Raw genomic sequence first — 128,353 nt, 5'->3', positions numbered from 1 at the left:
GACAATTTGATGTACTTTTCTTATGAATGCATAGAGGATATGTGAAGGTTAAATTTCTTTTTCTTAGCACAACTCAAAAATGAGTGATATGTACTACACATACGTATAAAAGAATCAATTGAAAATAGGAAGTTAAATTTTCTCGGGCGGATATCTATTTGCAAACGATAGATCACAAAATGCATTTTGCAAACATGTTAAACGTGACTAATACTTGTCTATCACTTACTATTAAATTTCTATCTGCAAGAGAACATTCACACTGTCGCGAACTGTCAGATCATTGCGGAAAATAAATAATACCATATTGCTGTCACGATTTAGAGACATTAACACAAGTAGTAATTAACAAGTGTCAGGTGAAAACATGAGCCAACTGGTACCCAATAGCATAAGTACCTTGTAAAATTGTACCAATAACTTATAATTAGTCGAAAACGAAGTACTTTCCAGAAAAGTTTTGCACTACACCTGCCGTGTATATCAAGTAAATATGAATGTTAAAACCTGTAAAAAAAACGGTAGTCATTTTTTTAAATTACATAGTGCTTTTTCAAAATTTAATTAATTATTGCTTTTCAAAAGTTATTTCAAATAACTGTAAAATTTTCATTTTATAATATTATATATTTAAAAGAATTGCACAAAGTACTATATAAATAATGGTTTCTATTCTGCTTTAGCGGTTCTCGAAATATTTCGCCTACTTTCATCAGTCCATAGGTGTAAAAAGGTTGAAAACCACTGCCTTAAGCTATTTTAACAGCGGTGGTGTAGGTCCAGGTTTTCTAATAATTAAATACATAAAAAAATGACGTAATATTTCATTAAATGATGTATTATAGTGAATGTACGCGACAAAATTAAATCTTATCTTGCACGGTCGCCCCTTTGCGTTTCACTTTCCAGCGCCGCCAACACTGATGTTTCTCCGGCTTACGAAAGAACGCGCCTGTGTGAAAATAAAAAGAGACGCTGTTCTTCTAATAATCGTGTTCGTAACGATGCTTCCGGAAAAATTGGCGTCGGTGGCCGATCGATCGCGAACGATGGAATCCCAATGGAATTAAGAGCGACGTTGAGTTAAAAGGACTTCGCATACCATCGGGCGTTCCGTTCACTGTCGTGCCCGACATTACTCACGTAACGTCCTTTCGGATAGTTAATGCGCGTTACGTGATCCAACCCAATACAGGTTGATTCAAAATAAAAGACACAAGGTTGAAAGAGGATAAAAATCGAAATGAAAATTTTGCGATTGAAATAATACAATCGAAAGTCGCAAGACGTCTCTAATGGCTTAACCAAATTTGGAATAAAATAGGTATTTTGCATTTAAACCGTTTTTTTAAAGCCTTTTATAAGTCCACTTTCATTTATTTCGAGATAAATCATGTTTCGGACTTTATCCCATTTGAAAATATTGTTAAAAGCAAATAGGCTTGTTTTATGCTTTCAAAATTCCAAACATGTTCAATTTTATTAAGCGACCAACTTTATAAATATTCTCTAAGCAAAACAGTGTTTTTGTTAACCCCAAATGAACTTATACGATTGTCAAAAGTGATAAATTATCAAAAACATGATTAACACTAAATTTAAATTTACACTTCAATTGAAGTAGACTTTTCTGAAATGTAATTTTAAAATATGAAAAAATAATATTTATGATAAAAACAATAAAGATATATTACTTAATGTAAAGGCATATTTATTTCATACACATTTTTCAGAATTTTAATATTATACATAAGTTTAATAAAAGGACAATCAATATTAATAACAATATTAATAACTTTTAGTCATATTTTATTAAATTTCACGTTTTAGAAGGTGTTTAGTAAATTAAGTCACTGTTACAAAACGACTTGTACCAGATTAAAAGAAAATATTTACATAAGTAATTCCATTGTAACAGACAAACTTCTTTTGACTAATCCATGAGAATATTGCATTGACTTTGTTATTGTAAATATATTTAAAAAGGATATGCATCTGTAGCTGAAACTAACTTTGTTTCATTTTTTTCAAAATTGTTTTTCTTTTTTTCAAAAAAGTTTTATACTTTAACGATCGCTACCCCAATACACGGATTTTCTATTTTATCTAATATTTATGTTTATTAGTTACACAATATATTTTTTGTAATACTTTCTAATTTATTTTGTATTAATTTATATATTTAGTATGTTAGTAAAACAATTTTCAGTTTCAATCAATTGTAAGAGTGAAGTACATATAAAAAAGCTTCGCGTAACTACGAAACAGAGTGATAGTCGTACGTAACAGAAAAGTAGTAAATTAATTGTATCGTGAACTAAAAAAAAAAAACAAGCAAGCGTGTAAGTCCTTTACAACGAGAATCACAGTGGAAAGCAAGCTCAATCACATTAAATAGCAAAAGTTACCCCTGCGCTTGCAAACTTTCTCGGTACATTTTTTTTGCGTTAACATTAAACCGATGGTCCTACGAAGATGCAAGAAATTATTAAGCTTTGCACGTTAGATTTTCACTTTTTATGGGTTTTATGCGTTCCCCTAGAAAGAGAGAAAATCCGATTTCAACAGGTGGGCTTTCTAACCTACACGGGAAAAGTAAATGAGACGGAAAATATTATGAAAAGAGATATCCAGTGCAAAATTAGGTACAGTAACTAACGGTGTTCTGTCCTCTATATATAAAAACAATTCGAAGAGTTTAACTTTAATTTTTAATCTCGTTTTTTTTATTCGAATCGTCTTGGCGGCATGATGCCATATACAAGGTATATGTATATTCCGAATATTGAGAGTGCACATAAAAAATATACGATGAAATTTCTCATACGAGGTATCATTTCCAAATAAATCATTATCGAAACTTTATCTGTTCATGAAGAGGGCTGGGTAAAATTCAAAGCACAAATATTTGAAATACTACCTTAAAGAGTGCAATACCTGGATCGAAATTTTCACTTAGAGGAAAATCGATCCAGAAGTTCTAATTCTATGATATTACTACAATTATAAAATAAGATATTACGTGCAGATTTCTGTATGGAGAAACAAAATGAACTGAGAATAAATTAACATAAATAAAAAATTACAAAATAAAACCGTACCATTCTCGGTGTCGGTCAAATGAAACAGCATATTAAATACTATTTTAAAAATTGAATAGAAATGAAGTATATTTTTATTTTCATATATTTACGCAGATTTCAAAGTAAAAAAAGCCATTTCCTATTCATTTACTTAAAATATGAACTTATCCAACCCTGTTCTAATTATTCTACAATTTTCATTACACCCTGTATATACGTGATTAAGATGTGAAATCAAACCTTGACAATTGTCAATATTCTCATAAGCGTGTAAGCCACTTAAGTAACACCGACGCTATAAATATTAAAATACGGTTTATTGCAGTTCTCAACGGTGGACTTGTATCCCTAAGACTTGCATTCCTCATTTCCAGAACTATTATCACCGCAAGCAAACCGCAAAGATCATTTCCATGTGTCCCACACATGTATCCCACAATTCACTTTCGTACTCGCACCGAATATCACTTTCAAACTTCTGTTCAAGTGTAATTTTACCATTTAAAAGGATATCAATCGAATTAAAAGTCAGAGAATCTTCGACTGAATTATAAAGCATACCTTGTTACTCGAAATTTCTAATCGAATGACCCAACTTTATGATTAATCATATTTTAACTAGTGAAATACAGATACCTACCATATTGATTTTTTTATGCCTGAAATCTTCATTTATACTGTGTATAAATAGAATTAATTCCCATCACACTTTGAGGAGATCATTAGAAGTACTACAGTTTACATTTAAAACGAAAATTAAATGAATTTAAGAATGAAAGAATGTAGAATCTAAGTATAAAAGAGTTTTGTATTATTTCGAGTAATACTGACACACTTGAAATCTGCGTTTACCCAGTTTGACTATAATCATGAATATCCTCATCGTCTGATTCGTATAATGCAAGCACTGCTTTCTGTATTTAGAATGAAAATTAACAATTTAAAATCTTGATCTAAATAGAAAAGTGTTTGGCATTATTGGTATTTTTGTAATGCGTGAAGTATGTTGTAAGGCGTAAAACTCCACATATTCTGCCAGCGTAATACAATTACCGTATCCAGAATTCGAAACAAGATTAAATTGTAAAAATTTTAAATTTTCTTTCAATGTAAAACGATTTAGAAAAGCCTTGTATTATCCGCGAATATTTCTATCCATTTACAGGTAACACTTGGTTCTACGTACAGACTGTAGAAGTGGTCGCGTAAAATCATGCGGAAAGACAGCACGTACGTATACTAACAAGGAATGTGATAGCATGGTCTCGAGACTGAGAACGTGGTGAGAGTACGGAAACTTGGACAGTCGCCAATTTATACAACATCTAAACGGTCGCGGCTACGAGGATTTTGCTCCTTTCGAGTTCTCTGACTTATTTAGTGTGAACGAAAATCCACGTAACTCACATTCAGAAAACATGAAATTTTATACAAAACGTGCAACTAAATGCACTTCCACTTCTAGAACTAATTCAACCTTATTTGAAAAAAAGATATTCCCAAAATAAGCATAAAGTTTTTCTTTTTCTTTTTAATTAGTTAACGTGCAAGAAAATTACGAATTATCGCTTCACAGTTTGCAAATGTTTATGCAAATTATCATTTTTATAAACTATTTTGAAAAAGGCCAAAATGAATGAAAAACTCAAACTGTCAAGACATTTAGTAACACTTAATCAACACTCCTATTATGAACTCATCAATATTTCAATACACTAATAAGTTTAATAACGTTTAATCGAATTTTTGTTTCAGTTTAAGTCTGGTAAAATTTTTAATTAAATCAATAGATTTTTTATTCCAGTTTCTGAAATGTTTATCTATTAGATTTTATATTTGCTCAAACGTCAACACAGTATAATTACGAATATCTTTAGGAAGACTCTTCACGATCTATAAATCACTATTCTTATGAATGTTCATCATATTTATAATCGAATTTTTATTTTAGTTATATCTCCAGTTTATTTCATCAGTCGATACTTTATTTAGAAGTTATAATTAAAAAAAATCTAATTTGTAATCTTCAAGCATCTGGTTATTCGTTCAATTAAAAATAAAACAAAAACATCATTAATCTTTCTCAACGATTTCGTTTCATTATCATCTATACATTTCCATACGTTACAAATATATAAAGAAACGATACTGTAAACATTGTACATATGTAATCAAACGAAAAAGGAAAACAATTGAACCAATAGTGTTACGATACTTACTGAAGTGAACTGTTTGAATAGTCAATAACAGGCTAGCAACTTTATGATGCGCGCTTTCTAGCGAAAAATTCTAGATACTCGGTGACAGATAAGTGTGATTTACGATTCGATATTTGATCTAGCAGTCAGGTGGAAGGCGAATATAAAACTGTCGACCTATTTCGTCCCTCTGTCCGCCTTCTATATCAAACTTTTTCATCGCATCGAGACTACCTGTTAAAGGAGATGTTCTACAAAATAACTATTAATTATAGGTAAATCATACGATTGAATTACACATTCGGATAAGGTGTGTTAATTTCGAATGATGATGCATCATTAAGGAAGTGGGTTTACCCGGAAAAGATTGGCTTACGTGTATTCTAACAAAATTTCACTCACAAATTTATTATTTATTCACTCTGATTTTCGTTGCTTTCAAAATCGCTCTGAATCATAAGTAAGGAATAAACCAGATTTCTTTGTATGATCTGGAAACATTTTGATGACATAATTCAGGATGCCTTGTCAATGTTAGTATACACAAGCAAAACTAGATGGTTCTGTACGAAAAAGTAAATCCAAAAATGTAGAATAACATTTTTTAACGGAAAGGCTTCTTCATTTAAAAAGAAAACGAAGTAATGTCTCAATATTGTTCACTATGTCGACTTATAGAAAGCACTTGGTTATGATATTTATTAGCATGGTGTGGTACTGTCGGACTCTATCAATATGTTCAATAAATTTATACCAAATTACTGTCGAAAATAAATAATACCATATCATAAACAAAGATTATCATCTACCATAAATAGAAATAACTAGTCATAGACAGGCACGTGTGCCAAATGGTGCTCAAATACACGCGTTCGCAATTTAAATGTCCGCTGACGAGTTGGGTCAATTTTTACCTATACCATTAGATCCGACGAAAAGTTTTTTGTTGTTTTTCTACCTATGTTATAATAATAGAATGAAGAAACTTCAATGCAAGTTGTATTGTTATACTACTAGAACGATGAAACACGGACATAACAAATAAGACTAATAATAATAAACATATCTGAATCGATCAAACTAGAAGTACGTAGAATATCCTCCAGATCTAACATTTTATGCCAAACTTGAAGTACCCTTATCGATATGTGCATCAATAAATCATTTATGTGTAAGTTACACGTACGTAACCTTTCCTTTTCAAGAACCAACGATGTTAATTAAAAGAACTTATAGAAAAATGAAGTTTGCACCATTACGATAAAAACATGGGTTAGAATAATTTCGAAAAATTTTACCCTCGATTAAAAATGAACCCGTTCCGTGTTTTACTGGACTATAACCAGTTCCATCATCCAATGATTAGTTTTCAATGTGCATTTAATTGAAAACAAAGTCTCACGTGAAAAAATGATAGTGTACGTTTTTAATGTATTATTATGTATACAATGACCGCGTTCTCAATTGAGTACCACCAACACATCTACTTTTATATTCGTCCAAATAATTTTCCTCAGGTTTAGTTAAATATAACGTTCAGTTTTGTCAAGTTAAATGAGACATCGACGACGACAGTCACAATAATTGATTCTTTACCAGCTTAAAGACGCGACATGTGTCAGCGACACTTTTCGTACAATTTGTCGGCAATATGTGTGACAATTTGACAGCAGGGAAAAAACGCGAGGAACCACGCGCGCACTCGTAATTCTGCTACTCACCGAAAGCAATTCCTCGAGGCAAATGATCCAACGAGCGGCGATATCCTTCCGGAGCACCGAAAAAAACTAACCAAAAATCGTATCCACGTGTACGGGGCAAAACCAATCACGACACTGAATCACTCACTAAATCCGCAAACGGTGCGCGATCCGATGACACTTTCGACGCACGATTTTACGACTGTGGAATTTCGTCACGTCGCGCGTTCTCTCAAGAAACGGTACAAACGCTCATGTTGCTGCCTGGCAGAGTGAATTACCAGCTTCCCTCTCTGACTAGCAGCCGATGGGCGTGGTTTGACGCCGTAAACTCTCGAGAAGGTACGATCGCATCCGACCGAATCTATTAGCAGACCGAAAGGCTGGTTCACACGCGTGCGGTGAAATTTTCAGCAATTCAAGAATCACGCGCGAGATTTGAAACGGATCGCATTCTTATCTGATTTGTTATTTACTTTGTCCTATTAGTTAAGTTAATATTATCCAATAAATAATGTACCGACAAGTATTTGACAGGTAGATTATTTCAGTAATTGTTATTATGTTTCAAATTTCAACATCTATTATTTGATTTCGTAAAAACAATAATAATATTCCTTTATCGTCGACGTTCTATTGTAAAACCTTAGATTTTTGAAAATAGTCATTATTAATTGAACTTACTATTAGTGTATGTGTTTTTATTATAATTTTGTTCAAATTTCTATAATAAAGAATATAATTAAGAATCAAATTATATTGGCGTCGGGACAAATTGATCCAAACAGTGCACGAGGGTTAATGAAAACTTTTTTCTTGTTACTTATTTACATTATTATTTAAGATAGCAAAATACTTAGAAAATAAATTGTTTTAAAAATAATCTATTCATCAGATAATGTTTTGAAGTTTCATAGACCTTTTTTCCATTAAATTATTTGTTACTTTCATTAGGTAAGTATATACATTCGCTTTATTTGTTATTGTTATTCTAAAAAAATTGTGCCTGTTCCTGTATCGAATGATGGAATGACTGATAGTCCGCTATAAAGGTGATTCTCATAACTGCGCCGGGCTATAGCTCTATTCCAAGTGAAGTTGGAAAAAAATCATAGAGAATAATTTTGCATTGTTTAACAAGCATACACTCGTGTGTTACATTAGATATTAGATTATAACAGAACTACAATTTAATAATTAGACGATTTTGTGTCAATTTCATATTAACTGTCACAGAACAGAGTAGTGTATCACAGTCAGGTAGAAAGCAAATGGGGATCAAAATTAACTCAAGCAAACCATCGAACGGTTAACACAACGTAAAAGTTTGCCTTAGCTCTCAACAGAACGCGTTATTCAAATATTCAATCTCTTGATGATAACAATTTGGAAACATCGATTAAAATAGCAAATGAAAATAATCCTTCCATTAACGCGAAAGGTGAGAAAGGGAGCATATTATATCTTTTAATACTTTTTTTTACTAATGGTTGATCATGAAGCACTTCTAAATTTTGTCAAGTATCATCAAGAAACGAGCAACTACAATTTCAATCTGTGCCTAGTTTTTCCTGTATTCTTTTATTCCTGATCGTTAACTCTTCAATAATTAAAAAACATATAAATATCATTTAGTAATTTCGCACTTAGAGAATTTTAATTATTATTATACGTATGTTTGGAAAAAAATGATATACATAAATACAGTACACTATGTGAGTTGTATGAGCGCTTACTTCTATAACAAAAAAAACAAATAAATACATCATCGAAAAACATTTCAAATAAATGTTATTAATTTTTGTACAAAATACTTTAAGAATATCTATACAATTTTTCAAATCACTATAAAAAGTAATTTTAAAATAATTTTATTCTAGCAGTTCTCAAAGTGCTCCGATTCAATATTAATAAATGCTAGAAGTCGATTCATTCGAAATCTATATACCTAAACAAGGGGTATAGAGTGCAGACGAATAAAAGAGTCAGTGTTGTTATTGTTAGGCTGAATGCAACATGTGATGGACCATTAGCTTACCAAGAAAAAACATTTTTGTATATTTTTGCATATTATATGTAGTTTGAACTGTTTTACACATCTAAATTTCCCACAATTACATAAACATCCGCAGTCTAATAATAAGTACATGTATATAATAAATTGTTAATAAATTGTCATTTTTTACACTTTATCCCTGTTTTTACAAATAAATTGTATTTCATATGTATATCCAAATTGGAAATTTTTAATTCTGAAAATATAATATAGTATAATATAGAAAAGCCCGCTATTGCCATGTAGTACTAATCTATACGGGTAGAGGGTACTCAAGTTGTGCTAACAAAATTATTGAGTTACTTACCCTGGGTCATTCTCAGCCATTCTTGTTTGAATATTTAGAACAATTCAAAGGGTGAACCATTCAGATATTAAAGCCATTCAGCTTGGTTCAGTTTGTTCAAGTTTGTTGAGTTTATTCCGCAGATGGAACTCTACGTTTAAAGTTATTTTAGTTTAACTGTAAATATATTTAGTAGAACAGTTATTTAGTTTTTAGTAATAATATAATATTAACTTAAATTTAATATAATTACATAGTTGTTCATGGTAGTTATTAGTGGTAGTTTAGTTTAAAGTGACATGGAAAGTCGTTCTTCGAACAAAATAACTGTTTTGACTATGCAACAACGGCTGGACATTCTGCAAGATTTGAAGACACAACCTGTTTCAAAGATTGCTACAAAGTATCATGTACATAGGGCAACAATTCATCGAATAAAAAAAAATGCTGTAAGCATTGGTGCATTTGCAGAAAAGAGTAAGCAAGAGAAGGAACGGCGAAGACTTAAAAGACCAATGTATGAAGAATTGGAGCAATATTTTCTGGCATGGTTCAGGGAAAGAAGGAGACTTGGTCATGCTTTATCAGATGCTATACTACTCAAGAAAGCTACTGAAATAAAAAATAGTATCCCATCATGTTCAGATTTTAAAGTGAGCAAAGGTTGGCTTCTGAATTTTAAAAGGCGCAACAACATATATTTAGTCCATCGATATGATAACAAATCCATGAAAGACCAAGTCACAGAATCTGTATCTGAGGAAGCAGAAAGGAAAATTGTCATCAAAGAGGAAGTGTTTCAAGAAGGATACAAAGAAAAAGAAAGCAATGCCAATAAAAATCAAGAACATGTTAAACGACAAGAAGAAATACTTGATTGTAGAGACCAGCATGAGAATAATAAGAATGGAATAACATATTTACTGGAAAGACTAACGCATCATAGTACAACAGCACTGCCTCATATTCAGATAATGTTAGAGGGTTTAAAACAATATTTTTTAGTTGACAGAAGCAAGTAAAAGGTAAGGATAAAGGGAAATAGACAAAACCAGTCTGAACACCATTTCGGAAAATATCATGTAAAGGAATTCAGGACACACAGGAGTTGTGACAAGTGTAGTTAAAATTCATCACTTTAATTAAGATAAGTACTTCTACACTGGTAAATTTACAATGTACACAGTAAATTATCCAAGAAACTTTGGAACTCAGGATCGCTCTGGAACATACATTGTACGTGGAACCGTTTTCAGCATCTCCCAAATTTCAAGCCGAGCCGCGACAACTGGACTTTGTATTTTGCCGGCAGCGACGGTCGCAAAAAAGGACAGCGAGTGAAAAAGAAAGTAGAATTGAGTATCAAGGCAGCCGCAATGGTTTCAATTTTACCTGCGTATCGGTGAGACAACACTAATGCAACAATGAAAATTTTTTATTTTTGGTTTTTTGTTAATTCGCTAACTGCATTTGTCCACCATAGTGGACGCCTACTTTATCGCTTTAGCAACAATATTTGGAACATTTCTGGACGATCGGCAGTACGAAACTTCTTTAAAGGACATTCAAATATTAGAAAAACGGTGTTCTGTGACTACTGATTTGTTATTTATCGTGAGCAAACACATTATTTATAAAAAAATGTTTTAAATTGTTTTAAAATGACTATTAGTTCTTGATTTTATGGAAAGAATTTGTGTACAAAGTACTAAAAAGATGCAGTCAGCGGTTTAATGAAACTTTTATTAACATATTAGTGAGATTTTTCAAGTAGATTGAACATATCCAGAATGTCATGATTACATATGCCCCGCGTTACAGAGCACTCCATGTGTTAACTGCACTGTTTTCAATGAGTAGTTTGGAGTAACATAATAGATGTAATTGTATTAAATGCGTTTATTTTATTTACGAACGAAAATTCTGATTATAAGAGAGAAGTGACTGAAAAAGACTCTTTTTTAAAGAATTGTGTATACAGCTGATTATATCATATATGAAAAGAAGATCGAGGAATATTAATTTACAAATAAGTATACTGGAAGATAGAAAATTCATTGCTGCACCAGAAAATGAAGATATACCGACCAAAATTTTGACACCAAAACGTTGCTTTATGTGGCCAACCAAAAAAGACGGCAAATGTGATAGAGTTTGTGTCAACTGTGACAATCCGATATGTAAAGACGTACAATTTATACGTGTAAAAAATGTAATTAGTAAGTTTTGATACTAATACCATTTGTATTTTATAATAGTGTTGATTTATGAATACACAAATTTATTTTATACTGTATAAGCTGCTGTGGGTCTTTTTCATCCCCAATATGTAAATCTGATGAATGCCAGATTCATGCATCATACGGGCATGCTGCCCGTGTGGGCAAGAAGCGGGCTCCTGTGGGGGCGATGCGAGGCAAGAAACGTCACGACATATTTGTGTATTGGGATATCTGGACACTTCTCGCACAATTTAATCTAAACCAGAGTATAACTCGTATAGATTAATAATCATTTATGTTTCTTTTTATTCAAAAAAGCTAGAAGCAACCTGATCGTGTGTCAGCCACGCGAGAACGGTGCCTTTATATTAAGTAATATTATATGTAAGTAGTATTTAAGCGAATTGTTATTAAATTTATATAAATACCATTGTAAATTGTATATTTTTTTACGATTTTTCAATAAAAAACAGGCAAATCATACATATGCGTTATTCATTAATCCCAGCACTACCTCCATTCTTATTTCTAATTTCAATTTACCAAAAAAAGAATAAGAAACAATAAATAATAGCAAAATAATATATTTTCAAAATTTAAAAAAAACCGCAGGAAACCTGGGAAATCGAGACATGCTGTCCACTTTGAACGGCTAGGGCTGTTTTCACTCCTTCAACGTGGGTGAGAGCAGCTAAAAAGAAATACGTATCAAATATTTTGATGAGAACTACAATCTCACAGAGTTCTATAAAAATCGGCGATTGTCAATTCGGGATATTTCCTTGTGAGTCCACGTCTGCTACGAGGTCGAAGCAATTAGGTCGTAAATAACCGAAACGTCTGCTCCGACCTCTGCTAAGGTGCTCGGACAGGGCCAAACAGCGTCAACTCAACATGTGTCCGTGAAATTTTTTTAAAAAGGTGCCGTCCCACCGCCTCCTACCTACAGCGCCGAGGGGTCACCTCTCGACCTCGACTGCGTAGGCCGACCGCGAAAGGAGGTGGTACCCCCAGTACCACCCCCTCGGCCCAGTTGCCCCGCGGGTGACGCGAGAGTCATCGCAACCCGCACCGCTTGTAACGACCAAAACTACTCATTGTATATATTGAACACACATTACCTCCGTACCATCGATAAGACAGCCTCTAAACTCTAAATAGTGACTAATATCTGAACTATGCCCCATGACTGTATTCCCCTCCCCAAAAACCAGCATTACCGAAATTTGTATCTATTCCGCCTATATAAAACCTAATGACAACTTCAATAAAACAGAGAAGTCTTGTAACTATCAAAGAACAAGAGCTGTGTCCATTTTCTCTCCGACCAAGCATCTACGGAACTCGGTCGCTGGGCGCCTCCTACCATCACGTTACGTTTCCCCGTAACACGCTGTATGTAGAAGAGGAAGGAGGCGGTTCAGGGTGCCCAAAGGCCGATCCCGCCTCCAGGGAGAGGGACGGCCGCGGACGTAGCAACTTGCCGCCTCCGCGCCTTCCTCACTCCTCTTCTTTCGCCCCGAACGGGATCGGACCTTTCCCGAAAAAACAGTTTTCTCCTATCCTCACTGTCAAATTTTAATCATTTGATTACAAAAGAATGCTTGACCACCAAATATTCTAATTGGGCCACCAATTAATAGAAGGCGTTACTGCTTCGACTAAGCCTTCGCAGAACAAGATCGATTAAGAAATATGTTTTATCCACTAAAATGTGTTTCTATGTACCTGTATTCACTTCTCAGTCAATCCTAGGTTTCGATGCTTGTCGTACTGCAGGGATACGAATTTTCATGTATTCTGCTTTACTTAATGACCACCAAATGTGTCAATTAAGTCACCAATCATTAGCACACCTTTCTACATCGATTGATTCATTTGAAAAGACAATCAATCCAGAAATGTCAGTTTTATCGACTTTAAACGTGCGTTGTGTAAGGAGGCCGACAATAAATAAATGGTGATAAACGAAATAAAATAATAATTTATTAGACAATCTCTTTTAATGTGTATCCGGCGACGCAATCCTACGATAACAACCAAACCCCGTCGCGTTGCTATGGTTGCTATGGCCTGAATATGCCTTCCGATATAATTATGTCTTACAGTTGGTACACCTGTATCCTGAAATGCCAGATGACTACATCGTTTTTTTCGTTTTTTATAGTGTTGCGTTCGCCTTAGTGAATTTTAAAGCTTCGTGGGAAATATGGCGTGAGCTAGCGCCTATGGGGCGCTTTTAATTGTGAAATTGTATTTAAGTATTCAATTAAATAACAACTTCAATTTAAACTGTTCACAATTCTTTAATTTTAATTTCAATATTTTCTTGACACTTATGTAAATGAATTTACTTTTACAAATACTTTATATGTTTCGAGAACGCGTCTGGGTAGTTGTAATGTTCAGAGATGAATGGCGGAAAAAAAAAGAAACAAGGAGCGTCATCTCCTTGCCCAATTATAAAAACAAATACAATTTGTTTATTATCAAAATCTCTTAGATACCGACATCCAATCAGGAAATTATTAATTAATTAAAACGACTTCCTATTTGCCAATCCATTCCCTGTCATTTATCAACTGTCCAGTTCGCGAGTGTTTAACATCTTAGCATTGATTTGCATATTAGGAGAGGGAGATAAAGAGAAATTATTCAAATATAAATAATTTAAAATCTATCCTTTTGGATGAGTATCTACTGATTTCAATTCGTTTCCTACATGTGCCAACTTCACCTTTCTCCCTTCTCCTATTACATTTGTTTCAAACTTCGCGCTTTCGACACTCGCATATCGATAACCCTAAATATCGCTTGAACTAAAGACACTACCCGCGACAACGTAACAATAGAAACTAAGTACCACCAAATGTTTTAATTAGGCTAGCAATGACCACCAAACGATTACGCATAGCTTGAACATTTAAACTACATCGCCAGCGAAAAAAAAAATCGGCTAACTTCACGGTTAAATTTTGATCTCTTAATTACAAAAGAACGCGTGACCATCAAATGCTCTAATTAGAACACCAATGACCACCAAACGATCACCAATCAATTGGGTATAATGAAAAGTTAAAAAGTTAAAGTTGTCCGGCTAACTTCACATAGGTTTCAATATTGCTTCACGGGCACGAACCACCTTACGGAAGTAGAAATCCCTACGAAATCGCGCAACACATGACAGTTCTCTATTTAGATTAGTCATTTTGGCTACCTTGGTGAGGATTTCTTTAATTTTAACATTTGTCAGTAGAGTGCATCTCGGTCCTGGTCTTTTCTCTTCATCATGGCGGTGAGTGTGCAGTTGTTACATTGAAAACAATTTTCTAATCTCTAAATATCAACAGCATCAGCCTCGGAATCAAGATTTCTTGTAAATTACAGACAAAATAAGATTACAAATTTAATGTAGATAAAATTCTTTTTTCTTGATACATTTGTGTTTAAAGTTTTTCATATGACAGATGCACAAGGTTTATACCAGCATGTACTGCTAGCATAACCTACATGCTTGTCTGTAGTGTTTATCTGATTTATAAAATGTTTTTACTTTTAAATTAAGGGACACTTAAACGAAAGGGGTTGATAATATTTATTTTATAGTCTACTGCTGTAAAATGTTTAATTTTCTAATAGTATTTGTTATTAAACACAACAACATATAAGTAGTCTATGATTGCAATCGAATCAAATGTGTTGATAAATCATGGATTTCCTGTAGGTTTCAGAGAAGGCCCCCGAAAAGAAGGCTGAAAAAACTGAAAAGAAGGCCGGAAAGGCCGAAAAGAAAGTAAGGAAAGAGCCAAAAGATGCATCGAAGAATGTGATGCGCGATGTTCGCATTCGTAAGCTTTGCTTGAACATTTGTGTGGGAGAATCTGGTGACAGACTCACTCGTGCTGCAAAGGTACGTTTTATAAATATTGCTTACAATATTCGTTCTATATTTGTAACTGCATTCAAGTATTTCAAACAATAGACTATGATATGTCTCAGTGTATTGTTACGAGTTTCGTGGGAACTTGATGTTTTATCAAGTAAACTCAATTAAGTCTTTATCATATTTCTATTCCCATTAAATTTGTGAAGACGATAAATAGTATATATGTTGAATTATAATTTTACAGTTTTGTAGTTTTATTTGTGTGATACCCTAATTGTGTGTAGGTATTGGAGCAATTAACTGGACAACAACCAGTCTTCTCCAAAGCAAGATATACTGTACGATCCTTTGGTATTCGACGTAATGAAAAGATTGCAGTGCATTGCACAGTCAGAGGTGCCAAAGCAGAAGAAATTTTGGAACGTGGCTTAAAAGTAATTCTAAATAGTTCGTTTATGCAGATATAAGTTATTTCTACTTTCATGCTTAAAAAATTCTTTTTCTAAGGTACGAGAATATGAATTGAGAAAAGAGAATTTCTCTGGTACTGGAAATTTTGGATTTGGTATTCAAGAACACATTGACTTAGGAATTAAATACGATCCCAGCATTGGTATTTATGGTTTGGATTTCTACGTTGTACTTGGACGACCAGGTTAGTAGATTTGTATGTTGTATTTTATTATACTGTAAAGAAATTAATATATGCACATTATCTGGTATCATAGATACTTCTGTATTATATGTTGTGTCTATTTTTTTTTTATAACGCATGTGCTAAAGAAAATGCTTCATATTTGCAACCCATGCTCACTTCTTATACTGGGCGTGTTACTTAATTGATGCAACATTACTTCCTATTTTAAAAACTTTAATGGTTTCATTCTGTTACAAAATTATCCATTTGTATACCGCGCAGCATGATCGCATTACTCGTATTACGTGTCGAAAAATACGACGGTATCAATCGTGTAGTTTCACTGTATTAGCAATATTTGTAAAATGATGGTTTTCAATTGTTAAACAGAAGTATTTTCAAAAATTCGTAACCATAGGAATTTTGACTGTGACATAATCAATTATTGTACTATAATTAAAAAATTTTTCGGCGTAATACGAAAGAAAGAGTCTTCAATTGCACCGCTTGACACTTGTCGATCTGATTTCTGCAACAACCCGCAGCACTCAAACGATTAATAATGTATATAATAAAGTAATTGACTCGAGCATTCAATAAATATAATTTTTCGTGTTACTTACATAATTTTCTATTCTGCAGGTTTTAACGTAGCTCATAGGAGAAGGAAAACTGGAAAAGTCGGTTTCCAACACAGACTTACCAAAGAAGATGCAATGAAATGGTTCCAGCAAAAGTATGATGGTATTATTGTAGCTGGAAAGAAGTAATATACATTTTTGTATTTTACAATCCTTCCATAAAAACTTTGAAAACAAATTATCTGTTGTCTAATAACTCTTTTACAATACCTCGTAACGTTCGTCACTACTCTGCTTTTAGAAAAAATAACCTCCATTTGGTTATTTTATTTTCAAATTTCAGGCTTAATAATATTCAATTAATACTTTTAAAAAATAAGGTTAATTAAAGAAAATGTATACTCAGTCATACATAGAATCTTAAAGACTTTATTTATAACCACCATATTTTATAATCACCAAAATGTTAAAACACAAATATAGAATATCAATAAAATCCTCGTTTTCACAGAGACAGTATAGAATTACTATACAACCTAGTACCACAAACTTAGAAATCATTGCACTGTTGTTAGCTTAATGTGTAGTTTTTTAATGATTATCACAACTGCTTTTTTTATACAAAAAACATGGTTATAGTAGTAATAGTACAGTAGGTGAATATGCAAAACGTTCTGTTTTGTCGATGGACATGATCTTGTTACTTTCCATATATGTTTCTTACAATGATCTCTGCTCGCAGTATTATGTACAAATAAATTAATATAGAAATTTAATTCTCATTGGGTAGATAGGTTTTGAAACATTAGGCCTAGTTTTCTAAATTACAGGAAAGGAACATTACAGTAAATTGCATGTGTTTAATTATATTAAAGATTCTACATTAGAGATGTGAACATTCCTGTATTGAAAATAATAGTGTCCCTTATTTCTTATAGTTTGATTGTTTTTGATATGCATAAACCATGTCAAATTCAATTATCTAGTCATACTAAAATTCAATTGCCTAACCACATAACATAGATACAAGATGCGGCCGAAAGTATGGTACAATCAAGCAGGAAGTGATGCTTTATACAAAAATAAATCAAAAGTGTAAAATAAAATTTTATCATTCGAAATTTAGTTTTCGAGAAGATCGATTTTGAAAATCCGTTGCGTACGTATACACAACTCGGATACAGTTCGTCAAGCGACACTACGTCTGTATAATGTCTATTGTGTTTGTATACAATGTTTAAGTACTAAGTATGAGTTTCTCAGGTGTCATATTTACATGAGCTATCAGTTTTCATCGAACTATTACGACGGTGAAACAGTAATACAGAATACATATGTCGATATGATCCAACAAGGCTCTGGATGCCTTGTAACGGATTTACTCTACACTTTTGTTTTACTTTTCCAGAAAGAATCATTTCCTGTCCGCTTGCACCATTCTTTTCACCGCACTCTATATATAATAATACCTAATAAAATTATTTACAGAAAACGTTTACATCTCTATTATGGTCATATTTTAAATACTATTTCAAAAATAAGCGAAATTACACATTAATTCTAGCTCCTCGTTTCACTTTACGAGAATCATTTACTACGGGTATTAGAAAAAAAAATCTTTCCAGACTGATTTTGTAATACCAGATACGATTTAAGCAAGTCAACGTTAATAAATATACATTTTTAAATAATTCATATTCTATTATTAACGTACGACATACGAAAATGAATTATTATCGATCAATATTGATACCAAATTAATTACGGAAATTATACGCAACAGTATATGTAGAGTAAAAAAACAGTAATTTCTTGTGATAGTAACTTAATTTTTCAATACATACATATATGCACAAGTATGTATACACCAATTATGTTTCTTAGTTTTTAAAAGTTATTTTCTAGTACCCAACAAATTAATTTTCAAATATAACTCTAATGTCATTTGAAATAGTATAATTTTGATTCTCACTTATTCCAAGTTTAATACCTAGTGTTTCAACTTTTTAATAGAATTTGGACGAAGCAAAGCAAGAATTTTTGTTCTGTACAATCTGTTGCTTACATTTCAGTTTTTAAATATTTAAGCTTATCTTTGGTTTGAATCTAGTGATAAACGTAGTGAATTAACATCAGAATGCGTGTATTGAAATCGTAAGAAGTATTTAAGAACTGTGCTTTTAATCTCCTCTTGACGTCCACAGGTAGTTGCACGAAACTATTCTCTCTTAACATTTACCTAATTTGTTGCAAGAGGCGAATAAAAAGGCAAGATATTTCCTTCAGTCTCCAAATTGTTTCCTTATTTGGACGCCATTTTCTCCATTCCTATTCTTTGCTACAAGATCAAAGAGTTTTTTCTTCATACCATGTATATATAACTTATGTATTTAGTCTTTTGTACTGGAATTTATATTATATTACACTTTTCTCTGAACGTTTAATATGTTCAAGTTTATACAGTCATGTACAAGTTTAATATACTGTAACATACCATTAATATGTAATTGTAATATCTGTTGGGTATATGTGTATTTCTGTATGCAAGCACACTAATAAAGTATTATTGGACAAAAGTCACATAAATATTTTTCTTCTACCCGACTCAGTAATGTATGATATAAATTCAATTATGTATATACTTTTTAAATAGCAGTATATGCTTAACATATTTTGTTAAAACAAATTTTGTCATTGTACATTTATAATACATTTATACGTACAGCCGATCGATAGTTTCAAAATTCCAATACAAACGAATAAATTACATTGTTTGTTCTTGTACTTGTACCATTTATTTATCATATATATGTATATATGATAAAGAAACATTTTTTTAGTCAATTCAAAAAAATTTCTTCCCATGCCTCTTAAATTATGATACAATTTAATGAAGCATGTGTAATTTGTCAATATCTTGTACGTAATACAACGTTATTTTACATACACAAAACAATCAATCTTTTTTCATTTTGATGTTATATCATTACTAAAAAATAGTACCTATTGAAGGACTTTTGAAACAAATTCTATTTATATACATACAAGCATATGAAATATTATATCTTACAAGCGTAAGAATATTTTACCTGACACTGGTTCTTTTTCTGATTAAATACTACATCCGTTAATAAATCTGTTTCACTATTTATTTTTTATTTTCTGCTAAATCTTTTTAAATGCAGCTACATAAATTAAATTTGAAAAAATAATTTTAATACAAGTGAGAAAGTGGATGTTTAAGAATTATTATTACCTTAGAAATTTGAATGCGTAAAGTCAAATATAGCTGTATAAAAAACGGACTAACGATATTTCTAAAAACATGGGCGACACATAAGTATCGTAGAATGTGGTACAAGGGAAAGCAATGACAGTAAAAATAGTATAGCATCAGTATGAACTTAATAAATTTACATACAGAGCAGAAAATCTTAGTACTCATGCATAATAAATTTTACTAACCATTAATTCGTTCAATAAATCAATAAATCTTATATAAGCATAATAGACAATGTCTACTTTCATATATATAATTTAAATGTTGTACACTGTGTACAAAATCTAGTATATTTTTTCGCTTCAAAAAATATCTTAAAAAGCTGTAAAATATAACTCATGGCTTCTTATTCAATTACAAAGTGTATTTGAATACATGTGTATGAATACATTTTCGGTTGCAAAACAAAATTTCTGACATTTTGAATTTTGAAACGCTTAATGCTATTTGAAGAAGAGCAAAGTACATGTTTGTACAAACTTTTGTATAAGAAACCGAATTTCGTGAAAACCAATATAGACCTCCGAAATATGATTTGAAAAATAATTTACAAGTAAAAATTAATGTTATTTATGAAAATACTGCAAAAGTGATATGTTACGATTAAGCAGAAAGAATGATGAAGCGTCAAAATTGTTAAAATATAAGTCGCATAATCTATAGAATATAAATTTTTACTTTTAAATTTCGCAGCTATTAAAGAAAAACGTTAACGTTACCTCTTTAAAAAAAATGCTAACATGTACTTTCATGCATACTGTGTACCAGCGTAGTGATAAGATTACCCAAAAGCAAAACTTATATAATTGTAATATATTTACCTTCTGTAAGATAATCATTCTGTCATTTAAATAAAATACCATATTTCATCAGATTGAGATTAAAAATAATATGAAAGAAATACATCATCATAAAACATCTCCAATCTACATAAAGGAAGTAAATATGTTATTACATAATGTTTTGTATCAATATAGAAGCCCACAAAGACTATTCTATATTAAGATCTCGTTCTCAGGTATAAAAATAAATATAGCAATATTATGATACATTGCTACAGTAATGAGAAGATGCAATTTATGTGTACTGATTTTAAACAGAATCTGATAAATTGTACCTTATATTCTTTCGAATTGTTACTATTTAAATATAAAAAAATGCAACGAAATTACTGATGTACAAAGCTGCACAATGTGTTACTTTCTTGCAGATCGATATATTCTGTCAATATTGTGCTTTTCAGCTTCTGTAAATCCTAAAATGCTTTCGATAGCATTAAGATGACCCTGATGATTTTCTTTGTCGGTTAGGAAATAATAGATAGCCGATTTTAGGAACTGCAAGGTGATCTCTGGATCAAGGTTACCCTGCTGACTTCTGGCTTCTATAATACGTCGATACATTACCTGTTTAAAAAATTCACATTTGTTAGTAATATATATATATATGACACATAACATACCTTTGCCTTATGTGCTGCATTTTCAATTACATACATGCCATGGCAGTGAACTTTTATGAAAATTAGATTCAGATAGAATACAACAGAAATTATGTAATCTAATAAATATAATGCATTAATAAATTTAAATGGAAAGCAGATTGTATAAATTCACTTTGAATAAAAATTTATGTATATTAATATGAAACTGTTTGTTCTTCTTTTTATGATTCAATGCCATAATAATGTCTGTTGGGTATTGGTGCAAGCATAATGCTTAAGCACGTGCAAACTTACACGACTAAAGGATAATAAGAGGCTGTTTCTTTCAAGTGCACAGGATAGTCTCCCCAAATTTAATGGTAACGCATATAAACCAACTACAATTGTGCTTGGTAATCAGCATGCAATCGCTGCGACGAAGCATTCAGTAATAAATTCACCCATTTGTGAAAACATCTTTATAACGAAACTCATAAATGGTAGCACGTAGATCCAATTCCTGCCACTATAGTCACCGCACATATTATTTACGAAATATTGCAAGTTGTAGTTTATGGTGATGTCTAAAACGTAAATCTTATTCAATAGTGATATTAATCGAATCAATTATTAATAATTAATACTTCATAATTGCATTGTTTAAATAAAAAAATTTTATTTTAAATTATGTCAATTGAATGATAAAACTATTTTTGTATTAGTGCGATATCACTGTAAGATAAATAATCAGAAAAATCATTTCACTCGTTTATGCAATGATTTTTTTAAGTAATTTTTCTGACAGTCTTTAAGACTGGTTAACAAACTGTATTAACATTTACTAACTAATATTAATGCAAATTCCATTTTTTTTAAACAGAGCGAATGCTTATGTTCATACAAGCCATTTATCAATCTATTTACACGCTTAGTTGTTATGTATGTTCATGCTTGAAAGACAGGCTATACATACACTATACAATGGATGACTTCACTAATATTTAACTGATAACTGAATTGTTATTGTATATAGAAATTAAAATAATCATTTATAATGAATTGTTACATTATAGTCATAATTACAAAAACATAAAAATAATAAAACTGCAGATCACATCAGCACTGCTATTGTAATAAAATATGGCTATAAATTATAAACATTTGCACAGTAGCAAAAGGATCATTTAAAGAATAAATCTTAAAAAATCAGGTAACTATATCTTTTTACCCTAATCAAGAGTGTAGAAAATACAAAGATACCACACACTAAACGATATTCCTGAGATAATATAAAGATACACACATTGTTTTGCAAACAAAATCTGTAAAGGGCAGAAATAGAAAACGAGGGCAAAGAAAAGGAGCATAAAGATTGCTGGTGCATCCTGTATGTGAAACAAATACAACGCAGATGCTTAATTAACAGTGGATATGAATTGCATCGCGTGGCAGTTTAGCAGAAATACAGACCTTACGTGTGCCAAGGACCCAGAGAGAAACAGCCTCCTGAGCACTTAATAAAATTTGGCTACGATCGGCTGAAATGTGAGGTTCAGGCGAGTAGCTTGTGTCCTGGAGTGTGAGCGGCGACCAAAAAAAGTGGCACATCATTAGTACAAGAGAAACGAACTACGGAGATGCTCAGAAAGTGATGCACAACAGAAACTCCCAAACTGTATTGTTTACACTTATATGCATTTACGTTATAACATATTATTATTTTCGCTTCCCCTTGTCAACTACATAGATTCACATCTGAATTTTCATTTTTAAGAACGATTTCGAAACTCGTTTAACAAATCAGTTAAAGAAATGAAGTACTGCTTACAAAATATTAATAAAAGAAGCTCACATTGCTATGATATTTCATTTTTAAATGTTGGTGTATTAAAAAAGCATAAAAGGTTTTAAAAAAATCAATTAAAGTTTAGTTATGGTGTTAAAGAAAAATATAAACAACTCATTTGCTTTGCTACATGAAATGAAGGTAATGTTAATGACGGCCACTGATGGAATATGGAAAGGGATCGTTAAAAAGAAAGCAATGTGACAAATAACATTTGCAGACAAGATATAAAATATCCTATTTCCTGTGTATTGGAATAAATTTTTTGAATCAAAGAAGAAAATTACTTTTAATATCACGAAATAGTAATTATGGCTAATAATTTTGTAAATATTATATCCATTGTAATAAATTTTACTATACTGTGTTAAAAATGTAATTCATGCTATTGGATGTAGCTATAAATATAAAGCTTCAGTTGTATGATTTCAGGCATAACAATCGTATAGTTCCATTTTTAATGTGCAACACGTGTAATATTACCATTGTAATACTGACAGCGTAAAAATAATAAACCGATTCAAGTGGTAATATTTACCTTGACATTTTCTAGTTCCGCTCGAGTAACTGTTAGTTGTTGAAGTAACTCTGCAATTGAAACCTTTGGTGGTATTTGATGCGCATGTTCAAGTATCTATATTGGTGAACAAACAAACAAAAAAAACAATTATTTTCAGTTCTAGTTATAAATATGATTATAAAAATTACAATATTGCAAAATTGTGCACCATAAAATAATTCGCTACTCCAAACCAAATCAATATCAGTTTCTAAAAATATCAGAAATTTATATCATCTTTAAAATATTCATCACTGTTCTCCAACATCTGACACTACTTTTATTAAACAAAAAGTCAAGAAAACATTATTATTTTTCAGGAAACAATGACATGAGGAACATTTTAGAAGTATATACAAAGCATTATATGGGGTGAGCTAATCAAAATTACCACCTAAAGTAACTCCCCAGTCAGCCAAACCTCTGCAAAGCCAAATTTTGTCCAATGCTTGTTATAATGTTACGTACTTAACATGACTACAAGTTTGATGCAAGAATCAACAACTTGCACGGAGATTGGCAGCAGATTATGTTGCAAGACTTGCGCTAATTTTCTGCCAATTTGTTTTATCACTTTGTCAGCAGGCTTAGCCTGCAAAACCCAAGTCAAATGGTGGAAATTTGCGTGAAACTTGCATACAATTGATTATCAAGGTCTTGGGGGGGGGGGGGTCAGGTGAATAGAGTTCAATTTTTTAGAGATCAAGGTAACCTTGAGATTTTTAAACGACATCATGTATTTTTTGTAGTACTCCGTTGTAGTCGCTAAAAAGACGAATGCAACGACCTATAACTTCAAATTTTTTTCGTAGCGCTATCGCGGATACAGTCAAGCGTCAAAAACCGCGTTGCGAATATCAAAATACGTGGTAACTTAGGTCGATCTTAGGGCAGATACAGAGCTGACTGGATACAGTAGTCCATGTCTGCAGCAAGTAAATCCTGAAATATTTATTGTTGAGTCGTTATTTTCCTTTTGAAGTTCCAATTTTCTTGCTGGTTTATAAATTTTAAAAAACGTTATAACCAATAATATGTTAATCGTAAGCAGAATTAAAGTTATGACTCCGACAGAGGAAAATGTTGAAATTTTAAAATGTTGAAGTGAAGTTTCATGAGTTGCTAATCTGTTTGCTTGCTGTTCCAGTTCCTTTAGTGATAATGCAGTTGGAAGATCATCCCAATTTGTAGTATTAAACATTTTTTGGCAAAGTTTACAGACAACGAGTTATTTCAGGTAGTAATTTTTATTAACTTATCCTGTATGTATAGGTAATGTGGGAAGTCTACGAACTATGAAACCAATTTGTACAGCACTGAGAACTGCATTATGCATACTAATCTCAAAAGGTTTTCAAAAAATACATTTTACCTGATCTGCCTGTTCTATACGCGCTGCTTCTTGTCCTTTGGCATACATTTTCAGGTACATATGTTTATTCCTCTCCTCCTGCTCACTTAACAAAGTCTTCTGCTCGGCAAGTTCCGCTTTCACAGCCTCTAATTCTGTTTCTAATTCACGAGCCCTAGCTTCCGCGGCGTCAACGTTTGGTCTCATCTCGCAATAACGTGTATTCACTTCAGCCAACTGATTCAGTAAACTTTCCACCTGTAATTGAACAAATATTCAATCAACCGGTCTACATAAATGTTAAGTTATGCAACGAATAAGGCGATCACGTTAAGTCTTCATTCTCGTGTCGTATCATCGTATCCAGTGATACGAAAAAAAATTCCAGATAATTATTATTAAAACCGCAAATACTACTTTAATTTCGAAAATTCATTTTACAACTTTTAACGTTACGATTATTAGACGAATGTTTTATACAAATTAGAACAGTTTTTGACATACGGTCCGTTATACTGAATCGTGTATTATGAATTTTGAAAATGTAAGTTCAAATTTGTTGTTAGCAGCAAAGTTCTCGGAAACAATTTTTTATATTATCGGGCTGGCATAAAAGTCTACAGCGAAGCGTATTTTCAACAATCCCAGACTTGAACGTAGTAATTTATTTCTGATTGCTAATGTGGACGTACTTTGTCATTGTGCTTTTGTTTCAGTTCTTGAAGTTCGTCCACGTGTCTACGGTGCATCTCCTCGATCCTAGCCTCATAGAGGTTCACCAGCTTCCGTCGCTCCTCGTCTCTTTCGGGGGTGGTCGATCTGGCGTACGTTCCAGGAGCAGCAGCAGCATCATCAGCATCATCTTCGGCAATTTTATTGGGCGTTCGGGTAACATTACTGGCCTCTGGTTGCGCTTCCGGTAGATATACCGAATCCTTCGAGTGGATCGATCCATCCTCGAAGTGGCCGGAGTCCGCCAAAGAAGAAGGCAGGTCCGGTTGGACACGTTTCTCTGGGGTTTCCGGGCTCGGAATCTTCGGTGGCGCCCCCTCATCCGGTAGATCCTTGGTCGGCGATTCCGGCGAGAAAGGATTATTCTCCCGTACGGTAAGAGCATCGCTGCTGTCCGTTCTCTCGTCGGGACTGTTCAGAGAAGCTTTGTACAATCTCAGTTCCACCACCTCCTTCGTTAACCGAAAGATCTCCTGATCCTTCTCCTCGATCTCCTTCCGCGCCTCCTTCAATAAAGCCTGGAAAAACAAAGTACCGTGAGAACGAGAGACATGATTTATTTATTTCTTTGTTTTCGAACGTAAAGTGCAACTTGGAGAAGGGTCTTAAATTTTTCTGTTTAGTATAAAAGGAGGAACTGGGAAACATTTCCACTCAACGGTTTATTAATATTCTTTACAGTAGGTTAGACTTTGATTCATATATGGGTCATTCCACGGGAAACTGGACACTTTTTGCAGTAACATTTCGGATTTTGTTGATACTTGGATATGTTGTAGTCTTTAGTGATATATGAACGTATCTCAACAGAGTTTTTAAAATTTTTTAAAATGTTGATTCTATCGTTGTCTGCAATATAGTGTCTACCTTTTTTAAATCAACCAAAACTGCTGAACTAACAAACTGATCAAAATGGGCTTTGTGGGTGCACATAGTGCAGACATAAGAGTACCTAATAAAAATTATTTAAGTTACAAAGAAAATATTTTTTAAGCATTTATTTTGCAATTGTTTTAAAGAAATGCAATTTTATAATACTAGGGCCTAATTGAAAGATTTGAAGAAAACGAGGATATAGTTCTATTTCTCCTCTTCATGGACTTTGAAAAAATATGGTCATTTTAAAATTGGCCATATGAGAAAATTAATTGAAGTTAACGCTGCGTCAGTTGGATGGTTCCAGTGATCGGAATTGAGAAATTCAGTGACATTTTGCCAAAAAATCAACTTTCCCATATTAATATCTGATCAATGTGTATTGGTTCTTAAATGTCCACTGACTTCGAAGATGAAAAAGCTAAAGAAATGTAATACATATTTTAAATGATATAAGCACTTAAACTTGGATATTTTAAAATTAAAATTTGTCATACAAAAAAACTGTTTTCATTTTCAAGGTTTCCTGAGGACCTCGTTAAATAGTTTGCTTCCATTTTTTTTTCTCACTGAAGAGCATTCTTTTGAGATAAGAAATCATGCCCTGCATTAATAATTACTATGTATAATAGCTTTGAAAAGAAATACTGAATGGAATGTAGAAAATTCTCAAACTGTTTTCCAATTGATAAGGTATATCTCTTAAGTCCCAAAGAATCCCGCATTGCAACAAATTGAAATGTTTTCCACATATCTTCCTCTACAAAATCATGCAGGAATCATTTCCCTTTTCATCCCGCTTTTCAGATTATTACTGTTTAAACACCATATTCCAAACAGTTGTGGTATCAACAATGGTTGAAATCTTCAAAAATCCTTCAGAGTACGTTTATATATCACTAAAGATTATAACATATCCATGTGTGAACAAAATCCGAAGTGTTACTCCGAAAAGTGTCCGATTTCGCGTGGAATGACCCGTATTTGTTGCTTGTTTAATAGGTACAATAGTAAGCTCAATGTGAATTTATTAAATTTTAAAACACATTTATGATACTTGGACTTTCACATTGATATTATCATTTCGATTTGCGTTAATAATACTACGGATAAAGGATTCATGGTCGCAAGAGTCACATATGGCGCCTAACTCCTTTCTTTACTATCACGATTGTTACCGGTATTTTATACGCAACGATGTAAATTTTTGCATTTTGCGATCGTAAATCAATGTCACTTGAATATCATTAATTTCTACACATTTTTGTAAATACGGTAACGATAAGATAATGATAGAGTATAGATACCTACGGAATATTTGTGTAATGGTCGATAAATAATAGATAACAAGTAATTTATTTATATTTCTTCCAAAACCAATGAACTATTTCTTTTTTTCATTTCAGTTTTCATAAATGAATTAATTCTTCATGTGAATAATTATATACGAACATTTTGAATAGCGCTCAACTCTGTATTGTATCCTACGACTCGCATCAAATTTTGGTAACCCTCTATTAGTCGCGGTATATCTCTCAGATATGAGTGACATCCTATGTATACCTAGAGGTTTATTTTTTCATGTAAATAGACCTCTGCACAGGGTTTGTCGCAGGTCAGATAGTACAATCGGGTAGGCGGTTATTTAACACGCAGAAATGCATTGAAAATTTGCAATAAAATTTTCTCCTACTATGTTTTTTCCCAAGATAATCGAATTTGAAAATCTATTGAATTTCCTCTGTAAGTGAATAAGATTTGGCTAACGCGTCTGTTTATCACATTCCGTTTCTACTTATTGCCACCACGAATACACAACATACTTAATTTACAAGTGGCTTTTGTCGAAAACGAAGACTCGTATGAAAAAACTGTATTCTTCTTTTTTGCCTTATTTTTTCTTATAGAATCACCTCTTGCCCGGTTGAACTATCCGACCTGAGACACTCTGTATAACTACTGTGATTATGTGTATGTATGGATTTGCAGACTAATTTTCGAAAGTCCGGAAATATTGTTTTCTTTACTTATAAACAGAAATGTTCCTAAGAACCGACTGCGATGAAGGAAAAATAAGTGTTGTATTGTAACGAATGAAATAATGAAAAAATATTAATTTGTATTTAACTCTCAGAATTCAAATTTAAAATTATGTAGGTATCTTTTAGATACATCGCGAAGATGTTTTGTATTAACACTAGAACTACCAAGCAAATCAAAATGACTTGTCAGTACATTCTTATAACGATGAATAGAAATGTTATATCAATACATTTTTTCAGATCTTTTGCAACTTTTATTACTATATGAATGTGAAGAAATTCCGATCGAAATAGATACGCGTTTATCGTTGACAGTTCTGGTGTTAATATACCTTAAGGTAAGGCCTTGATAGAAAAAATGTAGAAAAATAAAAGACTTAATATACAGTATTCTGCTACTCAACTGTGGTCATCACATATTATACTGTGCAGCATCTGTGTATCCTGTCTGCCTTTTCCTCTTACTCTATTGTTAGAAACCTGTACCGTTCATTACAATTTGAGGGTAATTCGTACCGTTCAGTATTTTTACATCCTATCTAACTACTACTATTATTCTGTAATCTATACTGCCTTTATCACACAAGTAATTGATTCATTTAAAAGCCTTTATATTCGGTTTTTCAAGAAAAATACAATAGTCCTCGTCAAGATATAGCGTGGTCGTAAATTAACAGTATACACAAGGTTGTGTGCAGCTTGCAACTGTAGGATTCCATGCAATAAAACAGAAGCATCTGTCGACTAACTATTGTTGTTCCTTTACTACCAGGGTAACAGTAAATTCTATTTAATATCTGGAATGTTTCAGAGCACTTTAACTTTTTGTACGCTGTTGTCAACAATAAAATCGTAATAAATACTAATATGGGGGTTTCCATTGAGCCTCTTCTACACGGAGTTGAGCAAAATTTTAATTAAATAATACACAATGAAAAGCAGCAGTATCTAAAGCTGCGTCTACACTGTATAGCATAACACATGATATAGCAAAGTTATAAAACGTGATAGAAAAACAGAAAGACAAATTTATATATAATAATATAATGTTACATAACATGTTTCGTGTTATACAGGAAGTTATATGTTATCCATCAAACGTGACACCATTATTAATAATGAGATGCGAAATGTTATACAAACTTTTTATAGACTTGTCCAAAAGATATAATCTTGTAACAAGTTATAAAAATATGTTCTATAGCAAGGCATACAACATTTTGTTATGTAACACAGGTTTGCTACATATATGTATAGTGTAGACGCAGCTGAAGTGTCATTCTTACCTTTAAATAATTAGTAAAATTAAATAATTGTTTTTCAAGTGTCTACTCATTCAAGAAGCATGATTATTTTATTATAAAAATTGCGGTTTCTATGTTCAGACGATTAAAAATGGTGAAGTACTTTTTTTTTAAATCTTTTCTTCGTTATGCAAAACTTTTTATCTAGACAATAAATTTTCCCATTTCTGCTTTTATACCGCGAAAGGATGCCGCTTTCTCTAGAAGACTCCGCCATCTAGCAGCGACTTAAAAGGAAGGAAAATGGCATTGATGTCTTGTCTTGCGACTCTTACCTGAAACTTCCTGACTTGTCTAGCTGCTCTCTGAGTCGGCGTGAGGTACTGTTCATTGTCACCGTTATGATTTGAACAATGAACAACGTATTTTCGTGATCTGCCCGACCATGTGGTGCCGTTAAAGGCGAATGTAGCATGGTCACAGGCGCTCGCTGTACTGCAGGCACTTCCGTAACTTCTTACGCTTTCCGCATCGCTGTCGTCGGCGATTCCTATGCTCGATCCTCCGGAGGCCGCGAGCCCAGGCCGCGGCCTAGCCGGGGTCAATGAAAGGCTCTAAAAAATAAAAGAAGAAAAAGTCGAACGTCAGTCCATGAATTCTTGATCTTCTATCGTGACTACGGCTATTAAAGTGTTGCACAACACAGTCTAAACGCTTCACGTGCTTATTTGAAGGCTTGAATTCTTGAAATTGTTAACAATTGAGTGCCGTATCGGTTATCGGTGACTAACTAACACAGCATTGTCCCTCCCAAATCGTTTTGCATTTTCTTCAAAACATTTCTTATGAAGTTTTCCAACATTTATAAACCACTATTGCATCGCTTTGGTATACATGCGCAAGGACTTCAAAATCATTTCTCGCGGTGCTTATGTACCTATGTGTCAAAACTGGGATCAAAAAGCATGTACCTCACTGATAAGTGTGTGTATGTGTGTCGATACAACGACGAAAAATCTTCTTTTAAAGATAAGTTATAATCGTTTAAACGTCGCAGTTTGGAAGCAATTTTTATTACGCAACACCCAATATATCGCCGTGTCAACTTTTAAACGACGCTACACAATTATCAACGTAAGAATGTGTACTAAATTAAATTTTATGATACACAATGCAATGTAACGTAGTGTTATATAAAATGTATAACAAATTAAAAGTTAACATAAATTTCGCCAATTACACTGTCGTGATCTCAGTAATAGTAGAACAAGAAGTTTTAAAGCCGTCATTTTGATGTGTTTGATAACTATGTTTTAGTATTAAATCGTGAATACAAAGACAAGGTTGGTAAGTAGATTGTGGATCTTATGCATGAATGGAAATCTGCAAAAGTTTAATGCAGAACGAAATAAAAATATTTATTTATAATTGAACCTGCCTGGGACCCCAGTCTATTCTTCTAGTCGCAGTTCTTGTTTCATTTTGGTGCAATATCTGCGCTCAATAAAGCTTTTATCGTACCTATAACTTGAGAAATGTAATAATTGTTAAAATGGATATGATTCTTTGATTTTGATTTTTTATTTGATAGCAATGAATGTTTGGAATTTGCGTGTATATTCGCAGACTAGCAAGAAAACGAATGAGTAGGAAGCAAAATCATTTGGAATAGGGTTGACAGAGCGCGAATGTCAAAGGAGAACACTACATTCCTGTTATTATAAATTTTTTTATTAATTAATTTAATATTCTAAGCAAATAAGTGACAGTGCTATGACAAATTCACTAGTATTTAAGTTAAATTTAACCATCGTTATTTAACTTTGTTACACTACTGGGTATTCCAATAAATTCATGTAGATGGCTATAGTTACAATAGTATCAATGCACCATTACTGTCAGTTATCGACCAAACAATTACAAACTTTTAGACGATGTTATTTTTCAGTTTTCAAAATGCATTATACACGGTGTTCTCAAAATTGTAGTACCGGTGATTCTAGAAAAACAAATTCGATTACCTCGAAAACGCAGCCTTAAATGAAAAGAATATTATTCTTTTCTTCGACTTATTTTTGTATGTAGAATCACCACCCGTCCGGTTGTTCCACGATTTTAGGGACACCCCGTATAGCGTTCGTCGAGTAATTTCAGTAATTATCGAACCGTATTCAGTAATGTTCGAGCAATTACTTCGATTTCTACTTAGTCAATTGCCTCGCAGGATATCGCACCGTGTTAATTTATTTATAGAACAAAAAGGATCTACACTCGGACAATAGATCTATAGGTAAGTCGAAACACATGGAATGAATCACACATTTTTTCACGAATATTAATTACTTAACAGACTCGAATACAAGTTTAAATACATAGAACGTTTCTTAACCGCCATCTTGGATAAGAAATAGTATATTTAACAAATATTATATGGGTTTTTAATTAGAAATGTTGTTGTTCGAAGAAACTCTAATTCAGGGATGCACAAACGGCGGTCCTCCGTTGATTTGCTAGCGGCCCACCACACCATGTGTTATTTTAACTTTTAACAAATCACACGATAGGTGATTTTTACAAATTGCAACATGCGTACATCAAAGTAGCTGGTAACGATCAGTTGATTAGTCAACTTTACAGCCACATTTTATCTTTTCAATGCAAGTTAAATCTATTTTAAACCCAATTAACGTCAAAGAATTACGTCAATTTCCATAATTACAAGAAAATGTCAAAAATGTTCAATGTCAACTTAAAGAGTGTATATGTTGAAAAGATTGATAATTTGATATCAGCCTTCAAGGATCGTTTTTCTGATTTTCGAAAAGTAAAACCGTTGCTAGATTTATTTCGCAACCCTCTTGCCATTTTGCCTGAAAATGCATCTGAGTCAATACAGCTTGAACTCATCGACATGCAAAACGATAAGAACCTGCGAAATGAATTTAATGAAGACAATTTATTAAACTTCTACTCACATTTCCGAAAATTTTTCCTGTGTTGTGTTTTGTATATTGACACTCACTATAAATGTATAAAATCCGCAGTCTACTAATAAACTAGCTATTACCGTAGAAAGGATAAGTGTTCCGACAGAAGAGTTGCAAGAATGATGAAAACAGAGACAACGAGTTGTTCGCGGTGAAATCGCGATACCATAATCGAATCGAAGATTAACCTCCTGGAAAGTTTTGTCGGTTGGCTAGGAAGTAATTACCCATTATGAACAATTGCCTTGTAATCAAATGATAAGTAAGGAGTTTCACTGCAAGCACTTCGAATTTTTAATGTCAGAGTTGGAGAGGAAACGACGAGCAAAAGAATTCAATTTCCTCAGAAACATTTCGAAATAGTATAGAGAAAGCGCTACAAAATGTACCAACTTTTCACGTATAATACGTATTAATAAGCAATAATAAATTAACGAGTAGCGAAACACAACTGCTCTGTTTGTGACATATTTTCATGATGATTAAGAAATGTACATTGTAACCAGGACTCGTCTATGCTTGTAACATACGTATTACGACATTATTATGTAGGTTCGGTCATAAATAACATTTACCGTAAACACTAAAAAAAAATGCTAAACATGTTCAACAAATTGCTAAATATTTTTACCATTAGATTGTGCAATAAGTTCATTCGTGTCGATGCATAGTGTTTCGGGTATACACGGTATGTTCAAAAAGTTTCCAGACTGATTTTTTTACATATACATATACTATTAGCCCCATCTCCGAAATCGAGATGATACTAAATAATTTAGATCTTTCTTAGTGCCCTATAATTTTCGTGTTTCCCGATGTTCATTTGTTCATTAATACTACGCTGTTAAAGTTGCTTGATTTTATACGTTGTCACGATTACAACCATGGAGCAACGAGCTGTAATTAAATTTTGCTTTAAAAGTGGAATAACTGCGATTGAAACTTACAGAATGATGTAAAAAGCATACGGACATGATTGTCTGAGTCGTGCTGTAGTTTTTCAGTGGTTCAAACGATTTAAAGAACGTTGTCAGTCACTTGAAGATGACAAAAGAGAAGGACGACCTTCGACAAGTTGCATCGAGTCGAATGTTGAATGTGTTCGTTTCCTGTTGTTGAGAGACCGTTGTTTAACGATCAAAATGATAGATGACGAATTAAATATTAGAATTCGACGTGTGAGGCCCGAGCTTTACCGATCGGGTGAATGGTTTCTGCTCCACGACAACGCACCCGCACATTCGTCGGTCATCGTCACAGAATTTCTGGCAAAAAAGCCTAACTGTTATTAACCATCTACCGTATTCGACAGATTTGTCACCTGCCGATTTCTTCTTGTTCCCGAAAATCAAATTGTCAATGAAAGGCACCTATTATGAAGAGGTGAATGCAATAAAACAGACAGTAACCGATCAATTAAACAGGGTAACACTAGAGGAATTCTCCAAGGCACTCTATAAACGTTGTATTGGGTGTGTAGCTACAGGAGGGATGTATGTAGAAAACTGAACAATAAAAATTCCTTAATCAAGACAATTCAATCTTTTATTACACCAATCTTGGAACTTTTTGAACACACGGTATATGTTTGTTCGAGATATGTGGATTCGAGCAAAATCATATTTTACGAACTAATTCATTTTCGTCTTAAATACACCCTAATACATACCAATATTGGTGGGTACAATTATTGATGTGAATTGTACAATTATTATGCACCTATTATTGTTAATTTATTTGCACGTTAAAAATATTTATTTACTCGATTATTTAATAATAATAATATATATTTAATTGTATTAAAAATTAATGAGTACATAGAATGACACTCTTAGTAGTGTTTTTTCGTCAGGTAAGCTTGAAAAGAAATTCCTTGATGGAGAGGTACTAAACAAAATTTGTAGTTTTTAAAAAATAATTTATAACACATCAATAATAGAAGTGTAGCTGATGCGAATTAGTGTATCTCGTCACCAGCTGTTGAAAAACGAGTAATGACAACTCGCGTCTTCCGTCAACAATGTGTCCATACGTGCGAAGTTTTTTTCGAACCTGCTTGGAATTGTAAACCTACGGTTCAACCGCCGTGGTACACGTGTAAGGATGCAACTGTTGCCCGTCAAATGCATACTAGACAGCTGTTTCACTTTTCGCGACCGAAAAGTACTTCGAGAATGATGCGATAAATAAATCGAATGATAGTTCGACCGATGGGAGCTTACGAATTTTATTTTTATTAATGACATAACAGCAAAATTATAATCTGTTATGTTCGGTAAACGGTAGTGTATGTCTCCTTATTACTTCGTATACGGGCGGCTCTACTGTATAAAAAATGAAATAATTATGTGTGATGTGCATGGAGACTCTTTTTACCCACTAAACATCAGGGTATTCGAAACAGGTAAACATAAGTTTCGTCTCGTTTGCATACCTGGTTGACCTAAGGGTATTTCACCTGGAGCTAAAGCGGAAGTTTTCTTCTACTTTTACTAGGCAGTCTGGCATGAAAGTGAGGGGGAAAATCAAAAGCCTCATTCAGCGGAAAGATATGAGTTTCTTCTTTAAAGCTGAGAAGTTTGAAGGAATTTGTACGGAAAAGATTTTCATGCAAAAGGTCTTATAAATAGTCGAAGAAATATTTCGAATCGATTTCATTTTATTAACACTTTGTGGTAATGACACCATCTTGAGATGGTAACCATTGCCCGGCGAGATACCTCTCTTGTCCCTGTACCAGTCAGCTTGTGGGAACTTGGCAACTTCAAAATTGTACTCTTTTGTGTGTTTATTACTTCGAACTATATGATTGTTTTGGTAGCTTTTTGCCAAATTTTTCTTTAAGGGTTGTTTGAAAAATGTATTATACAAATAAAGAAATGCACTTTTAAAATATTTATACTATTACATACATATTATTGTTTCGAGACGATAACTTTTACATGCTGGGCAAATAAAGTTCAGCTCTGCAGCTTTGAAACTTGCGTGTCCGCTGTGCGGTTAGTCGCGCCTTAGTTACGCTACCGTGCGAAATGTAATGACATGTTTCTTATGGGAATTCAGGGCTGGGCAAATTCATTACCTAAATAAAGAGTTTCAAATAAGGGATAAAAGATAAAAGTACTTCGCCATCTTTATTGATTAAACATGGAAATTCCAATTTTTATATTAATATAAGAGTTCTTCTGGAACGAGTAGACACTTACCAAACAATTATTCAATCTCATTAACTGTTGAAAGTTCAAGGTGACGCTCTTAAGCCGAGTTTACAACTTTTAATTCTGGATAATCATCGGGAATGATTCATCGATCAACATTGTTTTTATCCCCCTATTATCCGAAGTGATCAGAGTAGAGCCAATCTCTTACTGAACTGAATGGATCATTCATTCGTAATGAAACGGCATTGACAAGTATAAATTTATATTTTAGAATGTGCGTGCATGTTGTTATAAGTACGATAATACTGAATTCCTCTTCGGACGAAAACTAGCAAAATCTAGTTTTCTAAAGTTGAAAGGTGTAAATTCGGCTTTAGATACTGTTGCTTTTCACTATGTGTTTGGGATCCAGTCGGATATACCACTGAAAAGGCGCTACTAGCGGAGGCGCCATCTTTGCACCGCGAGTATCATTTTTGTTTCTACTCGGCGTCTACGACGCTCGAGAAGACGCAGGAAGGCAGTCTTCGCGCACACCTCATAGTATAAACACACTTGTTGTAAACCTTCGTGATTCCAAATATATGTTAATCTTAATAACGATTAACAATTGCGTGTATTATTTAATACCCCCCGCGGGAGACTCAACACTGTGTATTATTCGAATCAAACTATGCTCAACTCTGTGGAGATTTAATGAATTTTTTAAATAGTTGTTATTTTATACGCTATTTTATGTAAGGGAAGCTCCCCTAGCCCTGGACAGCACCTATGTAGTATCGGATATTATCTATTATGTTCGACAACTGAAACACGAAAGAGTTAAAGAACAGAAGAGAAACTTAGGAAATAAGTTTCAAAAGACAAATAGACCCAAAAAGATAAAGAAGAGTAGAGCATTGATATCGAAAAACATAAACAAAGACACTGTTTGTGTATGTTGCTTAGAGAGCCATAATGAAGACTGGATTCAATGTTGAAGCTGCCAAGAATGGGCTCACGAGGCTTCGGCCGATATTCCTGAGTGTTCTGATGATTATGTTAAATACATGATATACATATATCACAATCATTGGAAACATATTTACATATTTTTGCTATATCCGGGTACTAGGTGGTGCCGTTCAATGTTCATTTAGAATAATGTACCAAAGTTTCATGTTAATTTAAGTTGAAAATTATGATAATGTTAGTTATTTTGTTCCTTTACTTTGATTTTTATTGTTGTTAGTTTGTAATTAATGTAGAATAAAAAGAAAATATTATTTCTTCATTTATCTAAGGAAAATTTTAAGTATTCGCCACTAGGGGAACTCCTTCTATGGGCGCCAAAACTGAACCAATCAATAAAATTCGCAAAAAAAGTTTAATCTAAAAATTAAGGGAAAAGCAGCGAAAGTGCTCCAGGTGTATCGATAATTTAATGAGCTATGTTGCAATCGGAATCAAATTTGGAACAATAAGTAGAATCGATAAGCTTCTCAAATTAGAACTCTTCTGTGAATAAAATTTTCCAATGTTTTTTTTATCATCTCGTTCGAATAAAAATTCGTTCACTCTGTTGAGTAGTTCTATCGAGTTTGAAATTAAATAAAAACTTTATTGTACTTCATTAAACTTTTTCACTGTACTGAGTCATAGGCACTATAAATTCATGAAATTCGCAGTCTACTGATCACAAAAGTGTTAGCCTGTTAAGTTTTTATTTCTGTATAAAAAAACTATAAAAAAAATTTTTTAGCAAGACTGCATATTCTATTGAACTTTGAACGAATTTTGTTGATCAAAATAATATTATTGACATTTTCTAATGAGATACGTGTATGTTCAACTTTATGCGAATTTTGTTGGTCAAAGGAAGATTATACATATTTACGTTTTCCAATGAAATACAAGTACGTTCATGGGACTTGTATAGTACCTGATTACTGTAAAGTACTAGACAATCACATTTTCAGTCATTGAAGAGCTTGGATAGCATTCTTTTTCACTAATAAACAGAATTACGTACAAACTATCTAGGTTGGTACACATGGAACGTCATTGTTCCGGAGTTTGAATCTGCCAGTCCTATTGATAACCACTAAATTTTGGTCCGATCTTCTATTGTTTTAAATCGTGTTAAAGAAATGTAACATACTGTAACACACGTGTTTTGACTAATAACAAGATTTATTAGTGTAAATTAATTTTGACGGATTTTTGGCTAAAAAACACATTTATTAAAAAAAATAATACAGTGATTCCTCGATGAATGCGACACGAACAACGGTGTTATTCCCACCACTGCACTGGGGGGAACCCCCTCTAGAATCAATAAAAACAGAGTAAACTTAAGCTAAGCAGAGGTTCCACTTCGTGCAAAAAAAAATGTATAAAGGGCTCAAAACATTCCCGTTTTGCCACAAATGCTTCGAAGCGGATCCGAGTTCGTCGCACTCATCGAGATATTACTGTATCGATTTATGTTATGTTACATTAATCCAAATATTTTCATCCGTTTTTGTAACTTTCTCCCATTTTTTCTCTCCACGATAGAACGACTGGTCTTTTGAACCAATCCCCTGAATAATGAATTTTTGCTTTTCTTCGAAATTGCAGAAGTGTGTTCCTCTAACCCCGTGTTGAAGTGATCGGGAAAAGTGGTACGTAATCTGTTGGGGCCAGGTCTGTTTTTACCCCTCGTTCACCACGAATATTTCAAAACAATTTCCACGGCGCATAATGAATAAAATATGATTAAAAGTTATTAATATTAGCTTATTAAACTTATTATAATAATAGTCTCAGAAGTACGAGTTCTCAGATGAATATATTTTAATCTGTAATAATATACCTTTACTGTGCTTTCATAACTATTATTATTTATATTTTAAAATACCATTTCAGAATAGTCGATGTCAATTAACATATAAATTTAAATTTGGTATTAATCATGTTTTTGATAAATCATTATTTTTGAAAGTAGTGTAACTCCATTTGCGGTTAACAACACTGTTTTACTTGGAGAATACTTATAAAAATGGTCGTACAATAAAACTGAACGTGTCTGGACTCTAAAAAGCACAAAACAAGCTCGATAGCGTTTAAAAATATTGCTAAATAGGTTAACATGCAACCATAACACATCTCCGAATGAAGTAGACTTATAATACTTTAAAAAAAAACCATTTATGTAATTAATTTTCACCAAAAAACCCACATCCACATAAAAGCAGAACGAACCACGACCACGAAGTCGATAAGGTGAGATTCTCAGCATGCGTCTGCGATCTGCATCGAAACGCAGGACACGGCGTAGTATCCCCTAAGGACACCACCAGCAGAACCGAACTCGACGTTCCTCGAAAGTACCCTGACCGAGGTGATTTTGTTATTAGATCTCTTAACACTACAACAACAGACGATAAACGTGTAATCTATTTCTACCGGTCGATAAACATGACAAACACTTGAAAATTTTCTTTACTTTCGTATCGTAATAAAAGTTGTAAAGGATCTGAGAAAATATACTGTTATAACATTTCCACCATCGTTATAAGAGTATACTGACCAATCATTTTGACAGATTTTGTAGTTCCAGTGTTAAAAGCACCCGGAACAGAATGCTACTAAACAAATTGTCAAAACATATCCGCGCATTTGCAACTATTCAGACATCGAAAACTTTCTCTGGTACAACTTATGCACTGTCCATCACGTATTCATTCTACCCAACAAATCCCTCCCCCACTTCCGTGTAAAATAAGAACGAACCACTACCGTGAAGTCGATGAGGCGCGATTCTCAGGACGCACCTGCGATCTGCATCGACCATAGAATACGACATAGTATCCCAACAGGACACCAAGCACCACGGTCTCGAGATCTCTTCAAAGTGTCCTGAATAAGGCGCCAGTAAACATACTGTCAGCACGCATCTGTGACCTGCATCGACCACAGGATACGGACGTAGTATCCCGAAAGGATACCAAGAACTCTAATTCGAGATCTGTTCGAAGTGTCACGAATAGGGTACATATTAGTAAACAAATTGTCAGCACGCATCTACGCGACCTGCATCGACCACAGGATACGAACGTAATTATCCCGAAAGAACACCAAGAGTTTCTGACTCGAGATCTCCTCCAAATGTCCTGAATAAGGCGCCAGTAAATAGATTGCTAACATGCATCTGTGACCTGCATCGACCACAGGATACGACGTAGTATCCCGAAAGGATACCAAGAACTCGAGGATTCGTTCAAAGTGTCCCTAAACAGGGGGATGGTGGTTGTGTATAGACACAGTTGTGGAATGGTACTCACGAGGGATCGTTGTCGCGGGGATTCAGTTCCATTCTCCGTGATGACTGGGAAGTTGCGATAGTCCGGATGATGGTGTTGCTGGTGTTGCAGGAAGTTCAGACGGCGATGATTCTGATGCTGCCTGCCTGGAGCCGCGTTGACCGCGGTACTGGATAGCGGTGACGATGGTGGTGGTTGATGTGGCGAAACCCGTTCACCGCGCATGCGCATACTCGAGGAACGACGCAGGCTGGTGGGCGAGGGACGTGGTATACGGGAGTCCGACGAAGAAGATACCGAGGGCGTCGAGGGTGACGGAATGGTGCCCATTGCACTTCCTGTCGTGTCGGTCACGCCATCGTCGCCATTGACCTTGGTCCCGCTGTCGTCGGCAGTACATGTTGCTGACGACGACGGCGACGACGCTGCCAATTCCGTCGGGGTGACGACGCCGGGATTATTGTTTACGTGGCTCGAGGAGCTCGGATGCATCGATTGCAGGGAATTCAAGGATCTCTCGGTACCGTGACGAGCCATCTTGGTTGCCGTTCAGCTGGACATTGTTGTTTCAATGAATCTCTGGAAATGAAAAATTCCGTGGGTTTATTATCGTTAATACAACTGAAAAGTATGCAACGTGTTCCACGCAACTGGGCCAAGCCGTAGCGTTAAAACGGTAGAAGATAGAACAAAATTTCATTAGGAAAAATTGAATTCTTTCGAGTGACGCGTTACGTGGTGTATGTGTCTTTTGTTCATTTCAAGGTCACTTTTACTTTTTTACAAGGAATTATACATTCTTTTTATACACCACTCGATGCATTTTCTCATTTTCTACATCAAGGTATTAACGTACCTTGGTGGAAAAATTATTAGTTTAAAAGGTATTTCGATTTCAGTTTCTCAATATTGTACAGTATTTGGACCTAAACTCTCTCCCACTACTTCCGACCGATTCGGACGCATGCGATTACTCGTAGCTCGCTATCTCGGCCGGTCTCTTACCAAATAATAGTGGAGTAACGGCACCGAATATCAGACATGTGCTTATATGAGATCCCATAGTATTTCCACAAGAGAGTGCTGCCATACTGTAGCAATGTTTACACTATTAAAACAAATGACAACGTTATCCGTATGAGATTGCCTTTCAACGGGGAAACGATTGTTTCAATAAGACGCCAATAAGTTTGCTTTTTCTCGTCGCGAGTTTCTATAGTTATTTATGAAGAAGCTTTGTATAACATTTAAGGTAAGTTATTTGACCAGTTTCTTTATTAGCTTCAAGTCTTCCAAGGGCTGTTTCACCAGTGGTCCCCGACAATTTGAACGAAACTGCGCAGGATCGTTAGCTATACATGTACGAAAAACATTTGTAAAATATTGGCCGCCATGGTTATACATTTTTTAGCAATTCGAAGTCAAAATTTAAAAAAATCGCCTAGTCCGTCAAGTACCAGTGAGCGCTACCCTTTGTCAACTGCACCAGTGGTGAAGCGGCAGCGTACTGAACTGCCACTTCTTTTTTTGACCTAGTATGTTCTTACTATGGGATACTTGATTTGTCTTTATGAAGATCCAGAAGAGGAGTAAACTGGCAAGAAAGATAGTTCCGAATCTGAATTGGATGACGACGCAGAATGTTTATTTTGTTCGTGCCTCTATTCTACGGACGATTCTGATGAACAGTGGGTTCAATGCCCTAAGTGCTACAGATGGGCCCATGAATATTGTGTCCAAACTGTCTTAAAAAGGCAAAAACATAAATTACTTTAATTTTAAATGCTAATTTTGACTTTTAAATTTTAATTTCAATTTTAAGCAGGGTCTAATAGCAGCTTTTTAAAACCATTCATTTTGTACTAAGTTTGTAGCAATAGTACGTTATGAAACTAACATTGTTCCTAAGTATGTAGAATTAAATGACAAATATAGTAGCATAAACACTTTCAATATTTTCCCGTTTTATTGCCCGATATTTAATCAAACATAAATGGAGTCTCATACATATCCGGTGCAATTACCCTATATCTAGCCCAAGCGCGTGGTATCACCGACACGAACGAAAACATTACATAAGTGGGGGTTTGGACGTTGCAACGCGCACGTTCGGTGCTCATTCGGGGCCGCATGCTCAGATGAGTACACGGCTTTAGAACCATCCCATGCGTAAAACGAAGTTATTCTTAAGTTGGACAAAGAGTAGGCTTGAACGTTCCTTCTCTATATCTTCGCTCGTGTTTACTCATTTTACGAATTCTGCTCTTTTAAACAAATCATTTTTTCACTTAAGTACCGTAATACTTTCCTGTGGAAAATTAAAAAATGCAACGAATGGTGTATAAAAAAATTTATAATTACATTTTAGAAAATAGAGATGACCTCTTCGGTATTCGGAGAAGAGACATGAACCACGTGATGTATCACTCGAAACCACGTAATTTTTCCTAATCAAATTTCTTCATCTTTTACCGTTTTATCGCTATGGCTTGGCCCAGTAGTGTGGAACACCCTGTATAAACGATATCAGGAAACACTGGTATAGTTAATAGAAAAAATTGAATTTAACCGTAGATTCAACAAGCGTGTGTGTACATTTTATCTGTTATACTAAAATAAGAACGTGCAGTAATAAATACACACGTTGTCTTAAGTCGGTTGCACAATCGGTGATATCTAAGTGATAGCGGATGCATGTGTACAAAAAATAAGCGTTTCAATAACTTCGAATCACCGTCTGTAATTCATTACAGTCCTGTGTCATAATTAACTCGATATTATACACGGCGAGGCACCTAACATGGCGAATTAAAATTATTCATAAATTATTTGTTGTTCGAAAATATGTTTCTAACAAAAATTGCGTGGTTTCAAGGGAGATGTATGTTAGAATAATTATTTTTTGTCTACATTGTTCATACAAGTACTAAAGATTACCTTAATTTTTTTTAGTAGAACACCCAATATATTTTTATGAAAATTGAATCAGCATAGAAAATTGGGTGAATAAATATTAAGCCATATTAGGTATAAAATGGATATTTATTGTGATATTTACAATGAAAATTTGATTGTAAAAGGTGTTTTATTCAATTTTCTTAAACCATACACGATTGTAGAAAACATGTAACGATGTTAGTGTATATGCAAAAATCTCTAGGAGTACACTAGAAAATATGTATGTGTCATTCGTCAAATTATTAGGTGTTTTGTATCGGCCATAAGGGTCAACAATTCGAATACTTTTTACAATAAAACTTTCAGCGATCTGGTCGAAGGCTACCTCATCCCCGATTTTGATGATTTTTTAATATGTTATAGAAACAAACATTCTGAATAACATTTTCGTTTCACAAAAATGTCGGTCGGTCCTAGTTCCCGATATATTCGTAAAAAACTGTCGGTACCATGACTGTCCTATTTTGGTACACCTTCGGTTCATTTTTTGAAGGTTTTCCCCCCGTTAGAAAAAAAAAGAAAAAAAATGGGTGGTGACTTGGCTAACACGTTTGTTCATTGCATTCCGTTTCTACTTATTACCAGCACGAATATACGGACAGATCTTTTTTCATTCTATACTGTCTTAGTAATCTATACTGCTTTTATTTCTTTATACATCAGCAATGATAATAATAACAATTATGTATATAAATTATTTTCGGTCGTTAATTCAGTTTATTAGACATACAGTGATTCCTTGATAAATGCGACACGAGCAACGGCGTCATTCCCACCACTGGGTGGGGGGAGGCTCTGGAATTAATCAAAACAGACTAAACAGAAGCTAAGCAGAGGCTCGATTTCGGATAAAAAAACAAATTTATGAGGGGCTAAATCCTTTCCGTCTTGCCATGAATGCTCGGATACAGACCCGAAAACGTCGCACTCATCGAAACATTACTGTACCTCGGAAAGCTCAAACTGAATTTATTATTTACTACTATCACCACAAAAAGTTAACATTCATAAAATCGGATCGGGAAATTTCTTTTTTTTTTGCATCACTTTCTACTGACAATGAGTCCTAATGATGAGTCGTTATTCACCTAGACCGGCAGGATTATATTGTTTAGGTTGCTGTTTGGTATCGTTTCAAATGGTTCACTGATTCAGTGTACCAGACCGAAAACAAAATGAAAACTTTCATTTGCAAAGATCTTTCAAATCGTTCGTATAACGTAACCATAACATTTAGTTAATTGATTAAGTTAAGGATAACATATCTGGATAAACATAATTTTCAAATAACTGTAGTTATTTAACAGTTATTAAATAACTATACAAGTATTACATAGAACAAACGCCTGCTTCGTATTTATTTTATGACTAACCAATAAATGACATTTAATCTTATCATTTAATAGAGTGGCTAAATTTACAATTTATTTTTCAAATAGTTTCTAGAAGTGTTTGTACCCGTAAACTATGTTTAACAAACGTGAACTAAACTGTACTTTGAAGCCGGAAGTTCACCACGATTTTACCGTTCGTAATAAGTGCAGCCTTCGTGCAAAATGAGTCAGCGATCCGGGAGCATTCATGAAAAGAATAATCTAACGGTAACGTGTAAACTAGCCTTTGCTCTGTTTTTATACCGAGCGTACAATTCATAAATGATTATTGGATTTTGGAAGTCTTGTTAAACAGACTGCGGATGTTCGTGTAAATTTACAATTTTGCGCAGTGGCTATAAAAAAACGAAAAATTGGACAGAGTTTTGTTTTCAGTACTAAGGATTGCAATATGTTACAATAATACCCCAGGTATTATTAAATTCTACTAGAATCGTAGAATTTATTTCGCTATAAATATCTACAAGTCGAGTGTTGGACGTTATTCGAATACATTTTTATTCCATGAACGAATAACGAATAAAATTTTTTCTCGTTATTCGATTTCAGGAGGTATTGGGCAAAACTAGTCGTGATTAACTAATAATACTGATTTGTTCGTTCTTCGCGAATAATACCTACTCAGGTTATTCGTTATTCGCAAATAACGAATAGATCATAAAAAATTCGCTATCTTCTGTCACTCCTTAAACGCCATATTAGCAATTCAGAACCAGTGGTCAAATGATGCCACGATATACAAATTCCAAGGAGTGTTTGCGCAAAGACAGTTTAAAGAAGCAACACAGTCACTATAATTTGGATTCCTTACCCCGTTGGCATTGAAAAGAATAAAATATGGCGGACAAAGCAGCTAAGGAAACAACTAAATCGTCAACCGCCCATCAACAAACCATGCCCCCGTCACGACACTATATACAAACATCATCAAAACAAAGAATTCAACCAAAATGGAACGAATAATGACACCAAGAAATTATCTCAAGGATAAGATTAATTATAAAACACACGCAGTGCAACACCAAGCTAATGATAGACCACATCATCCTCCCGTGCAGAAAGTAACTAGTTTACCCATAGACAAAAATTCAACATTAATCCCACCATCAAAGACAACTTAAAAGACATGAAAACAATTTCAAGGACTAATAAATTATTTAAAACATATCAACATATACAATCATTTATGAATACACATCATCATGTTAGAGATAATGTCGCTAATAACCCAATCTAAATGCAACCGTAAATAACAAAGAAAAAGAATATTATACTCGAAATTTTCGAATAACAAAAGGCGAATAAATGTTTTTTTTTCATTGAATTTTATGTAATGATTTAAGTATCACTCTTTTCTCGAGCATATCGTCAGAAATCTTGTGGGAAACGAGATGAATTAACCATAGTAGCGTAAGAGAAAAGTCTCCCACAAGATTTCTAATGATACAATCGAGAAGAAACTGATATTTAAATCGAATTTATATGCGCATAATTCACTGAAAAAAAAATTTATTCGGCTTTTTAATTCAATAATTTCGAACATCGAATAGATTAATATCATTCGTCATTTATACATAAGTTATTTGCAATAAGTTTTGTCCAATACTGCCGCAGTCAATTGATTAGTGATACACGAATTCAGGTAGATTTATATTATTCAGACACAGATACGATTATTTATATTATACATTCGTTGAACAGTGACATCCGATCAATCTAGTCAACAGAAAGTCACTTGACGGTAAACATATCGCTATTACAGCACCACTAAACAGTGGTTAAGTATACTTTAGTTACAAAAACAACATTTTCCGTTGTGTTATGCCGATACGATACGGTACGCATAAACACCTATATTCAAATGCACTGAAGAATAATCGTCTGATCGGATTCGTTCCGTGTTTGTGCGGACAATACATATAAATCGACCTTTACACGTTCGCCACATCAAGTGTGATCAGTCGTAGAAACTTCATTTTATGTCTAGAAAGAGAAGAAGAACCACATATGTAGAAGTATAATTGTGTTCTACATTACTCCACAAAATCAATATAACCTTGACCTCGTGTTATGCAACTTTCATGCTACTGTAATACATAATGCATATACAGGATGCTTCTGAACTATCGGTAGAAAGTTAGCTCGTTAATAGAACTCATTGAATGAAACAAAGAATCTTAATAAGGCACAGGTCAGTAAACCAATCGTTTCGGAATATTCTGTTCTTTAGACGATAAGTTCATTGTTCTGTAGGGTAAGGACCCACCTAAGATTGTCTACCTCAATTCATATCGTTCCTAATTCACGAGTAGTTGTTATTTCTGTGTCTAACTAATCTCAGTCAGATAAAAAAAGTAATTGTTTTATGTTCCATGTACGCCAAGTTAGAACTGTTAAAATATGTATAAAGATTTTCAATCGCCTACTTGAAAAAAAAAAAGACAACAAAAAATCAGAGTCGTGACAGTGTGCACATAACATCGCCTACTTGAAAAATATTGATTAATTCGGGTAGCTTGAATTCGGAAGAGTTGCCCCGCGTTACGTAAGATGGATATTCAAAATGTTACTGGTATTATTTATTGCAGCAGAATAGAAGTAATATGTCCAAAATTTTATGCTGATTCGGGAAAAGTTGCCTATACATACTTCCTTTAACCCTTTAATGTGTGTTTTTTTTAAATTGTCAAAAGAAAATCACATTTCTTTACTTGTGGACATCATTATTTGAACATATTTTGTATAATACTCACACATCTGGGGACAAAAAATAAAATATTTAACCAAAAACATTCATTTTACTTCTTTAAGTTATAATATATACGTAAAATGTAGTCACAATACATAACTGCAATCTACAATGGTTCTAAGGACAACAAAAAATAAAAATTTTTACCTTATAATGTATCAGTACCTCAATAAATAAAACTGATTCTTGAGATAATAACAATTGTAGATAAAGAAAATTTTAGAAAAGCTGTTCTCCCGACGCTTGTATTTATTGTGTGTGAATAATCACGATATTTTAGGTTTACGAAAAGTTACAAAATCCTCGTTGGTTGAGGATCTTCTGAGTTTTCAAGATTAATTGTTTTCTTTTTTATGATACTGAAATACTGAGAAATAAAAATATTTTTTTACGTAAGTGGATTCTTCTAAACATTCTGCGTAATAAAATATCAATGATATATGATCAATGTTAATAATTCGTGAGATATTTTATATACGAAATGTAAAATATGTCACAAAATGTTAATTTTTTCTCGACCTATAACAAAATTATTTCTGCTATGTTATGGTCCCTGTGATACCAGATAAGTTTTGTGAATCAATTTTTTTATATCTATAGAAATCATGAAGATAATTAAAATGATCAAAATTACTGAACCATTTTTTATAATGCACGTATGATTGAACAGTAGTTTCATTTATTCTTCTTTATTGAAAACGATGTAATCAATAGTATGAATAAAATTGTGATATACACAATGATTAACATCTAAATTGACTGAACGATCTGATTTATAACGAAATGTTACGTATATTTTCTGAAATATAACAACTGGGACTTCTTTACCGGGATTCGCCCTATTGTATATTAAAAGAAAAAAAGTAATCATTCAAAAATTCATGCCAGTTTTAAATGCCTTTGTTTGAATTGCGACGAAGGCCGTTGAAAACCGTGCAGTCTATTGGCCAAGGCCATTCATTACGTTGATAGAATAATAAGAAATGACCGGCTACATGACATCACAGAATGATTTTAGAAACTGGATCAAGTTTTACGTCTTTTCTGTTCGTGGATAGAAAAATATGAGACTGAGTACTTAAATTACGCGAGTCAAAAACAAAAAACCTACTTACGGACGAGTGTAGGACATCAAAAAATTTCTAACTCTACCTCCATAATTTCACTTGTTTCCTAGCTAAGAAAAAAACGTTTTCTAAGTAATACTGGTCGTAAAATTGTTTGGGTTTGGATTTCCATTAATTTTTCTAGACAGCTACATAAGTTCCAACTTCGAATACCTTTGATCATCCCGATACCATATTGTAAAACGTTGAATTGTTCTTCTGCTTGTCTATCGAAGAAACTTAAGAATATTACATTGGTTTTCAAATGATCGTGAAAATAAGGCAATACAAATAACTCTCTGTTATTCCTAGACTGTGTAAATGTATTTTATACATTTATAGCCTATAGAGCTCTGTGAAATAGAGTAAAAGACAAAATTTTCATCAGATACGAGTTTTCTATTTTATTTTCAATCCAATAAAATTCTTTAGGAGTTACGGGTGCAAAAATAAATTTTATTAGTTTGAGTTTTCATTTTCGAGACAATTATGTTTGAACATTCATCTAAACCGCGTGTATTCGAGCTGGCAATAAGTAGAAACGGCCTGCAATGAACAGACGCGTCAGGGAAGTCCCTTTCTACTGCCCGTGTATGTTTCAACAAAGTTTCAAGTCTGATTATATTAAAAACAAAGCTTCATCCAAACAAATTTTATTCCTTTCTTCGACTTATTTTTTTGTATAAAACCACCTTCTGCTCAGTTATACTACTCGCCGAAAAAAACACCATATACGACCGCCATTTTGTCAAAATACGTTATTTTTGCTTTATCCTGGTTCGATACAGATTCAGATTTTCTTTGACTTTTTGCTAATATAAAAAATGATTCCATACAAATTATACTGTATTTTCTAGAAATCTGAGAAAACATGTACAAAAAGTACCTTAGTCTATTAATTTTTAGTTTTAAAAGTTGCTAAAAAATAATCCCTTCAAATGGCAATACAGTCTTAAAGGAAGAAATAATTTCCTACTTTTATTATTGTCTATATGAATTACTTTGTAAAATGTGACTGCATAAAACTCTGCAATCTTGTTATTACAAAACACCCAGTATATGTGAAGGATTTCATTAATTCATTTCCAAATTAAATAAGAATAAGTGAATCAGGTGGTCCATTCTAAACTTATCAATACTATCGTTTTCTTTCTAGTTCCACGTTCTCTGTCGTAATATTAGATAAGAAACGCATGACACTAAATACGAAGTTCAAAATTTATTTTCTTGTTTCTCGATAACTATATACATATCTAAGGACACGCTATTATTTCAATGTTTCATCGATTATTTTTTACATTTCATTATGCCTCGTAAGTTCCCTTGACTCTCATCCGTCCCTCACTTTCCTAACTTAATTTGTCCCTTGTTATCAAATTGATGCAGTGGTAAAAATGAATACAATGAAATGATAAATAGTTAAATTGTCAAATTCTTTAGACTAACATCACGAAGTCTCAACTAAATACATACACATGACAGAATAACGTCATTTCTTAGGAGAAAACTGTGTCAAATTGACACAAAGGACGGATGAGGGTTAAGTTAGGTTAGCAGTACCTACAAGACTTAGTACAACAGGTCACCGCATATAGATATACATAATGTCGTTTATAAAATCAATTTTGAACATTCAAAATTAATACTTGTAACTACTACTTATCAGTGGATAACACACTGATCATTATAGTGTATGACCATATTCTATTTCTCCATCATTTTTTAAAATTTAGTCTTTAAAGTATTATTGCTTCGTTGTTTATTTAAAGTGATACAATTGATTTTTCTGGATTTTTTCAAGTTTCCATAACGGCGCATCCCTTTCATCACCGTGCACTGTTCAAAATGCTATTATTTTAATTAATAAATGCTATTATTTTATTAAATTAAATCCAGAAAATTATGTTCGTTGATCGCTAAATTGTACTATAAGTTAACTATGTTACATCAATTTACAAAATTCCGCAATAAAGAGCAGAAGTAAATGTGAAACTGACTTCGCGTTCCAATTGACCCGAACAATGCACAAGGGTTAAACGAAAGAATCAGGATCAAATATTACAATCAACAAACTTCTAATTATATTATCTAGTTAACATCTTCAGGGACGAATTTATTCAAACCAGAAGCAAATATTTTTTTTTTATTTTTCAGCTCTATTTATTTAAAAAATATTCACAAACATTAATGACACTCAATTGATGGGATATCTTTTTCTTTCTTGGGGAATTGCCTAGCGACTATTCATTCTCAATAATATTTATTACATCTTTTGAAATTATGCTCGAATGAATGAAAAACTAAACACACACACACACATATATGTGTCAGTATCTCTCAAAAGATTACTAACACGTGAACCAAATACATGTTTTTGCATTCAAACGGATTAAAGGATGTCTTCTCTGGCATTCATTCGGTGAAATTGAATGACGATACATATTTAGAACGTTGACACCGTCATCAGAAATGGTATTGTTTAAATAATTCAGAGTACGCAATCTCAACAGACGACAGACAGTTCTTTGACTGCTTAACCATAAACTCGATGACCCCGATCTCTTTCAAAGGCTTTAAATACATTATTCAGAACTAAAGCACCGCTCGTTTCACCTTTTTTAATAGCAAACCATTAATGACGCTACTTTTAAGAACAATTGTTCCTTGTGTACAATATTTTCTTTATTTTTCTGTTTTTACTAAAAATAATTCTTTGTACATACGTATATAAAATAAATTCTAGTAAGTCCATGATCGGTTTATAATTTTTCTATTAACTTATAATACAGTGATTCCTCGATAAATGTGACACAAACAACGGCGTTGTTCCCACCACTAGGGTGGTCCCCATCTGGAACCAATCAAAACAGAGTAACCAGAAGCTAAATAGAAGCTCGACTTCGTGCAAAAAAAAACAAATCTATGAGAGGTGAAAACCTTTCCGCCTTGCCACGAATGCTTCGAAGCGGATCCGAGTCCGTCGCACTCATCGAGACATTACTCTATTTACATGTTCCGAAAGTGAGTCAAGGATGTAATGATAAGTTAAACATCATACAAACAAACAATTTACTTAACAGAATTTTACTGAGTAAATTCAATTAAAAAAATACAAAATTGAATTATCCCTACTGTTCGAAAGATAAAACGAACCGAACATTTTGTGAATGTTTATTAATTTTATCACGCTTTTATAAGTATTTAATACTCGTAATAATCCGTAAAAACAGTCTTAAAATCATAGTTAAATGAACTAAACCATAATGGTTAAAAACGTGTAGGAAGACATGCTATGGTTGAAACGTCATACGAACAACGTGTGTAGTAAATAAGAAGTTGTATGTACTTGAGTGAATCTTGACTATGTAAAAATGTATTGAACCGTGACAATTTTACCCCCACATTGGAAGACGGCAAATTAAAAATTTCTGTGGATGTACGAATATTTACTGAGAGTATCTACTTAATGACATGCTTCAGAAATTTAATCGGTTACAATATTTGTGTCAACGGAAATAATTATTTTGTTTCTTAGCCAACGTATACTCAATATCGTCTACCAGAGACGCACTTAATAGAGCTTACCGTTCAGTGTAGTTTTTGCTATAGATAGAAACACGAAATTTGCAAAGCAACAGAGCTGAACTTTGTTTACCCAGTATGTAAACGAGATCGTCTCAAAAAAATAATACGTAACAATATAAATATTTAAAAATTTGTCTTTATTCTGATAATATAGACACTTTTTAAACATAGTCCCATTTAAAAAAGTTTGACGAAAAGCCTCCAAAATATTCATATGGTTAAAAATAATTAAACCGCGCGTATAATTTTAAAAAGCTCATAAAGACATGAATTAATCAATATGTTTCAGATAGGTTATTATGTGCACTCTTTCACGAATCTGATTTTTGCTTGTCTTGTTGTCTTCCAATCATGATTGAAAATATTTAGATTTTAACAGTTCTAACATTTCACACATGAACGCAGAAACAATTTCTTTTTTATCCGAGGCTAATGTACATAGGTACGAATTTACAAGGTACGCTTACCCTAATACCGTCTCTCAAATTAACTTTTCATCGATAAATCCGCCCTTTTCTTTGATTACGGCTTCACATATCCGAGGCATTCTGGCAACGAGGTCCTCGATTTTCTCCATTTTTACATCGCTCCATGCTTGTTGCAACGTTTGCCACAGATGTTTCTTCGTTAACGGATAATGGGAACGAACATCTCGATCCAGTTGCTCCCATAGAGATTTTATTGGATTGATATCCGAAGAGTGCGGTGGCCACTCCATATTTTTGAACACTATCTCCGTCTCTTCCTGCGTCGAAATTCCCGTGTAGACATCAAAATAATGCTTCGAGTCATTCTCCTGTTGCATGATGAAGCTGCCCCCCATTAATCGGAGTCCGGATGGTATAGCGTGCTTCTCCATGATCAATTCATAATCCCACTGTGGTATTTCGCTTTTAATTTGAATCAAATCACCCATTCCGGTTTTTGCGAAACATCCCCATACGAACACGCTTCGCTTCCATCCAATGGTTTCGAACTCGGACTTGCCTGTCCAAAGAACCCTACTCCAGTCTTCGATCGTCCAATCTTTATACGTATCGGCCCACTCCAATCGTTTCTTACGAATTTTCAGCGAAAGCAACGGCTTGCTGGTTACCACATACTCATGTAGTACATTGCTGTTTCTCAATCTTCTTTTAATGCTGGTCGAGGGTACGGGACTCGTTCGTCCACCATTTTTACGTGTTATGGACGTTGGCTGCCATCTTTCTTTTCTCGATTGCTCCGCGTTGTCAGACTTTCCGATCTCTGTACAATGTTTTACTGCACACTGAACAGTTGTTTCGCTGGATGTACTTAAATTTTGTAAACTATTCTGTAACAAGTATCTCTTTCCACGGAGAGATGTAATCGGATTTCTTGGTTTGAGACTCGCTCTCGTTATTCTCGTCATCTCTTCGATTGTTGCAATGAATTTTTGTTGCGAGATCTTTACTCGGCCACTGGTTTTGTCAGAATGGCTACAACATGTTGGAAATGTGCCTTTTATGCACTACCTGGTGACTAATGTATATACCTAATAGGAATCTTGTATCGCTGGATTTAGATTCGGTAGACAATGGAACACTTCGATTTCTGACGCTGTCGCGCAGGTGAATTTGTAGTGCATTGAAGAGAAAACTTGTGGCCAACAAGCAGCCCGCCAGGCGATTTTATATTTCTATTGAAACTTTTGTTTCTCGTTGTACGTATACAAAAAATATGAAATAAATGAAAATTTACATGTGTCATTGTTATAGTGCGCAAGTGCAACTACAAACTCCAGTTCTATATTTGATATCCACGAACGCCAAATGTTACTGAAAGAATCGGTTTTGCACTTAGTAGTGTAGGAGAGTGAAATGATGACACTACTTATATTACATCCGAGAGATATTCCAACTTAAAATATTTTGCACAACGAGTTATAAGTGCTTTTGGATCTACATATGTTTGTCAAACATTTTTTTCGAAGATGAAATTTTCAAAGAGTTCATCACGTGCTTCATTAACTGACGCCAATTTAGAAAACCAGCTAAGATGTGCAACGTCGAACATAAATATAGATTTACAAAAATTAAGTGAAAGAAAGGATAAACAAATATCTCATTAATTAAGACCCGAGATTTAATTCTATTGAATCATAGTATAACAATAAAGTTTCATTCATTTTGTATTTGTATTACGTTTTTTAAAAGCATGTTTACCTAAAGTGCGGCCCGCTGTAACGTTTGGGTTGGCCAGGCCTATTTTAATGTCTCGATTGGCACAGTCATGGGAAGACAAATCCCAAATCGCCCTTCGAGAGTCAATTTCTAAAATAAATATCTCTGCATCAAAGTTCATTATGACGTCTGGTCAGCGAAAAAGTTGCTCGTCGCGTGAACGCGTGCATTTGATTCAACACACTTCATTTGTCCATCGTGAAGGAAGACCAACGCAACGGGTCGCCCATGTGTCGCTCGTGTTTTCATGGTCGCCGGTAACGCGTTGGCGCCGTGACCAAGTGTGTACGACCTCATACATCTTGAATCGTATGATCGCCGACGACCTGGTCGCCGGTGATTGGTTGACAGTGCGTAACGGCTCTTATTTTGTCAAGAAAATGACGTAAATGTAAACGAACGATGAGTGGAATAACTATTTTAGAATAACGTCACGAAACAATGAAAAACGCCGGGTCATTCAATTGTTATTGACTAATAAGCGAGTGACGGGGGTTTTCGGTGTAACTTGACTTCTAAATTGGTAAGTAGGTATTCGTATCTCACGATTAATTTCTAGAAATAGAGATGGATTTTGAAAACTGTTCCTTAGAGGTAATGATAAATAACACGTTTCCAAAATAATTCCCTTTTCTGGCTGCTAATATTTTTTTATGTTCTAAAACATACCTGTGTGTAAATAAACAATTCTATTTGTTTGCATAAGCAAAACCTGTTTTGAATAGTCTACGTAAATAATTATTTATATCGGGCACTTTGAATCAGCAAAAAAAAAGAGGGCCCGAATGTAGAGCACTTTGTCTAAACAATTATTTCTGACACTTCTTCCTAAATTCGATAATGTTTTTCATTGAAATTTATTGTAATGAAGGAATCTTACGACATTAAAAAAATAATTTTATCTTTAACCATCCGTTGTCACACCTTTTTTAAACGTAGTTGTCACACTAGGTCAATTTAATCCAAGCCAATATTCAATCAGCTATTGTTTAAAAAGTTTGAACATTGCAGAATATATTTTCGTTGTTAAAAATTAACATTGAAAGTTTCATGTTTAAAAAATTCTGGAAAAAAAAACAAAATTCAGAAAAAAGTTTTTTAGGATACCTGAAATTACTACTATGTATGTACATGGCTCCAGTAGTACCATTTTCAATAATGCCTCAAAGATATTTTACTTCAAAGTCAAATTCTGAGACAATTGGACCCAGTGTGACAATAGAGTAACCGGATGGTTACAAATTCTACTGGCATGATTTATCAAAACAGAAAAATATTGCAATAAGTCGTAATTTTGGTGGTGGTACGTTAATGGTGTGGGCTGCATTTACATTCGATAAAAAAACATCCATTTGTCGTATTTCTCCTAAAATGAATTCCGATCAATACACGGAATTATTGGAATTAAGTTTGATACCATTCACCGAAGAAATTGACAATGATAACTTTAGTTTTCAACACGACAATGCTGCAGTTCGTACCGAGCAGTGGTTTAGTCCAAAAGATTATTAAAGTTTTGAAGTGGCCAGCATGTTCTCCGGACCTGAACCCCATAGAAAATCTATGGGGAATACCCGCAAGAAAGGTTTATGGAAATTGTAAACAATACAATTCGATCAAGGACCTATCAAAGGCAGTTTCTGAAGCATGGACATCCATTGATGAAGAAGTACTTCGAACTTTAATTCTATCAATACCGAGTCGAATTTTTCAAGTAATTCAGAGAAATGGTAATTGTACTAACTACTAATCTAGAGATAAGAAAGAAACTATTGTTCATTTATAGTTTATTTATTTAAAAAAAGATGTGGCATTATAGAAATTTCGCATTTTATTTTGTGTTATATTATGTTTTTTCATACTTACTTCAAATAAATAATGTTTCTAATATTGCTGACAATGAATATGTTTTCTTTGATGAACCCCAAAACGATATCGCTCACAAAATAATCATTATTATAGAAGTATTGTACGATTTCATTAAAAACCGCAATGGTTTTATGGAAATTTCGAGCAGTGTAGAACTGCAATATTCATCTGTTTATAGAATGTAAAATGCAGCTAATTAAAGGTGGAAACAAAAACCAGCTCTGGTCGGTACTACACGACTCTCTCCTATACATAAAAAAACGAATTGTGGGTCCCCAACTTTGGTGTTTTTCCTCTATTGTGATGTATTACGTTGGTTGACATTGAAAATCATCGACGGTCAACCACTGATGGCCCACTGGCCACGGAACGTGTTAAACACCGAGTTCTGAAAACGAGCTATCGTCGACGCTACACGTTGCGTCGTGCGCCCAGATATTCTTCGCTATTTCGTAACAGCTGCGCGGCGAAATATCGCGAAAACACTTATCGACGTTACGTTCCCTTTCACCTATGACCACGTTTATCTCATAAATACCAGAAAACACGTGTTACACGGTGTATCAGGTACAAGGCTAATTATATTATAAGGTAAAAATAATGGGAAACGTCTGGCGCTTAGATTCATATTGGTAACGGAACGTTTACTTTCGACGAAGTTTGTTATTTGACTTTTAAGGAGGAACATCGAAATTAAGAAAAAAAACACACGCGTGTTGCAATAAGAAGAATTTTCTTTCGTCACTTCAAGTGGTTCTCGTTCGTAAGCGTTGCAGAAAAGTGTTGGAAGTATTTCAAATAAAAAACTTTTGGTGGCAACAAATTTTCATCGAGATTTGATGTTTAAATATAATACCACTGTGAATAGAAACACTAATGCATTTGATAATTGTGACGGGGACGACAGACCGATGCGTGTACATATAAATTGCGTCTTAACTTTGAAGACAATCAGTTCATTAGTTTTTCAGAAATCAGGTCAACTAATCTGAAGAACGTGTGGGATGAGTTATTTATAGCAACAAATTCGACACAGTTCATCATAATGGAATATTCAACACAGAGAAATTCAGTTTATTTGACCCATTAAATTGATTAAATACACATTTAACAAGGAAACCTACTATCGAGACAAGGCTCTTTTAAAATCAAATCTACAGCAAAACGGTAAGTATAAACAAAGCTTAGACTATTAGCTGCTAACATTTCGCTATTGTTATCAAAAATGTTCTTAAAGAATGTTTTTTAACCGTGTTCTCAAGTTTCTTAATAGTCACGGCGCTTAAAATGTCACGGACTGCTCCCCCGAGATGTTTCTTTTCTTTTCTTTTTATCATGTGCATTTACCTTCTAAATTAATCATAAAAACCAAAAAAAAAAAAGGTGAGGCTAACTCCACTACCGTCTATAAGCATCGAGACAATTTGTACTGTGGAGAAACAATGTATGTGTACCCGGTACTGTAAATTACTATTTCTTAAATAAAATTTTCGTTTTTTCCTGCTATGTATTTACCATACTCTAAGGCCTTCTGTTGATAATGCGATAATGCATAATAATGCATGCAAAAAAAGCATGTAAGCTCATTAAAAATGGTCAGAAAATAATAAAACAATAAATTTCAATTTTAGTAGATATTCTCGATTACTTAATATTTATAACCTGTTTCATGCTCCCAAGATTGGACGTTTTCATTATTTTGAGGAATAATGTAGATTTATTTAATCGTCTTTAAGATACCGTGCACCCAATCGTGAAAAAACATGGTTCCGAGAAGAATGCGTTTAAAGATTAGAATTATCTTTTTTGGTATATAACCTGGAGACAAAGATAATCAGCTATTCAAGACTGATACCGTGAAGCTTTTGCTTTCTGAAAAATAATTTTCAGTTCTTTCTGCTATTGCCTCTTAATTATTTTGACTCGTTCTTTCATCTGGAAAGTACATTTTTCAGTAATCCCAACTCTTTGATTATGAAACTGTCGGAAATTGAAAAAAAATTCCTTTTCACAAACCATGTACTGTATAGATATATAAATTATCCAGCATTATTATAACGCATAATTATACACAGGAATTTATATATATAATTCTTTATAAATTCATTATAATAATTCCAGCATTATTATAACGCATAATTATACACAAAACTTACATATACATTATGTCTGTGTCCCTACTTCGGTCTCTTTGTTATACAGGATTACATAAACATTATCTGATTTAACCAACTTTTATTTAACTAAAGGTTATCAGACGGCAATATATCGCAATGAGTGAAACGTACCGAAATATAACGTGTTTCATTTAGATGGCTACCAAAAAACTATATGAAAGCATATTTACATCATTACACGTACTGTAACTTAAACTTAAAAACCAATATATTAATATTGCTAACGTCACATATTGTCGTATTGGCTAAAAAAATATACTGCATGTTGTAAATACAGCAATAAATAGCGATACATACATGCGGTACTCAAATAACCCCATTAATTCGCCGACTTATTCAATTTTTTCTTCTTGCATGGTCTCATTTCAAGTGTTGTAACTTCGTTAGTTGCACGAATTTTTTAATGCAATTTATTAATATGTACAATCTATATATTTCACACCCTGAGAGTGTACAACGATAAAAATTTAATATTTCTTAATCCCTAAAACTATCGATCTCTTAACACTAGAACTACCAAGCAAGTCAAAATGACTTGTCAATACACTCTTACAACAACGATTAAAATGTTATGACAATACATTTTCTCAGATCTTTTGCACTTTTTATTGCGATATGAAAGTGAAGAAAGTAGTCAATTTCTAAATTTCTAAATTTTCAAGTTTTTCACGTTTATCCACCGATCGAAGCAAACATGCATTCATCGTCGGTAGATCTAGTGTTAATGTGAATTTGTCATTTCATGTCATCGTGTCCGTATTCAGTACAAACGAATTAGAACAGCGAAAGGTCTATCGGAATAAAGTAATCGATCATTTGGTGTCCTATTTCAAGAACATGCTGCGGTATTATGCAGCGTACACATCATCGTTCTTACAACGAGAAAACAATTCCCTTTTTTATTTCTAATTTCATTAAACTGAATAATCAGACGACTGATAAGCACACTTTGACAGTTTCTGACTTTCGACACGGTTGTGTATTCATCCAGTATACTACATACAATCATGCTTGAAAAAATTAGACACTGAAAAGGAAAGCTTCTGCTGTTGAATCGTCTCAACAAATTGTTTTTAGACACGTAAAGTGTCTATAAATATCTTTCATGTGTTTTCTTTAATTCACTGAAAGAATTACTTATAAATACAATTTGATTTCACATATGCGTCGATGATTAACACCAAGCAATTCTCACAAATTGAAATCTACGAATCATCGAACAATACTGGTTTTGCAAGTTCCGTATTATGTACTGTGCGAACGGGAAATAATTACCAATTAGAAAGTAGTAATTAACGCAGCCACGGGACCGTGTCTTACCTTTCAACCATGAATTTGAAATGGTAACAGCTTCCCCCTCTTATGTAGCTCCTCGAAGGGTCCTGACATTTATCGTACATAAGTATTAATTATTACGACTACCAGCCACGGGACGATAATAATTCGTAAAATTCTTGCGGACACGAAACAATCAGTTTCACGCTTAATTTATGCCACGCGGGCTTATCGTATATAAAAGTTGAACATAGCTGCAAATCCAGCGGTCATAGATCTTTCGTAAGATGGATATTATAAGAACACATGTACTGTAGATATGCCACGGTCCGTGATTTATTGACAGTATATTTGATGATATAGAACACTGTACGCCGATTACATCGTGGAGATTCTAGCACTTCTTGTATGCGTTGGAAAGCATGACCACTCCGCGAACGTCAATCACTCGCGAACGTAAGACGACTCGTGGAAACAAACTGAAACAAACAGCGTTACGTTTAGCGACAGAAAGTCACGAGATGTCGTATCGTAAGCACCGATCATTGACTCTGGTGTAGTTTCCGCTGACTGGTGCCATCTTAGATAATTTCTATGAAACGGCGTGTTACCGACTGTAGACACATGACATTAGACGAGGTGTCTAATAGGAATCTATAATACCGGCACCACTTAAAACACCTGTGATTTTAACGACCTCTGCGTTATAAGAACGATGAATTCGAGAATTACATAATACCGTATACAGGAGGCATGGACATAGAAATATAGGGACCGAGCATACGTTGCGGCGACGATACCTTTCAGAGAGGGGCGACGAGGTAAAAGTGTGCCTAATTTCTATTGGCTGCTGCTGTGCACATGCGCAGTAACGCGATGAGTGATGAACGTGCGTAAAAGACGCGGTAGTGTGGTAGACATTTTCGTAGCGTCGGAAAGTAACATCGGTCAATTTGTATTAAATACGTTAAGATTCGCCTACATTATGTAGGATTAAATAAAACAGATAAGGCAAATAATCAACGACAATTATTTAATAAACTTGTAATTTTTAAAGAGCAATAAAACAATGATATAACATACCTAAAATATACTTTGGTTTATTCAACTATATAACTTACTTAAGTTTATTTATATTATTGTTCTGGTTTCTGTTATTTAGAACAATAAAAGATTTCAAATCAATATGTCTATTTTAATTCATCTTATAATTTCCGGGTTGGACAACATTTTTGTTACACGCTGTATATGTTTGTAAAATGATGTAAAGGGACATTGACGGAATCCAAATTCCGTCAATTTTTCTACGGATCTCCACTCGCAGCAACCTCCTCGCGGTGAGATTTGGTGAGATCTGGTAATTGGCAATGCTGAGCCAATGGCTGTGAAATTGTTTAGATTTCAGAGTGTTAATACAAATATTTTTGTAATGTACTTGTAACATATTTATTTGTAATAAATATAAATAACATACACAAATATTTATATTTATTATATACTTCTGTAATGTATTCGTAATATATTTAATTATATTTATTGTTTCCTAACTTGTTAATTTTATAAGATTGATATAAATACTTAGGAAACCATTACTGGTAATACATAGAAGGTAACAACACAAATATACTGTTAATTGCTAGCCGCTAAGGTGACGTAAAGAGATACATTGAGTTTAGTTATTGCAAAAATCCCGCTTCTCTGTACAACCAATTTAAAGGGACAAGGCATCGAGTAACATCAAAGGTGCCGTTCGGAGTGCCGCCGGTTGCCGCTGGTTACCGTTGGCATCTTTGTGCAAAGTGCACGTGTCTACAGAAAGCATTATTTTTTAAGAAAAGATATGTAATATTTGCTTGAATTCCGTTTTATGATTAAACAAGTTATGGACTATCACGAAACATTGCATTGTTTAACAAGAACCGACATAATTAGTAATGGTATATGAACGTTCTCACATGCACGAAATAAGAATTTTGTTTTCAAATAATGTTAATGTTTATTATTTTGCAGATGAGGTTAAAAATTTCGATGTCAAATTGCAACGAAATTTGCAGAAAGCACTACAGACTTTAGCCGAATGTGATAAGAAATTTATACTGGATCATGATCATAACAAAGAAAATGAGACCCCTGATGTCAGGTAGTATGTCATCATAAGTGTATTTTACTTGGTCAATAATATTAATTCAGAGATATTGGTGGCATGTATCACTATTTTTGCAATCTTACACTGTGATTATTACTGTCAGTATTTCAGTTGAGTACCTATGTGCTTCTTGTTTAATATAAAATCTAAATTTACACACACATTGTAGGACAAAAACAGCTAGATTCACTTTGCTTGCTTTCTCATATACATTGTTTTATAATATATGTACAGTGGAGTCTGTTTATAGCGACATTCAAGGGACAGAGAAATTACATCGCTGTAAATAAATGTTGTTATAAGCAGACTGAAAATATATATAAAGTAATATGTATGGGAACCGAACTTAGAGAGCAAGTCGGATGCAATATGCGGTCTGCTGTTATAAGCAGTGTTGCAATAACCAGACTCCACTGTATATATATAATTACATGTACTGCTATTATTGTCACTATCCTATTACATTATTGTAAATACTAACGGTATTATTGACTATGTAAAGTCTACTTTTGCTTATATTTAACTCACAAATGGGATGTGCATTAATATGCTTTATCTTTTTAGATACCAATACATACGCGCAATTGTATGTACATTGAAAAATTTAAAAACATGTGAAGAATCAAATGACGAATCAACATTTAGTGTTAATCAATTTAATGCCATAAAAGTTGCCATAGAATTGTTAATTGCAATTGGAATTATACCAGTTCTTTTACCTGGGGTTGGAATCAGTATGACTAAATTATGTCCTAGAGCTCTGGAATTAAGCGAAGAGAAAGTAACTGATTTGCAAGTATGAAAATTGCATTCTAAACATTCTTAACTGTATATAACCACAGTGGCCAAACTGTGGCTCGTAAGCTGCACATGGTTCTTTCAGACTCCTACTGCAGCTCCCATATAGTTACCAGCGGTGTGCGGGTATATATCCGAATTCGGTCCCGACAGTATAAAACGTATCGGGATCCCGACAGATGTTGGGTTCCGAAAAATGTTCAGGTCCTGAAAGACCTTCGTGTCCCGAAAGTATCTTCAGACACAATTAATCGACCACGTTAAATAATATTACAACATGTAAAATGATTAAATGAAGTTACGCTATAATCGTAAGGTGGAAGTAATTAGGATATCTGTCTTATGTACTTTCGGGAGCCCCGCCTCTCTCACTCGACTTTTCCCAACCCGACCCGAGCCCGAAACAAACGATACCCGCACACTCGTGATACTTATACAATATTTTTGTGTAAACTTGACACATATAACATATACGTATGTAATATGATATTTTTGTAAGTTTGCTGACTTTATTATGCAGTGTGATATACACACAGATTGTAAACGTAACTCACAATTTAATACCGTTTCAATAGAGGATGCGGCTCTAGAGTATTTCTGATAGGCGACATGTGGTTCCTATCTTGATAAGATTTGGCCACCACTGGTATATAACATGTATTAACTCTATTAATAACATTCATAACTTTAACTGGATATAACTTTTTCTTATATTTCAGAAATACAAAAGACAAACATTTACAGTATTGTCTCTTATGGATTTATACAATGAAACTATATTTCGTCCAGCAATAATTAATCAACTAGGTCCATTACTAGCTGCACTTTTACAATTAGGACATGCTCCATTAATCAAACCAAATAATACAAGTGAAAATGACAGTGCATTTAAAATGACAACAGATTTATATGGAAAATTAAAAAATGACCAGGAACAGTTTGTTTGTTTATTGCATCAGTTATTAAATAATTGTCCAATGTCTGCGAGTATGAAAGAATTGATGGTAATTCTTGGTATTAAAGGAGCGCCGAAGTGGCTTCAAAGAGAAACCCGTAAATTTTTAATCCAACAGTTAATGCGATCAAATGGAATTATTTCAATCATAATTGCTGTTTGTGAAGATACTTTGGATCTTGGAGAACATTGGAATAAACTGGATACTGTTACGAGGTTAATAGCTACATCGCATGGCAACAATCCTGATGAATATTACAAAGCTATATGTCCACAAGTACATTATACAAGCATTTGTTAGTAACTCGTAGTAATTATATGAATACGCGTAAAACTGAAATATACTGTGCATTTGTTTCAGGTATTAGATCTCTTATCATGCAGACAGATAAAACACTCGTCAACGATAGCAAATGGCTGCATTGTCGCGCTTTATGAATACAATCCCGAAGTTTGTCTTAAACATATTACAGAAAAAATATGTGACCCTTTGCTTTTGTATTTAAGAGACAAGCCAGGTGTGATTAAAAATGAAAACGAAGTGGAGAAATGCATAGAAAATTTGACAAAATGTTTCATAACAGTAGAAGCAAAATTTAAACATTTACCTTGCGAGGTCTTTACGAAAACGGCAGTTCCATTGTTTTGCTTGTACAAAAATGTTAGGCTTAGCGCATGTGTGTTGAAACCTAAAATCAAGCAGCTCATATTGAGGCTCTTGCATGACGAATCATTGAGGAACAAGCTGTTTGCAGCGTTCCTTGGACATGAAATAAGTGAAAATTTTGGTCATTATTTGCTATCAAAATTCGGACCGACCGGTGGAATTGAAATTACTGGAATAGACGATACTTTTAATTATGAGCAGTTTGCAGACAGTCTGTTCGACTTAACATCAAGTACCAATGCATTATCGACCGCTTTATTTTCTTATTTACTACAATTTTTATCAAATTCAATAAAATCAGATAACAAAGAAGAAACTCGAAACTTATTAGAAACTGAAAGCGAAGTGATGGAAAGAATTGAAAAACGGTTAGCGACCGTAAAACTTTTGTCAAATTTAGCTAATATATCGTCTGTACAAGACGCGCAAATAGAACACCCTGAGCCAATATTTTCGTTCGTAAAATCATTATTTGACGAATACATTACAAAAACGCAAATGTCGTCTGAAGAAGATGACTGTGAAATTCTTTATGTCAGTTTAATGCTAATCAAAATGATTTTGAGCGAAAGAAAGAAGCCTTTAAATTGGCCAGCGTTTAATGATTTTGTAATATTTCTGAAGGAACGTTGCACTCGTTCAGAAATTCCAGAACAATTACTGCTCTTAATGAGGGAACTTATTGATCTCATTGAAACACAAGATCGATCAGAACGGAAACATTATAGAGATCTGTCGGTGGATCATAGGGTGTCTACAAAGTTTGAAGAAGCACTTAAAGATCTTGCGGATCCATTGCTACCTGTACGCGCTCATGGTCTTATAGTTCTTACAAAGTTAATAGAAAATATGGATCCATACGGTACAGCCAGAAAATCTATTATCCTGCAAATATTTAAAGTTGGTAAATGCAATTGACATATGTAATTTCAAATTTTTCTAATACAGATGTTTTTTTATTCTACATGTCCTCTGTTATAGGAAAATTTGAAACACGAAGACTCGTTTATATACTTGACAGCAATCAACGGATTGTGCGCTTTAGCCACTTCATATCCACAAGTAGTTATAGAAACATTGGTACATGAGTATATAGACATGCCACAACGCGTATCAATTGGAGATATTACTGTAGAAACGAGAGCCAAACTTGGTGAAATACTTGTCAAAGTAACACGAAGTTTAGGTAGGCATCCAATGATTGAATAGATTTGTACGATTAAATTTTTAACTTCACTATCACGTGCACAACTGTTTTGAGCGCGCAGTTTGATAAATCTTCTATGGGGCTATTCAGTGTTCAGATATTTTCACTTCAGTTTTGCAAAGTGCTTAAAACAATTCTTTTTAATCATTTCAATATATGGAATTCATTTCTCTTTATCTTTTAATTTTAATTCATTTTTATAAATTAATAGGTGAAATCGCAGCTGCATACAAAAATATTTTAGTGAACGGATTTCTCTGTGCCACACGAGATTCAGATTCATTGGTGCGTGCTTCTAGTCTTTCGTGTTTAGGTGAATTGTGTAAGGTACTGGGCTTTCGACTGGGAGATATCCTTATCGAGGTATATTTGTCATTCATCTATTCATTTCATAAGTAATGCCGTATTTAAGATCAATTTGGAATTTAAAAAAATATTTGCAACTATTTTTAATTGTTCATATATAAATTATGCCTCTCTATTAGTAGGTTTTATTTCGCAGTCTTTTTTTGGATCGTTTCCCCAAAAAATTATTTGATTATTTAAAGTAAGAAGAGAAGCAGCATTACTCACAGAATGGTCTGATACCATTGTGTTACCTTGTTGAAAGTATGTTAAATGTAAATGTGATATCAACATGTGATTTTTAGGTAATTTATTGTATCAGCTGCATAATAAAAACCGACAAAGCTCCTGAATGCCGACGAGCTGCGGTTATGGTGAGTACGTTGCTGCTTCGCGGTCTTGGAAAGGACACATTAACTAGTCTTGGAAAAGATTTAGTTGATCTATATCGTGGCTTGAAATACTTACGGGATAATGACGAGGATCCAGTGCTGTGCCTGCACGCTCAGCAGTCTCTCGAAGAATTAGATCAAATTGTACGAGATTTCCTGTTTTCGCCGCCAAAACTCGAAAAACGTATATTTCTATTGGATGGTTCATAACCACGATTTAGCTGTCTTAGAAAAATTGTCTTACAGTTGCGTGTTTTCTTAACATTTGTAACGATTTATTTTCTATAAAGAATATTTATATCCAATACTTCTTCGTTAATATACAACAGTAAGATGCATAAGTAAATACAGAAAAAACCAAGTTTGCTTTATACATGTTCACGCAGAGTTTGTTGCTGTTTATGATTTTTAACTAGTCTGCTGATATTATACATTATCAGAATGTGCAGAATACATTGAAATAAGAATATTAATCGAGCATTGATGAATTTTTCATTTTATTCTTAATTTAATAAATCCCTTAACATATTCTGTCTCCAGCTGATCATTGGTAGTACACAACAAACCTTTGATTAATATTGATTAATTCTGCCGAGTTATATGTATTTGTAATTTATAAACACTTCTTATAGAAAATGATGCACAAAGGTCTGGCATAGAGCGAGTTAATGAATAAAACGAATATTCTTTGAGAAAGAAAGGATACATTTTTCTGACCAGTGCTTGTGAAATAGTCCATGAAATTGTAAATTCCCATAAGCATCAGCAGTCTATTTATTACATTTAACAGTACCTCCCTCCGTTTCATATGTACAAATTCAACTCGTTGCGGTGAAGATTAAAAAATGAAAAATACAAAAAAAAATTTCGGATACTGCGTTGATCTGCATTGCGCGAAGTGAACATTAAAACGCGTAAACTATACAAATATTGTATCCTCTGAGAAGAAGCCGGCCAGCCGGATATAATCTCGTTTGAGGCACGCGTACATCCTCTGCGGTTGCGGTGTCGAGGTGGGTGACGGTCTCGGCGTCACAATCCGTAAAATGAACTCTTTGCATGAAGGCTCGGGAAATGTTTTTAATTTACCGTCCCCGACACCATCTATTTCCATGTTGCTGTTCACGGAAGTCATTGAAAGTGCAGCCTAGAACACGCGAGTGTATTAAATCGGTCGTTACTTCGAATAAACTCTTGAATCGAAACTGGAAGATTCTGTCACCTTTTGAGCCTCTCTGAACATGGTGGTTATCCGAGAGGCTATGTTTCCTCTAGAGCCACCTGGCACCTCCACTTCCTTTCCTCGCATCAGCTGAACAAGGAACGAAGTAAATTCTTTGGAATCATCGTTGCCTCCTAGTTTGTGTTGCAGGGAATTCACTTGAGCGACTAAAGTCTCCACACCTTCTATATCCCGAGTAATTTCCTAGTAAACCAAAATCTTTTTCAGCTTTGAGTGTCACACAGCTATACTGACTTGTAAGTTGAAATAGTCTTTTGAATTTCTTTGTTGTGCATAAATGAATAACATTAATGTTCGTACACTATATTTCCTTCACAATAGTTTCTTTGTATAATTATATGTATGTTTATGTACATAAGGGTGTCTCATTACATGTGACAAAGAAGACAAAAACAATGAAAAAAGTTTAGATTTAATTTATAAAATTTCATTTACACGATAGAAATAGTTTTTTATAATTGATTTATTCAGAAAAAAGTCTTAATTAATCGTAATAATTATGTCTCCTAAATACACTTCCAACGGGATCTAAGGGAGAAGTATCAATTAAGTTGATGCATATGAAACCGTCGTTCTAAATGATAAACTTTAAACGACAGGAATGGTTATCATTGATTATATTAATTTTACCAAGATTGTCATCGTTGTTTTATATATATGTTTATAAAAAATTAATTAGGTAATTTATGCATTCATGGTGAACGTAGGTGTTTTCCGATAAAACCAATTTCCGTAGTGCGTATTTGATAGCTGTATTATTTCTGCGCTATTCATTTCCAAAAAAGTTACATAAATTTCAGATTAAATGTAAATTTTGTTAGAGAAGAATATAATAAATCATATGAAGTCATTTATGCAACACGAGGCTTAGAACGTTCGTACAAAAGGATCGCACGCTTTCGCTTTACTGACAGTAAATGATGCATTGTTTTTAATTTCTTGTTCAGGAGTGAAAAACTATTACTTCCGTCATCCTTGAATACCCACTATAACAATTCTTAATGTATCTCTGCCCACAAATGAAGGAAATACAGTGTAAATAATGATAGTCTTATTCGTCTCTATAGAATAAAGGAATTTCGAGAACGTTTTGAGCCAGCTACGTATAATGAATTATGAATTATTCGTTCGTAGGATTTACCTCGTATATATGTATCTTCTGATGAATAGGTTTCGTAGCGTATTGCAGTTTATTGAGTATGCTGTGCGTAACGTCAGGCAGGTTCGGCAGAGCGTCTTGTTTCTGTTGACTGAGGGTATACAGTGCCGCGTGAGTCAGTACTGGCAGAAGATGCTGTGCGACTTGACCTATCCGCTTCGAGCTTAGGTAATGCAACGCTTTTTCCGCTTCTTTAGTATCGTCGAACAGCCTTTTCTGTTGATGCGCGGGGACAGGCTGCGCTGAACTCCAAGACGTGGTCCATGGGTTGTTGGGTATCAACATTCTTGCGGATAAATGCCCTGCATTGAATGATTTTATCATTAGATTTTCGTAACACGGGCATTTCATAGGTTGCATATTTTAGATTACAAGGGCAATAATAAGAAAACCTGTAGGTTGGCTCCACTCGTCCATTCCATCGTCTTCGACCCAATCTCTTGGAGAATACCATCGAATGAAGTCTTCCAACACTGCTCCAGGATTCGCCGCCTGCAGTTGTAAAAGAATATTGAATATCTTTGCCAATAATGATAATTATAGTATCTGTAACTGTGGATATCGTACTAAAAGAAATTATGTAATTTTACTTTAACACAATATTTGTTTTATGCATAATGTGACCCTTTTGCGATAGAAATTGTTCAGTCTTGAAGTGCATGCTGGACTCAAGAAGGAGTAATTTCTACACACTGTATGAATAACTCTTGTTTATAATTAATCGAATGGTACAATTTTTAATCTATAAACGAGGTAGGACCATGTTATAAAAATGGACTTGAGAGATATTTCGTTTGTTCGATTTTGCATGTAAAACTGACTGCCTCTCTGTTGTATTATGATTATAATGGATACCCTGTTGTTATGCTTCTTGGCTTGAACAGTGCAGATGCACGCCCATTAAAAACATCCACTTTGCTCTCAAATCGATCAGAAAGTGAAGTCATCGTCCTTTGCATACATATCCACAGTCTACATAGTCATTTGAAATATAAAGACCTTGAACGATTCCATGTCTGACAAGAGGGACGCGCTCATCAATCTGGCTCGCATTTCCGATGCTTGTTTGTCGGTTCCAAGCTGCATCATCACCTGTGCGTCTTCCTCGAGCTGATCCTCGGTCTTCGGGACCGGATCCTGTGTTATCGGCAAATAAAGAGGTTCTCCGGTTTGGATTAATCTGAAAAAATAAAATAAAACCGTGACCAGACGAGTTTCCATGAGACAGGACTTCGAAAAACGTACTAGAAACCGATGATTTCGTAGATATTTACTTGAGCGAAGGATGTTTGGCCAATCTTCCTGCGGGCTTATTCCACAACGGATACCTCGCTTTCAATTGCGTCCTTGTCGCCGAGACGTCCTCGTTTGCTGGTTCCTCGCTGGTGCACTCGAAAAACTCTTCTTCTTCCGACTCTGCCCGGAGCCAAAGGAAAGTCAGTACAGCGCCGAGAGCCAACGGTTAGATTGATATATGTACCAACGATCCGGATACACTTCACGTGATTACGATCAAATAAACTCACCTGTCTCGAAGTCCTCGGTGTCCATGCTGTGGAATTTATGCGCTGATTCTTCTCTAGTCTTTTTCTTCTCGATGCAGCAGTTCATCATCTGCGAGAAGAATAAATGTCGAATGAATATCGAAAGCATTGGAGTGAGAGGTGGGGGACAATGAAATCGTTCTTCAACGAGTACTAAAATTATACCTGAAGTTTTTGATGCAGTATGCAAGTCCGTACGGAATCTGGAAAACCTGGACCGACTCTGGAAATAAATGAAAGACTGAATTAGTCGCGAACACAAATCTCTGGACAGTTTGAAGTTCTGTGGATTTAGGAATGTTTTTGTGTAATTAACGTTAATAGTTCAACAACCGAGGAACAAGTATCCTTGAATGATCGAACAGGAAAATCCGTTATTTGTACCACATTTTATATTTAACTTTGCTTTCGAACTTATTTCAGAGTTTGCTGAAGTTGGAGTCGAAAACGCACTTTCAGGTTGATCACGCGTTGTACATCTTCATGGTGCTTAACCCTTCCCCCTTGAATATTTTCTATGCGGAGATCATTTAAATATTTTTCACACGGTACCCATCTTATATTTATTAAAGTTTCGTTTCTCTATTTTACTACTATTTCTACACATACAGTACCGCTCACAATTATTCGAATGATATGACTCTTGGAGTTTATGAGAATGTTTAGACTCAGGTATATATTTTGTAGCTGTTAGCCGATGGTATGTATTATTTAAAGAACAAGGCCCATCGTTTTTGTCAGCGGCTTGTCATAAATGTATAATAAAACAAGAATCTTAATGTGCCATCAGTAGACCGTCTTGTGATTATTATGAACAATTTGGGTTTTCCTCTAATTTCGTATTCATTAACCATAATGTACTAGAGAAATATTTTTCATTTTAATCTTTTTTGAGAACCACGTCCTTATCATGAGTCTTATAAATATGAAATTCACCTTTTTCTTAATAATCGTCCCTTGGCGAAACATCATTCGCCCTAACGTGTTGAGAATTCCGAAAGTTGCAGAGATTTCAACTGATAAACATTCTGTAATGTGTAGTCTTCGTGGTGAAGGCTATTCGGTCGGTGATATTGCAACTAAACGAAAGATATCGAAGACCAGTGTGTGGAATATCGTCAACAAGAAAGAAACGACCGGTAGTATAATGAACAGAAAGTTTTTTGTGTTTTCCAAAAACAATCCAGGGTTTCGAATATTTATACGTGGTACTGTATACCGTATAAGCTAAATAGTTTAGATTGGAGTTTGGCATTCACAACGCTTAACACTCGGAGTTATGGACCGACAAAGCTAGCGGGTGAGTTGATCGTGACCCATAATAAGATACCACAGGCACGCACACATATAAGATGATATTTGTTTCATCGGTGCACAAATAGTTCGGTGACTGTGTTCATTGATGGGTCGCCGATAATCCGGCCATAGGAACCTTAAGTGTCGAAAATGGAAAATTTATAACATCGGGAAACATTAAATTATAGTAACGAAGTATATCTGTCTCAGTCGAAGGAAAATAAGTAATCGAACCCAACTTTGTCAGTTACTTAAGTGTTAATAGGAACTATATAACAGAAAATTTTTTAATTCATTTGTATTTTATTATTTTTATTTCGAATGTTTTCTTATAATAGTTCCTTAAAGGTAACGGTTTGTCAAAATTATTAATAGTTTCGTATATTTTTCGAATTTATCAGTTTCCGTGTTAAAATGATAGCAAACATATGTAATAATTAAAATATCTATAATGTATTTAAGATTGTGTTAATCTGTTAATATAATATGAAATTTTAGTACAATATACACGAAGCTGAATTTTTTCAACACTTCAATTTTTTCTTAACTTATGAATAAATAAAATTGTCTTTCTTCGTGTAAAATATAAACTTATTACTCAGAACGTGGTCATTTTGGTTTTTAATAAAAAGCACAATGCTATCAGTCGATAGGCAATTAGTTAACATTCCATTAATAGAATTTGATTTCAGGAATCTGTTTATTTGGAAATTTCTCGACCGTCATATTGTTCTCAGGTACGGAATCACAGAAAAATTCTTGTGAATTTTTCAACTATCTATTCTTACCGAGTAACTGCAAAATAAATTCCTTGAAGGACGGTACTTTTTGAACTTACACAGTCAATGTGGTCTTAACCAGTACCAATAAGGAGTATGTTTGGTGATCAAGTAAATCGAAAAATCATCTTCTACATTGTAGAACACTCATGCACGTGTCGTGAACACCAAACGTTTTCGCCTTATTTCTTAAAAGAAAGAAGAAAAATCCATGTACTGAGCACCCTTTTAAAGTTTTTTCATCGTGCGCCAGGAATCGAAGGATGTCGAACGCGTATAAGACGAATTCGATCGAGATTTCGATAAGACAAACTCGATCGAGGTTCTTCCATCTCCTCGTGACTGAAAAACTGCTTTAAACAATTCAAAAGTGGTGGTCCGGACGTTAATAACTACATAACAATGTTTCCACCGGGCTTTGAAAATTCAAACAAACAATTCTACGTAATACTGGACGAAACTTCTGCACAATCATCTTACGAGCTTGCAGGAGAATTGTAGGTTAAGTACTTCTACGTTTAAATAATTCGACGCTTAAAGATATTAATAAACTACCCATGATAGAAAATTAAGTCCTTCAACAATACATACATTTCGCTAAAAAAAATGAGAACTTTTAAACAGATTTACTACGAGGCGCATTGTAGCCAGGACCTGTCGAATCTGTCTGAAAAATCGGGACACTGGTTCGATAGTTCACGGTCGATGAAACGATCGAGGGGACTCCAGGGGACTCGTTTCCGAAGTCGTGTTCTGTCCGTCTTCGCCCTACCACGGCATGTACCGGTACGGGAGACCGCACGAGACGGGACAGGATTCTAGAGGGGGTCGAACGCCAGCGAATTCTTGCAGTCTAGTCCGAGTCCGTGATGCCGATGCGACCGAGACCAAGTTAACGGTTCCCGTTCCCAGTTTCGAAGGTGCCGTCGACTTCTATCGATCTCCTTGAAAACACTCGTTGTGGATATTTCGTCGCGTAAAACACGTCGACGACGGCGAACCATAGTTGTTGTTGCCGTCTCTCATTCCTCGCTCGCGCACCTTCGGTACACGAATCCGAACGATTTCGTGGAACAAACGGACGGGGGGACCCGTTTCCAACGCTTTTTCTCGCGCCTCTAAACCCGTGATCTCTGTTCCTCCGAGCTGGGATCGAATTTCGTAACTGGAACGCGTCATGGGTTCAAACTGGCTCTAAACGAACCGCCGCAAATATGAGTGAGTAATTTTCATACGACATCGAAATTATTTTCTCCGTAACATATTTTCCCACCGACCGACCGATCGTATCCTTGTTTTTACGGTCTCGAGAAACATAAGGACGAGATTGTACGTATACAATTATGCAAACCAAGACATAGATCTGCCTTTTTCATAATGTGATAACGAGTAGTTTTTTTATTATTAAAATTATGAGTAAATGCGACAATTTCTCGAGATCTCTTTATATGGTAGTCATCGATTGATTCCAGTAGAATGATGAATCATGTAGCAGTATAAGAGTCAACATTTTTGTCGGTGAGATCTGTCTGACAGATCGAGTGAAGTGTGTTTTTTTTATATTTGGCTATGAATTGTGGTACTCAACAGGTTTATTAAGAACGGATTTTTGCCGATCTAGTGGTGGGTGTAGTGATTGACCAAGTAAATAGGGAAATGTGGTATTGATGCTACATCGTCCGATTTCAGCTTCCATTTTTACTATTATTATAACGTGTTTGTGATATGTTGGGCAAAATAAAATTATTAATAAGGATCAGAAATAACTAAACCTTGATTTGTTACAGGAAAATTAAGAACTTTCTTGTTTCATAATTTCTCTGTATTTTAACATATTTACGTAAATAATAAGCAGCAGTTTTACAAATCAATGTTAAATGAGAACAGTTCTTTGAATTATTCTTTCTGACATCAGAATTACGCGAAAGGTATTTTAATGCTACGTCTCCATTAAATAAACAAATAGGAATATTTTAGTTCATGGTTCTTATTTAAGTAAACGTTCCAGTATGAATCCGAATGTTGTTTATTGTCCATGAAAGCAGAAACAAACATCTTGACACGTGTTACCGTGAAGTAGCGGTGAGATCAAAGAACGACGCAGAACCAAACTGGAAACATTTCTCTGCGAAACATTTTGTTGCTTCGGTGGAAATTCATTCGTCCTACTGTCGTTCTTAAAAGATATTTCTCAAATGGATGAACGAAGCATCAATTAAATCAATCGAGTTACACCGAAAATATGAATGTTCAAGCACTTTTATCCAAAATATGTTTCTTCATACAATTTGTCAAGCACTTTTATCCAAATATGTTTTTTCATCATACAAGATAAGCTACTGCGGCTTTCTCTGCTACAAGAAGCTCGTTTTCGTACTACACGTTTGCAACAAGTTTATTGATTAGTTTATTGAGAAACTCTTATATGTAACTTCTCGTTTGTGTTATGTACTGATTTGAGATGTGATAGATTTTGAAGCTTACTTCGAAAAATAGAAGATGAAACATTACTTGAAATGGTGGGAGATCATAATCTTCTGTGTAATTTATAAAGTTTTGTATCGTGATTTAGCAATTGTTTTATAAGAAAGGAAATTTCCTTCCGGTTTTCGCTTAACGAACATTGTATGATGTACAATCCATTATCATCTTTGTCCAGTGCAATTATTGCAGCTACAACTCCCGTCCATCAGTCATCGTACACTAACACGTTAAGAACTGAACTAGATTGATCTCATAAAATTACGTAAATAAACAAATTTTTTTAGACGTCTGTACATCGATGAGACAGTAAATAATATATAACAGATATAAATAATAATATTTAATATTATTATATGATCATCATATAACTATTGTTTACATGATATAAATAATATATACTTATTATTTATTTATTGTTAATATATTTATTATTCATTAAATATTGATTACTTACACTGTGTAAATAATATAGTAAAGTGTACCGTGTGTTGTGAATATTTTCAAAACTTTCCTCTATCAGTGCAATTATACGGTTTAGAAACGACCAGTCGAATTACACCGTCCAGTCTGATTGTGCATTCATAAAACATTTTCAATCCAACTATCTGATCTTTCCCGCAATTCCTTCATTTTCTACACGTGTTCTTAATTCCTTGCTCTGATTAATACAACTTTTCAATTGCATTTGCATCAGTGTCGGTACGAGTTTTTACTTCAAATAAATAATCAGCTAGAAATAATAAAAGAGAAAAATAAGACTTCATCTAACTTTAATTTTCTCATTTAAACGAAATTACTTTCAATGATTCCACAAAGATTTCATATATAATTTCTTCTTTCCAAACAGAAGGCTATTTTTACTTTGGATCGAAGTACCCAAAGCAAATGGTATTTTGTAGAATTTCTCTTTGCAACTGGCGCCATATATTAGGGGACTTCCTATGTCAACCAACCTCAACAGTACAGACCAGGGTTTCCCAAACTGTGTTCCGCTGAACCTGAATAGGTGTTCAGTGACAATTTGGAAAGGTTTTATTATCAAAGTCATTAAGTGCTTTATTTATTCATATTTTTATGTTTATATAATATTATTGTTTTATATTTAAAAATAATTACTAAATAAATAATGTGTTTTAATAACATTTTAAAAAAATTTTTGCTAGTAGGAATTACCCAACCTAAAAAATAAGCTAAGTGTTCCATTGCAGAAAAAGTTTGGGAAACCCTGGTACCTATAGACAATCGATGCCGGTGGCCGGGTTGATTGTGACCCACAACAAGACACGTACAAGGAATTCAGTAACTGTGTTTGTTGGCGGGTCGTTGGTGACCTGACTATAGGCGTGTACAAATTGTAACGAATATAGTAGGAATTAGAAATGGACGCGAAGTTATGTATTTCGATTAAATCGTTAACTAATTTCTGTGGTTGTTTTACCGTAAAGCATTGATTGCAGTTAAAATTTTTTTAAATTTTCATTCAACAAGTCTAAGTTGGTATGCAAGTTCATTAGTTGATTAGACCGCGGTTTTTTCAACAACACCTCCAAATCATCAGTTTTTATTCCTTCTGGTCGTGCAACCTGCGTTTTTTGTCTCTCGAGCCGAAATTGCTATTTTTGAATCGACGAAACCATCTCTCGCATGTGTCTAGAAGATAAAACACCACTGATTACCATAGACTTCTTCGATAAATTGTTATGTTTCTGCTGCCGTTTCCTTCAAATTACAAAACAACAAACTACAAAAACGGATATAATACTCAACAAATGTTCCTTGGCTACAGGATTGCACCTCTGTCGACATATTTCGTTACAGAAGCATGGCCCTAATTTTTGAAAAACAACAGAAAATCGGCGCGAGATATAAATTCCGTGTGTCCTACGAGCTGGCAGTGAAACTTAGTTAACAACTTAATACAAATGAATCAGAAATGAGCTTTAAATGAACTTATTCGAGCAAGCGGTCTATGGCTATATTGCCAGCGAAGTTTGCTCGGCGTAAAATGAAGAAAAAGATCGAGGATCGATCGGCTTCGTCGAAGAAGATCCTCCTCGATCGGTGTTGGGCACGAGCGCGCTTCGGTTGAGGATGGGTTTGTAGAAGATCCGCCGGACCTCTCCGTTGCACCTGGGACGAGCGTAGTTATTATAGCCAGCGAGTTCCAAAGGGTGAATGCTCCTACGCGCGCACATCATGGTTATCGTCTTCGGCGTATAGTGGCCGACCTTGAACCATGTACTATACGAGACTTGATATACACGGTGTGCTGCTTGCACCCGGTCAGTACTAAGGCTTTACAGTTACAGTGCTGTTCACCTGGACAGCCTTGGGTAGGAAAATACACGGTTTGTACCGAATGTGTCCGAATTGAAGTTAGAACAGTCATTTCTCGTACGATATTTATGCTTTTTATGAAAGTAGTTTCTTTCTCAAGTGATATATTCTTCATGATAATTATGCAAACACTGGAAATAGTTCTGGTAATTCTTTTTCAAGATGGCCGAGAAAGCAGTCGTCGAAGCTCTGCGAATGTCAAAATGATTTTGGATTTTCGTTTCTTTGTCTTCCTTTCTAATTCGCGTAACGGGAATTAGTTTGATGTAGCTGAATTGGACGAACCCGGTGAATAATCAAACTGTGAAATAAGTTTTATGACCAAAACGTTCCGTGAAGCCAAAAGTTTCGATCGTTGTTCGTTCCACCATTTTGAAGAAGAAATATCAGTGTTATTTCCAGAGTTTTTGTAATTACTGCGAACAGTCTTCAAAAGAAAACTTTTTTTAATAGTTGATGATGAAGAGCATTATTATTTTACGGAAAACTGCTGTTTTAATTTCAGTTCACAAACTTTTGAGACAAACCGTGAATGTTAGGTCGAATAAATGTGCGCTTAGCGATCATTGTTTAGGAACAATCTAGACGTGTATTGAATTTGTTTCGTTACACTTTTACGAATGAGAATTATTTAACAGTGGTCATCATTCTATCTGTACCGTTTACGAGGCTCCATTTCGTTTACCAATGAAACTACATATAAAAAGTCTTTCATTAAGACAGGATTTTATTATTATATGAAATACCGAATTTATTAGAAAATTTTGAATTTATTAGAAATAATGAGAATTATGTATGGAAGTCAATATATGATAAATGTTCACCACGAGTTTTTCTGCAGGCAAACATTTTTTTATCAAAATTTTCTATAACATTTTCGCATAATTGCAACTCAATGCTTTTATGCCACTTCGGATCACGTCTTTGAGCTGTTCAATTGTTCACGGATGATTCACGACACCTTCCCTTTCGCGTAGCCCCAAAGGAAAAAGTCCAACGGTGTCAGATCGCAGGATCTCGATGCTCAATTGACATCACCGTTCCTTGAAATTGCATGACCTGACAAATATTTTTGTGACAAAGTTATTGTACATAGGCTTCAGTTCTCAAGCCATTTGGATTTTATACAATCTTAAGGATAAATCCCTCCTTGTAATTCGCAATTTGGTAATCTCTGAAAGACTTACTTGCTGTGAACGTCCTGAAATTGACGTTGTCAAGTCTTTTGTTATACATTTACGAATTAATGCGATATTTTCTGAAGAACAACTTGGACTAAGACTATGTCTTTCCACTACATTGCAAGTTAACTGTTGCCTAATAAATGCCTACATCCATGTAGGTATATGTTTTGTACATATGCATAGTAAAAATCACTAAATCTTCGCAGAAAGAATTTTTTATCAAATGTGAATTTTGAAAATAAAATAGTATTTTACCTAAAATTGCCAAAGTTTACCGATGACAGATTTACAAAAGAAAAGAGCACATTCATTGAACCATTGAGAAACATCATCAACTTCATGAAAAATCTCGCCTTAATGGAAAACCCTGTATGCATCCAGAATGAATTGAACAACAATACACTTGAAAATAAGTCGGATTTCTGTGAATTTTAATTCAGAGTTCTTCATTCGGTCAACCTGGCCTTGATTTTTTATTGAAAAAGAATTTTTTGGAAATTTTTAACATCCAAATGTGTAGCAGGCCAAACTCTGACCTAACTTTTGTTCAAAATATTTCTTTGGCAGATCATCGGAATTGCCTGAAAAATTGTGGTTCATTTTAGAGCAAACACCCTGTATGCATATGCACACACTACTATCGTCAAGTATTTTTTATTATTCTGGTATAATATAGATGTTATTATTATTATTATTTGCATTCGACGGAGCAATGGACTACAGAAGAAATAGAGTATGATAATCTCGTCCTATCTGGCAGCTATTACAAAGAAATTTCTACGATTTCCTCCGCGTGCGCGAGTCCAACGAGCGTGGCGGTACTGGTTCGCTTGCCCAGTTGCCTGCTCGCCATGACCATCGAACCATACTGCTGTGTTCTCCTGCCTCGGTTCTTCTATTTCAATTAACTCGAACTTCTTTCACGGCTACATCTTTAGCCTTGCGCGTCCGGGAAGGACGTTGTTGTTGCATTCGAATCGATTTTTCGGAAGACGCTACTCGGTGGACAAGACGTAACGAATTCATGAAGTTTCTTGATTCGTAAAATTCGGTGACCCATCGAGAATCTTTCTCGAGACTATCGGACCATGACCTTCATTACTGAATTATGAGACGACGTAGGCCTTGACGCTCGTTCAGAAATGTAGGGAACGAATGCACATTTAACCCTAATATTAATACCCGAAAATTTGACACGTTGTTCAATAACCGGGTGTATCCTAAGTGTTCTAGGGTAAATCAAATGTACAGCAACAATATTACTGTTGCCAAGTATATATAATTTTACAACTCACGACGGTTTTCAGTTCGAGACTTCTAAACCAAATAAAATCGTTTCCTAAGATTCGTCCCATCGATTAAATCTATTTAGGTTGCGCGTTGTAAACAAGGATCGAGCACCTTTTTGCAAAATTGTAAAGTTCCAAACTTGTATATGATCTGCAACAGTAATATAATAATGTCCACATTATTCCGGTTCTCATAACAGTTTCAAGAACTGAAACCGATATCATAACTGTTCTCAATCCCTGGCTAAAATCTGTTATCACAAAAATCAAAACACACCACAACGATCGTTTGTTTTTCCTAATGACTTCCTCAATTGTTCTCTCGTGAACAGAGAAAGGTGAACAGTCAAAGAATTCACTGTTATTTCAGGACTGACTGCCGATTGTTAAGTGTTTCCCCGTTCGATCCACAGTCGCGATGTACCCTCACGAGCAAACTCGGCTTCCGCTAGGGGAAAAAGCAGTGCAGGAGAAGGGTCTTCTATCACTTGGTCTCGGGAATTATTGAAATTTATGTCGAATTAACATTCAATTTAACATTTATTTGGGTATTTGAATTAAATTTACCAAGTGGTAGGAGGCCCTAACCCCTATATTGCTTTTTCTCCTAGTGGAAGCCGAGTTTGTTCGCGGGTGTACGCAGAGATCGGTGTTGGTCATCTTAAGCGGATCTCGCGTCTCGTCGCGGTTCAGAATGTGAAATCCACCGTTTAGCCCCGAACGTCTTACTCTCTTTCCGTTTCACTTGGCAAAATTATCGCGAGCCTTTTCACGCCGGATTTTACCCACTTGTTTAGGCGCAATTCCGTCCGTTGTGCTGGGCCCCAATCGCACCGCGTTGCTGGAACTGCAGCCACGGCACACAGTATGTATCCCGTTTAGAGAAAGGTATACACGGGGCCGTGTCGGTGCACGATCGTTTCGTGGTCGAGTTTTTCGCATACTCAGGAAAATAAACCGCAGAAGTGAATGTTAATGAACGAAGGATTTCTCTTTTACGCGGCGAAACCCTGAAAACGGGTGAATAAACCGGAATACCGTTTCATGGAGACAGGAACGGGGGCCCCGATCGTTGGAAATTGTTCGCGTAAATGTTCCCAATAATGACAGTAACGACAACAATAACAACAGCAATAATAATAATGCGAATAATAATACATATGCACAGCTGTTTAATAATCCTTGACTTCAATCCAAATATACAGGGTGAGTCATTTAAGGGGCTATATACACATACGAGGGGAAAAAGTAGGATGGTTTTCAAGAATTTTTTACGATGAAAACATTTTTTTACTAAAGGAACATTAGGTACATTCGAAAGGACATACTTTTGTGTATAAAATTTCACATTTTCAGTAAAAAATTCTATGAAGCAACAGCGTGGTAGCTGTTTCCGTACGATAGTTTTTCAAAAAAGGCGTCTGCGGTAAACATCCTGTTTTCGTTGTTTTATATCAGAAATAAAAAGGAAAAATTATTCATAAAGTAGATAAAAAACTGGTATACTTGTAGCCGATTTTGGTTTTTCAATTTTTTGCAAAATGACATGTCCGTATTGAACATAGAAGTCGACTTTATGCTTGAAAAAATAAACTTTTTTAATTTATGAAAAATGAACAATGACGTTTAGCCGTTCTGGCGTGGTGTTTCTCTAAAATTTAGCAGAAGTGTTTTTGGCAATTAAACAGCTTCATTTTGCAACTATCTTGCAAACTTATTTTAAACGAATCTGCGATAATCATAGATCAGGACTATGTATACAGTGTATAAATGTCTATATCTAACTTCACAAAGAAACTCAAGTCACTTGGTCTAATTTTAAAAAAGTTGTTCTGTTTTAAAGTGTGTACGAATACTTCTTTTACTCACTGTATGTCTATTAATCCATAGTCATACTTCAATAGTCTATGGTCATGGCCAAAGTCAGGCGGCAAGATCAATCGCGATCGTGTCAGCGTTCGGACCGTGTATGTGTATCACTTATACCTGAATCTCTCTGAATAAGGATATTTATTAAAACAGGGAACACTGTATTGAATTACGGAAAGTGAAACGGCTATTTGTTAGACAAGTTTCCCGTATTCCCGAGTGTTAGAGATGTAATTGCGTGTACACGCGTCTAACACATTGAACGCTAAATGATCACTGCTGCGCTAATGACTTGCGTCAACTAGTTTGAGTATGAATCGTTTGTATGCTTGCACGGGTTGCCAGTATTTCAATGTCCACCGGTGGGCACGTGGTCCAAGTGAAGAAAAGTCTAGTAAAAAGTTTACGGTAGCTGATCGAATTATTAGAGTCATCTGCATAAATCGACGATTCTACGTGTTTAACTGCATTTTTTATCATTACATACGATAAGTTTATTTTTCTGGCTCATTTTACCTCCTATTTTGCGACTTAGGAACTAGAAATAAATTATTTGTGGAATTACCGAAATATATAATAACTTTGCATACTAAAGTTATATGCAATTAAAATTTTATTTCTATTTTTTATTTGTTGCATTTTATTTTAAAAGAGAAAAATAACTTCATATAAATGAGCAGTAACACCATTCGTACTTGTAAATAAATCGCCGCTTCGTCAGTAGATTAAAATAAGCCGTACTTACATAGTTACGAACTCTTTACTCGTTGGATGACCTAATATCATAATGAATAGATCGCCGAATTATATGCAAATACAGATTTTTGTACAGAAATTTATAGAAAATGGGGTCACGTAGTATCATACTTCGTACTTATCTTATTAAAAATGCTATCAGGGTCCAAGTAATATGCAAGCTACGTCATGATTTGTTGAACTTCATAATGCATCGAGTTTTAACCCTTTCGAGACAGATTTTTTAACGATGAAGTCAGTGTAATATTACGGGCTATAATACACTGAAATCATTCTTGAATCAATCGATTTCAAAATCAAAATTCGCATTTTAGTAAATAATTTTGTCAAAAAGAAGTGACAGCTTTTCGTGAACAAACTTGTGCCGCTATATAAAATGCTCTCTAAAAGCATACTATGTAAAGTATCTCATTCTGCACATGCACAGAAGCATAGTGATAGATATAGTTAATACATTATTTGTAATACAGTTATTCTAATCTATAATTCTAATCTTTCTTACTTAACCCCGCAGACTTCTCTATTCTATACTAGACTGCTAACTTGTATAAAATGTCCTCAAAAAACATATAAGTTTTTGGAATGAGATACTTTAGTAGATGCTATTTGATGACATTTTATATAAGCAGTATGTGGGGATTAATCAGTCTGGTATATAATAAAGAAGTCTGTGCATCTAATACATCTTTTTCTCCATAAATTTCATTTATAAAGATAAACAATGGAATTCTGGAGTGAAGGTTAGCTTCGAACGCATTGTCCCGTTAGCCTCGGAAGGGATTGAACCATTCTGTATGCGCGATAAATGCATAAAATTCCCAGTCTACGAATGAGTAACAATGATAGGAAAAAGAGCGTTGGTATTTAAAATCGTTCTAATGATCGATTCGAAACGAATAATCGAAATATCGAACGCTTAATCGCGGAACGGCCGCTTGGCAGAAGAAAAAACAGAAGGGGGAAACAGTCCTGTCGAGCATGAGGCGGAAGCAAAAATTTTCCAACGAAACAGCCGTGGAACGTGAACCGAGTCAGTAGTTGCTAACCCACATCCCAGGAAGGTCGAGGGAAACTGAGTTTAGCGTGAACGACGGAGCTCTCATTTCCGGAACCGCTTCTTGACTTCCGCCAGGAGACCGGTGGCGTAATTGCGGCCATGCCTCGGGATCGATAAAAATTCACCGGTTTACCCTGCCGTTTCACACTTCGATCGACCGATTACCTGGGCGGTTATTAACGGGTCAAATTCATTTCGTACGCCTGTAAAGTAGTATGAGCTTCGTTTATCAAATGGTGACCAATAAAATGGTTCGGATAACAAGATGTCTCGTATAATAGAGATTCACTGGTTCCCTCTTTCATCACTCTTTTGTTGGTTCGGATTATTAAAGTCAATATTCATACGCGCTGATTTTTTTTGTTGAAAATGGTTTAAGTCCAATTTTGAAAAAAAAAGTGAGTTAAAGCTAATTTTAGCTAGAATATTCCCATGAATTGGTCAAAAGACGTTTGGCTGTTAAATGGAATTGCATGTTTTTGTTTCTTTGAAACTGGCGTAAGTCCGTATGTAACAATGACTTCATTCATTTCATACGTTCGCTACCGTCGTTCACGGAGGGGCCGTTAATAGGACAGAAAAATACTGACGGAGAAATTGTGTGTTAGTACAATGTTATACAAAACACCAATGGAACAAAATACGGAACTTAATGTTCTAGGTTTTTCCCGAAGGCGAGGAAGGCCAACAAAATTCAGTACAATCATATTATTGCCGTTTTATGCAAATTCAAGACCTACATATTACATCAGCTAAATATAACGATATGATGAGTTTATTGCCTTATATGTATATCCCCTGTTCACTACGAATATTTCATGAAACTTTCTACTAATTATAAGCAAAATGGATATGAGTAAGAGTTATTATTCATGCTTACACCTGTACTTTCATTTTCGTCAGATTGTTCTTTTATTAATCTCATTATAATAAAATTCTCAAAAAAAACATATTCTCAAATGAATATATTTTTACATTCAGTAATGTACCATTATTGTTTTTATTATGATATTTATTATTTATATTTTCGAATTACATTTCAGAAAAGTCTACTTCAATGCAAATATAAATTTAAATTTGGTATTGATTATGCTTTTGACAATTATTTTTTATTGTGGTACAAGTCCGTAAACGGTTAAGGAAAACACTTTTTTATTTAGAAAATATTATTAAACATGGCCACATAATTTGTATATTAAACACGTCCTGAATCTTAAAAGCATAAAACGAGCTTACTAGCATTTAACAATATCTTTGAATAGGGTAAAATGCAGAATATTAAATATTCGAAAATAAAGAAAAATGGAATTATACGGCTTTAAAAATAAATAGCTCATATGACTCAATGAGCGTTGGACATATTTTTACTTTAACAATGTATCATAAACAATAGGTTTTTGAATAATTCTATAGATAATTTATTTATAACTTCTTGTTTTCCTATATTTGCTGTGTTTTTAACCAAAAATAAAATTTCAAACAAATTAAAAAAATGTATAAAAGGAGAAGTAAGAACATACATTAAAAAAAGTGTACAACTATGAATAATTTGGGTAGCACGTTTAAAAGATGCGTAACAATTTATCGTTTCTACATATATTTGGAGAATGGTTGTAATAACGCCTTGAGATGTATGAAAAATAAGCTTCAGATTTGGATGTTTGATAGTCTGGACGGCGTGAAGAAAGAGACAGACTAAATTACGGACATATGACGGCACACGCGATGAGAGAGTAGAGTGACTATAGAATTACGGAACGACTCAATGCGTTAAGCAAAAGTTACTGAAGTTTGTCATATTTCATGTACACAGCTCGTTATTATTATGTCTACAGAAAACAGGTATAGTAATTTCGAATGATCTTTCGTAATAAATGATGAATATTACATGTACTATATATTATAAATACAAATTTCAAATCGTGGGGACCACATTTCTGTACTTTAAAAAGGAAACATCCATTCAGCTATAAACATTCTTTTCTGTTTTCTAAATTTGTTGTATAAATAAATGAATGAACCCAATTTCAACAATTTCATTGTACAACTTTATGGAGCACAGAAGGGCCATTAAATTCTTACTGTAACAACTTTTATTATCTACTATATTTTTCAAAATATGCAGGAAAATAAGAAAACATACATTAATCTTTAAAGGATATTTTCATTCTGAAGAATCAAAAAGTGGCAAAAAAAAAGGATAAAATCTCCTGAAACGTCTATTGAGGTTCCCTACAGAATTTGTAAAGTTACGAACAAAAACTGAATTTTCCTGTTACCGAAGTTCCCATGTGTGTACTAAAATCTTCAGCAATGAAAGGTAAATATCCCTTCGATGTGTGTTCTCGGGACGTTCCCTCTAAAATGACAAAGTCGCATTATGTGCCGGTGATTGTAAAAGCGATGTAAGTAAAAAAAAAACACAAAAAACAAAGTGTTTTTCTCTAATTTTATGCTGTATCGATTCTACATTTCAATATTATTGAAAGAATTTTTGAAATCTTGTTTAAACATCACTTTCATAATCACCGGGCGCGCACATGGATACGCAGCGCCGTGACCCGCGGTAACAGATAATTAAGTAAAACGGGAACAAATAGGAAGACTACATAGGTGGGTAAGGCGCGCAACGATGATAATCGTGGATCTAATGGCGGGAAGGTGTTTACGTAATGTCAACGACTACCGGGTGCCGGAGAAACGACGCGCGTCTCGAATATAAGTACGCGAGCAGGTTAACGACTCGCGAGAGGCACTGGAGCAGAGGAGACATTCCGATTCACAGTTATAAAAGAACGATTGCTTTACACGGTGCTAATAAAAATGTGGGAATACACATTCACGTGGTTGGATTCTATATGGTAAACCAAGAAGAAAATCAAGAATGACGAGCTTGCGATTGAGACTTTGTTTCCGTGTTACGATTCGTGTTGTGATTAGGTCGTAACACATGAAATGTCCGTTTTTTCATTTCCTGAGGAACCCATTTTTGGAGTTTCTTGAGTTTGCCGATTTCTTTGAAAATTTTTTTTATTACCGTCACATCACTTGTATCAATTTGCGCAGCAAGTTCTGCAAGTTGCATAGATCCGCTTGAACTAAAAGACCTTCAAATCTTCATTTCTCATCTTCCTTGCAGGAATATCTTGTGATTGTACCGTTGCAAAGAGAATACTGAAGAACGAATACTTCCAACATTATTTTAACGAAAATTTTATGCAAGTCACATTGCAAGTAAACGATATATTTTTTTATGTGATCTAGGTGAAAAATCTGAAGCGTTCAGATGGGCATTATTCAATGTTACGACTTATATAATAATTGTTGAAAAATACGGACGAAATACGCGTGAAATACGTCTCACGCGATGGGTTATACGGTTATACTACATTATATTACTCGACAGCTGTTTCTCGGCTTTTACACGGGCACGATCGATGACCTGGTGAAACTAGTGATTGAAAGAAAATGAAACGAAGAGACCTAGGGTATGGATCCCAATTATGGAGCCTCTGTTTTAAAATCATTATGAAAAAATACATGTATAAATAAACATAAACAAATTTGTTAATTAAATTTAATCATTAACAAATAAGATTCAAAGTAAAAAACGACATTTAAACATGGTATAATGTTATAAATATTTATTAAAATGTATGCATTACGTTTTTGGTAATTTCATAGAATTTCTTGTCCAGAACCTTATGAAATGCTTACTGAACTATTTCTTATACATCAATTATAAACAGCATCTTCACCGTATAAAATGCATATTATAACCTAAAAAGGTTTATTGTAATTAGAAAAAAATAAATTGAGCACCTACAAATATTTTCATTTTTCCTTTTAAGTAAATTCTGTAATACCGTCAGATTTTCAATCTTATCCGTAATACGGAACCTCCGTCGGTTTTCCCCATAACCTCATTTTCGTTAAATCAAAAGTGAACTATAGTAAATATTACATTAATGAAATTTATTACATAATTACGTGTTTTTTTATTGTATTACATAATTTACCACAATTCACCAATATTTGGAAGAAAATAGCCCTACTTCATGAAAGCTAAGTTAGGAGCGACATTCAAAGACACCGTAATAGGGGTACCGAACGTGGACAGGCTTCGAAACTGTGGCACCGAAATACATCTGCAGCTACTGAAACAGCTCCGTAATACAGACAAAAACATCTGTTTTTGTTTAATGAAATACATTACAAAGATTTAATTTTTTATTTTAGAAAATTCCTTCATAAAAAGGAATTGTTTAGCAAAAGAAGTTGATTTTCAGAATATGTAATTCATGTAGCAGTATTTTTTAATTAACGCATGATTGCGCAAACTGGATTAAAGCATCCGTATTGGGACGCATACCCTACAGGCAGCTGTCTATGTATTTGAGAGTTTCTCGCGCGAGTTGCGCTCGAGAGTATTGTCGCGACATACAACAAACACACAGACAGTTGACATAGGAACAGTTGAATGAAAAAAAGCGACAATCAATAATCTTATATCCCAAAGTCGCTCGTCGAGAACAAAACAATTTCGTATTTCTGCGGGAACTGTTGCGCGAGAAACATAATGTCCGGTAAGAAAAATTGGTGTGAAAAATAAAATTTAAATTGCATTTAAAGGTTAATTATTATATTATATCTACAAGAGCAGACAGTTTTTCCACCTCCATAATCACTATCTCACGTCACGCTTAGTTCAAAACAAACTGCAAAACGGACGGGCACGGAGGAATCTCTAGTCACTACACACGAGAGTCTAGTGGACACGATTCTGAGAGTTCTGTCAGACAGTAAACTCTCGGCGGGCATTCTAGCGACTATGTGAGAGTAAAAACTGTTGAAGTTACTCTCAAATGGATACACCACGTGACAGTACTCTCGAGTGCAACTCGCGCGAGTAACTCTCAAATGGACGGCTGCCTAAACTTATGAAACAGTTGAAGAACGTGCGTCTCCAGTAGAATAATTCCTTCTCGCCAGACGACGTATTGCACGTGTGTTCCTTCCGTATTTTCGACAAATTCTAACTAATAACTTAGCCTCGTACGCAATTTCGTCATTCTTGATTTTCATCTTAGTTCGGCATGTAGAATCCACCCTGTGAAAGTATCCCACATTTTTAACAACACCCTGTATACCGGGTCCGGCTTTATTTATTTCTTTCGTTTCTTTCCTGTATTTTCGAAACCGGTAATTAGCACGGCGTTCCTCTCGCGTTTCCTCGTCATTGTGTCACGGTTTTTCCTGGGCGCGTTTCTACGTCGCCTTCGGGTCTCCTTTGTCTTCTCGCGACGGTTCTCACGGGGGCGTCGCGTTACGTTCATGAAACGTAACTTGCTCGATTTTCGTTTCCGGGGGGAGAGGGCCTGGAGAATTTAGTAATTTATAGCACAATCGACCCGCTTTTCCTCGTTAAGTTAACGCCAGCGAAATATCGTTTTCGAGTACATACTCCTGTTACGGTTCAAAAGTTTTTTCCGATTTAATCTGTACTGTAAACACCTTGCCGATCGGTGGTTCTTAAACACTTTGTGTGTACTTTTCTTTTTATAGTTCTAAATCACTTCTATCTGTAATAAGAAATGTAAAATTGTAATTGAAAAGGTAATCGATTGTAGATCACTATCAGATTCTGTAACATAGTTTGTGTCAATATTAGAACTGTCACCAACAATCGATATGATTCGTCGCTATTTATTTCGAATATTAAAAATTTTACTTTCTGTAAAGAATATAATATATCTCGTTTGAAACTGACGTGAACTCGCGAACAGTAATAAGAATAGGTCTTGTGCGCGATTGGTTTAGAAGTCGACGTCGTACTGATTTCTAAAGAAAATCACTTCCTTTGCTCCAGATGTTAGACAGAATGCACTAAACACAGCAATGATAGAAACTCAAGAAAATGGTATATAATCGATAAGAAACTTACAAGAGGAGACCGCGACATCCTCGACACGGATTTTGATGAATCTCATGTACATACATATGTTCTAGCGTAGGTGTAGATAGAATCATTAAGGTGTAGAATCCTTAAGGATTCAAGAATTTAACACGTTCGACGACAAATGCAAAAATAGCTGTAAAAACGCCTAAAATGGTTGTTCCGTCGTAGACCGAAACGACGGTTATAGAATCAGACGATACCGTTACTTTTTATTATTTTATTTCCTTCATTCAAGCAATTTTAATTTCGTTAACACAAAGAGAATAATAGACAAAAGAAGCGAACATTTGGTCTGCAGTCCGCCACATGCGCTCGGTAACCTGGGACCCATCCGCGCCGGGCCTTACCGGGGCGCGCTGACTCGCAGACAATACAGTCATAAACCCTACCGTTGAGAGACTCGAAAATTCGTCGCGGTCAACTAGCACCGTGACCACGTGCGCGATATTTTCCTGACGTCCGCTTCGCCCTGAAGGAGAGGTATTCCACCTCCACGTCGCTTGGAAAAACCGAGAAATTTGCCTTCCCCTTCAGGGCATAACCAATAAGGAGGTGAGTTTTGGTAACGCCTTCAGCGAACTTCGAGGAAGCGCGACGTCACACGAAACTCGAACAGTCAGTCGAAAAGATTCAGTCAGTCGAAAAGCATTCATTAGAAAACACTCGTTCGCAAACATTCGTTCGCAAAACACACTCGTTCGACAAGGGTCACACGGACTCAAGACATTCACGTACTCGTATCGACAAGAGTCAAACGGACTCATTCATTCGACAACAATCATTCGAAAACTCGCACTCGTTACGACAAGAGTCACACGGACTCAATTCATTCGACAACATTCGCATCACGATTCGTCAGCTCCAACGGTCGAGCAATCATTAGTTTTTCTCACCAGAGAATATTGAATCAGTTGCCTAATATTAATTTGGCGGGCAACAGTCGCAACCGGACGCGTACAACGACGGTCGAGCCTGGAATTTACAAGTCCAGGCGGATTCGAAAGAGAAATCCACGCGGACGGACGCGACAATGGTGAAAATTGAAAACGGCCCGAATGTACTGATAGCAAATCTTACATTGAAGACGTGTACTTCTAGTAAAAAATTTGTCAGAAAAGAGGCATGACACACAGCAGGAGATCTCCATGGCGCACACGTGTGGGTTAAGGGAACCAGAATCAATCATATAACAGAAAACAATCAAAATTACAGGTATTTCGCGGTCCGATGTTTGTTTTAAAATACCATGCGTCGTCGCCGCGAGATCGGCGGAACCGTTGTCTGAGTTAGCGGCAAAAAAAAACGCGATTTAATCGTGGATACTTTGAACAAATACGGAGCGGAACGATCACGGAAACGATCGTGAACGCCTAAAAAGTCCATTGCTTTCTAACGACGGGAAACAGTGAAATTGTTCGTCAGGTTTGTGCGGAATAGCTCGTGCGAACAGCGAACGGTAGAGTGTATATACTTTAATTCACGTGATTCTAGATATTAATGATCGTGTATCGATCCTGTATTTCGGTTTCGATTCTGAAGCATTTATATCGCAAGAAACGAGATATTCCGTCATTAGTCGAATTTTTCGTGAGTACTTTTACTAAGACGGTAAAAAAACTACATAGGCCTGAACACGACCCGGTTTGCCTGCGAAGTGTGAAAATATATGTTTGTCTAGAGAAGGTTAACCCTTTCACTACTACGGGTGACTATAGTCACCCGCCACAAAAAGACACCCGCACACGACGGGTGACTATAGTCACCGGTCACAAGATGCCACCTATACACAACGGGTGACTATAGTCACCCGCTCCAAAAATGGAACCAAATGTTAAGATAAATGGTATCGCTTCGTGTATTTCTGTTCGCAAACAATTGCAAGCGCTATTGCAACGTTCGATTTTTTTCGACATTGTTTTGTCATTGAACGTGGGCCTCAAATGTATAATTATACTCAGTTGGTCGTAAGTCGAATGTATCAAAATGTTCTCACTTTCGGCACGGCGCTCCGTTCTAGACGAGGTACTCCGCGGCGAGGCCCACCGTAGCGAAAGGGTTAATAAGGTTTTGCTGACGATTGGTGCGAAATTTTTAAATTTTGCTTCCAAGAACTTGGGATTTCAATAAGAAACGTAAATGTTTATACTGTTTCTAATAGAATTACCTGAAGTTGAATAACATGACGTGCTACCACGGAAGCTGATATTTCATGCGCGATCATCCTATGTCATAATACACATACGCTGTGGCGGACAAAAAAGTGTTAACACATCGATGACTTTCACCGTAGATAGAGAATACGATTCTCTCGTCGCTTAACAGACGCATTTCTTTCCCCGTTTAATTGACGCGGAGCTATCCCCACCGATTCCTGGGACAGCTTCCACGGAGCGATGGTCCGCGTTATCTGTGCTACGCATCGTAGAACAGACTTTCAAACCTTTCTCTCTATTTCATTCACATCAAACACTTCTTACTCTGGTCTTTGACGCGATCAGGAAGCGAGCAAACGGGGGAGAAATAACAGCCGGCAATTCTCAGAACACCTACCTCCCCGGATAACTGTCGCAACGTGGACCTGAGCGTGCGTCAATTAAGCGGGGAAAGCTGTAACTGGACGTAACGTTTTCAACGAAAGGCTTTATATTACCGTAAGATGAAAGCAAATCGGACAGGATATCGTAGGATATTTTTTTTCCATTTGAGCCTCCCTTTCGTCCCTTAACCCTTTCAGCGCTAAATACTTTTGACGTGTTGGACAAACTAGTGTATGGAATATGCTTCTACCTATGATGCGCTCAAGCGTTGTATGGATTGTCCGGAAAGTTCGTGCCGATTTTTGGTAGGTGGCGTAAGGACAGGTCTGAATATATCAGAACGATTGGAAACAAATGACATACGTACATATCGTAAAAGACGGTATTTCAGGCATATTTGGAAAAAATTTGGTTACGATACATTAATTTTTGTCAGTTTTATACGCCTTTGAATATGGAAGAAAACAAAGTGCATTTTAGGCATTTAATGCTTTTCTTGTACAAAAAGTTGTTGGAGCTCGGTTGAGATGTTCTACCCCATCCACCATATTCACCAGACCTCGCGCTCTCTGATTTCCATCTATTTCGATCATTACAAAATTTCCTTAATGGAAAAAACTTCAACTCTTTGGTCGAGATAAAAAATCTCGTAGAAAAGTTTTTCGCTGAAAAACCTGAGAGATTCTGGAAGGACGGAATTTTCAAGTTGCCTGAAAGATGGAGAAAGATTGATGTAAACTAAAAAGTTAAATGTATACTAAAATTTAAATCTTCTGCGTTTCAATGTTCCTTTAAAATCGGCACGAAATTTTCGGACAACCAATACATGTACGTTGACCAGCGCAAGTCGAACTCTTGAGCTTGAAATCAAACGTCGCGAGTTTGATATTTCGTAACGCTACAGATAAAGAGCAAGAGAGCCCTTTATTACCAACGTGGATTCACAGGACGTCGTTACTAACGTCGCTCTCAGAGACCTATACGTTCAGAAACGAAGTTTTGCTTTCAAAAATACGATTTACTCAAATCTGTCATGAGGTTTGAATAAAGACTTTCCATCCGAAAAATTTTGTTCCGATCGAGTGTCAGTGTCGCTAGTTTTCAATTGATCGTCTACTAGACTTTTGTCGTCATCGTGAATTTCGATCTCTGGATCTGTTTCCATCGAACAATCGTAGGGATCGTTGCTGTTCTTTCTCATGATCTATTCTTGGCATTTGAAAAATTTACAAATTTACACGTTCAAAGGCCTAAAGTTATGTAAAGTATTGCACTATTGTTTTTGTTACACGAATACTAACTTCGGTCTCACAGATCAATTGTGCTCAATGACACTCCTTCGTTGATCAGAGCTGATCACGCACTGAATATCGTGAGTCACACATTTCACTCGTTCGACAGTTACCACTAAGCATCGGTTACGTGGGTCTTTGAGACTGAGCGTCAGTAATGGAGGGTTTGTGGAGTTTTAGATAGTTCATACATGTCAGAAACATTCTATCGATGCTTGGATTTTTAATAACATCTGTATTCCTCAAAGATTCTGGGGTAAGTGTCGTGCGATTCAACACAGTTCTCTCACCAGAGGGCCACCCTTGCCTTCCCTACTTCGTCGCCAGATCCTTCAGGAACAATGTCCTTATTCTTGAGGCAACATAACGTCGGGCTGCTTGCAATGTCTTACTTTGTCTCATTCGTTTCTCACAAAGAAACTTACGACAGCCGGTAGCTAAAGGACCCAACGTGGTGCTCAGCAGTCACGTGACACCAACCAGGGTTGGTTTAGTTTGATGTCTTCCCTTCCAGGATCGCACACAGATTACGTGTCTATTATTAATAGCCCCAGGCAACCCGTCTTCGACTCCACTCGAAATACGTTGATGCTAACATGCAAACTTTCAAAAAAGGTAAAGGAATTTTGAGGTTACAAAACTTCGGCCGCGATGTTGGACGTCTAACAATCTGTTAGTCATGAATCGATAGATTACTGTAGTTTCCCAAATACATTACTCATCACCGCCTCGCTTTTCATTTCAAAGTCTAGATTTGTATAAAGTTCGGTTTCACACTTATTTATTACTAAGGACCTAAGGTTATTCTCATGGGGTTTATCTCAGTGTACTTTCAGTCGTGTCTGTAGGATAAGAGGCTCAAATTTCGCCGATGTGTCCATTCCGTCCCCCACTTTATTTATAGCGTGAAGTGCCGGAGCCTAGTGGGAATTGTGTAAATTTATGTTAAATATGAGTCTAATAAGATGGCAGAATAAATAGAAGGTTTCATCAATTCCAATATAAGTTACGACAGTTTGTTGTGTTACACGCAGTGCACCATAGTGGTTTTATTCCTATGACCTTTTCCTTGATTTTTACTTAATAAAAACAGTATTATTATATTTACATAAAAAACTCATTTTGAAGTATAGAAAAGTTAACTATAAAATTGATTTCAACCCACGAAAAACTGTTTAAGCAATAAAATTAGAGCTGGTGTAATTGGGAACATTTTTTTTTAAACGAAAAATGCGTATTTTGCATTTCTATTTTTGATTTTGTTTGTATACACTTCTATAAAAACGTGATAATAGGGTTTCGACGTTAAAGTTTCAAAGTGACTATACAATGTATGTGAAATCATACTGTGGATTATTTTTCGAACAAGAGCCAAAAAATCTTTGGGGAAAGGGACCAACACTTTGGGCCCCTCAACCTATACAAGTCTCTGGTTGAAAGGCTTGCAGTTACCGAACATATTTATTACATTGTAATCGGTGTATGATTCACTCACCAAGGTTCCAAAAGCGGGGGTCACACGAAAATCGTTCGGTATTTAACGTGTTGATGTGTTGAAACGTACACCTGGAACAGATTACACTCACGCCCGTGCCGCTAAAAAGGGTTAAATCCCGGCCTCCCATCGCCTACCGCCGCGATATTGCGTTACAACGTTCCCGTTTATTGGGAAATCCAATACGTTATTCCGCGGTTGATTTCTCGTCGTATGAATGACCGCGTGACAAGCGGAACCAATGGAACAGTCGCGCGTTGGAATGTCGTGTGGCACTTCACCGGCAATATCCTGTGTGTCCCCCGGTGCATCCGCGCCTTCGGACACCCGAAGGAAACTCGTTTTTTCTCGCTTCCCTACGTGCGGTTCCAGCGACTCGATTGCCAGTTACGAAACGGCTTTTAGAATCGTGCTGCTTCGAATCTCATCCGCTTTTGTGTAGTTCTTACGGTGGAATTTGTGCGAACACGTGCAAGAATGTTTATTATTTTTCAATAATATTTCGCTTGAAATATTGTCTACTTTTCCGTTTGATTCGTTGGTATACCGATGTAGTATCGTATTTAAAAAGGTTTTGCGTAAACTTAGAGACAGTACGCCTCGCGTTTAACAAGTTGAGTGCCAGGAGAAATTTGTTGTTGTTGTGAACAATCAAACAATAAAACCAATGTACTTATAGCCAGATGTTGCAAGTCTATATTCAGCCTGTGTGAGTCCAAACTAATTTGCAAATTAATCTAAATTCGAGGAGCAGTATCGAATAATATCGAAGCATAATGTAAAAATTATTTTAGTTGGATTTCATAGTTGATTACTTAATGTCTTTAACTAACGTGAGCCAGTTCATTTATTAATTGCAATAAGCAACAACTAATTGTTTAACTTGACCTTAGCAATGTTAATTATGTGTGCCATGTTTCACATATCTATACATTCAAAGTAGTTGTTTTAATTAAACTATTTATAATATAACTCTTGACTATCTTTGCAAAAAACTGCTTCGATTATTCGTATCTAGCCAATATGATCTGTCACCGTCACCCATATACAGGTAACGCGGCTCATTGAGAACTTTACGTGTCACCTGAATTCAGATACCATCGCCAGTGAACGTGTTCAAGAAACTAAAATAATATCAACGTGTATCGAGATGATAACATATCTGGTGACCAACGCTGTACAATAAATGTCGAAAGACGATAATAAACGTCGTTTTTCGCCATTTATTTATGCAACAGTTGAACGGAATTGGTGTTAAGTATCGAACAACAGCAAGTACTTCATGGCGCGTGGAAATAAAACCGATTCGCAGGTTACACGCGTGTTCCCCGTTGTGGGATGGAGCGAGTAACAGTACTCGGACGGTCGGTTTCGCATACTGGTAGCTCGTGGTTCCCGTTACGAGGGGATATGGAAAGCCCAACGAATCGGCAACGCCCGGAGAGCGGCATCGAACGAACATATCGAAGACGCAATCGTTGAACAAACGAGTGTTTACTTTTCGAGAACACGAGCGTACATCATTTCCACCTGAAAACTACATAACGTTCACAGTGTAGGTATACTTTTCTGCTTTCACAGACGAAATTGAATGACGCGTGAGAATCCGCGCGAGTGCGTGTAACAATGGCTGCCCTGTCGCGTTTGGACGATGCCATATTTCCATCCGAATTTTCCCTTCATGGCTCATCCGCTTTCTATTCCGTTCCTGTTTTGGGGGGACCGATTTTTCACGGCGTGGAAAAGCTTGCTTGCGTGCGATTCAAGTATAGGTTCTGTCGACGGACAGGATTATGTATTGCGAAATCATACAAGTAAGCGTTTAGTAGAATCGCCTATTCGTATAACCGCACCAAAGGGTTATACAAATGCGGCTCTTTCGGTACCTACTTACATGTGACTCTGAAGTACAATTAAAAATGAAAATACAATCGATGAGAGCAATTTTTTTAAGATTTTTTCGTCATTTAATAAAGATATAATTAATATAAGAACTTGTTATAATGTTACTTTAAATTTTCCTTATTTATAAAAATATATTTATAGCTCTCAAGTAATTTTTAAATTGTTGTAAGGGACAGGTTTGGCTCTTCCGTCTCAAAAGTTTGCCGATCCCTGGGCTATACGCATCCTGCGCGCACATGAACAGTGTCGCCGTAAGGGTTCCTAACATTTATAAGGGTGTCCCAAAATAGGTGTAAGTCTTTGAAAGGGGTTATTCCTGGGGTGATTTGAAACAACGTTTTCCTTAGCGAAAAGGTTCTCCGAAGCTTTGTTAAACAGATATGAACGAAAAATCCCGACCAATCAGAGCACGACTCTGCTGGCTGAGCTCCCGCAATAGCGTTGGCTACGTGCTGCGCTTGTACTACGAACAAGCAAATCGACATGAATCGAAGGAAATTGTGTAGAATAGCAAATAAAAGTGTCGTAACAAATAAAATCGAACTTTTCATTTTCGTTCGCTAATTTTTCGTTGGCTATTCTACGCAATTCCGTTCAATGCCTGCCGACATGCTTGTTCGTAGTACCTATAAGCACAGCGCGTAGCCAACGTTACCGCGGCAGACCGGCCAGCAGACTTGTGCTCTGATTAGTCGGGGTTTTTCGTTAATATCTCGTTAATAAAGAGAACTTTTTCGCTAAGGAAGAAGTTGTTTTAAATCACACCAGGAATCACACATTTCAAGAACTTATACTTATTATCGGACACCCTGTATAAGCGGCCTGAATTTCAGGCCGCATACGTCATTTGTGAATTAATATTTAATACTTTGACTGCCACGTCATCCAAATATGGGTGACATGTATATTGCAAATAGGCTGAATTATTGTACCCTTTCGATACGACCATGTCTACCGCGGAATGTATCACACGATACGGCTATATGAACCGCAGGCGTACTTTGGCGCAATGCAAAAATTGGCAATGCATCCGTATGTTTATGTAGATATTAAATTGTAAATAGTCTTTACATAATGAAACAAGATGTTCGGTAGGAACTTAAATGCAGTAGAATTTCATATTAAATCAATTTTAACAGTTCAAGAACTGTTTAATTTATTAGTTATTTCGTGGCGCGCGACTTTAGCTGCCCATAGTATTAAAAGGGTTAAATAACGTTAGAAAACTTTTGTGTAAAAGAAATATCGCAGTATAATTGAAAACAAGACCAACAGCCTCTATTAATTTACACGTACGTATTTTCGACGATTCATGGTTTAATAACAAAATAAAAAATGTCTGGGTACGTACGGCCTTTTTCACTGTGGCAGTCAACGTATTGAAAGTTCTGCTTACAATATTTCATTGAACCTGCACGGTAGTATTTAGCCTCTATATCCTCGTACTCAATAGTAATTACTATTGATGTATCACCTCTTAATCCATTGGACTTTTATTTTTGTAGGTCATGTCGAAAGAAATAGTATACGCAAAAAGCAATGTAAATCATCTGTGGCTCAACAAGAAAATAATATAAGTTCTCGATCAATTAAAGCGTCGAAAAAACGTGGGTATCACTCCATGGCTCTCTGATTCAAAGAGCAAAAATTCGTATGCGTCAACAAGGACGTCACTTGTAACAGTTCATTCAGTAATGTACGTGTAAAAGAATATAAACCGTTAATAACTGTATTACCAGTACGTATCGTGACATTGGAACTGGTTATTATGTAGTACTTACAAACCTAAGCCTGAAAAGAGACAAGTGCGCGTGTGCTCGATGAATTTTCAAACTTGGTCGTCCGAAAACGAGGTTTCGAACGAAAGAAATTTTATTCTTTCCTATTCGACTTATTCTCACCATGCATTGGGTTGTCGGATAAATCTTAAATTTTTTCTAAATATGAATTATTCCCAGTTTCTTTAAATGGTGGATCACTGTCGAATGATAAATATTTAGCTCATTAGCGATTTTCCGCGAGGAACTGTGCCTGTACTTTTCAATTTTTTCGGCAATACGATCTATATCAACCTCGACAGATCGGCTAGACTGAGGAGGAGCATTATGCATATCAAAATTTCCATCTTCAAAGCGATCTAACCACTATTTCGCAGTGGATATCAATACAGTATCTTGTCCATAAACATCACAATTTTTTTCACGAGCTACCATATCATTTGTTCCTTTTTTTGAAATAAAAAAGCAATAATGCCACAAACGCTTCTTATTCCTGTTCATATTAAAACTTCACTAACTTATAATGTTTTAGACAAACTTTTTTATTATTACAGTAAACAATTGTCTGAAATGTAAGCTATCGAACTACAGTTTAAAAAATAATTTAAATAATTAAGGAGCATAACCAGGTCAAACTTTAACAATATATGCACGGCATTTCGCATCATGCACACACGCAAGATTTTCGACCAGTCAGACTGGCGGTTTTGTGATTGGTATCACTGCCTGCATCGTTTAAGGCAGGGGTCGGAAACTGCGGCTCCCGAGCCAAATGAGGCTCTTTGGGTACCTACTTACATGTGACTCTGAAGTACAATTAAAAATGAAAATACAATCGACGAGAGCAATTTTTCTAAGATTTTTTCTTCATTTAATAAAGATATAATTAATATTAGAACTTGTTATAATGTTACTTTAAATTTTCCTTATTTATAAAAATATATTTATAGCTCTGAAATAATTTTTAAATTGTTGTAAGGGACAGGTTTGGCTCTCCCGTCTTAAAAGTTTGCCGACCCCTGGTTTAAGATACAAAATTTGCAGCCAGCTCTCCGTCTCGTACAATCACCCCCTGCCCGATCATGCCACGCGGTCCGTCCTGAAACACACCTTGTGTACAGCTTGACCAGGTGCGTGGGAGGCCTTTCGACAAAACGTGGAACACCGGCGTGGGAACGGACCATTTTACACCGTGATAAACATTGACACTGGAACGCGAACCGGGGTCTAATAGCAGCGTCGTATCGACATTCTAATCCGCGGTTTTATCCCGCGTAAATCTTCGTTAATAAACGCGGGCCCGATGGATTTCGTGCACGGGAGCAGGACGGAACATCGAAGGGGAACGAAAGTGAAAGGCGTCCGGTACGCCGCGAATTCCGCTCGCTGGCAACCCCACGAGCCCCGGAGCCCTGGCCACGTGCCCCTCGTGTCTACGTTTCACCATACGTCGTTCGATCGATGAAATCATAGACCTGCTAGGAATCGTGAACGAATTCCAATCCACGAGTCATTTACGAGGGTGGAGGGGGTGATTCGCGTCGGGGCTTTGGAGTTGACTGAAACAAACTATCGGTGAGAAGTTTCGGACTTCCATATCTGCCGTGCCAAATATCGTCCCCTTATGCTAAAACTATGAATGTGAAAATGTAAAGATGTGCGTTAATGCCTTTTGTTCTGTCCCTAACTTTATGCTAAAACGACAAATATGCACATTGCACAACAATGGTGTATACTTCAAGTCATTTCTTTCTACTATTGTTATACTAGAATCGTGGTAGATCTGAAGGTACTTAACCCTTGTATGGGCAACGAAAATAATCACGGTTATTGAGCAATTGGAATGCCTTTATTTTGACAGATTAGATAAACATAGATAATTTTACTTTAATACTTTTCCGAAACTCTTAGTTTCCCCTTCCTATAATATACCAAGTGTTGGTTTAGACAAGAACATAAAAACTTGTAAAAGGAAATTTATAAACGGCCAACCGGGTACCCAGTTGCCTACACAAGGGTTACATATGACCCGAATGAGGTAATTGGGTAATGAATTCCAACTGCAGCAAGATAGCGATCAAACAACACACTTTAAAATTTTGTCACGATTTTATAGAATGAAAAGAACAAAAATTACTGTGTAACATGAGATATAGTCATCTCGATCATCGGACTTAAATGCCATTGAGCTGCTTTGGGATTATCTGGATAGAACTGCCAGATAACATTGTCGAACATTGAAAGAAAAGCTATGGAATGTTTGTGAAATACTTGGAATAAAGTCTCTTCGACAGTACAGAAATTAATTGAGAGGATGCACCTCGTATAACAAAAAAATTGAAGCAAACTGGGGTCACTTTTATCGATGACAAAGCTGTTTAACGCCATCTTTATAATTCCTATGTTTAACAAACACGTACACAGTAAAATTTACTGTTATTCTCACTTACATTTCCGTTACAAGTACTGAAGTTGTTGCGACCTAACGCAGCTAGGCGATAGTCGCAACGGTCGTCGCGTCTTGGGCCGTCATTACGGTCAGCAAACCGTCATAACCGGAGATTACCTGGACAGTTGTACATCACGTGTAAAACATTTAAATACTGTCCGAAGACCATGTCTTTAATGTATTTCGGCGCTGACTTCCAAGAATCCCGGAAACAATATAGTATACATATGTACACCAAGCCCCACTTCTTCCAACTCATACTACCACTTCTTCCACGACATACACCAACGAAACTCCTGCATTTTGCACCAATCACAAGTCAATCTGGTGCCACAAACGTCTAGAACATATTCAACCGTCAACAAGAACACATCTTTCATTCAGAACAAACACAATTAGTAGATACACATACAGCACACAGTTACATTTACGTTTATATTGAAGTTTAAGTGTGTTACAAAGTAGTGTTAAATTATTCAAATCACAACCTATCACGATCACACCATCACACCATTTTCCAACGAGCCCCGTGACATTAATTTACCAACGGGCAGTGGCAAATGGTGAGCTTATCGCGAATACGACGCATCAGGAGTGGTCAAAAACTTTTCACCGGCAATGTATACTGTTACTTGAGTCCGATCTAACTTACAATTAGCGGATAACTTTTCACTGATACTGATTCACTGACATCGAGTGTGTTGAACGTTATTCGCGCTTGTGGACATTCAAATGCAGCAATATTTATTTTCATGGATAGCGATTATAACCGATTATGGAGAACAGATATCGGTGTATGTGGTTGTTGGCGAACACATTCATTGGTAAAAACAGCTGCTTATGTATTTGAATGTGTCTGCATCGTCGTCTGCACAGGGTGATAAAAAGAACAGACTTATTTTTTTATAATTTTAGATTTCCATTTGTGAGAACACTTAAACACTTTAGTTTATTTGTCATCGCTAAACAATGCGATGGATAATAAGCATAATAGTATTTGTATCGTTAATACCTAATCATTAGCTCGTTATTGCTAACAGCATTTGAAAAAGATCACGATTTATTTTTTATTAATTTTTTGTTTTTAAACATCACAATTTTATTAGAAAGGATTTCTCTACAGTCAAACAAGGGAACACCGCAAATGCTGACACGCGGATTTGAATGAATTTTTGTGGGTTTATAGAGTGATTTACGACAAAAATAACAGTACATTTCATTCATGTCCAATCGCCTTTAAGAGTGTGAAAACTAACCTCAAAGTGAAATAGGCACTTAGAGTACAAGAGATAGCAAAAAATGTTTCAAACAAAAGTTTAATGGTATAATAAACGTTATAAATTTACGTTAACCAAATTTTGAAAAAATTTTATAAGTACGTTTTCAGAAAAAAACTTTATTCAATATTTTGTCAACGCAAGTTTATACCGTTTATCATACTATTACACTTTTGTTTGAAACATTTTTTTCTATCTCTTGTATGTACTTTAAGAGTTATACGCGAAAAAGATGGAAGTGCCTATTTGACTTTGAGGTTAGTTTTCACACTCTAAAAGAGTAATTAGGCACAAATGAAACATATCATTATTCTTGTCTTGAATCACTGTATAAATCCACAAAGTTTCATTCCTATCCGCAAGTAAGCGCTCGCAGTGTTCCCTTATAAGTCACGCATAAAGCAAAGAAGTGAGATTATCTGGTTCCAGGTACATGTAGTCGATAGGGTAAATCTAGGTAATACGCCCCAGTTAACAAAACGCCCCACTATTGGTTTACTCACATAAGTAACGATACACTGAAACGAACAAGTTCTAAACTGTCTCAGGTATCCGGAAGCGTGACGAAAGTAACTACTGCAATTATTATGTAGGTTGTTAACAAAAATATTCAATAACTTCGATTCTCAGCTTTCGAACAAGTCGAGGTGGGTACTAAATAAATTCAAGTTTGTAAGCCACTATTTTTTATACGTTTGAAAAGCAAGAAACCTCACGAAAAAGTAAAAAAATTACTGAAAGATATACAAGTTTTTTTACTGATCTTTCTTTAAAAGTAGAGCGTATTGTATAGTTTTACCTATGTAATATTAACTTTTGTCCCGGGGCTCCGCAGACTCCAGGGGTGGCTCTGACATTTAAACCATTCATGTACTTGCTAACGGGATCTTTAACTCAATATCAATGCCCATGGGCGATTTCCCGCCATTTTGTTTTCTCCCGTCTAATCCTGCTGTACAAGATTTGGTTTCCTTCTAACCTTGACTTCCAGTTATAAGCCGAATCGAAAATAATCGTGAATCATCGATCCATCTGTGGCATAACGCAGAAGACACATAATCCTCGAGGATTTCGCCACGAGACACGATCATTTCTTCTAAGTTGAATTCCTCACGGAAAGGTCAGCCAGTCAAGTACAACGATGGAATGCCGTCCGTGCCAAATCATCTCGCGATAAATTTGTAAACGCTCGGGTGACGCACAATAACTTTCGCTGGACAAGCATTTTAGAATTGTACAGAACGAAATGGTGCCCGATCGACTGGCTACGACGACCGTTTTCACCTGCGTGATTATACAGGGTGTTGATAAAAATGTGTGGGACACTTTTATAGAGTGGATTCTACATGCAAAACTAAAACAAAAATCAAGACTACGAATTGCGTTTGATGCTTCGTTTTAAGGTTATTAATTGTTGAAAATAGTGGCGAAATATGTCTGACGCGATGGATTATTATACTACTTGGACAGTCGATTCCCAGCTGATACACGGGATCGATCGATGGCCTAGTCAAGTTTATGAATGAAATTAAAATGGAATGAATGAAATCAGCTCGTGAAATAATATAATTAAAGAGCGCGCCTCTCAAGTAAATCAGTGCTCTGTGTGATGTTCACAAGAAAAATTAAAAATTACTGCAATTTATCTAAGATAAGGTCTTTTTCAATGTTGTGCAACTTTTGTCACAATTCAATAATAAGTTAATTAATGTTTCATTACCGCATGTAATAAGTTGACGTTATATTTAACCACTGAATGTGAGTTGGGTGTTTGGGTTCATACTATCCCTCTGTAGTAGAATAAAATGATCCCAGGAATCATTTTACCCATATGCAATATTATTGTTATTTTGTTATAATTACAACAATGCCCCGTCAGTATGAAATAAAAACAACGCGTCAAGGCTGTTTTTATTTAAATAAAATGTAATAACTGAAATGCTTTTTAATGTTCGTTGTATTTACTATCAGTAGGTATAACTCAAGTATACTTTCAAAGAAATGTGAATAAAAAATATAATTAATCACGTAGCTAAATTTTATTTAAGCCAATGATAAGATGGATAGACTAACTTACAAAAACTACTTTACTTTTATTTAAATAATGAGAATTTGTATTTTTTATATAAATTACACGTTAAAGGGATCGTTTTAGACACTTTTCCCCTACATTCCTATTGTCAATGAAATCGTTGTATGATTCACTTTAAACACACTTAAGAGTGATCGATGGTATGTTTTTCTGTGCTTCTTTTAATCGAATTCTATTCAGAGAATATTCGTGATTCGTTCTACGTTCAGGTAATGAGTATTTGGGGTTGATCGTTGTGTCCAACAATCGACAAGACGGATAATTAGCGTTTTACTGTAATTCGTTTTGTTCTTCGATTTGTGTGTGGTCTCGATCGATTCGTGGATAGAACGATCTTCTTCGACGGAACAAGGTCTGTGGCAAGGCAACGAAGCACAGATTATACTATAGGAATTACGGTTTGTCACAGTCTGATAATCAGCGCGGTATGCGCGTTGACAAGCAACAATACCTTCGGTAATTAAGATCTTAATTGCTCTACATTTAAGCGGTTTTTAAATTAAACGTTACGTTCCGCCGAGCCTAGCTTTCGACAGCTGTAGATTATCGGAACACGGATGGATACCAGAGATGGGCAGATTCATTATCTAGGTAAAGAAGTTCGAATAACGAATAAAAGATAAGAAAGGTACTTCGCCATTTTTAATCGATTAATCATGGAAATCCCAATTTTTCTAATAATATTTCTTCTTATAGGACTAAACACTTGGCAAACAATTATTTAATCTCATTAATTGCTTAAAAGTCAGGATGAAGATCACAGATACTGCTGCTTTTCAGTATGTATTATTTGAATAAAATTATACCTAACTTTGGATGGGTACTAATATACAAGATACGGAATACTAATAAAATTAATAGTTTTATTAATGTTCATATCGAGACAGTTTAATTAAGAATAAGGCAAACCTGTACTGATTCTTTAGGATTATATTATAAATGTGTACCTTTTTGAGATTCAGTAGAAATCAAGATCGTAAAAAAGTGCACATAATATCACTTACATAAAAAATATTGATCAATCCATGTATTTATGAGCTTTTGAAGTTATATCTTTGCGAGTGTTTATTATTTTTAACCGTATGAATATTTTGGAGGCTTTTTGTTGAACTTTTTTTATTGGGATTTTGTTTAAAAAATGTCTTTATTATAAAGATAAAGAAACACAATTTCAAAATATTTATATTATTACATATGTATTATTTATTTACACGTTTACATGCGGGGCAAACAAAGTTCAGATCTGTTGTACAAATTTCGTGGCATGATCTGTAATAGAACGTACGCTGAAAGGTAGGCGGCATTGAGAGCACGTCTGGTAGATAGGCGGTGTAGTTGCACGCTGGCCACAACAGAAAAAAACTGGTTCCGTTAACAATCATGCTGGAACCGATTAAACTGCTGATGCATTCCATTAATTAAATACTCCCTATAAATATTCATGCATTCACAGAATTTTTAAACTTGCCTTTTCCCAATGTGACGTACAATGGTCACGGTTCAATAAATTTTTGCACTATTAAGATTCACTGAAATTCTTCTGATTTGCTACATGTTGTTCATATGACGTTGCAACCATATGTCTTCCTAGACACATCTGGCCACTATGTAGTTTAGTTCATTACCAACAAATTTTAGCATTTTCCTGGCGAGATATTACGATTGGCGATATTAGATGCAGTTACCCTACGTCTTGTGCGATCGGTATGAAAGCCGACGTTATAAAGATTGCAAAGCAAAACCACTTCTATGTTCCTTTAGTTGTGAAAACACAATAGAGATCATGAACGATGAAAACTGAAGAAACTCGTACAAGCGATAACAAACATGGATGTCTGTGGTAAATTAAACAATACTTTGTACATGCAATATTTTTCGGAACATCTTAATAGTTTGATAAAAAAAAAGAACTGTCGTTTCTTTTTGTTCAGTTAACGTCATCGTTTCCTATCCTGAACAATTTCTTCGAGTCCTCCCCCCACGCTCGAATTTTCAATTCGATTTCGCATGCTATCCCAATTAATTCGATCGAGGCGAACGCTTCGAGTACAGTTACTCTACTGGTTATTCTTACGAATCGTTCGTGACAAAGGCTGTTAATGATTACGGGGCAAATTGGCCTCCGTCGCGTCAGACGATGATGATAGCACACCGCGCACGCTAACTAGTTCTGTGCTCCCATTAACAAGTATTCCGAGATCCACGGCCGTGACGAGTACATTAATTAATTAGGTATTCCAATCTGTCCTTATTCCCCCTCCCCCTCTCATTTGCCCCTCAGCCTCCTTCTATCCGGGCCCGTAACGAGACTCGAACCGTTGACTCCGCTCTAGAAATTCGACGTATCGTATGCCGGCAGAACGACTTCCGGAATCTCTGTTACGCGTATCGGCGTTTATTAATCCTGTTAACGTTTACGAGTCTTTCGGTGCATCGACCGTTTTACGCCGTCTGCGTGAAACTGCTACTTATTTCTACCTAGGAAACACGGAGAATTGATAAAACTGGACTGCGTTCAGAGCCGCGAACGCCACCTTGTCCCAGAATGCGTGGACCGAACCGGATTTGATGATTACGACGAGAATGATTACCTAATATTTGGGAAATCCTACTTACGCACGCTGTCGTGGGTACAGGTCTGGACTGTAAATGATTTCTCATTTGTAAGTTTTTTTTTTCATACTAGGCTCGGTGTCTGCGTATTCGCTATCACTTCTAGAAGTGACACTTTTTGATGCGAATTGCGTGTTTTGTCAGGTGAATGTGCTTTAATGTAAAGTGTCTATATCAATCAAGTTTTGTACCGTTGTAAATGATGATTTTGATTTTAATATCCACGGAATAGGTGAAATGTGATGTATCTATGAAACGGGAGGATATACACTGTTGTTGATAAGTCACGGGACACTTGATTGTTTTTGAAAAAAATGGAAATCGAAATGAAAGTGCAATTTCTTGAAGCAATATCACTAATTTATTCTGTTTTTCGGTAAAATAGCGTAATAAGAGATAAGGAAGGAAGCTGAATTTTCTTCCCTATGGTGTTGGATTTATGGAGGCTAGTAATGAAATAAACGGGTGCGCTGCTACATAAACAGAAACAATACATGCATACAGGGTATATCCGAAAGGATGTGATTTTACTGAGTCGAAAATATAGAATAAAATCTATTTATACGATGCTTCGCTTTCCAGATAATCAAATTTGAGAATTCATTTAACCCTTCGAGCACGGTCCCTGGGTCACGCGTTCGCGAGAGCGACATGCGCACAGTGATGGAGCTGTCGCGTAAATCGCATAGCGACCGATATTTGTTTACATGCGAACGACCGGGCCAAGACGCTGCAGAAGTATTCACTAATAAATATAATTTGTTTTATAATTCACGAGATTTTTATTCTAGTTAGTGTAATAAGAACCACGAAAATCCAAATGTAATGTGGAACCAGCTAATCATTACATTGTATACACGGTGACGGTGGCTCGAGCTCGAGCTGTGTAGTATTAGAATATCGGTGTGGGGTCAGAAATGACATAGGGACCGGTGACCATGTTCCGTGCTCGGAGGGTTAACACGCATGTATTCATGGTAGCAGTAAGTAGAAACGGAATGTAATGAACAGACACACCCTTTGGGGTTGTAATACAATTTCGAAACCACCTTGTAGATTTAAATATGTACTCTGAATCTTTTCATAAATGTCGTATATGTATGTACAAAACTCTGTCCTCTGTACTTCTGTCGCTCTGCTCACACTCTCCGCTCTGAGTTCACACTGTTCAAACTCTGTTCGCTGACTGTCCCTTTTTCCCTCATTCCTCAGGCCTTTTATCCGTACATCCCCTCCTTGTACACAGAAACACACGTGTTTTGCACATTCACATTTAAATGCATAAAATCCGAAGTTTACTTTTAAATATGGATCAATGATCATTTCAAGGATCAGTAAACTACCTAAACAATATCAAATTATACAATCAATTGTGAATTTATCTAATCCTGTTTATTTTATTTAACTTCTTGAGGGATACTGGCACATATGTGTACGTGCAGTTTTTCTTTCATTCAAGCATCATTCCGAAAGTGTCATTAAACATTCACTAGGAAATTTCCCAACAAAAAAGGATATTCCACCAATAGATATACATATATTTTAATTAGATACAACCGACGAATAAACAAAAATTCTCTCTTGTCTTAATAAATTTGTCTTTGAAGAGATTAATTATTAGTCCCGCTAGTAACTGGAACAAGTGATCGACTCGACTATAAATAACAGAGGGAGAGAAAAAAAATGATGCAGAATTTTTGAGCGTATAATATACGAAGAGAAAATCAGAGGCAACGGGATGGTAGGAAAACTCGTATGTATATATAATATAACGTTGCATAATTTCACGGGCTGTTTTAAACGCGGAAGCTTACCGCAAGCCAGCGCGTATGGTTAGACCGCGCGAGAAAACGCGAGGCATTTTCATGGACGTGCGCGAGCGTAATTCTGCCCCGTAATTGCCGATACAAGATATATCTAATTAATCCGAGGCTCTTTTACTCGTGACGCTCGAAAAGATTTACATTTTTTCCACGATCCATAGGGCTAACGCGGGCAATTAACGAAACGCGTTGGTCTCACGCGAAAACTGTTCCGTTCGTAACGCCAAGAGCCGCGAAGCAAATCCCCGATGAATTCTTTCGACATTCCACAGGGTGTTGATCAAAATCCGGGGCACTTTCACAGGCTGGATTAAGTGACTCTTAAACTCACTGTTATTTCCAGTGTTGGCCATTTCTTTGTTGAAAACAAAACACGTACAGTTTTCATTTGTTTCATCGTTTGTTTCTATTTCGTCACGAAGGGTTCAACTAGGCGATTTGCGTTGAACTGACTTCTTAAAATCTTACTAATTTATCACTTCCTACTACAGGGAATGATATCATGTGGCAGTTCATTGTATTCGTCTCAACAAATACTATCATAATATGAATAAAAAAATACAGGGTTCCATTTAAAAAAATTAACTTGACTTTGATATCTCCCCCATTACTACACTTATAGAAAAATTATTTATACCACGTAATGTCCCCCTTTGTACCAAACAACTTTTGTACGAATATTTTTTTGATAACTTTAATTTTTCATGAGATATTCCACCGTTTCCAGTTAAACGAAACACCCTGCATATGCTAAACTAACAAGGACAGGACCTCAAATTGATGTTTCAGATTTGGTCGACATTTTGTTGAGTGCAAGTTTTTCTGTGCATAGTCTACACTTTAAATCAGCAAAGCGTGGACCAAATCTGAGACATCCATTTGGCTTCCTCGCCTTGTAAGACGAAAATAAAAAATTACGAAATTACGTTCGTTGGCTTCGTTTCATACGGACGAAATACGCGTGAAATACGTCTGACGCGAAGGGATTATTCTACTTGAGGCGCGCTCTTCAACCGTTTCGCGAGTTGGTTTCATTCGTTCCGTTTTATTTCATCCCCAATGTTGACCCTTTGGGTAGTGATTTATTTGAAAAAAATGTTGCCTATGGATCAGATTTAATTTTCTTTTTTACAACTCACACAAACTACTCTGAAATGAACGAGAATGTACATGTTTATTATGTCACCTCGAATAACGAGTCTCAATCGTCAAATATATCCAAGGGGTTAACTAGGTAATCGATCGAGCCCGTGTATCAACTTGGGAATCGACTGTTTAAAGAGTCTCCCTACTGTGACGAGTCAACAATTAGGCGAAATTCAGGAATTGTTTTTAGAAAAAACTGAGGTATATCGGTGTTAAATTTTTTTCTATGAATTGGTATACACTAATAGGATAAGCTTAATTTTTTTCATTTGAAAATGTAATACAGATTAAAAGTTGTAATTTTCCGGGACTACTTAAAAAAAGGTGTCTCCATAGTTATCCAAATTGTCCTTTCAAAAACACAGAATTTAAAAGAAAACAACTTTTTCCTACTCCCTCTAGTTTCCGATATATTCCAAAAAATATATTTTCATCTCTCAACTTGCGGTTTGTTATTGTCCCCTTAACATGGACTATCGCCGATAGAAAAAGTATGTGTCAAATATTTTTTGAAATATTTCCTACGTAAATTGCATTAAAATCGATGTGTGCGGATTCGGTATATGTTTCCTTGTCAGTTACACTGAAAAAAGTAAAGGAATTCAAAAGACCTGTATATTTCAGAAATTAATGTAAAATAATGTTCTTAATGCAAATATGTCCGTAAACTATAACCGTAAATGGCTGAAAACTTTTGCGACTTCGACAAAAAGAAATAGGAAAAAGTTTACAAGAAATAGGTGTGGTATTGGCCATGTTTCGCGGTTTTTCGACCGGTGCGCCTGGTTTTGGACGTTTTCGTGACAGACGCGTTGACAAGCACCACGGGAATGGCCCAAAAGATGAATCCTCGGTGGAGAGGTCAAGCCGATACGAAATTCGTTCGCGTTCTAACCTCGTCCGCAGGTCGGGCTGAAACGCCACGAAAGGAATTTGTGCGCCGTTCTTCGTTTACCATCGATAGAAGAAAGAAAGATCGAGGCGAGGACGTGCGTTTACTCCGGCCATTGACTCGTAACGGGTCCGGTCTATGGACCCCGGTTTGTCGCGGTTCGTTTAGGCTCTACACGGCTTCGAACGGTTCGTAACTATATCTATATATGTATACACGTCACGGTAACCGACGCGACCGACCGACGCAGCCCAGGCCTACATTCGAGTTCCACCATTTTACTTTTTATTCCGTGAAATCGCCGCGCGTCCGATCGACCGAGAAGTCTCGATGAAAAGTTAAACGATCGGTTTCGCGACGTGAATTAACCCCTTGGCAATTCGCGACGCACACTGGTCATAGTTACTTTCTCGTTAATCATTCTCTTTTTCGCAGAAGAAAATGGAACATTCATGGTTCGTTGCGAGCAGAGCTGGGCATTATTCGAATGAAATTACATTAACAGTAAATCCTCGATGAGTGTTCGAAGGCTCCTCGGTATTGATAAGGAGAGGTTCCCAAGTGTAACGCTGAGTTTTTAATGAGGGTTAGCACAGCCATAGGAAATTCTGAAGCTAATGATATTGGTTTCAGCCGCATATGGCCATTAGTTTATCAAATACCTATTTAATGTTCAGTGCCGAGGAGCCTTTGAACAGCTATCGAGGATTTACTGTAGATGATTATTTGGATAACATTTTATTCGTATTACTGATTGTTCACGTTATCCCTAGTACACCCATTGCTCGATTTACACAGTAAGATAGGTTCCACGGAAAAGCGCATGAATCGAAACCGTGTAAAACGAGACACAGCATTCATATAAAAAAGGAAGATAGATTCAATTGAATTTTAGAATGTGTAAATCGAATCAAAGCGTATAAAGAAAACCCATGGATATATTCATGATAATCATGTAAATTGAGGTTTGGATTTTATGAAAAACAAAACGGAGATTGGTTTTACTGAATGCTGAGCCTCGAAGTCGAAGTTCTAGGATTCGCTTTTGTTATTTTTGTACATTCAAGGGTAAATTAATCGAAACAAAGCATCGAGAATATTCCATGTTTTTAATTTATAAACCGTGTAAAAGTGAAATCGTGTAAATCAAGGCATGGATGTATAATCGTTATTTACAGTATTTCTTATTCACGATACTTGTTTATTATTTCATTGTGCGTCAAATAGCTTGACTTGTATACCAGCAATGTAAGCAAGACAAAGTGAGCTCATAGCAGTAAAATAATCAAAATATAACGACGCCTTTTTTGATTTTGATACTTCTTCATCACCGAACATCAGTGGAATTATAGACCTAACTCCATCTCAAAATGAAATAGATATCTTAAAGTGTTTCAGCGACGATCTTTCTGACATAACAATGTTACAGGCATACACTGCAATAAAACAGGCCCTTTTGTGGTATAATACACCGTTTCCGTCATCTACACCTCTAAAAAGATTATTTTTTGCGTACACCACTATGGCTAATCGTCCAGAAAGTAATAAATTGTCGACAAAATGATTGAAAAAAGAGTTGTACTATAAAAGTACTATTTCGGAGAATTCTGTAAACATTAGTACGCGAATAAAGATTTACTCGAACGATAATGTATTTCTGAATTGAAAATGATTCGCACTTTATCTATAATAACGCTGGTATTATTAATATTAATTATTCAATTAAAGTTTAATACAAACGCAATATATATTCGCGATGTCAAATTAATACGTTACCGAATAATTTTTTTGTACGATGCTTCGTTTTCGAGAAAATCGAATTTGAAAATCAGTTGAATACGTGTACAATTGAATTAGGACTTGGCTAACGCGTTTATTCATTGCATTCTGTATGTACTTATTGTCACTATAAATACAAACACGTTAGATGAATTCTGAAAATTCATTATCCTGGAAACGAAGCATCGTACGAAAAACATAGTATTCTACATTTTCGACTTATTTTTGCATGTAGGATCATATCCTGTCGGAAACACTCTGTATACTCGTTCTGAACGTTCGAAACCAGCTTGTATAATAATCAGAGTATTTTGAAAATACCGAAAATGAAACATCACCTCTTATGGGTATCAATCGAATCCCATGAAGTGAAACTTTTGAACTTGATCCCATAACTACCTACCGTTATGTAAATATGTATATATGAAAACCAGGATTATTTATAAAATTCTAATATATGGGTTATTTATAAATATTTATTAAATTCAAATCGAAATCTTCGCCGTGAGTCTGGCTCGATATTATAAGGTAAAGAGGGCGAAATCGAAGCTTTCGCCGCGAAAACGGTAAAATGATGGTTAATCACCAGGGTTAAATTTGTACACCGTAATAAGCCACGATATTATTACGTTGACTTTCGAAACATATTACGCCCCTCTCGTGTGCCCGCGACTTTCTTCGACAATTCACCCCTTCTTGCGATCGATGGAATTCGAGAACCGTGAAAACACTCGAGACAGTAGTAGAGTTGGACCTAATTAATATTAATCTTTACTTTAATAGTTATATACATTAAACATTACTTTTTACTTGTAAATCCAAATGGAAAGAAGAAATTAGTACTTATCTATAGACATATGATTTTGTGCATTTATGGTCAACTCAATCAGTTTAATTAATATGTTCATCTTTTTTATGGTTTTCTGCCAAGGTCGCTGATAGAAGACTAACATTATAGCTTCTAAAAAGTAGAAGCGTTTGAAATTGTATGAACATCCCTGGTCGATTTAATTTGCTATCCGAACCACTCTAAATACATTATTTAAAATGAGAAAGGTATTTGTTACTTGCAATGTCCTTTATGGGTCATCAGACGAACATTCTGTATTTATTCTCTGTCTTGTACTGGTTGCAGAAAAGAGTTTAAAAAGTAAAGGATGTTTATGTGACAACGATCGTTGAAATTACAACTAAGGGAAAACCAAGAACTATTTGTTTTCGTACTTCATTCTGAATAACAAGAAAACCTTCTATTTGCAAATAAGAAATTGTAAATAATTATTGAAATTAACTTTGTTCAAATCAAAACTTGGTTCTTACTAACTCACAATTAAAATCTTATTTTTATTTCTCATTTATTGCAAATTATTTAACAGTTGTACATGAATTATGTTACAGTTTACTAAAGGATATACGAGCATTCCGATATTAGATGCTCGATGAAAAACTTAAAGCACCGATTGTACGTGTAATGATATATAGCGTGTTTTGCATACTTCTGAATACAGCTCGGAATTCACAACAAATTTCGGCTAAAACTGCGCCGGTCAGGTATACTTTGAATCTGTATCTAACCTCTTGATTGGTTTTCAACAGTTTTATATACGGCACGCTCCACTTATCTTCTACATGTAAAATATCTTCGTCGTTTTCTGGAGTAAAATCAATTTTGTTGAATAAACTTGACTTATACAGTTCAAAATAATGCATGTAACATTTCATGGCCAAGGTTACTTGAAGGTTATGAATCTGTCATAACTAGACTGCGGATTTTATGTATTTGTAGTCTATAAGTCTCTGTGTAATATAATAAAAGACAAAACTTTCGTCAGATGCAACGAGTTTTCTATGTTATTCTTAATCCATTAAGATATTTGAGGGAAGAAGTTCATTTCTATTTTTGTTCTTATCTTTATGAATTACTTTATAAAATATTATATTGCATAAAAATCTGCAGTCTAGTCACAACACGCTCTATGATACTGATTATGAGTTAAAGAAACTAGGTTTTATTCAGCACAAAATGTTGACAACCTTGAAAAATTGAAAGCAATAACCTTGAAAGCAGCGAATGTACATGTGTAATGCAGAAGAATAAACGAACCATTTTGCGTATTTCGGTGTTTCAAGTTGATTGATTAATGATTAAAAGGAAGTAGTAATTGCGGAGCCACTGCTATTAGATTGTCGCGTAACAAATGTCATTTTTGAATTGCATAGTTGGTATGATTCTGATTTATCGCGAAACAAAGATTTTTAATAAAACCAAGATCTACCTAAATCAATACATTTTTGTCAACGAGTCACAATACGTTCATGATCCTATGTTTAACAATCTTGACTATAAACCACTCGTTTCAAAAAAGAATTTAAATTCGTCTTCCACTGTCATCATCTAGCGAAGAATTTTGAAAGTTTTAGCGTTTGAGTACCTCCAACTGATAGTAAGCGGCACACTTTTTCCATAACGGTAATGGGACAATAGCGTTCCGTTGGTTATTGTAAGTGTTGTGAATTAGTCGTTTTCGGATTATTCACGTTTGAGACGTGTCGTCTGTAGTTAAGAGTTAAGACGACTGAAACAAAATGCATTGGAAACGATATTTATTATGTCAACAAAATCTGATAGCTATTCCGGTGTTTGATATCGAAGGATATACAGCAGACAACGCGAGAGAGACAATTTGATAATGGGAAATCCTCGAGTGTAACCCTCATATTTGTTCTTTTAAAAGTAAGTTGTGACGAAATTTAAAAAAATATATAAGTAATGTAGAACAAAACGAAATTGGGCACGCCGGGTATTCGAATCCATGTTCAAAAATGTAGCACATCTAACCGCTGCGCTAAGCAGGGTAGTTGCAAGCATTAACACGAATGAACTTTAATTGTTAATACCATGTAAATTATTAGCCATCTACGCCCATAAGGGGGGGGGGGGGTGCGGGAGTATGGACGTGTTCATTTCGACGAGGACTACTAACAGGCAAAATGTGGGCAACCCTTGGACGGCGGTGTCTGGGTATACTTTGAACCAAGATTTTAGGATATTCATGTACCTTTCTAGTTTACAGAGACTACTTGAAGCGTACCATTATATTTACACTTCCGTTCATAAGTATCAGGGCACTTATCGAACATACAGTAAATGTTACAAGGCATCACACAATATTGCCGAAACTCTGAAATAAATATTCTGTAGAGGATACTGAAGCTCCATGGAATTTTTACGAAACATTACATTTTCTTCATATAAATCAGGTGTCTTAATACGTATGGCGGGTAGTGTATATTACCATTTTATAAGAAGACCAGCATACCTGGAAGAAATTTGTTCTAAAACACTTGTAAAGTCAGATGAGTAGGGGTCTACCTGAATCCTGGTACCGCTTATTCGATCATCAGAAATGTACGCCTTCCGAGGGTTAAAAAGTGAGGAGACGGTTACTCTTCGAGGAGTTCCCAATCGCGAGGTGGGATAAACATGTTCATGCATACATAGAACCAGGGACTTAAACCGGTATGATTTTGATACCGGTATTATAATAATCGAAATAAATACCGGTATTTTTTCGATTTCTATAAGGGTAGGGCTTGTATAGGGTTATATAGGGCGAAGGTTTAACCGAATATACCGGTATTTTACGTTTCGGTAGAAGTCCTTGCATAGAACACCGGTGGAAACATAACGAGATCCGATCATTTTTAGGTGTAGTTCCATCGGAGGTGTTGCTGATACTCGCGGGCATGGTTGTTGCGGTGGCAGCGACCTCGAGCTGCCCGTGGGCCCAGCACGTGCCCGATCTCGAGAGCTCGTGCATCTGCGACTATAATCTGGCCAAAGAGCTCTCGGTGCAATGCGACATCGTCGACTACGAGCAGCTACTGACTGCTATGCGCCGTCACGCTTCGAAGGCCGCCGTCGATTTGTTTTACGTGAACAACAGCACGATCGGCACCCTGAGGAACGGCTCGTTCGCGGCGTTCAAGGTGAACAACATGCAGCTGTCCGGCTGCCAGATCAACGGGATCGAGCCGGACGCGTTCAGTGGCCAGGAGAGCACGTTGAAGAGCCTGAACCTGAAGGACAACGAATTGTCGGAGGTACCGAGCAACACCCTTAGGGTGCTGCGTAATCTGACCGTGTTGGATCTATCGATGAATAAAATCACGAGGGTGAACGACAACGCGTTCGCCGGTCTGCGATTGGTCACGTTGAAGCTGAGCGACAACGAGGTCACGCTCGCGCCAGCCGCGTTCCGTGGCTTGGAGAGGTCGCTGAAGAATCTGAACCTGAAGGGCACCAGACAGAAGAAGGTCCCTGAGGCGCTCAGAGGCCTGAGGACCCTAGCCTTTCTCGATCTGTCGCAGAACAGCGTGCGGGAGCTGCCCGGATCCGCGGGCACGAAGGCTTTCGAGGCCCTGGAGTCGCTGACCGGACTGAATCTCGAGAGGAACTTAATACAGAACATCGGACCGGACGCTTTTCACGGGGTCAGAAACACGCTCAGCTCGTTGAGCCTACTGAATAATCTGATACCGGACTTTCCCACCGCCGCGATTAACAGCGTTCAGGATCTTAGGGTAAGTTCAGAGGGCTCGCACGGCGAAACGGTCCTCCAATCGAGACTGCTATTGATCAAGAGCCTGAGGATCGGGCTCATCGCTTAACCCTTAAATGCACAGTGTTGCCATACGACAATATACCTATGGTTCCTAATGTAATAAACACATAAACGCTTCCTGCATTATGTATTGGAATCTATGTACGTATACTACCACAGACGAGATATAAGAATAGACCTAACATGCAATTTAATTTCCAGTACCATTTCAGTATTCCATTCCCTGCTAGCGAAACCGGGGAAATAGTGTATGTATGTATGTAAGGCTATATGCAATCACGGGAGTGTGTGTGCTGTGCGTTATCACGGTGTCTAACGTAGTTCCTGAAACGTGATTTTCGTGAGACACCAAGTCCCATAAGATGTTAGGTCTATTCTTATATCACGTCTGTGATACTACCAAAGTATAAAGAATCGACATAAGTGAAAAGAGGGAGCGTCAGTTTACAAATAGATTCTGACAAGAAAAAAGTGCAACACCAAACGGGACATTAGCCTACAATAAAAGATACAAAAATTTGTAAATTTCCTACCGAGCAATTGGCTTTTCCCCTAAACAGAAATAATAACGGTTTTAAAAATTCTCACGATAATTAGTTTGTGATTTGCTTATATACTGTGTATATGGTGTAGTCATTTTGCAATACGCGTTGTTTTCAAATGAACGAATACAAAAAATGAGACGGATTTTTTAAAATATTTTTCTATCGTTTTATAGTTCAGAAATCAGTAATTTCTAAATGTTTTAATATATTTGGAAAAAACGTGCATTTAAGGGTTAAGGAGTTAGACCATCTCAACCGATTCAAAAAATGGAAGTCTTCAATTAGTACTTTATGATCTTGAATATAAAGTACAGTTTATGTGAGACCTCTTGCACAATAATTCACCGACTAATAATATTAGTGAATATTCACAAGATATAAGTTATGAATTAATATTATTAGCGAGATTTCACAAGTCACAAGCTACAAAATACCAGTACTGATAAAATAAGTAGAATTCTGCACGTAAATTTTGTCAAATTACAGTCAACTGATTCACCTATTCCACGTGTTAATGTTATGTGCACCTTGCTAGAAATTAATTATCGATTAATACAGTTAAATGTGTTTTGTTTGATTAAAAATGTGTAAGCGGGAAGATATTAGCACACGAGCTCATTATTCCGACAATTTAGCAACAAGTGGTAAGAAAAACAAATTGTATTATCAATCATGATTCAAATACCTACAATCAATAAATTATTAACAATTCACTAATCAATAGTCAGACAAATTAACCTATAAAAAGAGTTATCAATCGCTCAAGACTTGTAAAAATTGTTACAACTAAATTTGTATAACTTGTAAAGTTGAATTTATTGTGCAACGAACACTTATAAAATGTACTAACAATATTAGTGATTTAAATATATAGCTTGTAAAATTGTAGAAACTACCCAACAGAAGTGTAAAATTTATAACTTACAACTTGTAAATTTCCTAATTTAACCAAGATTAGGTGGTAAATTATTGCGCAAAAGGAGCCAGACGTAAATTCTCCCTCGAAATCAGTGACCGTCACTTTTCCTACACCCCTGTGGATCCTCCGTTTCTCATTTTAATTCGCTGTTCTATTTAGGTGCTGGACATTGGATTCAACTTGATCACGGAACTGCCGGTAAACGCTTTCCAAAAGAATCCGTCGATAACGCTTCTGGCGATCGACGGGAATCCTCTGTCGACCGTCCCGGAAGAAGCTCTCGCCCGATTAAACGGAACGCTTCGGGGATTGAGTTTGGGTGGTCGTTTTTTGGTCTGCGACTGCAAACTGCGGTGGATCGTCGATTGGATAAAAACCAAGGATCTACAAGTTACAAGCCGCGAACGGAAACCGCAATTTTGCGGAAGTCCACAGAAGCTGCAGGACAAAAGCTTTTACAACATCGATCCGGATGGTAATAACAGCGCCAGTAAATTTTTCGTCCCGCGAAAGTTTTCAGACTGAAACTAACGGTAACAGTAGTTGTTCAAAATACGCTGATACTTTTTGTTATAAATTATTCAGTACAGTTCACTTCCGAAGAAATAAATATGTGACAGTAATTATGGAAATTCTGGAAAGAAATCCATTACCGATTCGAACTAAATGGTTGACTGAGATGCGGTCGATGCATTTAAAACGCTCAAAATTATGTCGGACTATCTATCTTTTATTTTAAATTCGACGAAAAAAAGTAGTTACGGAAAACGAAATCACGCGAATACAGCAGGTAACCAGGTGTACAACACCTTGCATGAGAATAATTGTATTCATTTATGCCACTTTACACTGATTTCACACTATACATATGTAGTATATTCTCATTTCAATAATCGCATTTTGTGCGCCGCTCTTGTTATACGGCGCCATTTCTCTGTTGCTATTCAAAACACTATTCTTGACATTTTAAGACTAATAGAATATCGTAAACTGTGGGAGAACATTGGCAGGTTTTTATTACATTTTGTTATAGAATACAAAAATAAAAAATTTGACATTTGCTTCAAATGTCATATTAGAACATTACATATTATGTGATTTTACTACAAGTATGAAAATCCATAAAACTTTTATCCTTTTACTTCTTTAATACAGGTTAATTCACTGTCAATGTTACACCGTACAGATAAAATTGGCACACCATATACATGAATAGCATTAACAGCTAAGGTTGTACTAACCTGGAATTATATTGACACTTAAATTTGTTTCTTTTTATGTTTAATGCATTCTCTTTTTATTTTTTTGCTTTATTCGGATGATTAATTTTTTTTCAAGTTAATTAATTTATTGATCTAATTCAAGACACAAAATGTTTGAATTATCGATTTAAACTTTTATTTACTTATTTACATCTTAATTAAAGATAACAATCTTAATTAGTTATACCTTAACTACAATCCAATCGTCATCCATACAGTATGCTAATGTTCCCCCAGTTTACGGTATTTCATATTTTCGTTTCTAGCCCTTAATTTTACGATATTTTCGGTGTTTTGAAAAGTCAATATCGGTGAATGATACTACTCAAAAGGTTCCTGAATTCTAGAACGCGTGAAAATCTTAAACAGTTACAATTAAAATTGAACAGAAACCGGTGAACGATTTCAAACTTTTGCAAATAATTGCTGTTTTGATTCCGGTCTAGGAATTTTTTTTCAAGCGCAACCGCGCGGATTGAACTCGACTGTGACGAATGGTAACGGTTTCTCGTTGGTTCGCAGAAATGTCTTGCGACAGAACTCCGGAAATAATCGGTATCGGTACGGTGGAAAGCGTGGACACGAGAGAACCGACTGGTTCTGGGGGAACAGGTTACAGTCCAACCACTCGGCCTTCGATCGCTGTGTCGACGGCACCAAGTACAACGACGACCACAACGACCGCAGAACCGGCGTCCTCCACCACCGAGGAGAAAATCATCGAGGCATCGTCCACGACTACCCCTCGAGCGGTGACCAGTAGGCCAACGGTTGCGCGAACTGGCAACGTGGTGATAATGAGGACCACCCCAGCCCCGCCTAAACACGTCCAAGATCAGTTACAGCAACATCAGCCGCGACCACCTCTGGTCCTGGGATCGCCGCTTTACAAGTCAAAGTCGAGCGAAAAGGACATCATAGTCAAGGACGTGCTGAGACAGGACAACGCCGTGATCATCTATTGGGACACGGAAGCGACCAACATACTGGGTTTCAAGGTGGTTTATCGGCTATTCGGCGACAACAGCTTCAAACAGGCGCCCCCGCTTGAAGCCAGCGAGAGAGAGTTCAAAATAAAGAACGTCCCGTTGCAGGTAATGTATCCTCAAAGACTCGATCCGTATGGTGCAGCTTCTGACGGTTGTCGCCCATTTAACGGGGTGGCCAATGTTTAATTGTTAAATAAGAAATTGATCTTTGAACCCCCCGAAAGAACGGGGAAAACCCCTTAACGTATATATTAGCGTTAATGTGTTTCTAAATAGAGGCAATTTAGTTATTATACATAGATCGGCCATTTGCCATCAAAGGTTTTATTACCACTGCCTTCGAAGGTTTTATGGCAGGGGGGAGGTTCTTAGGATGCGTGCGACCTTGAAAAAGGGTGTATGAGAATAAACAGAGTTAACTCAATTATTTAAAACAGATTATTGAAAGTTGGGTTTGACAAGTAGTTCGACGTTGGCTTGCCTTAAAAATAAGATTGTTTCTGGAGGGTCTGGCGACGTCAATGGTGAAGGCAGTGGTGCCTAGTGGCTAAAAAGGGCTATATAGGATAGCGCTTATTCCAGAATCGCCATTGGAAAAGTGTCGTGTGCCTCTTTTGCTTACTCTTCGTATTTCCATAATGTACTTTCTGATCATAGGAATGCATCGTAGTCTGTGTGGTGTCGTTGGAAGAAACCAATATCACCCCGGCGAACGTTCCGTACAACCAATGTCGAGAAGTAAGGACGGAAAATTCGCCTACGTCCAACATGGACAAAATCACGATCGCCGCAAGTGCGGCTATATGCGCCACGATAGTGGTCGCGGTGATAATATTCATCGTCGCGAATCGGCGAAGGGCCAGGAAACTTCACACGCTGCACAGCATAGATCAGACGAAAATGGGGGGCCCTATCGCGGGTCTGCCTGTCAACTGTTGCTCGAACGTTGGTCCAACGCCCAGTCCTGGTGGGCCGTTGTCCTCGATGGCAACACTAAGCGCCTACAACGCCCAGAAAGAATGGGACCAAGTGTCCGCGTACAGCAATAGGAGCATACCGAGACTAAGAGTGTTTCCTATAGACCGTCAAGGTACACATTTGATAATGTATCGGGTGAGAACGAACGTTCAGTCGCAACTTCTTCAAGTTATTGCACAGAACTGTACCGCAAATGTTTTGCCTGTTATGATTGATTCACAAGCACAGAGCCATTGGTGAATAACGAAGAAACTGGCACAGTTCTTTTCTGTTCGCCCGATACTGAAATCCGACTATAGGAACGCATGAGAAAAGTGTTACGCTTGAATTTTCATGAAATTTCGTAGAAACAGAAAGGACGACAAAAATATTTAACCGTTCCGTACAGGTGGCCAGTCGTTTGTGACATATTTCAGAATAGACTTGTAGATAGTGGTTTACAGGATTATGGCGGCTACTCGTGTAATCCTGGGGCCTGGTATTCGAATCTTGTTAATACAGAATACGTTCTTCTTCGATTTACAAAGTAAACAATGTTCTGTAATTATGTTTCTATAAAGTTTCATTAAACTAGAGTAACATCTCACATGTTGTCCAAGTAAATGCAATCCAGATAGGAATTAAATTGTTCGTTTTCAGGGTCGATAACAAGAGCTTCCTGCATCGACGATGTTCGATCTCAGGCAGGACATTACAGCGGAAAAGTATCGACTCGGTCTGTGGTTGATGGTCAATCGCAACATAGCTTTTCCAATTTGGTTTACGATTCCGTATGAGATACAAAGAGAACTGTTAAAATGTAAACTATCCATATTTTCCTTTCCAGAGCTAAGACAATCCCGACAGTCCCTGGCAGCAGCTTCCGACAGAATGTCACGAACAAACTTCTCCCAGAGTCACGTGCCAACCCACACATCGTCTAGGAGGCAGAGACCGCGATCGTGTAATCGTACCCTGGAACAAAATCCCCCGCGACCTGGTAGCCGCTACAGCATCGCCGACTCGACGCATACTCTGAATAATTACGAAGAAAACAATTGGACCGATCACGATATGGACATATACATGGCGCGCAATCCGACCACGAGGACTGGTCTGATGCCTCTCTAGCGCGACACGCCGCCTGCGTACGGTTTTGCTCAAACGTGTTCAAGTGACATTATCTCAGTCGGTGCACGACTGTTCCCTCTGCTTAGTCTAGGTATAACGTGCGACATGACATTTTCAAAATAAAAAGAAAAAAAACAGAGAGTTCGCGAATAGCGTAGTATATAGCGTTCATTAGCTTAACGATAGTGGATCTACGTTTTCGCGTGTATTACCGTGTAATAAACTCGCGAACGTAGTAACGCGAACGAGGACGTTCTAAACGTATAGCTTTAAGAGAATTGACGCAAAGTAAGCTGCACGTCAGGAACACGTATATACTGTGTGTGCTTGAATCAAACGCCGAGGACTCGATTCGCTCGGGCACACGATCTCTAGAAACAATTTTAGGCGTAAGTGGCAACACGAGCCGGGATCAACGCGTTACGTGTGATGGATGTGTTTTTGTCCAAAGACTGTATCATAAAGAAATCGTCTATCGAGATCCGTATCGTGTCGACGTTTCGTGCTTTTTCTTATACTTGTGCAAGAGAAATGTACTGACATACAAAATATTTCTTAACATGCGATAATATTTTGGTAAGGAGAGACCTCTCTTTTAAAAAGAAAATGTTTTTGTATATTTTTACATAGCAACTATTTTGTAAGTTCAGTATTAGAATAAAAGATTAAAATCGAATGCATAGATCCTAAAAAGTATCGCTGTAACATGCGTTCTTATAAATCTCAATTCAATAAAGAAAAGTTAATAAAGTTTCACGTTTTCCGTATGCATCGTACTTTCTACGACTGCCGGTACTGGAATCGTTTACTTGTGCAATTAATTAATATAACGTGCAATACTTACCCAGGTATGAGAATGCTTCTTTCCCAACGAAATCTGATCTCTTGCACAAACTCGTACCACAATTGTGCTAGGGCAACCACACCTCCAAGATTGTGTGTACAATGTGCAGCGACAACAGAGAGGCGCCATACTAAACTGTCCATGGCGCAAGTTTTGACTCCTTTCCACTGATCCTCGTCCACGTTGCAGGTACTCACGTCGCCATATGGAGTTTTCTAAACGATTAATTAATACCATTATTTCTCAATAGCTTTTCTCATTTTGTTTTTATGCAGTTGTCAGTTCACCCTGGACAGACCGCATAATAATTATTCTCAAGAGGATCTTGAAAGATTCCTCGAAAAGCTACGTGATGTCTTACACAAAGGGATCAAGTCAATAGATTTTAGTATAATTCGAAGAAAGACATTAATGAAAGTAAAAATTATGCTATAATTTATTAGATGTCCCATAAATATTGTACGACCGCTCCAGGGTTAAAAAAAAACTACTTACAGTGTTCTTATCCGCATCAGGAAATAGAAAATATAATATCGACAACAATATCTCCTCTTGTATAGGTCCTTCCACGTTAGTATTCTTTTTCGGAGTCGCTTTGCTAACCACTGCTGAAATAGTAGGTATTCTGGACTCTGTCAGTATATTAAAAACCGAACTCAATGATTGCTCTTCTTGTTGAGAATATATCACAGCGTCTCCAAGCAAATCTACTATAGTTTTCGGGTTGTTACAAACGTGCAAAAAGTCTGTTAAATATTCCCCGAGTAGACAAGCCGGCGAAGATATCATTGTTACTTGCACAGACCATTCAAGTGCCAACTGTGGCTCCAAGTCCGTAAAACCTTCACTGTCGATTACCACGCTCTCCAACATTTCCGGCCATGTAGTAAATAAATGGAGCTCCCTGGAACAAACAATTGGTTGATTTTAAACTGGTAAGTATCTCAATTATATCTCCTCTTAAAAGACAAGAATATTACGCGATAGGATCATATGTAGCTCCAAATGGAAGTTTGCCTAATTCAGCTACGCCTAATGTTTCTCCTTGCATGAAATCAAAGTCTGGAGGTTCTTGCGTCCATGTACTAGTGGTCCAATCTTTCAACAGATAAGAGAACCTCACCGATATCATTACTGGATCTAGCCTTACTCCACAAGATTCTCCTGCCTTCTGTTTAAACAAAGCAAGTAAACCTGGAAATAATTCTTATTTGTAAAACAGCTGCTATAAATATTGTTCTGAAGAATGTAAGTGTTATAATTACTTCTATGCTTCTGTTTTACAAACTATATTCCTACCAGTGAGGTATTTGCAATGAGGCGGTATCTTTTTCAAGTGCACCATGTCAAAATGACTGCAAATTCCTTTCCCAATACTAGTTCCCAGGTACATCTTTTGCCATGATTCTTGCACTTGCACCAGGGTAGGTATATCGCTACAAGTATTTATCAAATGTTATGTAGTTGCTATATTAACATTGAAAAAAGAAAGATTCTAGTTACCAATTGGCATTAGCTGCTGCAATTGTTAAAGAGCTGAGTAGTATTTTAATTTTAGTTTCATCTGTCACAGATTCTCTTTTAGTAGACTGTAAGACAAGGAACTCTCTGATGCCATAGTAGCAAGCTATCTCTAAATGATTTTCATCCATTCTGGCAAAATCATTTGACGTATTTATCACATCTCTATGACACTGTACTTTCTCTTCCTCATTTTCATCCAAAGGACTGTCTATGTCCCCATTTTCCAATTTCAACTTAAAATGCTTCAACGTGAATTCTGAATCTAAAATGAAGAAAATAATTCTATTTGGACCAACTCTTCTAATCCATGTACCAAAAAGAACATATGGCATATTTTGAATGCATGATATTTTGATTCTAGCAGAACAAAGAGTGCATACAAACCAGCAAAATGAAGTTTCTCGGAATTTTCATTCCACTGACAGTTGACAAAATCTCCTGACTTTAAACAACGACCAATTTTCGTGCTGGTTAGTTTCCATTCGTGCATAATTTCTTCGAGACGTGCTATGAACACCTCCCATTCCGAAGCCGTAGTGAAATCGTGGTGATAAAAGTCTTCGATTTCAACGTTATTCATTCTTACAGGCCTTGAAACAAGTTAAAAGGCTATGTTTACAGGCAAACCGTATGGCTAACTGTGACTAACTGCAGCTGTTAAACATCGTTAATACTTATTCGTTATCGTTTGAGTTAAACAAACTTCCATGAAAATTCGTAGAGTGCGCGACAATGCAGTTTCAAATAACAGACAATTGTTTCGGCACCCTACCAGATGGTATAGCTATGCCTTGGAGGTGCATAACATTCACTACATTCATTAATATCAGTACCGATCAAATATCTAAGGTAAAACACCATAAATAAATTTGAATAAAACAATTAAGTAAATATTTTCTCTAAACATCAATAGATACATGGTATTTGTGTAATAATATGTAATGTAATAACATTTTATTAATAATTTTATTACTAAAATGTATAAATTAATTTATACAACGTAAAAATTGATTACAATATTCAGATATATTATAAATTACTCTGTATCTAAGTTTCTATTAATCATAATTAAAATTAAAAAATTATTGTTGTGGATAATGCCTTTAGCTATAAGCTGTTATGGGCTTTTGAATTTAATTTCCATCGCCTATAGCGCTATGTTGTAAAACCACAGACGAGAACGATAGAGCGAGCCGCGGTATCGGTGCACTCCGTCGATGTCGACGCGTACCGAACGATGCCGAAGATGGTCGGAGCGGGCGAACGGGAGAGAGCGAGAGCGGTAGAGCAAGCCGCGGTATCGGTGCTCTCCGTCGGTCTAACGCGCTAGTGATGTGCGTCACACAGTTTATTGACCTAGCCGTGTACGCCGTGTACCATTTTTTTTTTTTTTTTTTTTTTGTGAGGGAATGCGTTTACGCACACCCCCGCCCTCCCCCAATGTGGGAGGAGTGGGCGGGGGTAGTGTGGGACTCACCCCCAATAGGGCGAAGCCCAGGGGGAATACCCACTAAAACCTCACGGTGGCCGGGCTCGGCGCTCTGCGGGGAGGCACCGGGATCTCTTGCGAACACAACCTGTACCTCCCCAGCGCCGGCTCCGCCAGTTGACGGCGGAGCGCCATCTCTGTGGTGGGGGAGCAGAGAGCTCCCCCTCCTCCGGACCGCGGGTACCATAGTCCCGCGATCCCAACGGTCCCTTTTAGTCGCCTCTTACGACAGGCAGGGATTACCGTGGGTGTATTCTGTTCCCCGCCACACAGGGAAGTGTACGCCGTGTACCATGGTCGTACCTAGTCGTACCATCCGGTGTTTGGGTCGTTCAAGGAGGAAGGTCGTTCAAGCCGGCAAAACCAATTGAACTCAAGTAAACGTAACAAAGAAACTAGCTGTTGCGTAATAACCTACGTACGCCCAATACAGAACGGCGTTAGCTTCCTCACTTTATCGTGAGCCGTCGCGGAGGGTGGACGCGTGTCTCATACTCGTTCTTCCTCTTGTTACTAACCTATTGTGTGTTGCAGGCATTCGACAACCACCGTATAAAGGAACCTGTTATTTACTGTGCATATTATTAATTTATTTACTGCTCATATTATTAATCTATTTACTGTGCATATTATTAATCTATTAACTGTGCATATTATTAATCTATTTAATGTGCATATTGTTGTGTTCCCTCTCTTGTTACTAATCTCTTGTATGTTACAGATGTTCGATATTTATCTTCTTATGTACATATTATGTATTCTATGTGTATTGTACAATGAAAAATATTTTTCCAAACAGTTGTTCCATCGAAAGAAAACATCGATCAACGTCTACATCCTCAATGCGTCTACCACTGCGTTAAGTTACTGTAAGTTAAACTTAAATCATAATTCGATATTCATTGTTATATTCATATACATCATCACATCGTACTGATAATCATTATTATTAATTTTAGTCTATCTATTAATAGACTTAAATTGTGATCAGCCATTGTGCATACCAAGTTATTATTAATTCATTTTGCTCGTTGATTTCTCTACACAGACTTGGGGTATGGGCAGTGGGTCTGTACCTATTATGGTACGGGCAGTGGGCCTGTGCACTAAGACTGTTTGCCGATCCCTCTGGTTTCTATTGAGAAGCCAGATATCGGACGTGTTTAGTCTTTGCCTGGTAAGTAGGATTTGGAGTAAAGGCTCGTGCGCGCCTGGGTACAACGTACCCGCCTACGGAGTAGACGGGAGTCTGCTCCGTAAAAGGACTCTGTTTTACAGGGGATCTCGCTTGCACTACCATACTTGGTCATGACCTGTGCTCGGGTCTGGTACGTAGGTGACCAGCCCAAAGGGCCTGGAAAGTGAGAGATGGATTCGGGTTTGCGAGGTTGCGCCCGTCTTTCCTATTTTCTTAAACCAGGTTCTGGCAACACTTTGATCGCGATACTTGTTCATACTGTAGTTTAACGTGGTTCATCGTAGACTTAATAACTGCTTGGTATATAGAATATTAGGTGTGTAAACGAAATGATCGATGGAACTTTTTTCATTCCGTCTATCTCTTTCGTTTGAGTATTAGTGGACTACGTTGCGTTTAGTTTAAGTTATTTTGTATTAATAGCATTAATTCGTATTAATTACAATATTAAGATAATATTAGTTCTAAGCTGAAGAACGAAGACAACCGACGAGGGAACTTAGTTTTTATAGGTTTAGACTCAAGAAAGAAGTCATCCGCCGAGGGATTTTAGTACCGATAGTGTTACATAGC

At 35.7% G+C, this 128,353-nt stretch overlaps 6 protein-coding genes across 8 annotated transcripts in view; 3 read left to right on the top strand and 3 right to left on the bottom strand.

The window, feature by feature from the left end:
- The window catches only part of LOC107186663 (protein kinase C and casein kinase substrate in neurons protein 2), a 119,834-nt gene extending 112,715 nt beyond the window's left edge, over positions 1-7,119 (bottom strand). For all 3 annotated transcript variants that reach the window (XM_015574588.1, XM_015574591.1, XM_015574592.1), the window contains exon 1: positions 7,003-7,119. The gene's annotated coding sequence lies outside the window, so the exon portion shown is untranslated. The remainder of the gene's footprint in view (positions 1-7,002) is intronic.
- Positions 7,120-14,808: 7,689 nt separating this feature from the next.
- LOC107186660 (60S ribosomal protein L11) lies at positions 14,809-16,887 on the top strand. Its single transcript, XM_015574584.1, has 5 exons — positions 14,809-14,840; positions 15,270-15,455; positions 15,716-15,865; positions 15,939-16,086; positions 16,711-16,887. The coding sequence occupies exons 1-5, from the start codon at positions 14,835-14,837 to the stop codon at positions 16,836-16,838; spliced, it is 618 nt and encodes a 205-aa protein (XP_015430070.1). The 5' UTR covers positions 14,809-14,834; the 3' UTR covers positions 16,839-16,887.
- A 4,238-nt stretch (positions 16,888-21,125) lies between these two features.
- LOC107186658 lies at positions 21,126-60,186 on the bottom strand. Its single transcript, XM_015574581.1, has 8 exons — positions 59,799-60,186; positions 40,458-41,015; positions 30,338-30,616; positions 25,801-26,358; positions 25,130-25,366; positions 23,737-23,832; positions 22,823-22,924; positions 21,126-21,335 (listed from the first exon to the last, which is right to left on the bottom strand). The coding sequence occupies exons 2-8, from the start codon at positions 40,971-40,973 to the stop codon at positions 21,126-21,128; spliced, it is 1,998 nt and encodes a 665-aa protein (XP_015430067.1). The 5' UTR covers positions 40,974-41,015; positions 59,799-60,186.
- A 1,321-nt stretch (positions 60,187-61,507) lies between these two features.
- LOC107186654 (transport and Golgi organization protein 6 homolog) lies at positions 61,508-66,473 on the top strand. The gene is made up of 8 exons (XM_015574577.1): positions 61,508-61,690; positions 61,764-61,893; positions 62,464-62,695; positions 63,417-63,929; positions 64,014-65,219; positions 65,301-65,505; positions 65,738-65,889; positions 66,177-66,473. Exons 1-8 carry the CDS (start codon positions 61,621-61,623, stop codon positions 66,471-66,473), a joined length of 2,805 nt encoding a protein of 934 aa, XP_015430063.1. The 5' UTR covers positions 61,508-61,620.
- A 624-nt stretch (positions 66,474-67,097) lies between these two features.
- LOC107186656 (rab3 GTPase-activating protein catalytic subunit) lies at positions 67,098-125,673 on the bottom strand. Its single transcript, XM_015574579.1, has 14 exons — positions 125,478-125,673; positions 125,073-125,355; positions 124,869-125,005; positions 124,550-124,763; positions 124,065-124,473; positions 123,570-123,784; positions 70,375-70,432; positions 70,192-70,279; positions 69,940-70,081; positions 69,665-69,845; positions 69,058-69,157; positions 68,648-68,967; positions 67,486-67,689; positions 67,098-67,410 (listed from the first exon to the last, which is right to left on the bottom strand). Exons 1-14 carry the CDS (start codon positions 125,671-125,673, stop codon positions 67,183-67,185), a joined length of 2,775 nt encoding a protein of 924 aa, XP_015430065.1. The 3' UTR covers positions 67,098-67,182.
- On the top strand, positions 73,314-122,730 carry LOC107186657. The gene is given in 7 exon segments (XM_015574580.1): positions 73,314-73,502; positions 116,007-116,881; positions 118,546-118,861; positions 120,171-120,742; positions 121,295-121,727; positions 122,255-122,424; positions 122,426-122,730. Coding segments are annotated over 7 exon segments (2,670 nt in total). The 5' UTR covers positions 73,314-73,498; the 3' UTR covers positions 122,726-122,730.
- Positions 125,674-128,353: the final 2,680 nt, after the last annotated feature.

This window comes from Dufourea novaeangliae, unplaced genomic scaffold (genome assembly GCF_001272555.1).
Source record: "Dufourea novaeangliae isolate 0120121106 unplaced genomic scaffold, ASM127255v1 scaffold80, whole genome shotgun sequence".
Lineage (NCBI taxonomy): Eukaryota > Metazoa > Arthropoda > Insecta > Hymenoptera > Halictidae > Dufourea > Dufourea novaeangliae.
The sequence above is the reverse complement of the archived record's forward strand: the minus strand, read 5'-3'. Positions and strand labels throughout refer to the sequence as shown.

Coding starts and splice junctions, on each gene's coding strand:
- LOC107186660 (XM_015574584.1), top strand. Junction 15,456..15,715: donor GACTCACTCGTGCTGCAAAG/GTACGTTTTATA, acceptor AATTGTGTGTAG/GTATTGGAGCAATTAACTGG. Junction 16,087..16,710: donor CGTTGTACTTGGACGACCAG/GTTAGTAGATTT, acceptor TCTATTCTGCAG/GTTTTAACGTAGCTCATAGG.
- LOC107186658 (XM_015574581.1), bottom strand. CDS start 40,973: ATGGCTCGTCACGGTACCGAGAGATCCTTGAATTCCCTGCAATCGATG. Junction 25,367..25,800: donor AACAAAAGCACAATGACAAA/GTACGTCCACAT, acceptor GTTCAATTACAG/GTGGAAAGTTTACTGAATCA. Junction 21,336..22,822: donor GGGTCCTTGGCACACGTAAG/GTCTGTATTTCT, acceptor TTTTTTAAACAG/GTAATGTATCGACGTATTAT.
- LOC107186654 (XM_015574577.1), top strand. CDS start 61,621: ATGATTAAACAAGTTATGGACTATCACGAAACATTGCATTGTTTAACA. Junction 61,894..62,463: donor AATGAGACCCCTGATGTCAG/GTAGTATGTCAT, acceptor TTATCTTTTTAG/ATACCAATACATACGCGCAA. Junction 63,930..64,013: donor ACAAAGCTATATGTCCACAA/GTACATTATACA, acceptor CATTTGTTTCAG/GTATTAGATCTCTTATCATG.
- LOC107186656 (XM_015574579.1), bottom strand. CDS start 125,673: ATGAATAACGTTGAAATCGAAGACTTTTATCACCACGATTTCACTACG. Junction 125,356..125,477: donor CGAGAAACTTCATTTTGCTG/GTTTGTATGCAC, acceptor TCTTCATTTTAG/ATTCAGAATTCACGTTGAAG. Junction 67,411..67,485: donor TGTTCAGAGAGGCTCAAAAG/GTGACAGAATCT, acceptor CGCGTGTTCTAG/GCTGCACTTTCAATGACTTC.